This window comes from Strigops habroptila, chromosome 13, assembly GCF_004027225.2.
Source record: "Strigops habroptila isolate Jane chromosome 13, bStrHab1.2.pri, whole genome shotgun sequence".
NCBI classification, from domain to species: Eukaryota; Metazoa; Chordata; class Aves; order Psittaciformes; family Psittacidae; genus Strigops; species Strigops habroptila.
The window spans coordinates 68689-212154 of record NC_044289.2 but is presented as its reverse complement, the minus strand read 5'-3'; the positions used below and the strand labels follow the sequence as shown (position 1 = coordinate 212154).

At 50.8% G+C, this 143466-nt stretch overlaps 1 protein-coding gene, 1 long non-coding RNA gene and 3 pseudogenes across 2 annotated transcripts; 2 read left to right on the top strand and 3 right to left on the bottom strand.

The window, feature by feature from the left end:
* The window catches only part of LOC115615365, a 10841-nt pseudogene extending 1866 nt beyond the window's left edge, over window positions 1-8975 (top strand).
* A 2920-nt stretch (window positions 8976-11895) lies between these two features.
* LOC115615364 (olfactory receptor 14C36-like) lies at window positions 11896-12928 on the bottom strand. Its single transcript, XM_030503449.1, has one exon. It carries the CDS (start codon window positions 12901-12903, stop codon window positions 11896-11898), a length of 1008 nt encoding a protein of 335 aa, XP_030359309.1. The 5' UTR covers window positions 12904-12928.
* A 47209-nt stretch (window positions 12929-60137) lies between these two features.
* On the bottom strand, window positions 60138-114135 carry LOC115615363 (annotated as a pseudogene).
* Window positions 63744-88066, top strand: LOC115615155. Its single transcript, XR_003993971.1, has 3 exons — window positions 63744-63755; window positions 80227-80234; window positions 87894-88066. It is a non-coding gene; the product is annotated as an uncharacterized LOC115615155 (long non-coding RNA).
* A 25902-nt stretch (window positions 114136-140037) lies between the features above and the next one.
* On the bottom strand, window positions 140038-140645 carry LOC115615362 (annotated as a pseudogene).
* Window positions 140646-143466: the final 2821 nt, after the last annotated feature.

Genomic DNA, 143466 nt, shown 5'->3' with positions numbered 1-143466 from the left:
AGGGGCAGCAGGAGGCCAGAGAGACACGCTGCTGCTGCTGCAGTGCACGGCTCTGCGTGTGCAAGGGAAGGACTCGTGTCTCTGAACACCCCTGAGTGCAGGAGCCTGGGCTTAAACCAGCCTCCTACAGGAGTGCATGAGGACAGCTCAGATGTGCACACCATACAGGGCCCTGCCATTCCTGTGTGTGACCCCAGGAACAGCCCCCACTGTCCCAGCAGGATTCTTCTCACATGCCTTGAGCAGGCTCATGGCAAATGCTCACATCATCCTTTCTGGATTGTACCCTCAAATGTGTCAGAGCAATCAGGGAGGTTCTGGGGTCCTTGGAAAAGGCAGACATCAGACCTTTCTTCACGAAGGGCAAGAAGGAGGCTCTGAATAATCACGGGCTAGTCAACTCATGCCAGCCCCTGGGAAGGTGATGGACCAAATCCTCCTGCAGCCATTTCCGGGTGCTTGTAGGACAAGAAAGCGATTGCCGAACCCATATGGGTAGGGGAAAGAAGGGCATAATTTCCCCCTGGACCATTAATAATCTCTTTATCACCAGTTGGTGATCTCCGGACTGAAGAAACAGATGAGGTAGTGCGTGGGAAGTGGGCTGGTGGATCAAGCCCAAATGTCACCAGGGGAACATTCCTCCTGGCGGCCACTTACCAGTGATACCTCTCAGTGCAAGCAGTTGGGCCAACACTGTTGAGTGTCTGTATTAACTCCCTGCCTAATATGATGGAGTGCCTTCTCAGCTCCTTGGTGGATGACAGCAGAAAAAGAAGAGATTTGAATGACCTCATCTGGTTAACCCTACCTTGAGCAGGGTAACCAGACAAGATGATGTTCAAAGGTCTCTTCTAACTTGAGTTATTCCAAGGTTCGATGAATCTTTTCCTTGGAGAGCTTGCTGGAGACAGAATAGACAGAGGAAGAAGGAAGAGCAGAAAGGCAGATGTAGAGCTAGAAAATGCAGCAGAATAAATACAGAAGTTTCTCTGTACTCAGGGCACTGGTTGGAACTCTACTGGATGAATTGAGGAGACAAGCTTACTTGTATGTGCTCGGGCTCTGGGTCACAAAGAGGGTGATGGTTGGGATTGGTGTCAGGTGGTCACTTGTGTCTCAGGAGCTCCTAATCCAGCAGGAAGCCTATGGCTGTGAAGGGGGCTGTGAGGTCACTCCTGCCTCTGGATGGGACAGGCCAACAGCAGGAGTGTGGCTGGGCAAGGGCCTGTGAGGTCACTTCTGTCTGCAGGAGCTGATAGGTCATCCCTTGGCTCGTGGCTGGCATCTGTGCTTTCAGCTCACATCTCCAGCGTCGCTGCCAGGCCAGCAGAAGGCACCTGGTTGTCACATTGCCTGTGAGATCCCCTCTGCCTGAGGACCAAGGCTCACGCCAGAAAGGGGTCTGGGCTTTGGGTTTCATGTCTCATCTGCCTGAGTACCTGGCAGCACACACACAGCTTGGTCGTGTCTATCTGAGAAGCTGCAGCACTCGCAGCATTGAAGAGCATGGTGAGGCTGCTTCCACCTGGTCATGTTTTGGGATGCCTGCTGGAAGGGTGCTTTCCCAGATGGTGGGGCTTTCCTCAGAGGTAGGAAACAGCAGGAGAGAGCAGCACTGCCACACAGTACAGCTTGGAAGGTAGAGACTGGAGATGAGGGGAAGGAATGTCTCTCAAAGGGCAGTGCTGTGGTACGAGAAGCCATCCAGAAGGAGTATGAGATCAGTCCGTGTCTTTGTGTTTCCAGGAACAGAGTGTGAGGGTGGAGAGATGTCAGTGAAGGTATGGAAATACCTTGGTGAGGGCAAGGTGGGGAAGTGGGATGGGTGTCTACAGGCTGCAGGAAAAAGAAACAGCTGTGGGATGGTGGAGGACAGCCTGTGTTGGAGATGGCAAAGGGGACAAGAGAACCCGAGTCTTTATCCCCTTGGCTATGGCAATCGTCTTTGCCACCAAGGTCTATGAGAAGACATGTTGTCCTAAGGCACTGGGGGGGCCTCACTGCCTCCTTGCACATCCCCAGTAAGGCTGGGGGTTGTCATACATTGCCCTTCCCTCAGCATCACACACCCCACATCTCACTGCCCCTGGAATAGCCCCAAGCAATGTGTGAAAGAGAGGAACTGCCTTCCCTGGGGCTGGGGGTCAGGGCTTGGCCTTTCTGCTGCATCAAGCAAACCCAGGGTTTTCTCTGCATCTGATCTCCCTGCACATTCCCGTTGCCTATCTGCACTCATGGCCTCTGGTTATTCCCTCCAGTGAGTCCCTGGGAGGCTGTGCTGGTGGTGGCCTTCAGTAGGACTCATTAATGCTTCAAGATACTTTGGGTTTTTCTGCTGACTTTGCCTTATGGGAAGGTGTGTGCAATCTCCTCTCAGCACCTGAGGTTCAAGGACTCAGCACCAAATGCACCGTGGGGCTCAGTAAAATGAAGCAAGCCCTAACAAACCATGTCTCTGCCCATTATTTCCTTCTAGTCTTGTAGAGTTTATTAGAGAGGTTTCCTAGTGTCGTTATGGAGAATGATTTCAAAGAGCTGATCATAGAAATGACTTTTCATTTTAAAGCATGCAGTTTATTACTTTTCAGCAGCAGAGGTGACAGCAGTGTTCTCTGATTGATATTGAGCCAGGGTCTCTCTAAGGTAGTCGGGACTGGTTGGAGCGGAAACACACTCCTGAACTGTATGCCAAGAACAAGCTGCCACCAATGAGGTTCAGCTTCAACAAGGTGAGAAAATACCCTTGAAAGAAAAAACCCTCCTTTAGGAAACCTCTGAAATCTTCATCATTAGGTGTTCAGGTGAAACTTCTGCAATGAGTTGTGCAACTCATGAGGAGTTAAGGAAAATTCCAGGCAGAGGCATGGCTCCTCAGGGCTTTCTGTATTTGAATGAGCCCCAGGGCCTTTTGCTGCTGAGTCCATGCACCTCAGCTACCAAGAGCAGACTCAAGAGCCCTCTCAAGAAGTCAAACTCAGAAGCAATTCCTAATTACTTGAAGCATTACTGGGCCCCGCTGAGGCCATTCCTGACAAAGCCTCCCCAGGGACTCATTAGAGCAGAGCACTGGAGGCCATGATCACGGGCAGGCAAAGGCAAAGTGCAGCAACTCTGATGCTGAGAACACCCCCTGGTTTGTTTGATGAAGGAGGATGGCCAAGCCCTGACCCCCAGCCCCTGGCTCAGGCTCTTCCTGGGGATGTGGGGAGTGTGATGCCAAGTGAAGGACAATGGGATGACACCTTCTGGCCTCCCCAAGGGGGTGCAAGGACACAATGGTGCCCCATGGCCTTGATGATGATGAGTCTGCTGTTAGGCCTTTGTGGCAGGGACATCAGCCATAGCCAAGGGGACAAAGACCTGGGTTCTGTCAGAGATATTCAGCCTTGCCAGCACCCTTGGCCATTGCACCACGGCCCGTCCTGCACTGTTCCACACCTGTGCCTGTTTCCCTACAGGCTGCAGGCACCCAGAGCTCTTCCCCACCTTCTTCTCACCCCAGTATGTCCCCACCTGTGCTGGTGTCTCTCCATCCTTGCCATGTTACTTTGTTACTTGCCTTGTTACATTCTTGCCATGTTACTTTTTTGCCATGTTACTTTTTTTTTACTTTAAACACAAATCCTGGAAATCCCTCATTTGGATCATGGGAAAACACGGACAGTTGAGGCAAAGTGTTTCAGGTGATGAGGACGTGCTCATCCTTTCAAACACTTGTGAAATGTCTCAGGCTTTTGGGCAGCGCTCTGCTGTCTGACCACATGTACCCAGTGCTACCTCCAGAGGACCCCGTGTCTTTGGAGGCCACCCCTGGGGCTGGCAGCTCTCACACAGGAGCTGCTGCAGAGCAGAACCCCTCGGGAGCTGCAGCTGGAGCCTGGGCAGAGGGTCCCAGGGCACCTCCACTGGCACCACGCACCCATGTCCCTGTAACTGCATCCCACTCAGCTTTTGAGCACTTGCCTTTGCAAACAAAGGCAGCACACAAAATCCCCCAGGGATCCCACCAGATCTGTGTTCTCTGTGAAGATTTGGCAAAATCTGTATTTATGTATAGGTGAATGTACAGAAAAATGTGGAGTGTGTGCAGGTTCTCAGCCAAACCCGTTTCTTACCAGCACTCTCACGGGAGACTCTTTATTCTGAGGAATGCCTGCATTGATCCTGGCTTTGTCACTGCGTTCCCCGCCCCACTGGGCAGTGGGACCAGGGTTCCCTCAGCTGCCCTCCTTGTGCTGAGCACACCCTGAAGATGCCTCCTGGGTGCCTGGCCTGTGTGTGGCCATTTCCAGCCACTGTGAAGCTTTGACATGTCTGCTCCATCCCTGTGCCCACAGGCCGGGTGACTGTCTGCCCCCTGGGCAGCCTGTTCCCCTCCAGCCTCCCTGCACTTCCCATCGTGTTGGATCTCCCAGGGCAGGAGGTCCCTGCTCATCCATGCTCTTGCCAGGCCCCGCACAACTCCATGCGCATCAGACTGGCTTCTTCCTGGGCTTGGAGGACGTTTTCCCTCAAGATCCAAGAGGCACCCACAGCCCCTTCTACCTCCAGAACAGTCCAGGCAGATCCTCAGCAACCTGAAATCAGCTATCCTGCAGTCCTGCACTGTCATTCTGCTGCTTGTCCTTCTTCTCCAGCAGCTCATGATCATTGCAGCCATGGCTGCCCTCCTCTTCCCATCCCCAGCCAGACCCACCTTGTCTGTCAGTAAGGGACCAGCCCTGGACAGCTCATCCAGTGCCTGTGCCAAAATGCTCTTCCACACACTGCAGGAATCCCCTGGGTTGCTGGTACCCTGCCCTGCTGCCCCCCAGCAGGTTGTGGGGTGGTTCCACTGGCCACATAATGGACGCCCCATGGCCATGAGGCTTCCTCCAAGGCAAGGCTCTGCACACGCTCAGCCAGAGCTCACCTCAAGCTCCTCGCCCGCCTGCTGCCATCCTGAGGAGCTCTGGCCACCCATGGCTGCCCTCCCACCACTCCTGCTGTCCCACCAGGGCCCTGCAGGCCCGGTGTGAGAGTACAGGTCTACCTGCCCAGCAGCACTGGACTGGCAGAGCTGTAGAGGGGAGAGGCAGGGAAAGGGGACGTGTCTGGGAGGGTTGCTGAGAGGTTTCTGCTGCTAGAAAAGGACGATGCAAAGAGGATTCTTAGTCGGGAGATGGCGTTTGAAATCTCTTCTTTTAACACAGCCCAACTGCGGGAGATAAACGGACAGCATGACAACCAATATGATTAAATGCTGACACTTTATTAAGCCCTGATAGCTGTTTATATATTCTCTCTGAGTGTCCACGTGGACCTTGTACAATCCTAATTGGTTGAGCTTAGCAAGACACATGCATAGATACAGCTTATGATTGGCTAAAGCTTTCAGTTCACGCGAAGGCCTTATAAGTCCTTATGTTTGCCAAGTTTTGCATTCCACATCTGGGAGTTGTTTTTCTTGAGCCAACTTTCTCATTCTGCCCCTGCAAGTGTCTTTTAGATGACCTTGATGCTAGGCCGTGAGACCTAACTCAAACTCTTGCTATTGACATGAGTCCTGGATCGCTCATGTGTCCATTTTGTTCCAAGTGGTCCTCCACAAATCCCCCTTCTTTTCTTTGAGTGATCCAGACACGTTTCATAGCACTGGTTACCATACGTTGGATACAGTGAAAAAGGCAGGGCAACAGTATTAAGATCGTTAGAATGACTATAAACATCATCAGGCCACCTTTCGCTAAGGAGACCAACCAACCCTTCTGAATCCTCACACCTGTGACCCTGTGCTAAAAGCAAAAATCAATTGCAGCTCTATTTTGCAAAACAGCGTGTCTTGTGCTATCTACATCATTAAGCATTTGCGTAATTACTTCTGACGTTAAATTTATCTGCTTTGCGGCCCAACACCCTAACTCAGTCACGTCTCCTAATGCTTTTGCTGCAGCTACTCCAGGTACAAACAAGGAGACGATAACTCGAGATGGCACATCCCAAAATTGTACCTGATCATTACAATCGGGCCTCAGTTGTATCCTTGTTGACAAGTAATATTGAGCTCTAACTTAAACAATATGTCATTTGACACATATCCCTTGAACCATTGTGACTGATAACCTTAATCATAAGAAATTTAACACATATAGGACTTTGTTTAATCTATCTGTTGGTGATATAGCACTTTCTCCCCCTTTTTGTTTCTGAAGCAAACGCTTCAATGTCTGATTCACACGTTTGGCCATAGCCTGACCGGTAGGTGAATGGGGCGTACCTGTCACAGGAGTAATGCCCCGGAGCTGGAAAAACGCTTGCGTGGAATGAGCTACATAGCCAAGGCCGTTGTCAGTTTTGATTTCTTGTGGCACGCCAAGGGCCACTATAGCCGAACGCATGTGATGCGCTTCACGTACTGGAGTAAGTGCCCAGGCCACGTAAACCTGGCACATGGTTGGTGAATTTTTCATGCCCTGCGGTAACACTACCCAGTGGTACCTTTTCATAGGTTCACTTTTGTTTACGCTCGGTACAGAAAAAGAGAATTTCTGATAATCTTCTGGATGCAGGGGAATGGTAAAAAAGCAATCTTTTAAATCGGTAATTAAAATGTCCCAATTTTTCAGAATCATATTTGGGGAGGGTAATCCAGGCTGTAACGCCACCATATCCTCCATGACCTCATTAATTTTCCTCAGATCATGCAATAGGCACCATTTGTCACTTCTCTTTGGAATTGTAAAAATTGGGGTATTCCAAGGGCTTGTGGTCAGTTTAATGTGACCTTTCTCTAATTGCTCTTGTCCCTTTCCAAAGCTAAAATTAAGGGATCTGGCAGAGCTCTCTTAATTCCATATTCCTTCTGCCACTCCTGCTGGTTTCTTAATGTGAAAAACATATCTGCATACATTACTTCGCTCTGTTGATATCCCATTATTAATTTTACACACACACACAAGGGATCCCACAAACACACTCCACACAACTACGATACCTAAAACACAAAAAAAACCAAACCCAATTAGATAAACAACTATTAAGGACACAATCACAACATACAGTGCAGCCTTAACCATATTATATCGTCAACACCAAAATTGTTACCGTGATAATCCACAATACTAGGTCAAATACCAGCAAGTCACAAACAGAAACAAATCCAGATGTATACCAATCGAGCGCTAGCAGCCGGGTATACGCCTCTACCTACAAGATTTCTATATCTCGATTTACAGAAGGCTCCAAACAAAACGTTAACCCACCAAAATCCAAACTTCAAAAAGACTCCCGCGCAGGACGTCTCCTATGACTTACGGAATGTTAACCAAAACAAAACAATATTTACAAAAGAATACCTTCTTAAAGGTGTTACTTGTCTGCTCCCGCAGTGATCCGAGTGAGTCGAGGGGTCCCTCCGGGAAAATTCCCCGGGGGCCCTAGGGAGCCCTGTTCTCAGCGGGTCCTGCAGCCGAGCAGAGAGTGTCCCATCTGGGGTGCCAAATTGATTTGTAGAACTTGTTAAGAACTTGCCAACTTAATTAGTTCGGTAACGCTGCTGGCATAAATGAGTGATTTCTCCTTGTCCTTCTACTTATCAGTTAACTTCGCTACATCACCTTCTGAACATCTGCTTGGTTTCAGCTACTCCTTAGCTACAATCCTATTTTGGCTACAATAAATTTTATGCGAAGGTCATAAGGTTCCAAAACTATGTCAGCTACAACAATAACGATTCATCTTAGGCAAGGACCCTTATTGTGTTCTTTTGGTCAGGCCTTTTCTAGGTTTGGAAAGTTTTGTTGTTATATGCAAAGCCACCAAGCTTAAAGTTACTTAGAACTAAATTTTGTTATTTACAAAAGATTATATTGCATTTTGTACTTCCTTGTCTTAAATCCCCCTTTTTTTCCCTATCCTTTTGCAAATTCTTTTGCAATTTTTTTTGGTTTTTTTTTTTTTTTTCTTTTTTTTTCACTAACACATTCTAAATAATCCCTCTGCATCATTGTGTTGGGTCCCCGTCAGTTTTAGCAGTTTCATCTCTCGCCTCCCCCCACCCCCTGGAGCTTCCCGCAGCTTCGAATCTCGCCTCCCCCCACCCCCTGGAGCTTCCCGCAGCTTGCTGCCGTGCCCTCCTCCTCCCCCCTGTGTCCTTCTCTAGCGATCTTATCACTTTCCAAGTCCTCCAACTTTCGAAGTAGTTTCTGCGCCCAGTCCGGTTCCCTGTGGGGCTCGAGCGTGGATGATTTTCGCAGAGATGTTGGTGGGGGAGGCATGGACGGAGGGAGAGGTGGAAAAAGCGATGGCTGGCTCTTGGAGTGAGATGGGTCGGGCGGGACAGGCGGCGGCTCTCCCCTGGGCGGCTTTTCTATGCAGGGGTCGGGAGGCAGTGGTACGGACCAGGATTCATCCACTTCCACGCCCTCGTCTTTTTGGGCATCCACCTCGTCCTCTGTCAGAGGTGCCGACGGGGCAGCGGGGGAAGGGACAGGGAGCCGATCGAAAACTTTGATCTTAGATGATGAGGGCTGTAAAGCTATAAAAGCTCCAGCAGCAGCTGACTGCACTGCCCTCATTGCTTGAAGGGTCATTAGAATCAGCTTCCAAGTTGTTGTTAGTCCCTTAGCTTCTCTGTTGCCGTCGGTTATCCGTTCCCCAACCTTTTCCCAAGTTTCGACCTTAAAAGCAGTCTGTGGATCTGGAGGGAACCCGTTCTCTCGGCACCATATTAATAAGTTTCGGAGCACAAGCTCGTAGTGTTTAATTCCTCTCTTAGAGAGTATATGTTGGAGGAGCTTTACTATTGCTACCTCTTCTTTAGACAGTGAGACTCCCATCTCCTCCCCGGCCGCTCACCTGCTTCAGGCGAGATTTCCTCTGTAGTCTTCGCGACGGCAGTCACGGCTAGTCTTTGTGACGGCAGTCACGGCTTCGCCCTCCTGGCGGCTTTGCTCCGCGAGCAGCTTCGCGTCCTTCGGATCGCGGTTCACTGAGTGCACTCCTTTAAACAGTTGCCGGGACAGCAACTACTCCAGTCGGCTTTCCCGCTCACCCTCCTATTCAGCTGTCTTCATCACTCAGTTAAAGCAACAGCGAGAGGGTCCCTGTTCAGGCGCCATTTGCGGGAGATAAACGGACAGCATGACAACCAATATGATTAAATGCTGACACTTTATTAAGCCCAGATAGCTGTTTATATATTCTCTCTGAGTGTCCACGCGGACCTTATACAATCCTAATTGGTTGAGCTTAGCAAGACACATGCATAGATACAGCTTATGATTGGCTAAAGCTTTCAGTTCACGCGAAGGCCTTATAAGTCCTTATGTTTGCCAAGTTTTGCATTCCACATCCGGGAGTTGTTTTTCTTGAGCCAACTTTCTCATTCTGCCCCTGCAAGTGTCTTTTAGATGACCTTGATGCTAGGCCGTGAGGCCTAACTCAAACTCTTGCTATTGACATGAGTCCTGGATCGCTCATGTGTCCATTTTGTTCCAAGTGGTCCTCCACACCCAACTGCTGGTGCTGAGGAAGGCCCAGTTTTTGTTCCTGGAGTGTCCGGAAACCCACCCAGCAGTGCTGAGAGCTTGGGAGAACGAAGACGCAGAGGACAGTGAGGATGACGTGGCTGGGGGGCGGATTGTGAGGCCATTTCCACCCTGGGGCCCAGTACGTGCCCTGGGAAACTATGGGATGCGGCATGAGAAACTGTGGGAAGTGGCAGAGAGGAGTGTGAGAAGGGACCAGGAGTATGGGCAGCACCGTGTGTCCTGGCTGGGTCTCTCAGGCAGCTGCAGATATGAGAAGTGGCCAAACTCCCAGAGGGCAGCACTGGGGACATTCTGAGCAGCCACGTCCTGCAGGGCCATCAGTGCCTTGGGAAGCCATCAGTGATGCCACTGGAGGCCCAGAGGACCCAGGCAATGGTATCCAAACTTTTGCATGTGAGTACAAATGGAGAAAAGCTGAGGCCATTGGAGAAAAAGTTACTGCTGTTTAAGAACTGGGGAGGAGAGTTGGGCAGAATAAGGGAAGGGTAAACGTGGATTGTGGGAGAAGCAGCCTGTGGAAGAGCAGGGAGGAGGGGGCTGCAAGGAGCCAGCTTCATGTGAGGAGGTGGATGGTCAGTGCTGGTGTGGCCAAACTGTGCCTGATCACCGTGCTCTGTCCTGCTGTTACACTGGATTCAGTGTGGGCGGAGTTAAAACATGTTCACAGTGACTGATATGGGGCTGTGTTCTAGATTGGTGATGAAAACAGTGTTGATACCACAGCAGTGATTTAGTCACTGCTGAGCAGGGCTTGAACAACATCGAGACCTTTTCTGCTTCTCACTCTGCCCAGCTGGGACAGCTGACCCCAACTGACCAAAGGCTCTTCCACAGGGCATCATGCTCAGTATTAAACACTGAGGGAAGAAGAAGGAAGGTTCAGAGGGATGGCGTTTGCCTTCCTAAGTCACTATTACACGTGATAGAGCCTTGCTGCCTGGAGAAGGCTGAATATCTGCATGCCTGTGTGAAGCACTGATGAATTCCTTATTTTGCCTTGCTGCGTGTGAGGATATTGCTTTACGAATTAAACTGTCTTTACCTCAACCCGTGAGTTGTCTCCCTTTGCCCTTCCCAATGCTCCCTCCCATCCTGCCAATGGGGAGTGAGTGAGCACCTCTGTGTGTTTTGCTGCCCACTGGAGTTAAACTGCGACACTGATCAAACTCTGCTCCTGGCTCTTTGCTGTGTGCGCAGTTTCACGTGTTTGTTTGGGTTGAACGTATGTAGGTGCTTTGCTGGTCCATTCTATGTGGGGTGAGCAAGGAGGAGGAGGAGGGCACCAGGATCTGGAGAGGCCCAAGGCTGGAATGGCCAAGTGGGTATCTCTGAGTCTGTGCAGGCCCAAAGCCCAGGCCCACACTGGAGGGACCGTGCAGGGTGTGAGCAGGAATGCAGGGACCAGTCATGACACCGTGTCATGGTTTAACCCAGCGGTAACTCAGCACCACACAGCTTAAGAGCAGGTGCTGATGGTGTCGGGGTGCCTGAGCAGTTGATGAGGTAGGAGCAGCCCCTGCCTCACGCATCTGCTGGTGCTGTCACTGGTAGCTCAGGAGCTGGTTGGAAATGAATGCAGTTGGTGCAGGGGCTCACGATGTCACTGTTTGCAGTGCAGCTATAGGGCAGGAGCAGGACCCTGGCTTGTACTGGTGCTGGGGACATCCCAGTTGTAGTAGGAGCAGGGGAGAAGTGAGAAGGAGGCTCACGTGCTTAGAGCTCACCTCTGCCTGCAGAGGTGCTGGGGCTAAGCAGGAACCTTGTGTGTGCAGGAGCTGCTGGTGTCAGAGGTGCTGAGAAGGTGGCAGGGCAGGAGCAGCCCCTGCCTTATGCAGATGTTACTGGTCTCATGGGTGGCTGCGCAGATGACAGGCCAGAGCAGGCACCTGGATTGTGCTGATGCTTGTGGTGTCACTGGGGGCTCATTAACTGTTAGAGCAAGAGTACTGTTGTGGTTAAAACCCAAGTTTAAAGACTGAGCCCAGCAGTAGGGTGGATATTGCCATCCCATCTCTCCACACCAGCACAACAGCCCTGGCCCTTGGGCTCCTGAAGAGCTCTTATTGCTCCAGGCACAGAGCAGCCATCTCAGAGCTGGAGCAGCCAGAAAGCTGATTTCATTCCCCTTTCATTTCAGCTATGCTGAGGATGGATCTCAGAGAACAATGTTCCTACAGGATCATCCATTTATTTTGCTCTAACACAATAAGAGACCCCCATTGACACAAAGTCTGTGGATTATACAAAAGGGGCAGATACTGAAGTAGTAGGTGATGATGAATATTGACATATCTTTGAAGACAACAACATCACAAGTGGAAGAGAGAAACAAATGTAAAGCAGGAAAACCAGACATGGCGTGTCATGACCTACACTGGGAGCCCTTTGTGGAGGAAAGCAGGCAGTGTATGCCTGCTGAAACACAGCCAGTCAACAGCTTCCTCACAGCATCCTTGAGCTCCTGGTTCCTCAGGCTGTAGATGAGGGGGTTCACTACTGGAGGCATCACCGAGTACAGCACTGACACTACCAGATCCAGCAATGGGGAAGACATGGAGGGGGGCTTTAGGTAGGTAAATACTGCAGTGCTGACAAACAGGGAGACCACAATCAGGTGAGGGAGGCACGTGGAAAAGGCTTTGTCGCATCCCTGCTCAGAGGGGATCCTCAGCATGGCCCTGAAGATCTGCACACAGGACTCCACAATGAAAACAAAACAGCCAAATGAAAAACATGTCCCAAGCACAAGAATTCCAACTTCCCTGAGACAGGAGTCTGAGCAGGAGAGCTTGAGGATCGGGGGGATTTCACAGAAGAACTGCTCCACAGCATTGCCTCGGCAGAGGAGTAGTGAAAATGTATTGGCTGTGTGCAGCAGAGCATTGAGAAACCCAGTGCCCCAGGCAGCTGCTGCCATGTGGACACAAGCTCTGCTGCTCAGGAGGGTCCCGTACTGCAGGGGCTTGCAGATGGCCACATAGCGGTTGTAGGACATGACAGTGAGGAGATAAAACTCAGCTATGATAAAAAAGAGAAAGAAAAAGGCCTGGGCAGCACAACTTGAGTAGGAGATGGCCCTGGTGTCCCAGAGGGAATTGGCCATGGATTTGGGGACAGTGGTGGAGATGGAGCCCAGGTCCAGGAGGGAGAGGTTGAGCAGGAAGAAGTACATGGGGGTGTGGAGGTGCTGGTCGCAGGCTGTGCTGGTGATGATGAGGCCGTTGCCCAGGAGCGCAGCCAGGGAGATGCCCAGGAAGAGCCAGAAGTGGCAGAGCTGCAGCTCCCACATGTCTGCGAATGGCAGGAGGAGGAACTGGGTGATGGAGCTGCCGTTGGACATCTGCTGCCTCTGGGCACAGGGTACTGTCATATGAGAAAAAGGCAGTGACAGGTTAGGGGAGACTTCTCAGGATAAAACCAATTTCTCATGAGATTTCCACCACGCCCCCCCCCAAGTTCAAATGCATTTTCCTGTTTCTGGTGCTGGTGGCTGAGTGTGCTGGAAAAGCACTGTGGCTCCCAAGGACTCAGCTCTGCACCGCTGCAGGGGGTTCACGAAGCTGCTCTGGGAAAGCTCCAATGTCCATGACAGATGTCAGATGTAACAGAGGTTCAGTGTCTGCACTCAGAACTACGAAGATTGCGGCTGCAGAGCAGAGGTTTAGTGTGATTTTATCAGGATTTTCTCAGAAGTTTCTCATCTGACAAGTGCTATTTTTAGGTGTAGAAATCCTAATTTTTGTGTTAAAAATGCTGTCAGTATTAGGACAGGACAGAAAGGGCTCAGCAGCCCGTGGATTAGTGCATAGTCTGGAGAGCTGCAGAGTCCAGTCTTGTTCCCAGCTGCCCTGCACTTGCCCCTCTGATGCTCCAAGTACTACTCCACACACAGATAACTCTGAAATAAAAAATAGAGAAACGACAAAGAATGAGATCAAGAACGACTGGACTCTGGTGCCAGCCAGGGAGCCCTGCTGTTTCAAAGGGCAGAAATTCTCTCTCCCAGCCCAAGGTGCAGCTGTGATACACAGAGCAGGGCACAGCCCTTGGCAGCAGAAGCAAATGACTCTGAGCGCAGAGTGCTGACCCCCAAGGGAAGGCTCCACACTCGCGAGGACCCTGCGGGAGAGCTGTGCCTGTCTGGGGGCAGGTCGCAAGCCCAGCAGGACAGGCAGAGCAGACAGGCAGGGAACTGCAGAGGAGATGTTCTAGAGAGACAGTCAGCTCCTTGCCCAGCAGAGCACGGCCAGCAGCCACCTCCAGTGCCAGACACCAAGAGAGCTGCCTGAAGGCACCCTCCCCAGGCCTGGGCTGCACTTTCCCCCCACTCCCTGCCCATGGCTCTGCTGCCTGGAGCTGTCCCTGCCAGGAGCTGCTGCTCTGTGCCCAGCTCTGCTCCCTCTCAGTGCTTCCAGAGCCCATCCCATGGGCTGTGTGCTCAGCTCTGCCCTGCACACCCCTCCCGGCAGCAGGGCTAAGCCCAGGGGCATCTCTCCCCAGGCAGGCTCTGATGGGAACCTCACACCAACACTTACGAGGCTGGAAGAGTGACTGATGCTGTCTCTATAAAATGGTTGTTGATTTCTCATAGTCTATGGATTATTCAGAAAAGGATTTTGAACTTCAGTGCCTTTTTCTAAATCAAGACATTAATTTTTATTTTAAATTCCCTCCCCCAAAAAATCAGAGCAGAAACTGATAGAACAGGATCCTTCCCTTTCAGGTAGCCCCTGCCTTGCTGTGCTTCTTGCTAAGTTCCCCAGGGAACTCCTGCAGTGACCTGGAGCTCTGAGCAGCCCTGACCCACACAGCACCCTCTCTATAGCAGCAGCGCCCTTCGGCTGCCCTGCTGCTTCCCCACCAGCTTCTTCCCCAGCACCGTGGGGAGCTCCTGGGCAGGCTGAGTGCTGACCCTGGCAGGTGGCAGAGTCCCTGCCCCGGCACACAGCCCCTGGGGTGCAGGGACCCTGCTCGCAAGGACAGCGCTGGGCACCCCTGGCTGCACACCCACATTCACACCCTGCAGCCAGCCCCGCAACAAGGGACCTGTCTTCTCCTGTCCCTTGCATGGTGCAGAGGGAAGCCCTGCTCTGGAGCACATCCTCCTCCTTATCTACACGGAGAAGCTAAGAGAGTCCTCCTGACAGATCCCATGGACTGTCCGAGGCAGCAGCTTGAGGAGATCCCTCCAGGAACTGCAGCTGCATTGCCCTGCACCCAGAGCCTTACCACACACAGGGCTGGGAAGGTTTCTCCTACAAGGAGCTCTCAGCATCCTGCACTGCCAAGTGCCTTTAAGCTCTCTGAGGCTCGCAGGTCTCCCTTCGGTGCCTGCAGGCAGTGCCCCAGCCCTGCTCCTGGCCAGAGCTGTCTCCCTGCAGCGCTGCCTGCTTGCCAGCATCTCTCTGCGTCCCAGGAGCCCAGCACGGCTCAGCAGCAGAGGCCCAGCCCAAGGTGGCACTGCCTCTGCCCCTCTGGGCTCCCTCCAGGGCTCCCTGGGGCTCCAGCGGAACAGCATGGGAGAGAGCCTGAGGCAAGCACTGATGTTCCCTCCCTTAGCTGGGAGACACACTGCCTTCCTGCAGTGCCATTTCTCTGCTGAGAGACAGAGCTTGGTCTGAACATCAGCTTTTCTTAGAACTGTAGAATCATTTAGGTTGGAAAAGACCCTTAAGAACACCGAGTCCAACCATTAACTAAACACTGTCAAGTCTACAAGTGAGCCATGTCCACACATGCCACATCTACATGTCTTAAATACCTTCAGGAATTTGGACACAACCACTTCTGTGGGCAGCCTGTTTCTTGTCTCATCATTGGACAGGACAGGCAGACCAGGACAGGCAGGGATCTCCTTTACCCCAGCTGAAGGAACAGATTCAGCCTGATTAGTTGAGGCATCTCATCCCGGGACTGTAGCCCCGGGGCTGGAAGGGGATTCAGCTCCCTCCCAGGCTCACCACAAACCCACAGGAGGTGGGATTCCTCCTGCCTCTGGTCAGGTCTTCCTTAAAAAGGCGCCTCCATGTGAGCTCCTTGTCTCAGCTCTCACGGTCATTAACAGTGATGGGGGGTGGAGCGAGGTGTCCAGATGCAAATCTCTGGTGACATTTGGCATTACAGGGCTGGTCAAAGTTACATGCAGGTAACAGACACAGGTCGAAGATATGTGCAGGCTGATGTAGAAACAAGACAATACCTTTCGGAATATTCTTGTAGCACTCAGAGGCATCAGCCATCAGTTGCTACCAGAGATGCAAGATCTGGCCCTTCTGCCACCCATTAGCTGCAGGCATTGAGTGAACATAAAGTACATCGCTGCAGGGTCTTTACTCACTGTCTTGATGATTCAAGCAAGGAAGAGCCCAAGCATTTTAACTGTGTGCCTGGGTCCATCTGGCCTTCAGAGGCAGCATCCTCCAAGCACAGTGATGGGTCATAGCAAAACTCAGTCCAACCCAAATGGGAATTCAAGGGCACCAGGATGATGCTACTTCAGGAAGAGTGAAAGAAGAAACAAGATAACACAGCACTACTACTAAGTAAAGCAAGAGTACATGCAGGTAGATCTCAGATAACCTATCTCCTCTGGGCCTCAGTTCCCACCAGCAAGGTCTCCCAGGCCTTTGTGCTTTGAGACAGGACTCTGGATGGGAAAGGGCAACAACCAGCGCTGGATGGGGATCAAGCCAGGGGTTACTTTGCAAACTACACCCTTACCAGTCCATGGGACCAAAGGAGCTGCATCCAAGGTCCTGAGAGAATGTTTTTCCCCAGGACGTGCTGGTGTGTTCTTGTCCCAGGAAGAAAGGCACTGGACTCTGGGAAGCATCATTTAAAATGTATTCCTTAGATCTAGCTCTATAAGGGGAGAATTGTACAGATAATCGCATGTCCCTTTACATGGCTGGAACCCCAGGGGGTGTAGCATGGAGGCAAGAAGGATGAGGAGGATGGATGCCTCCTGCATGAAGGGGAAGCTTGGATTTATGGAGGTCCTCTATGTGACAGGCAAAGGTTAGGTTGACTTATGTCACTGAGGATCAGAGGAGTTGTTAATAGGGACATTGTGCTCACAGTTACAAACTACTTGATCAGGGAGGGGAAACAGAAAAGGTCTTTTGTCAGCACTTGGGGAAGTCTCCAGGTTAATGAGCAGGTTCCTATGGAACTGGAATTGCCCTGGCATTCACTGGCCACGCAAAGCAACAGGGTGCAACAGTCTGGACGGTCTTGGGGCAACCTGGAGGATGCAAGGAAGGAACTGGGACATGTGAGGTGATTGAGGACTGTGAGCAGGGCTATGAAAGAAGCCGGATGGATTGTGAGGAATTCACAGGCATTGCCAAATGCCCAGAAAACCACAGCTTTGTGTGCAAAGCAACACAATCTACCACCAAGTTGCACCCACACACTCCACTGACCCCAGGCAGAGCCCTGAGCACTGCAGGAGGGAAAGGATCTCCTTTACCGGGTCCTGGAGGTCAGGGCTTGGCAGCTCTGAAGATAAACAAACACAAGGGCCTCCATGGACAGTGGGGCTTCCAGCACCCTCAGAAACTTGGGCTTTTCTTGTACCTTCTGTTTCTTGAGAGGCTTGTTTGTTCTCTCAGTACCTGCAGTTCAGGAGCTTGGCACCACAGGGCTCATTCACATGTAAAATCCAGTTCCAACCCCTGCTACAGGCAGGGACACCTTCCACTAGAGCAGGTTGCTCCAAGCCCCTGTGTCCAACCTGGCCTCAAATGCTGCCAGGGATGGGACAGCCAGTTTCTCTGGGCACCCTGGGTCAGTGTCCCAACACCCTCACAGGGAAGAGCTTCTTCCCGAGATCTCATCTCATCTCCCCTCTCTGTCAGTTTAAAGCTGTTCCCCCTTCTCTATCACTACACACCCTTTAAAAGAATCCCTCTCCAGCTTTCTTGTAGACATCTTGTTAGGTACTGGAAGGCAAACTCCTTGTCTAAATCATGGTCTGAATTATCATTTACATTATCTTAAAATCATTATGAAACCACTGTTAAATTAAAATTCAATTATTGCTGAATTAGAGTTGGATTCCCATTTGATTTTAATTCAGTCACTGACTAATTACCATTGGTCATCAATAAAGCTCTTTCAGTTCTCCCCACAAGGATGACTTCTTGGAACCACTCCCGTGTGAAGCACAACAAGTCACAGCTCCAAGTCCATTTCCCTTCAGGCGTACAGCAGCAGATCCAGCAAGTGCCCCCATTGCCCACTGAGGGCCATGGCAGCTGGAGGAAGCACAGCACATCCAGGCTGGGTACAAAGAGAGCTGAAGAGAAGGTTCCCAAGAGCAGGAGAGCTCCTGGCACAGGGACTATCCCAGCTCCAGGTCCAGCTTGCACTGGACGCCCTGCCCCTCGCGCCCTTGGTGGCGGGTCACAGCGGGGCCCTTTGTGACCCGGTCTGTGACACTCCCCGGTGTGGTCCCGTCCCTTGCGCTGCCCTTCCCTCCCCCTGCCCACATCCCTCCATCGCGCAGGGGGGCAGAGAGACCCCCCAGCCGCTCCAGGGTGGCCTGGCAGGAGCCGGAGGCTCCCCAGGAGAGCAGCTCTGCGCTGGAGCCAGCCCAGGGCTGCCTGGGGCAGCCACTGCAGAGCGGGGAGTGAGGGCTCCCCCAGGCCTGGGCAGGCTCGGGGCCAGGGACTGCCACCAGCTGGATGCTGCCACTGCTGGATCCCGGTTCCTCCTCATGCTGCCAAGGCTTACAAGTCTTTCTACAGTCTAATTGTCTCCTTGGACAAGTCTTTGATCATGTTCGCAGCTACCTCTTTGTATCTACCTGTGTCTCTAAACCATTTCTCATGAGATTATCCCTGTGGAGGAACGTGACTCCGTGAGGCACTGCTTGTACCAGGCACGTGGTGCCCGAGTGTATTTTACTGTGTAGGACACTTTGTCCTGCTTTCCTTTGCTTTGCTTGCCCAGAGGAACAATCCTGTTGTGCCCGTGTGCAGGCAGGTCTCTAAGGCAGCCAGGCTGGGAGTTGGTGCACAGCAGCTGCACCATCCAGCCGCCAGCTTCAGCGGAGAAGTGAGATGTGAGGAGAAGTGACGCGAGTCCCAGGTGGACAATGAGAGCAATGTTGGGTGGGGACGTGAGGATCGAGGTGCTCAGTGCAGTGCTGGACCTTAAGGGCTGCTTTTCCTGCCTGCCCAGGCCTCTGGAAGAGACACTCAGGATCAACAGCAATGGAATAGAAATTTCTAAACTGAAAACAAACTAAATAAACACTTTCAAATAACTTTTTCAGAAGCCTTATGTAATCTTCCTGCACTCAGAAACCTCCCCAATTCCCTGGAAAACAGTCTGGAAGACTTGACAAACACCACAGGGTGAGACATGGCTCGTCAGTGTTTTAATGAGCCCCATGGTGTATTTGGGCTGAGTCCATGATCCTCAGGTATTGAGAGGAGACTGAAGAAACCTCTCAAGAAGTTCAAGTCAGAAACAAAGCCCCAAGGCCCTTCAGCATTAATGGGCCCCATTGAGGGCTGTTACTGACAAAGACTTCCCTCTGCCTCCAAAGGAGGAGTCCTGAAAAGGTTCCCTCTGGGTTGCATTTTGCAATACTCTGGAAACAAATCGGTCGACCCCTGGGTGTTTCAGTCACTCGGGAGACTCTGGTAAAACACTGTAATCAGTGGTGGCCGTTGTAGAGACTAGATTTTGGGGAAAAGTGGCCTGTGAACAGCACAATTAATTATAATACTTTGTTACAACTGATGTTACTCTTGAGGCGAAAGGAAAGTGGAATGAAGTAGCTTATGCGGAAATGTTTTTCACTTTGAGATATCATCTGGAATGGCAAAAGGATTGTAATTTTAATTTTGCATCCCAGGACCTGTTAGTATTGTCCTTGCAGAAAGACAGTAAAATTTGCTTAAACGCTGTTGCTCTTTGTGCAGCATAGGACAATTATGCACTAAACATTTGAGGAATGGGGAGGAGGATTTGGATTTGACGGTAGCCCCCCTGGAGAAGGGGTATTGTGAATAATGGGGCCGAAGTTGCTGACAATGAGAATCAACCACAAGCACAGGCACAGGCACAGGCACTGGCACTGGAAAGGGAGATGTTGCGGGGGGGGCTGAAGAATTTTACCCTACAGCAGGGCAAACTAGGGGAAAACAAGGGGAAACTGGGATTGCACCTTGAAGACAAGCTGTGGGCAATGACGGTCCGGTCATGATAAAGATTCCTTTTACCATTGTAGATTTGAATATTTGGAAATAAGTGGCTGGTAATTATGCATCATATTTTTGAGAGTGTTTACAGGAATATGATTATTTGTACAGGTTGGACCATGGTAGAGCAACAAATAACAGCAGGCACATTGGCAGGTTTGGTGAATCTTCACGTACCTACCCTCGATCCTAACTGGGACCCTAATCGGGACCAGGACAGGCCAGCTTTGAAACAATATCAGAGGTGGATTTTATTCAGTATTATGAATGCAGTCCACAAGGCAGTGATCTGGTCTAAGCTATATGAAATAAGGCAAGATATAAATGAATCACCTTCTGCATTTGTGGAAAGATGCATAAATATACTACTGTTGGGATGTAAATATACTACTACTGTTGATCCTGAATCAGAGGAAGGACCAATATGATTTGGGAAAGATAATGAATGTGGCCTGGGAGACCTATCACAATCGGACCCCCATTGCTCTAGTGCAAGTTCCCTGAAATGGTTCAAATGGTGGTGGGAAGGGGTTCGAGTCCCCGATTATTAACATGTATTTTTTAATATAATAATAATAATAAACATAACTACTAATATAATACAATATTGCGTATTGTGGGTTATAGTGTGTCAGGTTTCAACTAGGAATCGGTTATTGTATATGTGAGGGGCATAAGAGAAGCTCCAGAGCAAAATTGGAACGCTTAGGAAAAACTGTTGGCTGTAACTCTCACCCAGGAAAGCAGGAAAGGGGGGAGCAGCCCGGGAGGAGAGGAAAGAAGGATTACATGGAAAGGTTTGTGAGCAGACTCCATGGGTTGCACTGAAGAGGGAATGCCCTCAGAATCCAAATAAACACCGGAGATTTAGTGGAATGTCAGGATAGGCAGAGAAAATTATTACTCTAGATGAAGACTGAGGAGGACTGGGGGAAGATTCAAAACCCTCCCCAGTAGAACCCCTGGCTACAGTTAGGTTGGGGAATGATAAGATGAAATTGCTTGTAGAAACAAGCTACTTATTCTGTTATAAATACTTGTAAAGGGCAATTAAGCAAACAAACAGCTTCAGTCATTGGTGCCATGGGGTGGGCAGGAACCTGGCCTTTCTTTCAACCTTTAAATTTTAAAAATTGGCAAGCAGATGTTGACCCATCAATTTATTTGCATGCCCAAGTGCCCCGTGCTGTTATTGGATGGAGATATACTGAGTAAATTACATGCATAAATTAGGTTTAAAGAAAGAAAATTCAGATACATGTTCCTGATGAAAAGGCTGTGGAGGTTTGAGGTTTTATGTTACAGAAACCAGCCACTGAGCTGGATATACCAGAGGAAGTGAAGAATACACCCCACAAGTATGGGCTGCTGGAGCACCGGGACGATCACAAAATGCAGAAGCAGGAACTATTCATCTGAAACCAAACATCAGACCAGTAAGACAGAAACAATATCCTAGAAAACTGGAAGCAAGAAAAGGACTAGAGCCTCTAATAGAAAATTTTGTCAAATACTTTGGAACAAGAATGGACTGTACTTGTACTTCACATGGTAACAACCGTTCTGGAACAGAAAAGCAGCCATTGGCTTTCCCCAAGCAGGCTGCTAAAATATCAGGCTGTGCTTTTAGAACAAGACAACATAGAATTGAAAGTAACTAACCTTTTGAACCCAGCGGTGGTTTTGACAACCGATCCAGAAGCAGGAGAGCTGACTCACAACTCTTTACAGACTATTGAGCAGGTGTATTCCAGTCATACCGACCTGCAAGATACATCCCTGAAGGATGTGGACTACCAACTGTTTGTGGATGGGAGCAGCTTCATGAAAATGGAAACCGGAAAGCAGGATACGCTGGGGTAACCAAACATAATAGAGGCTAAAGCCCTGCAACCCCCCCAACACATCAGCACAGAAAGCTGAGCTCATGGTGCTACTGAGACTTCTGGAATTGTCAGAAAGTCAACATTTGCTTTTAAGGCACATCACTTTGATAACACTCCAGTGAATATCAGTGATCACGTTGCTGACAAAGCAGCCGAAGAAGCTGTGGGTGGGGACCTTTCATTAATATTGCCTCATAAGTATCAGTGCTTGGATAAGGAAGTTCCAAGTTATCAAACAGAGGATGGGAAATTACCTAGTCTATTAGGAGCCAAGAAGCATGATGAAGGATGGTGGGTTACACCAAACAGGCAAGTAATAATTGCCCAGCCTCTTACGAGAAGAAAACCACCAGGCAACTCATGGGGGAACAGAATCAATGACTGAGGCTTTAAAGCTCCAAGTTCTGAGTATGCAAATGGCTGGAATTATAAAAGTGTTATAAAGAAGTGTGAACCTTGTTTACCATGCTAAGAGACCCCCACCTGGAACAACAAAGGCAATTGTCCAGGAGACTATTGGCAAGTGGACTTTACAGAATTGCCACAGCATAACAGGCTCAGGTATATATATATATATATAGGCACTAATAGATATGTTTTCTGGTTGGCCAGAGGTTTTCCCTTGTCACATCAATATGGCTCCTGAAGTAGTAAAACATTTATTGACTCAAATAATACCCCAATATGGTGTACCAGCAGGCTTGTCCTTGGACAGAGGTCTGCATTTTGTTGCAGAAGTAGTTAGGAAGGTGGAAGAGTGTTAGGGACTCAAGTGGGATCTGCATACCCTATATAGACCTCAGGCTAGTGGGAAAGTGAAATGTATGAATGAGACACTCAAGTTACAATTAAGATATACAGCCAGGAAGGAATCATGTGAGTCCATATGAACCGATGTATGGGCGGCCTTACCAACTGCCTTTTGTTCCTGGTGATATGTCTTTCCAGGGAAAACAGGATCTCAGACAATAACTGCTGACACTGGGTAAAACTCTTAGCTCTGGTAATATCATGGTAGGACATTACCCAGTCTGCAGTTGGGCAATGCAACTCTGGATTAAGGGACCCCAAACTGGCTATTGGAATGCTCCAGAAGGGAAAGGGTGATACTGATTTTGTAATAATACAGATTGAGGTATCCAGCCTACCCCAGGTAAAATTGCAGAACCGTATGGCTCTTGGCACATCCACAGACCAGAAGGGCAGAATATCCACAGATCTAGCAGAAATCTGAAAGCAAACTAAAGTATTATATCAGGCTGCTAAACATGATACTAACTGGGGATTTGAAGAGTTATGGCATGGACTTACTTCTTGGCTAAAAATAGGATATTGTTAGAAAACTTGTTTGTGATCATTATAGTAATAATTTGTGTCGGTATCCCTGCATGTATCATGATTCAATTTTGTAGTTGCTGGTCACGATGGTGTATTAGAATCAAATATGGGTAAAGGGTATAGAATGAGACTTACAGGATATATGTATAAGTCTCAAAAGGGGGGAAAGTACTATTATAATTAGTTCCTGGAAAAGCTATGAATATGCATGAGTATGCTAAACATACAGCTGTTGTCGGCAAGTATCGGGTGCGCTCACCTTTCTGAAGCTAATTGCGTGTGCGCCCAACACTGCAATAAAAAGTGCTGCTTTCTGAAACTCCACATTGAGTCTCAGAGAGTTTCTTTGACCGACTTTTATAGTAACATTTATATTGCCATTATAAATTATACACTCTAATAAAAATGCTTTTCAGCCCGGTGGGCCCATCACACCTCAGGCCATAGAAACTGGGGGGAGTCACCCAGAAGGGACCCGTCACTGCTCAGGTTGGGTTGGGTGTAGCTCAGCGAGTGCTGAGCAATTGTACTGGGCATCACTGCTGCCTATTGGTGTTTTCTTCCCCCTTTTGGTTCCATATCTCTCCCCTCGTGGTTTCCATTATTATTAATAACAAGAATACTAATATTACATTATACTTGATTTCAGTCCCTGAACTGTTTTCATCTCCACCCATGGGTTTTACATTGTTCCCATTCTCCTCCCCATCCCACCCGCATGCTGAGTGAGCGGCTGCTGGTGCTGAGTTCCCGGCTGGCTTTAAACACTGACCCTGTCCTGGCCCCTTTGCTGTGGCAGCAGGGGCTGCACGTTTGCTCTCTTGGAGCTCGGCTCTTTGGATGGGCACGGAGGTGGAAGCAGCATTGTTTGGCTGAGGAAGCACAGCTCCCGAGTGTTGCTGGGGCTGGGGCAGTGCTTGCCAAGGGCAGGGGAGGCCCAGCAACAGCTCCTGTCCTGGCACTGTTGCTGTGGGAGCACAGGGGCTCCCGCGGGCATTGCCCCAGCCAGGATTGCGCAGGAGTGGCCAGAGCCCAACAGCTCCTTCCCACCTTCCGCAATGCCCGGTGGGCTTCTGGGCTGTGCCTGCGCCTGCCAGGTCCTTTGTCACCTTCCAGAATGCATTGCCAGAGCCCAGCAGAGCACTGGAGCCTTCCGCAATGCCCGGCGCTGGCCTGGCCTTTACCAGAGCCTACCGGGACCCCTCCTGCCTTCCGCAATGCCCGGTGGGCTTCCTCGGGCATTTCCGGAGCCGGGCAGGTCCCCTTGTGCTGAGCTCCCAGTGACAGCACCAGCAGCTGCACTGCCCAGGGGCTGCTCCTGCCCTCACACCTTCTCAGCACCTCTCACAACAGCAGCTCCTGCACACACAAGGCTCCTGCTTCGCCCCCAGCACCTCTGCAGCCAGAGCTGAGCTCCAAGCACATGAACAAGCCCAGGGCCTCCTCCTCACCTCTCCCCTGCTCCTCCAGCTGGGATGGCACCAGCACATCTCCTGACAGCTTCTCCTCCCTTTAGAGCACGCACCCACAACGTGTTTCAAGCAAACACTAAAGTAGGATGGAAAAGTCAAAGAACACGTACCTGGATGCGCAGGGCAGCCAGGGGAGATGCAGCCTCCCGAGGGAGGGGTCTCCTCTGCACTGGTTACTGCAGGGCTCTCGCTCCTTAAATAGCCCACGCTCACCGCGGGGGCCTCCGTCACAATGGGCATCTCCACAGTGACCGCCACGGCTTTGTGATGGCGGCAGCATCATGCCCACGGGCACGGGGCACCCAGGGCTTGGGACTGAGTGGGCTTTAAGGTCCATTCACCCCAAAACAGTCTGTGACTGTATGACTGTAAAATACGATCTGCATTTGGATGCAGAAGAGCTCTCATCAGTGAGTCAGCCCCAGAAGCAGGGACAGACATTTGTGCAGGAACATCTTGTCTCTGCTGCTGCCCACGGCAGAGGCCAGTGGAGACCGTTCAGGGCAGGGCAGGCTGGAGAACAGCCAGGCTCAAGGGCACCACCGCCACCTCCTCTGAAAGCAGCCCAAGGGCTGAGGCTCTGCAGCCTCTCCTTTCCCCTGCACCACCCTTGGCTTTCAGCCCCACAGCAGAGCCCTTCTGCAGCCGCTCCTCAGCTCTTGTTGGTCGCTGGCAGCTTCCAAAGGCAGTTCTGCCTCTGCTGGAGCCGAGAGCAATGGCCCAGCCCGTGCTGCGGGGTGTGCAGCGCTCTGATGGCACCATCCAGTGACTGCAGGGCTCGGCAGCGCTGGCAGGAGCAGAGATGTGGGGCCTGACCCTGCTCCCGGGGCAGACGCGGATGAGTTCCAGCCCTTGGTGTTTCTTAGCAGGAACCTTCGCCTCCGCCTGCACCGCCGCCATGACACCGCCCGGCGCGGGAGGATGACGGCAGAGCCGGCGCCACGGAGGGCAGCGCGGGAAGGGGCGGGGCGCCGCGTGTGTGTGAGCGGGAGAGCGGAGGGGTGTGGAGGGGAGAAGCCAGGATGGAGCCGGGGTGGAGCCGGTATCGAACCGGGATGGAGCCGGGCAGGAGCGGGTGAGCAGGGCTGTGGCAGGGATCGAGCGGGAAGGGCAGGGCTGTGGGTTGGGATGGAGCCGGGTGGCAGGGGGTCGGGAGCAGGGCTGCAGTGGGGGGGTCAGGGCTGTGGGACGGGATCGAGCGGGGTGAGCAGGGGGTAGAGCAGGGATGCAGTGGGGGCAGGTGGGCTGGGCTGTGCCAGGAGGGGACGGGCAGCAGGGCCTGAGCCAGCAGGGTAAGTGCAGGCAGGGATGGAGCCCACGCTGGGGCAGGGGCTGGACATGCTGGTGATGGCGGCAGGACCATTGTGTCCCCCCAGGGCTGGGCTCTCAGGAGGCTGAACCGAGGTCCTGTGCTTTTGGTGCAGGGGTGCCAAGAGCAGGCGGGTCCTTGAGGAAAGATACTCGCTGCCCCTTCACATCAGGTAAAGATCTGATCCAGCCACCTTGTGTGTCCCGTGCTGCTGTGTGCAGCCCAAGAGAGTTTGGCTGAGAACTGCCACAGTCCTTAAGCACTTTTTTGGGCAACCCAGGCAAGGAGATGGGCACCTGCAGGCAACACTGTGCTTTATCTCAGCACAGCCCCAGGCAGAGCACGAACTAAGGAACCCCTCCCGTGCTGAATCAGTACTGTCTGGTTTGATGAGTAGTTTAAGAGCTGTGTCTGGAGGATTAAAGGGTTGGTTACAGAACGAAATACTTCCAGTGCAGACATGTTTCCTGGCCCTGAGTTCCCAAGATCTGGAGCACATCTTTGTGTATTGTAAAACGTTATTTTATCCAAATGCAATTTGTCATTCTTGAGTTGTGTGACATGATAATGACTGTGTAAATTATGAGAAATCATGTTTGGCACCTGTTTGATGTAAGGTGTATTCTTAATGCATACAGAAGCTGAGATAGGCTTAAGCAATGGCTGTCTTGCTTCAGCCCTTTGCAAGGACATCTTGTATCCATTCAGATAGAATCATAGAATCATAGAATAGTGAGGGTTGGAAAGGACCTTAAGATCATCTAGTTCCAACCCCCCTGCCATGGGCTAAGACACCTTGCACTAAACCATGTGGTCCAAGGCTCTGTCCAACCTGGCCTTGAACACCGCCGGGGATGGAGCATCCACAACCTCCCTGGGCAACCCATTCCAGTGCTTCACCACCCTCATTTGGAAGAACTTCTTCCTTATATCTAACCTAAACTTCCCCTGTTGAAGTTTGAAGCCATTACCCCTTGTCCTACCACTACAGTCCCTGCTGAAGAGTCCCTCCCCAGCATCCTTGTAGGTCCTGTTCAGATACTGCAAGGCTGCTATGAGGTCTCCACGCAGCCTTCTCTTCTCGAGGCTGAACAGCCCCAACTCTCTCAGCCTCTCTTCATACAGGAGGTGCTCCAGCCCTCTTATCATCCTCGTGGCCCTCCTCTGGACTCGCTCCAACAGCTCCATGTCCTTTTTATGTTGAGGACACCAGAACTGTACGCAGTACTCCAAGTGAGGTCTCACGAGAGCAGAGTAGAGGGGCAGGATCACCTCCTTTGACCTGCTGGTCACGCTTCTTTTGATGCAGCCCAGGATACGGTTGGCTTTCTGGGCTGTGAGCGCACACTGCCGGCTCATGTTAAGCTTCTCGTCAACCAACACCCCCAAGTCCTTCTCTGCAGGGCTGCTCTGAATCTCTTCTCTGCCCAACCTGTAGCAGTGCCTGGGATTGCCCCAACCCAGGTGTAGGACCTTACACTTGGCTTGGTTAAACTTCATAAGGTTTGCATCGGCCCACCTCACAAGCATGTCAAGGTCCCTCTGGATGGCATCTCTTCTCTCCAGCGTATCAACCGAACCACACAGCTTGGTGTCATCAGCAAACTTGCTGAGGGCGCACTCAATCCCACTGTCCATGTCGCCGACAAAGATGTTGAACAGGACCGGTCCCAACAACGACCCATGAGGGACACCACTCGTTACTGGTCTCCAACTGGACGTTGAGCCATTGACCACAACTCTTTGCATGCGGCCATCGAGCCAATTCTTTATCCACCGACTGGTCCATCCATCAAATTAATGTCTCTCCAATTTAGAGACAAGGATGTTGTGCGGGACAGTGTCGAACACTTTGCACAAGTCCGGGTAGATGACGTCAATTGCTCTGCCCCTGTCCATCAGTTCCGGGGCTCCATCATAGAAGGCCACCAAATTGGTCAGGCAGGATTTCCCCTTAGTGAAGCCATGTTGGCTGTCACCAACCACCTCGTTGTTTTTCATGTGCCTTAACATGTTTTCCAGGAGAAACTGTTCCAAGATTTTGCCAGGCACAGAGGTGAGGCTGACTGGTCTGTAGTTTCCCGGGTCTTCCACCTTCCCCTTCTTGAAAATGGGGGTTATATTACCCTTCTCCCAGTCATCAGGAACTTCACCTGACTGCCACAATTTTTCAAATATGATGGACAGTGGTTTAGCAACTTCATTCGCCAGCTCCTTCAGGACCCGTGGATGGATTTCATCAGGTCCCATAGAGTTGTGCACATTCAGGTTCTTAAGATGGTCTCGAACCTGATCCTCTCCTACAGTGGGCCTAAGGTCTTCATTTTCACAGTCCCTGCATCTGCTTTCCAAGACTTGGGTGGTTGGTCAGAGCATTTGCTAGTGAAGACTGAGGCAAAGAAGTCATTAAGAACCTCAGCCTTCTCAAAATCCGTGGTAGCCAGTTCTCCTGATAGCTTCTGGAGAGGGCCCACCTTGTCGCTAGTCTGTCTTTTATTTGCTATGTATCTATAGAATCCTTTCCTGTTATCTTTTACATCCCTTGCCAAACTTAATTCTAGCTGTGCCTTAGCTTTCCTAACCTGGTCCCTAGCTTCTCGGGCAATGCTCCTATATTCTTCCCAGGCCGCCTGTCCTTGCTTCCACCTTCTATAAGCTTCTTTTTTCCCTCTAAGTTTCCTCAGCAGCTCCTTGTCCATCCAGGGAGGTCTCCTGGCCCTCCTGCTGCACTTTCTTCTAGTCGGGATGCAACACTCCTGAGCACGTAGCAGGTGATCCTTGAATATCGACCAGCAGTTTTGGGCCCCCCTGCCCTCTAGGACTATATCCCATGGAACCTTACTAAGGAGGTTCCTGAAGAGGCCAAAGTCTGCTTTCTTGAAGTCCAGGGCAGTGAGCTTGCTGCATGCTCTTCTCACCGTCCTGAGGATCTCAAACTCAACCATCTTGTGATCACTAGAGCCAAGGCTGCCCTGGAGCATCACATTTCCAACCAGTCCCTCCCTGTTGGTGAGCACGAGGTCAAGCACGGCACCTCTCCTTGTCAGCTCCTCTATTGCTTGAAAGAGGAAGTTGTCTTCCACACAATTGAGGAACCTCCTGGATTGCTTCTGCTGGGCTGTACCGTCCCTCCAACAGATGTCAGGATGCTTGAAGTCCCCCATGAGGACCAGGGCCTGCGAGCGTGAGGCTGCTCTTATCTGTCTGTAGAGCGCTTCATCCACAGAGTCCTCTTGATCAGGCGGCCTGTAACAGATCCCCACCGAAATGTCCCCCATTGCTGTTCTCCCTTTGATCCTGACCCACAAACACTCTGTTACCTCATCACCCGTCCCCAGACAGAGTTCCATACTCTCTAGCCTATCACTGACATAAATAGCAACGCCCCCTCCCCGTCTGCCTGGCCTGTCTTTTCTAAACAGCCTGTAACCTTCCATTCCGACACTCCAGTCGTGGGAGCCATCCTACCATGTTTCTGTGATACCAATGACATCATATTCCCGTAGCCTTGCACACATCTCTAATTCCTCTTGCTTGTTCCCTATACTACAGGCGTTTGTATAGAGGCACCTTAGCCGAGCTCCAAATGCAGCCGACTCAATGGCTGGGGCAGCTGGAACATCTCTATATTGCTCCAAGCACTTATTACAGGTGCTGGCAACTGACCAGGAGTGTTGGGATGGATCAATGCTCCCCTCCCCCAACACATCTAGTTTAAAGCTTTCCTGACCAGCCCGGCAAGCCTCCTACCAAAACAGCTCTTCCCCTTTTTCGTCAGACCAGCTCCACCAGCCTCCAGTAGACCTGGCCTCCCAAATGGAGCCCCATGTTCAAAATAGCCAAACCCCTGACTATGGCACCAGCATTCTAACCATTTATTAACCTGCCAAATGCACCTAGCTTTTTTAGGGTCCTCCCCTTTGCCCTGGAGAATCGATGAAAAAACTATCTGAGCTCCAGAGCCCCTAACCACCTCTCCCAGGGCTCTGTAGTCCTTCTTAATGTTCTCCAGGCTACTGCTATCTATATCTCTAGCACCCACATGGACCACTAGAAGGGGGTAATAGTCAGCAGGACTTACTAGAGCAGGCAGCCTCTCAGCAACATCCCTGATCCGAGCCCCCAGCAGGCAACATACCTCCCTTGAGACTGGATCAGGCTGGCAGATGGGTGCCTCTGTGCCTTTCAAAGTAGAGTCCCCTACTACTACGACCCACCGCTTTTTCCTGGAGGCACCAGTAGTGATCCTCTTTACTGGTTCATCAGCAGGTGTGGTGGGTGCTTTCTCGTCAGCCCCCTGCAGAACCGCGAAGCGGTTCTGGGTGGAGACATCAGATTTAGGAGGAAGTCCCTTGTTGTTAATTGTCCTCTTCCTCCTTTTTTTGTTAGTTTTTCTCGTAACTAATTCCCAGCTTCCTGGGTTGCTGCCCTCCTTCTTTCCTATATGAGCAGTGCTGGACGTTTGCGGCCCCTGTACAGTTTGGGCCTGCAGCAAGCAGCCCAGCTTCCTCTCAGCTTCCCTGGCATCTTTTAGCTCACCAACAGCCTCCCGCAGCTCAGCCACCTGCTGCAGGAGGACCTCCACCAGGGCGCACCGAGTGCAGCCCTGCCCATTGTGCACCCTCGCCTCAAGAGACCACTCAAGGCACTTTCTACACTCCGAGGTCTGCACCGCAGCCTCCCCTCTCATCGGCTCTGTCTGGGTGCCTACGCTGGCCATTGCTGGGGCAGAGCTCCCAGGGCAGGCCCTGGTCCTGAGGCGAGTGCTCACCATCCCGCTCGCTGCCCGCTCGCCCTGCCTGCGCGAACTGCTGCGCCACGCCCTGACTGACGTGCCACGCCCTGTTTGCCCGCCCTGTTTGCCGCGCTCCCTGGGATGGGTTTTTACCCACTGAGGGCTGGTGCCGTCACTCCTGGCACCGCCCCCTGTGAGTCAGCTGCTCGCCTCAGCTGAGCTGCCGGCTCCTGGGCAAGTCCTGTCGAGGACTTGAGGCTCCCTCGGTCGCTCTTGCCGCTCCGAACTGAGGCTCCTGGACGCTGTGCTTCCCCCCGCTCCGGTGTTAAAGGCGTCCTCTCTGGAGACACTCACCTCGGCAATGGCTGCAATGAAAGAGGCTGGCTCCAATGTGCCATTAGGGTGGAGAGACTTCCCTGTTACTCACTCCTACCATGTATCATTGATGTATGATGCTAAAGGTGTTTCCCCGGAACACACGGGAACCAGACTGAGCAAGGAAGGTCAAAATGAAATGAAAGCAACAGTGCTCATCTCAAGCTTTGTTCACAGTTCTGCAACAGGAGAGTAAGTTGGAATTGGGATGGTTGTTAGGACCTTGCTCCTTTTCAATGTGAAAATCATGCAGTGAGGAGTAACACTTTAAAGAATCTGGTGTTCTCTCTTTTAAGGGAAACAAAGACAAGAATCATATGAAAAGACCGTATCTGTCTATGCATTCTTCTGTTCAGAAACATTATTGTATGCCTTTTTGTTTTTCTTCTCTAAAGAGCACTGTGGAGAAAGTGACGGCTGGCTCTGTCCCAGTTCCTCAGGTCATGCTACTTGGAATCCCTCTTCTAGAGAAGGCTAAACATGAAGTAGACACAAATCCTCTGCTAGAAATGAAATCAGGTCTGAATAAGAGCTTTGAATCCAGGTAAAAACTTCTGTTACGTGTTCATGTGAAACTTTGAGCCTCGAGACTTTTGTTTGTGTTTCATGATGATTTTTATGAGGGCGCATTTCATTAAGGAACTTAGGAAATTCACCAACATGTTTTGATACACCAACACTACTTGCACTTAATTTTATGCATTCCAACAGTATTATTGGCATATGAGTTGTTTCATACCTGGTAGCAGTCTTGATTGCTTCCAAGGTGAAGCTCTTAAGCTGTTGCATTTTGCTTTGACTGCAAAAACCAGTGTGCGAAAGTATAGTATATTTTATTAATTTCTCATCCACGTCTTCTGTGGATCATTGGCCTTCACCCACAGCGCCGAGATAAACATCCGAGGCTGAGAGAGCTGGGCTGGTTCAACCTGGAGAAGAGAAGGCTCTGGGGAGGCCTTAGAGCAGCTCCCAGAGCCTAAAGGGGTGACAAGAAACCTGTAGAGGGGCTTTGGACAAGGGCCTGTAGGGACAGGACAAGGGGACTGGCTTTAACCCAGACAGAGGGGAGACTGAGATTAGATCTTAGGCAGAAGTTCTTCCCTGTGAGGGTGGTGGGACAATGGCACAGGATGGCCAGAGAAGCTGTGGCTGCCCCATCCCTGGCAGTGTTCAAGGCCAGGTTGAACACAGGGGCTTGGAGCAAGCTGCTCTAGTGGAAGGTGTCCCTGCCCGTGGCAGGGGTTGAAGCTGGATGAGCTCTAAGGTCCCTTCCAACCCAAATTGGTCTATGATTCTGTGATTCTATATGACCCTTGATTAAACCCCAAATCCTTGCATTCGAGGCAGTGATTATGCTTGTACCCTTGCACGCACCATCCCAGGGGCTCCTGCTTAACTGGCAAATTTGCAGGACAAATATTCCACGCGGCCAGAGGAATCCATTTCGGAATGTGTGTGGCGAGTCTCCCTCATGGGAGGAGACTGAATGTTCCTGAGTGAAGCATAAGCGGGAGGTTATTGGGGGCCCAGAGTGTTTTTAAGCACCACAGCGAGTGACCACAACTCTTCATTGACCACATGAGGTGCTTCCTGGGCCAGTAGCGCAGACCTGCAGGAGTGAGGGGACTCTCTTGGGATTAAACTCCAGGGTTCTGGGATGTTGCTGCATCTCTGTGAGAGGGAGCCTGCAGACAGCAATGGAGGAGACGTGTTAAGGAGCTCCCCAGAGGAGCTGCTCTCATACACGCCCTCCTGGACTGCTTGAAAATTTGTGCAGGAACTGTGCCATAGTTTAAAATGAATTGTCACCAAGATCCATGGATTTGTGATGAGCAGGCACTATGGCCTAACTTAAACCTGAAGCCCACAGCACAGACTTGAAGGATCTTTTCTATCTGCAGGGCTGAATAACCACAGCACTTTGTAAGATCAAGTCCTCTTCTTAGTAGTGTTGTTCATAGTTTGCAGATACTATGTGAAATGTATTCTTTCTCTATTTAAATTGAATCGCCGAGGTGAGTATCTCCAGAGAGGACGCCTTTAACACCGGAGCGGGGGGAAGCACAGCGTCCAGGAGCCTCAGTTCGGAGCGGCAAGAGCGACCGAGGGAGCCTCAAGTCCTCGACAGGACTTGCCCAGGAGCCGGCAGCTCAGCTGAGGCGAGCAGCTGACTCACAGGGGGCGGCGCCAGGAGTGACGGCACCAGCCCTCAGTGGGTAAAACCCATCCCAGGGAGCGCGAGCGACCAGGAGCGCGGCGAACAGGGCGGGCAAACAGGGTGTGGCACGGCAGTTTGCGCGGCAGTTCGAGCGGGCAGCGAGCGGGATGGTGAGCACTCGCCTCAGGAGCAGGGCCCGCTCTGGGAGCTCTGCCCCGGCGGTGGCCAGCGTAGGCACCCAGACAGAGCCGGTGAGAGGGGAGGCTGCGGCGCAGACCTCGGACTGTAGAAAGTGCCTCGACTGGTCTTGTGAGGCGGGGGTGCGCGATGGACAGGGCTGCACTCGGTGCGCTCTGGTGGAGGTCCTGCTGCAGCAGGTGGCTGAGCTGCGGGAGGCTGTTGGTGAGCTAAAAGATGCCAGGGAAGCTGAGAGAAAGCTGGGCTGCTTGCTCCAGGCTCAAACTGTGCAGGGGCTGCAAACGTCCAGCATTGCTCGTATAGGAAAGAAGGAGGGCAGCAACCCAGGAAGCTGGGAATTAGTCACGGGAAAAACTAACAAAAAAAGGAGGAAGAGGACAATTAACGACAAGGGACTTCCTCCTAAATCTGATGTCCCCACCCAGAACTGCTTCGCGGTTCTGCAGGAGGCTAATGAGAAAGCACCCACCACACCTAATGAGCACCCTGCTGATGCACCAGTAAAGAGGATCACTACTGGTGCCTCCAGGAAAAAGCGGTGGGTCATAGTAGTAGGGGACTCTACTTTGAAAGGCACAGAGGCGCTCATCTGCCGGCCTGATCCAGTCTCAAGGGAGGTGTGTTGCCTGCCGGGGGCTCGGATCAGGGATGTTGCTGAGAGGCTGCCTGCTCTAGTAAGTCCTGCTGACTATTACCCCCTTCTAGTCATCCATGTGGGTGCTAGAGATATAGACAGCAGTAGCCTGGAGAACATTAAGAAGGACTACAGAGCCCTGGGAGAGGTGGTTAGGGGCTCTGGAGCTCAGATAGTTTTTTCATCGATTCTCCAGGGCAAAGGGGAGGACCCTAAAAAAGCTAGGTGCATTTGGCAGGTTAATAAATGGTTAGAATGCTGGTGCCATTGTCAGGGGTTTGGTTATTTAGAACATGGGGCTCCATTTGGGAGGCCAGATCTACTGGAGGCTGGTGGAGCTGGTCTGACAAAGAAGGGGAAGAGCTGTTTTGGTAGGAGGCTTGCCGGGCTGGTCAGGAAAGCTTTAAACTAGATGTGTTGGGGGAGGGGAGCATTGATCCATCCCAACATTCCTGGTCAGTTGCCAGCACCTGTAATAAGTGCTTGGAGAGATGTAGAGATGTTCCAGCTGCCCCAGCCATTGACTCGGCTTCATTTGGAGCTCGGCTAAGGTGCCTCTATACAAACGCCCGTAGTATGGGGAACAAGCAAGAGGAATTAGAGATGTGTGCAAGGTTACGGGAATATGATGTCATTGGTATCACAGAAACATGGTGGGATGGCTCCTATGACTGGAATGTCGGAATGGAAGGTTACAGGCTGTTTAGAAAAGACAGGCCAGGCAGACGGGGAGGGGGCGTTGCTTTCTATGTCAGTGATAGGCTAGAGAGTATGGAACTCTGTCTGGGGATGGGTGATGAGGTAACAGAGTGTTTGTGGGTCAGGATCAAAGGGAAAACAGCAATGGGGGACATTTCGGTGGGGATCTGTTACAGGCCGCCTGATCAAGAGGACTCTGTGGATGAAGCGCTCTACAGACAGATAAGAGCAGCCTCACGCTCGCAGGCCCTGGTCCTCATGGGGGACTTCAACCATCCTGACATCTGTTGGAGGGACGGTACGGCCCGGCACAAGCAATCCAGGAGGTTCCTCGATTGTGTGGAAGACAACTTCCTCTTTCAAGCAGTAGAGGAGCCGACGAGGAGAGGTGCCATGCTGGACCTTGTGCTCACCAACAGGGAGGGACTGGTTGGAAATGTAACGCTCCAGGGCAGCCTTGGCTCTAGTGATCATGAGATGGTTGAGTTTGAGATCCTCAGGACGGTGAGAAGAGCGTGCAGCAAGCTCACTGCCCTGGACTTCAAGAAAGCAGACTTTGGCCTCTTCAGGAACCTCCTTAGTAAGGTTTCATGGGATACAGTCCTAGAGGGCAGGGGGGCCCAAGACTGCTGGCTGATATTCAAGGATCACCTGCTACGTGCTCAGGAGTGTTGCATCCCGACTAGAAGAAAGTGCAGCAGGAGGGCCAGGAGACCTCCCTGGATGGACAAGGAGCTGCTGAGGAAACTTAGAGGGAAAAAAGAAGCTTATAGAAGGTGGAAGCAAGGACAGGCGGCCTGGGAAGAATACAGGAGCATTGCCCGAGAAGCTAGGGACCAGGTTAGGAAAGCTAAGGCCCAGCTAGAATTAAGTTTGGCAAGGGATGTAAAAGATAACAGGAAAGGATTCTATAGATACGTAGCAAATAAAAGACAGGCTAGGGACAATGTAGGCCCTCTCCAGAAGCTATCAGGAGAACTGGCTACCATGGATTTGGAGAAGGCTGAGGTTCTTAATGACTTCTTTGCCTCAGTCTTCACCAGCAAATGCTCTGACCACACAACCCAAGTCTTGGAAAGCAAATGCAGGGACTGTGAGAACGAAGACCTTAGGCCCACTGTAGGAGAGGATCAGGTTCGAGACCATCTTAAGAACCTGAACGTGCACAAGTCCATGGGACCTGATGAAATCCATCCACGGGTCCTGAAGGAGCTGGCGAATGAAGTTGCTAAGCCACTGTCCATCATATTCGAAAAATCCTGGCAGTCAGGTGAAGTTCCCAATGACTGGAAGAAGGGTAATATAACCCCCATTTTCAAGAAGGGGAAGGTGGAAGACCCGGGGAACTACAGACCAGTCAGTCTCACCTCTGTGCCTGGCAAAATCTTGGAACAGTTTCTCCTCGAAAACATGCTAAGGCACATGAAAAACAATGAGGTGGTTGGTGACAGCCAACATGGCTTCACTAAGGGGAAATCCTGCCTGACCAATTTGGTGGCCTTCTATGATGGAGCCACGGAACTGATGGACAGGGACAGAGCAGTTGATGTCATCTACCTGGACTTGTGCAAAGCATTCGACACTGTCCCACATGACATCCTTGTCTCTAAATTGGAGAGACATCAATTTGATAGATGGACCACTCGGTGGATAAAAAACTGGCTCGATGGCCGCACGCAAAGAGTTGTGGTAAATGGCTCGATGTCCAGTTGGAAACCTGTAACGAGTGGTGTCCCTCAGGGATCGGTGTTGGGACCGGTCCTGTTCAACATCTTTGTCGGTGACATGGACAGTGGGATTGAGTGCGCCCTCCGCAAGTTTGCCGATGACACCAAGCTGTGTGGTTCGGTTGATACGCTGGAGTGAAGGGATGCCATCCAGAGGGACCTTGACATGCTTGTGAGGTGGGCCGATGCAAACCTTATGAAGTTTAACCAAGCCAAGTGTAAGGTCCTACACCTGGGTCGGGGCAACCCCAGGCACTGCTACAGGCTGGGCAGAGAAGAGATTCAGAGCAGCCCTGCAGAAAAGGACTTGGGGGTGTTGGTTGACGAAAAGCTTAACATGAGCCGGCAGTGTGCACTTGCAGCCCAGAAAGCCAACCATATCCTGGGCTGCATCAAAAGAAGCGTGACCAGCAGGTCAAAGGAGGTGATCCTGCCCCTCTACTCTGCTCTCGTGAGACCCCACTTGGAGTACTGCGTACAGTTCTGGTGTCCTCAACATAAAAAGGACATGGAGCTGTTGGAGCGAGTCCAGAGGAGGGCCACGAGGATGATAAGAGGGCTGGAGCACCTCCCGTATGAAGACAGGCTGAGAAAGTTGGGGCTGTTCAGCCTGGAGAAGAGAAGGCTGCGTGGTGACCTCATAGCAGCCTTCCAGTATCTGAAGGGGGTCTACAAGGATGCTGGGGAGGGACTCTTCCTTAGGGACTGTAGTGGTAGGACAAGGGGTAATGGGTTCAAACTTAAACAGAGGAAGTTTAGATTAGATATAAGGAAGAAGTTCTTTACAGTGAAGGTGGTGAAGCACTGGAATGGGTTGCCCAGGGAGGTTGTGGATGCTCCATCCCTGGCGGTGTTCAAGGCCAGGTTGGACAGAGCCTTGACCCACATGGTTTAGGGCAAGGTGTCCCTGCCCATGGCAGGGGGGTTGGAACTAGATGATCTTAAGGTCCTTTCCAACCCTTACGATTCTATGATTCTATGATTCTATGATTAAAAGGGCAAAGTAATTTGTCAGGCGTGTGACACAGGAAACCTTCACCATAAACACTGTGTGACTTGTGAAAGCAAGCTGCCTGCAATACAGACGCTGAGGCTTCTTCCATCAATCACACTAGGGTTAATCAAACCAAAGCACAACATTCTTTTTCTCTGGAAAACTGAAGTCATAGCCCTGTGTCCTTCTGTTACAAAAGCAGAGATTCCCTCCCTCATGGGATATTGAGACCCAGTACTCCCCCAGATCCTCCATCACAAATGTCCAGCTAAACAGAAGCGTACCTTTGAGTTCCTCCTGTGGAAGTCAGGATTGTGTGTGCCATTGTGAAAGCTCAGAAGGCTCTTAGAAAATGGGGAGTCTTGTCTCCAAGAGAATTTTGTTTGTGTTCAGATTATTTTGAACTGCAGTAGCAAACTTGAGTGTCTACATCAGGAAGAGAATTTTTGTTGTTTTCCATTATTTTGTGAAAATAAAATATTCTTTTCCATTATTTTTCTTCTCTCCATTTGCTGCTTCCTCTACATGCATACAGCTACTGTGCTTGGATTTGGCTGTGACTCCGTGCAACGGATGGGAACCTAGCTCAGAGATTCCCTGTCATGACTGAGAGACATAACACAGGATGTTTGTGTCACAGTGTACTGGGTAGAGCATAGATGTGTATGTTCATGGTGACTGCCGGAAAGACGCAGGAAAACAGGAGGGTGCAGCTGTTCTATGAGCTTCCCACTTGGGCACACCGAGGCGCCTGGCCAACGCTCTCAAGGCAGCCAACACTGAGATGATGAGAAACTGCACAGTCCCACAAGTAAACAGTGACAGAGCTGGCATAAAGTTGGTTGTGTTTCTAAGGGTATGAAAGCAGGACCCTCTTGTAGCTGAATCTGAGGCCTCACCTATCAGTGGATGCACCGCGTAGGAACTTTCCGAATTACCTGAGACTTCCGGCATCGGCTGCAATGGGGCTTCCCAGCTGAAGTGTGGTCCTGGAGGATGACTCAGTGGTGATTCATAGAATCATGGAATCATAAAATAGTTTGGGTTGGAAAGGACCTTAAGATCATCTAGTTCCACCCCCCCTGCCATGGGCTGGGACACCACACACTAACCCATGTCACCCAAACTGGTGATGTATTTCTTCTTAATCTCTGTTCTCTCTGTGCAGTAATGATTTGATTCATTGCTCATTTTCCTCTGTACTTTACTTATCTATATCTCTCTCTCTGATTTGCTTTATTCTACTTATGTACTATATATAGAGAGATATATACCTGATTTGCATTAGTGTGCTTATGTGCTTTAGTGTGCTTGTTTAATGAACTGTAGCTTGTGGTCATTTTGTGGTGTACCCTGCCTGTTAGCAGAGCAGGCCTAAACCTAACACCTCAGTTGTAAAGATTGTACAGATGATGCTTTTTCCCATGCTTAACTATTTTCCCTACTTTTTCACCACCATGGATGAAGAAACAACAATCTTTGAGCCACGGGGTGCTGTGGGAGACCATATTTTAAGCTGACTGTCTCAAAGCTTGTTTGCAGTCCTGGTGAGCTCACTGCGAGATGTACAATTGAGCCAAGCTCAGCTGCTGTGAACAGATAAGGAACAAGCATCCACCCGAAACCAGTCTCTACCAAGGTCAAGGCAGGAACATCGCTGTGGAGGATGTGCCTGGGCATGGGTGACCCCCAAGCTCCCAAGGCATGTGCAGCCCACAGCAAATGATCAGGCAGTGTTGGCACGCACCCCGCATGCGCCCCTCGGGACCAGCGTGCCAGGAATGAGAGCATGTGCAGGAATGCACTAAGACTCTGTAAAAGACTGTGTGATCCAACGGCGAGTGGAAACCCCCCCACCAAAGTACACGGAGACTACAGACCAGCAGGATGCTGCTGGATCCATGGTGGTGACTATCTCTTGTTGCAACTCTACACCGACTGCTTGCCAGATTTCCTTCTTTCCTATTTTCTCCTCCTTTCCTGTCGGTGTTTTCTTACCGCAGTAAATAACTGCTTTGTTTAGATAAGTAAGCAATAAATCTCTTTGATTAGCGGCATTTGACCTCGTTTGTGTCTTAATCTCACTCTGGATATAACAATGAATCTCCCCGGCTCGGGTCCTCCTGGAGCGGACACTCCTGCAGCAGGGGGACAAGCCGATGGCAGGAGGGTTCGAGCCCCCATCCCTGCTGGGCACAGGGCAGTGGCTGCAGACACCAGGAGCCTGGAGCACATGCTGAGCCCACAGCAAGGTAGAGGGCTGCCCGGGGACCTTTTCTTTTGGGTTGTCCTCTCCGCCCAGGCTCCACGGTCCAAGGAAGGCAAGTGGAGGTGGGCTCGAGAGCTGGGCCAGTGCAAACCTCATGGAGTTCCACAAGCCCAAGTGCAAGGTCCTGCGCCTGGGTCAGGGAAATCCCAAGCACAACTCCAGGCCTGGCGGAGGCTGGATTGACAGCAGCCCTGAGGAGAAGGACTTGGGGTGTTGATTGATGAGAAGCTCAACATGAGCTGGCAATGTGCTCTTGCAGCCCAGAAACCATCCGCATGCTGGGCATACAAAGGAGCGTGGGCATCAGTTCGAGGCAGGGGATTCTCTCCCTCTGCTGTGCTTTGGGGAGGCCCGATGTGAAGTCCTGATCCAGCTCTGGGGCAACAACACCAGAGGGACATGGAGCTGGTAGAGAGAGTCCAGAGAAGAGCATGAACATTCTGCGAGGGCTGGAGCAGCTCTGCTCTGGAGCCAGGCTGAGAGAGCTGGGCTGGTTCAGCCTGGAGAAGAGAAGGCTCCTTAAGGGGAGGCCTGATAACAGTTTTCTAATGCCTAAAGGGTACTTACAAGTAAGCTGGAGAGGGGGTTTTTACAAGGTCGTGTAGTGACAGGACAAAGGGGAATGGCTTCAAAGTGAAAGAGGGCAGATTTAGATTAGTCATGAAGAAGAAATTCTTCACTGTGATAGTGGTGAGGCACTGGCACAGGGTGCCCAGAGAAGCTGTGTCTGCCCCATCCCTGGCAGTGTTCAAGGCCAGGTTGGACACAGGGGCTTGTGTGGAGGACTACTTGGAACAAAATGGACACATGAGCGATCCAGGACTCATGTCAATAGCAAGAGTTTGAGTTAGGTCTCACGGCCTAGCATCAAGGTCATCTAAAAGACACTCGCAGGGGCAGAATGAGAAAGTTGGCTCAAGAAAAACAACTCCCAGATGTGGAATGCAAAACTTGGCAAACTTAAGGACTTATAAGGCCTTCGCGTGAACTGAAAGCTTTAGCCAATCATAAGCTGTACCTATGCGCGTGTCTTGTTAAGCTCAACCAATTAGGATTGTATAAGGTCCGCGTGGACACTCAGAGAGAATATATAAACAGCTATCAGGGCTTAATAAAGTGTCAGCATTTAATCATATTGGTTGTCATGCTGTCCGTTTATCTCCCGCAAATGGCGCCTGAACAGGGACCCTCTCGCTGTTGCTTTAACTGAGTGATGAAGACAGCTGAATAGGAGGGTGAGCGGGAAAGCCGACTGGAGTAGTTGCTGTCCCGGCAACTGTTTAAAGGAGTGCACTCAGTGAACCGCGATCCGAAGGACGTGAAGCCACTCGCGGAGCGAAGCCGCCAGGAGGGCGAAGCCGTGACTGCCGTCACAAAGACTAGCCGTGACTGCCGTCGCAAAGACTACAGAGGAAATCTCGCCTGAAGCAGGTGAGCGGTCGGGGAGGAGATGGGAGTCTCACTGTCTAAAGAAGAGGTAGCAATAGTAAAGCTCCTCCAACATATACTCTCTAAGAGAGGAATTAAACACTACGAGCTTGTGCTCCGAAACTTATTAATATGGTGCCGAGAGAACGGGTTCCCTCCAGATCCACGGGCTGCTTTTAAGGTCGAAACTTGGGAAAAGGTTGGGGAACGGTTATGGGGTGCCATAAGCGACGGCAACAAAGAAGCTAAGGGACTAACAACAACTTGGAAGCTGATTCTAACACCCTTCAAGCGATGAGGGCGGTGCGATCAGCTACTGCCAGAGCTTTTATAGCTTTACAGCCCCCATCATCTAAGATCAAAGTTTTCGATCGGCTCCCTGTCCCTTCCCCCGCTGCCCTGTCGGCACCTCTGACAGAGGATGAGGTGGATCCCTGGAAAAACGAGGGGATGGAAGTGGATGAATCCTGGTCCATACCGCTGCCTCCTGACCCTCGCGTAGAAAAGCCACCCGGGGAGAGCCGCCGCCCGTCCTGCCCGACCCATCTCACTCCAAGAGCCAGCCATCGCTTTTTCCACCTCTCCCTCCGTCCATGCCTCCCCCACCAACATCTCTGCGAAAATCATCCACGCTCGAGCCCCACAGGGAACCGGACTGGGTGCAGAAACTACTTCGAAAGTTGGAGGACTTGGAAAGTGATAAGATCGCTAGAGAAGGACACAGGGGGGAGGAGGAGGGCACGGCAGCAAGCTGCGGGAAGCTCCAGGGGGTGGGGGGAGGCGAGATTCGAAGCTGCGGGAAGCTCCAGGGGGTGGGGGGAGGCGAGAGATGAAACTGCTAAAACTGATGGGGACCCAACACGACGATGCAGAGGGATTATTCAGAATGTGTTAGCGGAAAAAAAAAAATAAAAGAAGAAAAAAGAGAAAAAAATGGAAAAAAAATTGCAAAGAATTTGCAAAAGGATGGGAAAAAAAAGGGATTTAGGACAAGGAAGTACAAAATGCAATATAATCTTTTGTAAATAACAAAATTTAGTTCTAAGTAACTTTAAGCTTGGTGGCTTTGTATATAAAAACAAAACTTTCCAAGCCTACAAAAGGCCCGACCAAAAGAACACAGTAAGGGTCCTTGTCTAAGATGAATCGTTGTAGCTGACATAGTTTTGGAACCTTATGACCTTCGCATAAAATTTATTGTAGCCAAAATAGGATTGTAGCTAAGGAGTAGCTGAAACCAAGCAGATGTTCAGAAGGTGATGTAGCGAAGTTAACTGATAAGTAGAAGGACAAGGAGAAATCACTCATTTATGCCAGCAGCGTTACCGAACTAATTAAGTTGGCAAGTTCTTAACAAGTTCTACAAATCAATTTGGCACCCCAGATGGGACACTCTCTGCTCGGCTGCAGGACCCGCTGAGAACAGGGCTCCCTAGGGCCCCCGGGGAATTTTCCCGGAGGGACCCCTCGACTCACTCGGATCACTGCGGGAGCAGACAAGTATCACCTTTAAGAAGGTATTCTTTTGTAAATATTGTTTTGTTTTGGTTAACATTCCGTAAGTCATAGGAGACGTCCTGCGCGGGAGTCTTTTTGAAGTTTGGATTTTGGTGGGTTAACGTTTTGTTTGGAGCCTTCTGTAAATCGAGATATAGAAATCTCGTAGGTAAAGGCGTATACCCGGCTGCTAGCGCTCGATTGGTATACATTTGGATTTGTTTCTGTTTGTGACTTGCTGGTATTTGACCTAGTATTGTGGATTATCACGGTAACAATTTTGGTGTTGACGATATAATATGGTTAAGGCTGCACTGTATGTTGTGATTGTGTCCTTAATAGTTGTTTGTCTAATTGGATTTTGTTTGTGTTTTAGGTATTGTAGTTGTGTGGAGTGTGTTTGTGGGATCCCTTGTGTGTGTGTGTAAAATTAATAATGGAATATCAACAGAGCGAAGTAATGTATGCAGGTATGTTTTTCACATTAAGAAACCAGCAGGAGTGGCAGAAGGAATATGGAATTAAGAGAGCTCTGCCAGATTCCTTAATTTTAGCTTTGGAAAGGGACAAGAGCAATTAGAGAAAGGTCACATTAAACCGACCACAAGCCCTTGGAATATCCCAATTTTTACAATTCCAAAGAGAAGTGACAAATGGCGCCTATTGCATGATCTGAGGAAAATTAATGAGGTCATGGAGGATATGGTGGTGTTACAGCCTGGATTACCCTCCCCAAATATGATTCTGAAAAATTGGGACATTTTAATTATCGATTTAAAAGATTGTTTTTTTACCATTCACCTGCATCCAGAAGATTATCAGAAATTCTCTTTTTCTGTACCAAGCGTAAACAAAAGTGAACCTATGAAAAGGTACCACTGGGTAGTGTTACCGCAGGGCATGAAAAATTCACCAACCATGTGTCAGGTTTACGTGGCCTGGGCACTTACTCCGGTATGTGAAGCGCATCCAGACTTGCTTATTTATCATTACATGGATGACATTTTGATAGCCGGAAAACAGCTGAATGGAGACCAATTGATTGTTGAATTACAAAATGTGTTGCAGTCAAAAGGGGTACAATTGGCCCCTGAAAAAATACAAAAAACAGAAGTATGAAAGTATCTTGGCTGGGAAATCAACAAAGCAGTTGTTCGACCTCAAAAGATGGAACTCCGGATGGAGATCCACACCTTGAATGATGTACAAAAATTGTTAGGAGATTTAAACTAGGTGAGGACCTATGTGGTATTACCAATGAGGAGTTAGCACCTCTGATGAGGTTAGTCAGGGGAGGAGGTGGTGCAAACACACCCCAGACATTGACAAATGAGGCCAAAGAGGCTTTGCAGCAGATTAGCATAAAAGTTAGTAAAGCCTACACCCATAGCTGGAACCCTGATTATGGGATAGGTTTAGCAATAATCAATAGTGAGCAGCACCCTTTTGCTGCAATACTGCAATGGATTCCTGGAAGAGATCCTTTGTGGTTATTAGAGTGGGTGTTTTTATCGGCACAGTCAAAGCAGACAATTACAACACGAATGGAGACCCTAGCACAATTAATCATGAGGGGGCGAAATCGAATTGTTGAAATAGCAGGGAAAGAACCATCTTTTATCATAATACCTTTAGTGGCAGAATATTTAGCTTGGGCTTTGTGCCAGTGTATTTTATCGCAAGTGGCGTTGCTGGATTATTCAGGTGAAGTAAAGGTGCACTATCCACCACACAAGTTTTTTAGTGTACCACATTCCGTCAAATAGAAGAGCGACCTAGACACTCTGCACGTCCGGTAGATGGTGCTACAGTCTTTACAGACACAGGAGGAAGATCTCAAAAGGCTGCCATCACGTGGCAGGCCAACAGGCAATGGCATGATGTAGTTTTAACAGACTGTCAAGGCTCCACACAACATTTGGAGTTGCAAGCCGTGGTAGAAGTGTTTGCTCGATGGAAGACAACACCAGTCAGTGTCGTTTGTGATTCACTGTATGTAGTAGGAGTTGTATCACGTATAGAACGAGCATTGCTGAAAGAAAGAAACGATGAGGTATTGTACAAACTCTTTCAGAGGTTGTGGCTATTGCTGTCAGAAAGACAATGTGAATATTTTATCACCCATATTCGGAGTCACATAGGAATAATCGAAGGCTTAGCGGAAGGCCACCGGAGAGCCGACAAGGTGGTAGTGCCACTATGGGCGGCTCCCTCAACGGACCGGTTCGCGCAAGCCAGACGGTCTCATGATTTTTTCCACCAGTCAGCCAAAGTACTGCGCCACCAATTCGGGCTGTCTGAATCAGATGCCCAGGGCATTGTCCAGTCGTGCCCCGATTGCCAACAGTATACCGGAGGCTTGGCTCCTGGAGTCAATCCTCATGGTACTGGACCTTTAGAAATTTGGCAAATGGATGTCACACGTCCCAGAATTTGGTAAACAAAAATATGTGCATGTCTGCTGGATTGTTTTTCTCTTGCAGTTTGGGCTACAGCTCAGACTGGCGAATCTAGCAAACATGTGCAGCGTCACATGCATTCGGCATGCCACGAGAAATCAAAACTGACAACGGCCTTGGCTATGTAGCTCATTCCGCGCAAGTGTTTTTCCAGCTCTGGAGCATTACTCACATGACGGGTAGCCCCATTCACCTACCGGTCAGACTATTTTCGAACGTATGAATCCAACATTGAAGCGTTTGTTTCAAAAACAAAAAGGGGGAGAAAGTACTATATAACCAACAGGTAGATTAAACAAAGTCCTATATGTGTTAAATTTCTTACGATTGCCGCAAGATAGCTTGGTGCCACCAATGGTAAAACATAGGTCTGGTCTACAAGGAGGGTTGGAAGAAGTTAAGAGCAGACAATGCAAGGTAATGATTAAAAACGGGATAACAGGGGCCTGGGAAGGACCATTTAAGTTAATCACATGGGGAAGAGGATATGCATGTGTTGTTACAGATACAGGAACCAGATGGATACCAGCCAAGTGGGTAAAGCCATGGCAAGAAAAGTTGCATGACCCACCCAAAAACATCCCAGCACCTAAGGACTCCATGCCATAACTGTGGAACTTGGGAGCCTTGGAGTTTGTGTGTTTGCGAGTATTGTGGAGTCAGATGGTATTGTCGAAGTTTTAGAGCACGTGCGAAGTAGAAGGTTATCAGTCACAATGGTTCAAGGGATATGTGTCAAATGACATATTGTTTAAGTTAGAGCTCAATATTACTTGTCAACAAGGATACAACTGAGGCCCGATTGTAATGATCAGGTACAATTTTGGGATGTGCCATCTCGAGTTATCGTCTCCTTGTTTGCACCTGGAGTAGCTGCAGCAAAAGCATTAGGAGACGTGACTGAGTTAGGGTGTTGGGCCGCAAAGCAGATAAATTTAACGTCAGAAGTAATTACGCAAATGCTTAATGATGTAGATAGCACAAGACACGCTGTTTTGCAAAATAGAGCTGCAATTGATTTTTGCTTTTAGCACAGGGTCACAGGTGTGAGGATTCAGAAGGGTTGGTTGGTCTCCTTAGCGAAAGGTGGCCTGATGATGTTTATAGTCATTCTAACGATCTTAATACTGTTGCCCTGCCTTTTTCACTGTATCCAACGTATGGTAACCAGTGCTATGAAACGTGTCTGGATCACTCAAAGAAAAGAAGGGGGATTTGTGGAGGACCACTTGGAACAAAATGGACACATGAGCAATCCAGGACTCATGTCAATAGCAAGAGTTTGAGTTAGGTCTCACGGCCTAGCATCAAGGTCATCTAAAAGACACTCGCAGGGGCAGAATGAGAAAGTTGGCTCAAGAAAAACACCTCCCGGATGTGGAATGCAAAACTTGGCAAACATAAGGACTTATAAGGCCTTCGCGTGAACTGAAAGCTTTAGCCAATCATAAGCTGTATCTATGCATGTGTCTTGCTAAGCTCAACCAATTAGGATTGTATAAGGTCCGCGTGGACACTCAGAGAGAATATATAAACAGCTATCAGGGCTTAATAAAGTGTCAGCATTTAATCATATTGGTTGTCATGCTGTCCGTTTATCTCCCGCAGGCTTGGAGCAACGTGTTTTAGTGGAAGGTGTCCCTGCCAGTGGCAGGGGTTGGAACTGGATGAGCTCTAAGGTCCCTTCCACCCCAAATCAGTCTGGGATTCCATGATTCTCTGATGTGCGAATGTTGGCCACTCTCCACATCTCGTAGGTGGATGTGATGCCCTGTTCATTGTCCAGGTTGAGTTGTGACCCCTCACATGCTCCACCTCTGGATGAAAGGCATTGAGGAAGAGCAGCCTGTGAGGGACCTCCCTGAGCCGGCTGGGCAGAGGCTGGTCCCCCCGCGGTGACTCCCGGAGCACCTCTGGGTGCCCCGTACCCATGGGCATGATGCTGCCGCCATCACAAAGCCATGGCGGTCATTGTGGAGACGCTCATTGTGATGGGGCCCCCCATGGTGAGCGTGGGCTATTTAAGGAGCGAGAGCCCTGCAGTAACCAGTGCAGACGAGACCCCTCCCTCGGGAGGCTGCATCTCCCCTGGCTGCCCTGCGCATCCAGGTACGTGTTCTTTGACTTTTCCATCCTACTTTAGTGTTTGCTTGAAACACGTTGTGGGTGCGTGCTCTAAAGGGAGGAGAAGCTGTCAGGAGATGTGCTGGTGCCATCCCAGCTGGAGGAGCAGGGGAGAGGTGAGGAGGAGGCCCTGGGCTTGTTCATGTGCTTGGAGCTCAGCTCTGGCTGCAGAGGTGCTGGGGGCGAAGCAGGAGCCTTGTGTGTGCAGGAGCTGCTGTTGTGAGAGGTGCTGAGAAGGTGTGAGGGCAGGAGCAGCCCCTGGGCAGTGCAGCTGCTGGTGCTGTCCCTGGGAGCTCAGCACAAGGGGACCTGCCTGGCTCTGGCAATGCATGCGGAAGCCCACCGGGCATTGCGGAAGGCAGGAGGGGTCCTGGTGGGCTCTGGTAAAGGCCAGGCCAGCGCCGGGCATTGCGGAAGGCTCCAGTGCTCTGCTGGGCTCTGGCAATGCATTCTGGAAGGTGACAAAGGCCCTGGCAGGCGCAGGCACAGCCCAGAAGCCCACCGGGCATTGCAGAAGGTGGGAAGGAGCTGCTGGGCTCTGGCCACTCCTGCGCAATCCTGACTGCGGCAATGCCCGCGGGAGCCCCTGTGCTCCCACAGCAGCAGTGCCAGGACAGGAGCTGTTGCTGGGCCTCCCCTGCCCTTGGCAAGCACTGCCCCAGCCCCAGCAACACTCGGGAGCTGTGCTTCCTCAGCCAAATAATGCTGCTTCCACCTCCGTGCCCATCCAAATAGCCGAGCTCCAAGAGTGCAAACGTGCAGCCCCTGCTGCCACAGCAAAGGGGCCAGGACAGGGTTAGTGTTTAAAGCCAGCCGGGAACTCAGCACCAGCAGCCGCTCGCTCAGCATGCGGGTGGGATGGGGAGGAGAATGGGACCAATGTAAAACCTGCAGGTGGAGATGAGAACAGTTCAGGAACTAAAATCAAGCACAATTTAATATTAGTATTATTGTTATGAATAATAATGGAAACATCAAGGGGAGCGATATGGAACCAAAAGGGGAAAGAAAACACCAATAGGCAGCAGTGATGCCCAATACAATTGCTCAGCACCTGCTGAGCTACACCCAGCCTGACCTGAGCAGCGACCCATCCCTTCTGGGTGACTCCCCCCAGTTTCTATGGCCTGAGGTGTGATGGGCCCACCGGGCTGAAAAGCATTTATATTAGAGTGTATAATTTATAATAGTAAGATACATATATTATATAATCATGTCTATTATTATTTAATAATTTTAGTTACATTATAGAATCATGGAAACAGAATAGTTATGGCTGGAAAGGACCTGAAGATCATCTAGTTCCAACCCTCCTACCATGGGCAGGGACACCTCGCACTAAACCATGTCACCCAAGACTCTGTCCAACCTGGCCTTGAACACTGCCAGGGATGGAGCATTCACAACCTCCCTGGGCAACCCATTCCAGTGCTTCACCACCCTCACGGTAAAGAACGTCTTTCTTCTATATAACCTAAACTTCCCCTGTTTAGGTTTGAACCCGTTACCCCTTGTCCTATCACTACAGTCCCTGCTGAAGAGTCCTCCCCAGCATCCTTGTAGGTCCTGTTCAGATACTTGAAGGCTGCTATGAGGTCTCCATGCAGCCTTCTCTTCTGCAGACTGAACAGCCCCAGATTTTTCAGCCTATCTTCATACGGTAGGTGCTCCAGCCCTCTTATCATCCTCATGGCCCTCCTCTGGACTTACTGCAACAGCTCCATGTCCTTTTCATGTTGAGGACACCAGAACTGTACGCAGTACTCCAAGTGAAGTCTCACGAGAGCAGAGTAGAGGGGCAGGATCACCTCCTTTGACCTGCTGGTCACACTTCTTTTGTTGCAGCCCAGGATATGGTTGGCTTTCTGGGCTGCAAGCACACACTGAAGCCAGCTCATGTTAAGCTTCTTGTCAACCAACACCCCCAAGTCCTTCTCTGCAGGGCTGCTCTGAACCTCTTCTCTGCCCAACCTGTAGCAGTGCCTGGGATTGCCCCAACCCAGGTGTAGGACCTTACACTTGGCTTGGTTAAACTTCATAAGGTTTGCATCGGCCCACCTCACAAGCATGTCAAGGTCCCTCTGGATGGCATCCCTTCACTCCAGCGTATCAACCGAACCACACAGCTTGGTGTCATCAGCAAACTTGCTGAGGGCGCACTCAATCCCACTGCCCATGTCGCCGACAAAGATGTTGAACAAGATCGGTCCCAACAACGACCCCTGAGGGACACCACTCGTTACTGGTCTCCAACTGGACGTTGAGCCATTGACCACAACTCTTTGCATGTGGCCATCCAGCCAATTCTTTATCCACCAAGTGGTCCATCCATCAAATTAATGTCTCTCCAATTTAGAGACAAGGATGTTGTGCGGGACAGTGTCGAACACTTTGCACAAGTCCGGGTAGATGACGTCAACTGCTCTGTCCCTGTCCATCAGTTCCGGGGCTCCATCATAGAAGGCCACCAAAATGGTCAGGCAGGATTTCCCCTTAGTGAAGCCATGTTGGCTATCACCAACCACCTCATTGTTTTTCATGTGCCTTAGCATGCTCTCCAGGAGAATCTGCTCCAAGATTTTGCCAGGCACAGAGGTGAGACCGACTGGTCTGTAGTTCCCTGGGTCTTCCATTTTCATCTTCTTCAAAATGGGGGTTATATTTTCCTTTTTCAAGACTTTGGGAGCTTCACCTGACTGCCAGGATTTTTCGAATATGATGGACAGTGGCTTAGCAACTCCATTTGCCAACTAACTCAGGAGCTGCGGGTGGATTTCGTCAGGTCCCATGGAGTTGTGCACATTCAGGTTCTTAAGATGGTCTCGAACCTGATCCTCTTCTACAGTGGGCCTAAGGTCTTCATTCACACAGTCCCTGCACAAGCCTGCCAAGACTTGGGCAATGAGGTCCAATTGCATGCAACATCTACAGCGCCCTCCCTTGACTGTCCTGCAGCACGACGCGCAGAGCGAGAACGTCCGTCCCCTGCTGCCACACCCGAAGAGCCAGGACTGAAAGCTGCTGCTGGGCCTCTTGTGCAGATGGTGAGCTCCAGAACGGTGCTACTGACATTGCTCTGGCTCCTCGCTTTCCCACCTGAAAGTCCAATTGCTTGCAACCTCTTCAGTTCCTGTTCGAGGACATGCCACTACCAAGCATATAGGGCACAAACATTTGGCCCCTGCTCCCACACCTGAAGAGCCAGGACAGAAAGATGCTGCTGGGCCTCTTCTGTACACGGTGAGCTCCGCAACAGTGCCACCAGCATTGCTCTCGCTCCTCGCTTTACCACCTAAAAGTCCAATTGCATGCAACCTCTACGGTGCCTGCTTGAGGATGTCCCGCATCACAGCATGTAAAGCACGAACGTCCAGCCCCTGCTTGCACAGCTGAAGAGCCAGGATAGAAAGCTGCTCCTGGGCCTCTTCTGTACATGGTGAGCTCCGCAACGGTGCCACCAGCACTGCTCTCGCTCCTTGCTTTCCCACCTCTATGGCGCTTCCTCTGAGCATTCCGCAGAACGGCATATATAACACGAATGTCCGGCCTCTGCTCCCAAAGCCGAAGAGCCAGGGCAGAAACATGCTGCTGGGCCTCTTCTGCACACGGTGAGCTCCCCAATGGTTCTACTGGCATTTTCTCGGTTCTTGCTTTCCCACCTAAAAGTCCAAATGCTTGCAACCTCTACTGTGCCCTCTCGAGGACGTCACGCAGCACAGCACGTGGAGAACAAACGTCCTGTCCCTGGTCCCACAGCCGAAGAGCAAGGACAAAATGCAGCTGCTTGACCTCTTCTGCATACATAGAGACCTACAACATTGCTACGTTCATTGCACTCTCTCCTCTCATTCCCACCTAAAAGTCCAATTGCGTGCCACTTCTAAGGCCCCTCCTCGAGTCCGTCCCGCAGCACGACAATTAGAGCGCTAACGTCTGGCCCCTAGACCCACTGCCAAAGAGCCAGGACAGAAATCTGCTGCTGGGCCTCTTCTGCACATGGTGAGCTCCGCATTGCTCTTGCTCCTAGCTTTATCACATAAAACTCCACTGGTGTACTGCCTCTCCTCTCTGGTGCCCGCTCTTGGATGTCCTTGCGCAAGGCTCAGAGAGTGCGAATGTCCGGCCCTTGCTTCTACAGCTGAAGAGCCAGTACAGAAAGCTACTGTTGGGCATCTTCTACACTCAGTGAGCTCTGCAATGTGCACCAGCATTGCTCTTGCTCCTTGCTTTCCCACGTGTAACTCCACCTACGTACTGCCTGTAATGTTTTTTGCCCACTTTCTCACATCCTGAGGCATGGCTCACAGAGTGCACTCATCTGTCCCCTACTCCTACAACTGAAGAAATGGGACAGAAATCTGGTGCTGTGCATCTTTTACACGCAGTAATCTCTGCAACAGTGCCACCAGCATAGCTGTTGCTCCTCACTTTCCCACCTAAAACTCCATCTGCTTACTGCCTCTCCTCTCTGGTGCCCACTCGAGGTCTTCCTGCAGCCCAGTGAGTAGAGCACTAACGTCCGGCCCCTGCTCTCACAGTTGAAGAGCCAGGACAGAAAGCTGCTGTTGGGCCTCTTCTGCACACGGTGAGCTCCTCAACGGTGCCACCGGCATTGTTCTCGATCCTCGCTATTGCATCTAAACTGAATATCAATCTGCGGACTGCCTCTTTGATTCTCGCTCTCGCGTTTCCTGGATCAGGGCTCACAGAGTGCGGATGTCCTGATCCTGCTCCCACAGCCAAATATCGAGGACAGAAAGCTGGTCCTGGGCATCTTCTACACCCACAGATATTTGCAAAAGTCCCAGAAGCATTGTTCTTGCTCCTTGCTTTCCCATCTAAAACTGAAGCAAACTCTATGTGCTTCCAGTCCAGTACAGACTCTCAGGCGTCCTGGAGCATGGCTTACAGTGTGCTAACATCCGGCCCCTGCTCCTACAGCAGAAACACCCACCAGAAATTTGGTGCTGGTCTTCTTCTACACACAGTGTAGAATACCACGTGTTGCTCTCACTCCTCACTTTCCCACAGAAAACTAAAACTCCTTCTGCATACTGCTTCTCTTGTGCCCGCTCTCAGTCTTGCTGGAGCACATTTCACTGTGTGCAAACATCCTGCCTCTGCTTCCACAGCAGAGGAACCAGGACAGAAAGCTGGTGCTGGGCTGCTTCTACACGCTGTCAGCTCCGCATCGGTGCCAACAGCACTGCTCTTGCTCCTCGCCTTCGCTCGTAAAACTAAAACTCCTTCTGGTCCCTACTGCCTGTGCAGGGAAGGTGCCCTCAGCGGCCCCTGAAGCTTGCAGTGTTTTTCCTCACATGCGACTCTTCAACTGAGTTCTGCAGCTGGATGGGGCAGCTCCTTTACACCAGCTCCCTCCTGCTTTCCTTGCGGAAACTGGGCTGCACCAGGCACAGAGAAGCTTTCTCTTCAGTGCCCATGAACACAAGTTACACACTATATAATCTACTAAAATTTAAAACTCCTTATCTCTATGACAAGTCTAAGCAGTCTCTAATGTATCGACCTTGCACAAGGGACTTGGTAGAACAGTTTTAGAATGACAGTTGTGATAGGAGAGTCATAAATATAATTAAGGTGTTGCCTAAAGTTTTAACCAGACTTCTGAAAGAAGGGGCAAGTGGAGACGTAAACGTGAGAGCAATGGGAAGGGCACATGTCCAGATAGTCTGATGGAAAGATGTCCTTAGACATGGCCATTTGATCAGGAGAGGTAGAAACAAGTGAACAATGAAGGTGATGAAGTTATAGACAGAGTAGGGGTAATACAAGTACAGGGGAAGATCAATATTTCTTCTCCTGCCATTAATACACTGCCTGGAATTTCTCATTCGGTCATTGCTGGACACGCCAGGTGTAGAATATACTCGAGTGAGTGAGCTGATCGAAATGTGCTTGCATATTTGTGTGCATACTGAAACAAGAAGTTAATATTTTTCCATTGAAACTATTAACTCGAGTCAGTGTCAAATTGCTCAGTTGTCTTGGTTGTTCAGCTATCTATCTAATCTACTGTAAACATGGCCCGCTCATTGTCCCACCAGAGGGACTGAAGTTCCAGTAAGAGGTCAATAGAAGGCAGCAGAGACCATGAAATATTGAGCTTGATGCCATACCCAGTTCTTGTAATGGGGTGGGACATGCCGCAGAAAGTTTCTGTACCTGTATTAAGAAAATATAAATATGTACTGACATCCGTACTGATATTACTGGGGAGCACTTGCGAGGAGAAATCCCAGTGCAAAGCCCAGCGCTGCAATAAAAGAATACTGGCTGAACAGTCTCATTGGATGCTAAGTTTGATTCTTTGCTTCGCTGTCCCCTGAGGCAGCTCCAGGAGGAAGCCCAAAGCAGGGGCGGGCGGCACCTCCTGACCATAGAGCTCCATCGTGCGGGAGGGTGCCGGTGGCTGTGGGGGAAGTGAGCTGGATGCAAGGGACTGGGCAGGCCCCGAGCAAGTTCCTGCAAGCCCCCAGCTCAAGAAGAGCTTCTCCTGGGGCCTGGTGGCCTGGGCAGAGCCAGCCTCTGCGCATGCTGCACCGGCCTCCTCCATGGGGTCTGCAGGCAAGGCTTTTGCATTCCCCAGCACTGCTTTGGGGAGGGTCTGCCTGTGGCCCTGGTTTCACGGATCTCTGGCCAGGGAACAACCTGCTGGCTCTGCACCTGAGTCTGCTGCCAGGGCAGGAGACGTATTGTGCTAGTTGCATGACAGGCTGCCACAGCTGCCCGGCGCAGTGAGCTCACAGGGTCCTAGGAGCAGCTGGACATGTCCGAGCAGCCTGCTGGGCACGGCACAGCGGTCTCAACTTGTTGGGGGGCAGGTCCCTCCTGACCCCTCTGGTACTTCCCGCTTCCCATTGCCACCTTCTCCTGGTGTCAGGAAGGCATTCAAAACGCCTTTAATTTCCCAGCATACATTCACTTCTCCAGAGCAAAGCCTGTCTTCACATCCAGGGAGACAGCCATGTGTGCAGTTAATTTATAGATTCTATATGCCCAAATTCAGCAAAGAAATGTTTTGCAGTATCCATATAGAAAAAAAGCAGGAAAACACCTCTGGAAAATGCCGAAATGAAATCCTCCTTGAAGTGTCATTAAACACCGTAAGGAAGTAAAATATTTTGAGAAGTCCAGCTTCGGGATTTAGGGACAACAACAATGGCAACAATGGACAACAATGGCAATGGATCCATGTGACATTTTGACGTCACAGCAAGTGGCCCTTCAGCAGAGGGGGCTGGAGACTGAAGTGTTATTTCTTTAGACAAACTTCAGATCTGTAGGCAAAAGCTCACCAAGCCTGTTGTGCAGCCCCGTGACATTAACCAGGCTCAGACGAAACATTCTACTAGAGCCCGAGGGCCATCCAGAAACAGCTCAGGGCCTCGTAATGCTTACTTAAAGGATCCAGAGCACGAGCAGTGTTCTCTTCCATCCTTCCAATTACAGGGCAAGATGAGGAAAGAAACAGAAAGAGCCAGCAGACAAATACACTTTTCCGAGCCTTGTGTCACCAGCAGAATAGGGTGTTTTTTGATCACAACACCAGGCCTGTTGGTGGCAAAAAAGGTTGACCTCTGTCAAAGGGGGAAAAGAATCTTTGCACAAGAGTCAGGGGGCGCAGTGAAAGAGCTTTAAACTACACTTGAAGGCAGAAGAGGAGAAAGCCAGCCTTCCTAGAGAGAAGCCTGTGGGTGGCACAGCAATGCTGGAGGGACTGTGTGCACCCTTCGGTCTGCCGTCTCAGTGGAGGGAGGTCTTTTCCAACCTCAACTATTTTATGATTGCACATTTCTCAGCTCAGGCAGAATGGAAACAGGAGTGGAACAACAGGGAGGTCAAGCTGGTCTGTAACAGTTACAACTCCTGGAAAATGGCCAGACACAAAAAAATCAAACTGGGTTTGAGGGCATCTGTGAACCAGGCACATGGATATGGCATCCTATAATGGCAATGACTGACAGCAGCCTTCCACCCCGACATCAGCATAGCCAGCAAGCTGGGATTTACCCAGGCAGGCATAAGGAAGGAATGGAGTAGATGTTGGTGAGACAAAGCTTCTTGAACTTCATGCCAGTCAGGCTCAGTATTTTCCTGCTTGATGTGGGAAGCCTGGAAGACAAAAATGCTGCAGAAGGTCTGCAGTACAGATATGCTCAGGAAACCCCCACACTTGCCAAGCAAAGCAATAGAGCCACCAGAGGCTTTCTGCACTAGGTCTGCAATTTCAGTTTTAATAGATTGGCCGCATAACGTGTTATGAGACCACCATAACCAACTCAGACTGCCAGCCCCAGTTTCAACAGCAGGAGCCTCCAACATGAGCCCAATTCAGTGGCAGATACTTTTCTGCTGCAATTAATCTCACATCCTTCACAGTCAAGACTGCAGTTGCTGATACACATCCCAGAGCTCCTCCTTCGAGCCTGAAGCGATCCTGCAAAAGGTGTTGGTTGAACTACAGCAGCTGAAGATGCTAAAATGCATTCTCAGCTCTAGCATAGAGGATTCAAATGCCAAGGCACTCGCAACCTGGCATAGACTTCAACTGTAGCAGCACTCAATAGCAAGCTCTGGAAAGCACTGGACTCACGAAGTCACTAAATCTGTTTCAACTCTGCCCATCTTGATTATGGCCCCCAAGCTTCATATTAGACCGTGAATCAAGAGACTTTCCACTTACCTTCAACGTGACAGACTTCGGAGTCATGGAAATAAGGTTGTGTCAAGACGTAAACTTCGGCACAAGATCATTGCCTCAGGAAGCTCATAAATTTTCTTTGTTTGCTAATCAAGCAGTCAAATAATTCCTTTGTGGAAGGGACAAGAAAACAAGACAGCAGGAGAAGCACAGATCTCTGCTGTTCCCTGAACACTGTTCTCTGCAGCTTAGTTCACCCACATTCCCACTTCATGTAGTGAAAGACCAGGCAGGTTTTATGGAAGGCAGTGCCGGGCCGAAGCAGAGTTCTGCTGCTCTGTGACAACCTAAGGTAGGTACAGAGCAGTAAGCACAGTTCGTTGGAAAGATCCAGCCTCCTATCTTTTAGAATGACACAAAGGCATGATGGGACAAAGCCAGGCCTGGTAAAGGCTACAGTCTCCCTACCATCACATTCTTTCATCATCTCTCACCACTTTTTTGTATTTTTTAAAGCATGCTACCTGTAGTTTTCATTCAACTATGAAATAGTAAATTTTAGCAATTTATAGCACATTAGATTAAAAAGAGAGAAGAAAACTGAGAGAAGAATAAACCAGTCTAACTTGCCTGTTGGATTGCAGGGTTTTTTTGGGTTTTTTTTTTGCCGCTGTACAACTATTTCCTTAGCCTGTGTTTTCATGAGCCTTGAAAAACATGTTCCATGTCTTTGCAGGGCTCACCACATCCAAGCACTCAAGACAGCGCACCTCCTGCCAGGAGCTTCTGTGTCACATTACTGGCTGTCAGTATTCAGGTCTGCTGAGAAGCAGAATTGACAGAGCAATGCTGTGCAGGAGAGCCACAGGGGATTCTGCATACGAAAAGCAGGGAAGAAGCTCTGGAACATGGTCCTAAAAACCTCAATCTCTCTCTCAAGCCACGTAAAGAAAGTTCACTGTAAATACAAACAAAGCAGCTCCACAGAAGAGCTCAGTGCACAATTAAGCTTGTGAGGAAGGGTTTGGAAAGGAGGCACTTGTAACATAACCCTCCTTCTACACAGCAGGAAGAAAAAATCATCACCTGCTCTTAATAACTGTGTACCCTCAAAGTCTTCTGAGTCCTTTCAAAGCAACAGATTAACAGACTGGGGGAAGATCATGGGGAATGATGAGTGCAAAACCCAACGTTCTCCTGGGTGTAGCCCTGAGACAGGCCTCATATTTACAGTCTGTGCTGGCTCTTCACTTCTGCTGAATCCTAGTTGGATTTAAAACATCAAGTTTAAATCCTCATTGGTTTGTGGCTGATCTCCCTGGGATGGCAGCAGGCCAGGACCAGGCTGAAATAATCAAAAGATGGCTAAGTAGGTGAGGACAGGGTGCGCGAACAGGCTGGCACCTGCTTACCTTTGGGACTGCTGTTTCCCAGATGATGTGGTCGGACTTGCTAGATTTTCTTTCTAGCTCGGTGTTCTGCTGAGACACTGCCTTCCACAGGACTGCACAAGACTGCACAAATCCATGCTATGGACATCCAAACCTACAAGCCATGCACATGTGACAGCATTCAGCAACCCGCACCATCCAGCTCCCAGACACAAGGCCATGAAAAGATGTCATTTCATGGAGAGTTTACTTAGAGGGCTTCCCTTTCTTTCACATGGTGTGAAGGTATATCAATTTGTGCCATTGTGTCAGCAAGAGTAAAGTCCCATCGCATGTAGCTTACAGAAAGTTTCCATTTATTCCTGAAGAAAAACCTGCACGCCTCTAGGAATGCCACAGGAGGCTGCCCGATTTCAGCAGTCGTCCCTCAAACACAGTGACCCCTTATGCAGCAGCAGAAATAAGACACTATAAGTCAAACGTACCAGCTGAATGCGAGCTTACTGCTGCACAAGGAATTCTGCATTCTGCCCATAATTAAATCCAAGCGCTGCTTCATATTTGCCACATCTTAACTAGGAAGACAGCACAGATGCCTAGAAAGTCAAAGGTGAACAGTGCAGTTCTTTGCCATGGACTTCCCAGAGACGGAAGTCCCTCTCAGTTCCCAAGATCTGGAGTATGTCTGTTTGTATTGTAAAATGTTATTGTATCCAAATGCAATTTGTCATTCTTGAATTGTGTGACATGATTATGACTACGTGAAGTATGAAAAAATCATATTTGGCACCTATTTAATAGGTATATTCTTAATGAATACAGAGCTGAGATAAGCTTAAGCAATGGCTTAAGCCCTTTGCAGGATACACTGTATCTATTCAGATGGCTGCAATGAAACCAGAGTCTGACTCCAATGTGCCATTAGTGCGGAGACACTTCCCTGTTACTCACTCCTATCATGAAGCATTGATGCTAAAGGTGTTTCCCTGGAACACAGGGGAACCAGACTTGAGCAAGGAAGGTCAAAGTGAAATGAAAGCAACAGTGCTCGTCTAAAGCTTTGTTCATAGTTCTGAAACAGGAGAGTGGACGCCTGGCCAATGCTCTTACAATGGGCAACGGTGAGAACATGAGAAACTGCAGAGGACCACAAGTAAACGATTACTATCATGCTTACCTCTATTCTGCTTGTATTTGGCTGTGACTCTGTGTAACAGTTGGAAACCTAGCTGAGAGTTGATTCCCTCTCTTGACTGAGAGACATAACAAAAAGTATGTTTTTGTCACAGTATATATATTCTGTCACAACAGCATATATATGTATAGGTTCATGGTGACTGTCGGAAACAGGCAGGAAAGCATGAATGAGCAGTTGTTCTATGTTCTTCACACTTCAGCAGGTCGGGGCGCCTGGCCATAGCTTTCCTTGTGGCTAAAACATGAGGAGTCTGGGGGATCCCAGTGGTGTTTTGGGGGCTCTGAGGATGTTTTAGGGTGTCCATCCAGCATTGTGGGACTGGTTTGGGGTTTTTTTTCTTAAATATTTCAGGGGTATTTCTGGGCATAACAGGGGTGGTTTAGAGTGATCCACCAGAGCAACCTGCTCAAGGCCCCGTCCCACCAGGCCTTGAACACTCCATGTGATGTGACAGCCACAGCTCTTCTGGGCAACCTCTGCCGGTTCTACACCACCGTCACTGGGAATAACTTCTTCCTAATGACTGAACTGAATCTAATGTCTGAATCTGTTCCCCCTTGCATGTCACTGCACACTCTTGTAAAAAGCCCTCTTCAGTTTTTCTGTAGGCCCTGTTTAGGTGTAAGATCTCCCTGGAGCTTTCTCCTCTCCATGCTGAACACCCCCGGCTCTCTCAGCCTTTCTTCATCAGAGGCGTGCTCCAGCCCTTGGAGCATCTTTGTGGAGCATTTTTTATCTTCATAAGCCCATCATTGTAGGATCATAAGAGAACAGAGGTTGGAAGGGATCCCAGGAGGTCTCAAGTCCAATCTGTCAGAAACACGGTCAGAGGAAGTGGTTTAGCGCGTGATTCAGTCCCAGTTAGAAAACCCCAAGGCCAGAGACTGCACAGCCTCTCTGGGTGACCTGAGGCAGCACTTGCCTGAGCCTACGGAAAAAAGGGGATTTTTTTATGTCTTGGCTGAACCTCTCCTCTTTCACGATCCCCCATTGCCTTTTGTCCTCCTAACATGCACCATGATAAGGAGCCTGGTTCTGCATTTACCATGTCCTCCTTGCTGGTACAGGCAGCCAGTCCCCGACAGCTTTCCCTTCCCAAGATCTCAGGTCCCCATCAGCCTTCCCTTCTCCGGGCTGGACAAGCCCAGCTGCCCCAACCTCTCCCCACAGGCAACATGCTCCAGTCCCTGCCTGTCCTGAGGGCCCATTGCTAAACCCACTCCTGCTTGCCAATAGCGTTCCTGAATTGGGGCTCTGAAACCTGAATGGAGTATTCCAGAGCATCCCTTCCCTTGTTCTTGTGGCCGTGCTCATGGTCATACAGCCCGGGATGCTGCTGTCCTCCCTTGCTTCCAAGGCACACGCTGCCTCCTGTCCAGCTCCTGCTCACCCAGACCATTCCCACGGGCTGCTCTCAGCCAGGCAGCCCCAGCCTGTGCCTTTGCAAGTGGCCTGCAGGGATATTTGTCTCCTGTGCTATCCTCCCCAGGACACCCTGAGAGCTCTGCAGCACCCCCCTGCCATCCCATCTCTATCACACCAACACAAGAGCCCCGGCCTTCGGGATCCTCAAGAGCTCTAACTGCTCCAGGGACAAAGCAGCCATCCCAGACCTGGAACAGCCAGAAAGCTGATTTCATTCCTGCTTTGTGAAGACATTTCACAGAGCAGAAGTTGCAGCAGGATCATTTACTTTCCTTAAATATTAGGAGACACCTCCTTGACACAAAGTCTGTGGGTCATACAATATGAGCAGATACTGATATGTCTTTGAAGAAAACACCACCACAAGTAGGAAAAACGCCAACTGTAAGGTAGGAAAGACAGACTTGGCCTGTCATGACTTAAACTGAGAGCCATTTGCTGAGGAAAGCAAGCAGTGTATCGCTGCTGAAACACATCTAGACATCAGTCTCCTTAAGGCATCTTTGAGCTCCTGGTTCCTTAGGCTGTAGATGAGGGGGTTCACTGCTGGAGGAACCACTGACTACAGCACTGCTAACACCAGACCAAGGTTGGGGAGGAGATGGAGGGGGGCTTCAGTTAGGCAAATATGCCAGTGTTGACAAACAGGGAGACCACGGCCAGGAGAGGGAGGCTCGTGGAAAAAGCTTTATGGCATGCCGGCTTAGAGGGAATCCTCAGCACGGGCCTGAAGATCTGCACAAACGACCCCACAATGAAAACAAACTTTCAAGTGCTAAACAGGTAACAACCACAAGAAACCCAACTTCCCTGAGGTAGGAGTCTGAGCAGGAGAGCTTGAGGAGCTTGGGAATTTCACAGAAGAACTGCTCCACAGCATTGCCTCGGCTTAGGGGTAGTGAAAATATATTGGCTGTGTGCAGCAGAGCAGTGAGAAATCCAGTGCCCCAGGCAGCTGCTGCCATGTGGACACAAGCTCTGCTGCCCAGGAGGGTACCGTAGTGCAGGGGCTTGCAAATGGCCACATAGCAGTAGTAGGACATGACAACGAGAGGATAAAACTCTGCTGAGCTCAAGAAGAGAACGAACAATATCTGTCCAGCACAGCCTGTGTGGGAGATTGCTGTGGTGTTCAGGGGGGAATTGGCCATGGATTTGGGGACAGTGGTTGAGATGCAGCCCAGGTCCAGGAGGGAGAGGTTGAGGAGGATTAAATACCTGGGGGTGTGGAGGTGCTGATTGCAGGCTGTGGTGACGATGAGGCTGTTGCCCAGGAACACAGTCGGGGAGATGCCCAGGAAGAGCATCATTATAATGATGCTGAGAAGATCATCATTATTCCCTAACTGCTTGAGCTGCACACTGGGCAGATGGTATAGAGAGAGGGGAACCACTATCGATCCAGACCACAAGCTACGCTGATCTAGCTGAGGCAGTACAGAAAGCAGCTTGTATACAGGCAATGTATAATAGAGTTGCGGAAATCCCCTATGTCAACACCTATTGACCCTGATCGATTAAATCCTCTCATTCGCGTTTTCCCTAATTGCCTTAAAACTTTTGTATTCAACATTCAGGACTGCATATAAAGTCAAGGATGTAGGCGAGGCCAACAGGCTTACGCACTAATCTGGAACGAATTTTTACACGAAGTGGACAAATACGGAAGCCAAATGGGCTGGGTCGGTTCATTCAGAGAAAAAACCCCCAATCATACCTGAAAGGTTCGCTAAGTTTACACTCAAAATTCTAAATCTGACCAAATTCATACTCAAAATTTTAAATCTGTTCGTTTTTCTACCCAAAACTCTAAATCTGATGAGAGGTTTAAACCTAACAAGGAACAAAATGAATTGTGGCGTAAATCTATAGATCTGGGTGTGCCTTGACAATTCATACACGGTATGTCTACAGAGGATCTCCATATATTGGTCCGATCTCAATCTAGAAAGAATAACCCTGTAGGGGAAAAGTGTTTAACTAGAGAGTCCCCAACCCATGAAAAAGTCACAAGAATTCAGATATTTGACACTTTTTCTTACTCAATAGCTACCAAGTCTTGTATTGTCGATGAGTTGGTCTGCTGGTATGTGGCATATGTAAGGCACGGACGCAGAGCATCTTCATGCAGCGAATCACTTTATTGCCTATTGCTCTAGCTTTTATACCATTCTAGCAAAGCTATCTTTAGCCTATTGCTCTAACTCTTATGCCAAACTATTTTATCACATCATGTTTAGTTCCTGGTTTACAGTTTTGGTTTTTTCAACATTCTTCGTCGTTTCACAAACAGTCCCAGAATAACCAGTTCCTTATCTTTCTGTTTTCCTACTCCTGTCCAGCTGGGTTGCGCTGCTTAATCACACAGTGTACTTTGCTTCTTCTTTAACTCTTTCTTCTCCAGCCAAGCAGCTACCTCTCTTTGGCAATAATGAAATAGTTTCCCTCCTCTCCTACGCTGGTACAATTTTACTTTTTTGGAACCCAATATGGCAGTTTGCCATTGGCAACAGCATGAACTAGCATTGTCATTCAGATTCCAGATAGATGTATTTGAGTTTGACTCATCTACACAGCCTAATTTAATCCCACTCACCCCATTCGAAACACCTGTCAATAATCCCGCAGAAACCACCTTATTAGGTGGAAGTAGGAATTTACCCCTTCACACCGCAGTTGTCGGTGATGACCCATGGGATAACGCGTTGTCCAGATACACTGCGAGTGTTGGAACATCACAAAGCAAAAAGGATCTAAATCTCTCCACCCTGGTCATACAAATAAATAAAATCTATTCTAAAGAAAATGGAGTTGGAAGGACTCTCTCCGGATGCCGAAACTTCAAACTATTCCAGGGAGAAAAATACAAATTAGCTGTTGGGTAACCAATGGGCCCACTCATCACTAAGACACTGAAATTAAAACTATCTATGTAGACTCCACCAGACAGAAGAATTATAACACCGAATGTTACACAATAGTAGAGCCAAATTCAGACTGTTGGTAAAATTTCACTTTTACCAAGCCCATAGTGGTATATTGCCTTTGGAGTCACAGAGGCATGGAACTATTATTTGAATTTATGATTGACAAAAAGACCTCTGTGCCAGATGTAGAAGACATGGAACACACACCCCAACCAATTTTTGAGTGTGTATTTACTCGGCCTCCTATTAGTCTAACTCCTTACTTTTTCAATATCGGTCTTTATGTCATCAAAAATACTGGTCAACAACAAATATTGTTATCATATTCCCTCAAGCGAGTAGAACTATCAATGCAGATTAACGCATCTGCTGTCAAACCCACCTGCTCACCTTTCCCAGGAACAGCTCATTGCAGGGTGGTCAGCATGGTTAAATGGACGAAACCTTACACTCTCAAGATGACCAAAGAGAGATGTGATGGGTACCTTAGGAACTGGACTAGGAGTCTTAAATAGCATAGATGCTGAAGTACTTGCCAATAAACTAGTCACAACGACGGGTGATCTAAACAATTTGAAACATCCTTTGCGGTCCTCTCTTCTAGCTTTGGGAAATCACCAATGGCTTTTATCGAATATATTACCTCAGTGGGAAGAAATGAGTGAAAACACCAATTGATCATAAATGCAATTGGTGCACCCAAGACAATACTTCTCTGCCTCTCAGTTTTATCGAAGCGCAACTGTGGATGCAATCAGTAAGAGCTGCAATTATAAGGGAAGGTGAAGAAGGCACGTTACCCACTGAAATACGAAAAATAATAGGGCATAACGCAATTGAATTTGAGAGGAAATTTCAGTCTTGGTGGTTCCTTGTTAATTTCACTTATGATTCCACTGAAAGTAAAGTCACTGCTTTTGTCTTAACGATATGCAATGCTTCAGTATACAGTATATACCCAATCATTGCGCTGCATTTGAATCACCAGGGGACTATACTTTATCCAATAGAGCATAGAGAATGGGCACAATACTGAAATAAATGGCAAACTGTTGACGTTGATGCATGCATGACACGAAACCAAAAAGGATTTATTTGTGAGAGTAATACCATTAAAGCACAAGGCATTTGTTTTGACACTAAATAAAAAGTCTGTCATTTTGAGATACATCCCAATGAACTTCCAAATTCTGTGCTTATATAAGTTGGAAAAGGATGTGCTTGTATGAGAATATTATGCAGCTCTGTACTGATAGATGATATTGTTATAGTTATAACTAACCACTCAAACCTTTGTGTTTGTAACTTTACTAACATTATTGGATGCGATTTTAACTATTCAGCTCCTGTCACATCTCACCAACTGTTGCAATCGAACTATACAATGACTAATTATCCACAATTCTCCTACCGGAATGAATCTTAGAGTAGTGAAAAAGCTGCTACACCATGATGACTTGAAGCAGTTGCTGATCCAGGCCAAACAGAGTGGACAAAGAACTCTAATTACCGTCCACCACGATGTGGAAGAAGTCCATCCAGTGCTGGAAAGAGTCAAGAAAGACGGAGGACATGAATGGTGGGACACTCTTTTTGGATGGTCACCAACCACCACAGGGATTCTCAACAGGATGCTCCACCCTGTTGTGATATTGCTTATGCTCACTATATTTTTTGCTTTGACAATTGCTTTATATGTTAGACTGGATTATGATGAAGCGCTCAACTTGTTTGATATCCCCAGAAGTTACATATACTTGGCAATCCTCACCCAAAGAATATATGGGATATTCCCAATTCCTTCAAAGTATCGTGAAGCTTGAGTGACTATAGTCACAGGGTAGAATATGTGGAATAATTATGATTTAGAAATTAAACTTACATTTAAAATTGTAGCATTGTTCACGGACTTTCAGGGTAAGATGCAGCTGCACGTGGTATGCCAGGAATCCACTCCACAGCGGTTCCCATGGCAACATTGCTTGACGGAGGATGGAGCAGAGTGGAGATTCTGCAGCCAAGCTCTGTCCCAACACCAGCAGAGATGGGAACTAGGTGGTACTTAAAACTGATAAGCTGCATACTTGCTACCCTGAGCCAACAGTCTGTCATCTTTTGACAAAATGCTGTCCTTTGTGTGAACTTTGCTTCATTATAATGCATTTTAATACAGAAACACGCCTCCATCTCCAAAGCTACCCATCTCCAAAGTGAGACCACCCCTCTTTGAGCATGCTCTTTGAATTTCTTGTGGAATATGCTTTTAAAAACGGAGTTTTACACCAATAACAATAAAGGTATGTATGACTAGAGTCACTCAAGCTCCACCTTGAAAGTGAAAAATAGTATAAAAATGGCCCAAAACCTGGGGGGTGTTAGGGAAGACATCATCATGGACAACCTGAGGAAGATGCCATCAGCAGATTACCCTTGACTCCTGGGACTGGTCGATGGGCTGGACCTTTCTTCCCCCCCATAGGGACGCCTTTGGGAAGACTTGTACTGTATACAGTGCTTCACTGGGAAAATTAGGAATCTCTATATAGAGTTACTTCTTTTATACTTTAAAGTCAGGCTGTGTTATTCATAAGTTTGTTGCACATTTGTATACCCTCTTATTTGCACGTGCTTTTGCAGAGAGTGTATTTATCACCGGCAATCCATAAGAACCTGTATCTTTTGCTTCAATAATCTGCACTGCTTAAGGAGCTAATTGTAGCTAGTTCGCGAACACGATTAGACTGAAGGTGCAGTGCTCTATTACTGCATCTGGAATCGTGATTTTTTAATATATTGAATGCAACTGGACTGATAGTGGTAAATTGGGCATCACTCAGAATCCAAGCCTAGCTGCACCCAGCCCCTCTAATACCTGAGGAGCAGCTGGAAAGCAAGGGCATTTATTTTATGCCAAATTCTCTTGCCTTTTAACGCAACACACACAATACACAATATTGTATATTAATAATAATAGTAATTATATTAAAAATCACCATTTGAACCTTTTCAGGGAACGTGCACTAGAGCAATGGGGGTCCGATTGCGATAGGTCTCTCAGGCTACATTTATTATCTTTCTCAAATCATATTGGTCCTTTCCTTCCTCTGATTCAGGATCAATACCGTTATATTTATGCATCACCTCTTCAAATCTTTCCACGAATCCAGAAGGCGATTCATTTATATCTTGCTTTTTTCATATAGCTTAGACCAGCTCATTGCCTTTGGGACCGCATTCCTAACACCAAAGAAAATCCACCTCTGATATTGTTTCAAAGCCTGCCTGTCCTGGTGCCGATTAGGATCCCAGTTAGGATCGGGGGTAGGTACGTGAAGTTTCACCTGCCAATGTGCCTGCCATTATTTGTTGCTCTACTGCACTCCTAGACGTACGAATAATCATATTCTTGTAAACACTCTCAATAACATGATGCATAATTACCAGCCACTTGTTTCCAACTATTAAAATCTATAACGGTAAAGGGAATCTTTATCATGACCGGACCATCACTGCCCACACCTTGTCTTAAAGGCACAATTAGAGTTTCCACTTTTTTTCCCCTAGTTTGCCCTGCTGTAGGGCAAAATCCTTCAGCACCCCCGCGCAACATCTTCCTTTCCAGTGCCTGTGCCTGTGCTTGTGCTTGATTCTCATTGTCAGCACCTTTGGCCCCATTATTCACTATACCACCTCTCCAGGGGACTACCATCAAATCCAAACCGTCCTTTACATTCCCCAAATGTTTAGTGCATAACTGCCCTATGCTGCACAAAGAGCAAAAGTGTTTACGTGAATTATACTATCTTTCTGCAAGGATGATACTAAGAGGTTCTGGAGTGCAAAATTAAAACTAAAATCCGTTTGCCTTTCCAGATGATATCTTAAAGTGGAAAACATTTCTGCGTAAGCTACTTCATTCCACTTTCCTTTTTGTCCCAAGAATAACATCCACCATTGCTTAAAGTATTATTCCAGAGTCTCCCTATTCACCGAACCACTCGGGGTTCCACCACTGTGTTTCAAAGTCTTTGGAGTGACCAAGCCACCCGTGGCTGGGCTGGGGCAGCGTGCCGTCCTCCCTGCAGTGCTGCCAGGGGCTGCCCAAAGAGGACCTGGCTGCAGCCGGAGCCCGGCTGCTGCAGTGTCTGGGCAAAAGGTGGGCTTCCCACAGAGCAAAGGGCCAGGGTAGCCCCATGCTCCTCCTGCTGCTGCTGGTCCCTCCTGCTGCAAAGGGAAGCAGAGCAAAGCCTTTCACTAGAGCCCACCAGGCCAGTGCTCCCAGAGCCTGCCCTGCCCTGGCTGCCTGCAGTGCAGTGCGGAGCGGTGCGGCAGGACAGGCAGGAACCAGCAGCTGGAACCGTGGCTCCAGCTCTGCAGCTGCGGCTCACACGCTCCCCAGAGCTAATGCGCCCCTGTGGGGGCCTGTCCCAGCCCTCACCCTGCCTCCTCCAAGCTGTGGGCAGCAGCAGCAGCTCCGTGTCCCTGCAGAAGCACGTCCAGTGACCGCTGCCCAGCGGGTGTCCTGGCTCCTGCAGGTGATGTCCTCCCTTGGAGAATTCAAACACAGGGATCAGACTGCCAGAACTGGTGTCCAGTGTGCACAATTCTATTGCTTACTTGGATTAAACACTGCAGTAATCACTCAGTGAGCTAAATGCCAGAAATGTATTATGACCTCCCCACTGATTGTAAGACTGATTTCTTCACCTTAAAACATATTTAATCTAAAGTATGTGTACATAGATTAAAAATACGTACTGTAAAATTGACCTACACACAGAGAGAAACTTCATAATCAGTCTTCTGTATCTTAATATCATCTTTTTGACTTGGCTGCTTGACTGTCTCATCACAACGTACCACAGAAAGTGGATTCACACAGGAAGGGCCTGGCTGTTCACACACACACGGAAACGAAACTGTCATCTTATTCCCAAAAGCAGCTCTATAGATGAAGCAGTATTCTGCAGGTCTTAGTTTTTGGTGATATGCAGAGATAACTTACAAATAAAGGCATTATTTGCAGGACAGATAATCTTTAAAATCTGCAGTCCTTCTGGGAGAGAGAGAAATCCTTGATGAAATCAAATCTAGGCCAATGTTCACATGAATTAAATGTTACAAGTATAACTTGAGATGGCCAAGTGAGCAGACCAATTTCTTTGCAGTGCCTGACACCTACATGGGATTCCTCACCAGACAGTTGCTACGATAACCAATATGGATTTTAATATCTATACCTATTGCCCTTTTTCCTATGAAGTTGATGAACTTTTGTCCAGTTTGGAGCAACAAACATGGGAGATAAACAACACAGAGTGAGCTAGTGGACATCCTTCCACAGCAGCACGAGACACGTGTCTGACTTGTACTACTTCTGAAGCTCACTCTGAACAACTTTAGGATGAAATCTGGACATCGTCATCACTCTATAACCTGCAAATGTGTTACAGTTACGGATATTGCCAAAAACCTAAATGATAGCTCACTGCACTCACTGGGAACTCCAAAGTATTTTTACAAAGCCAAGAAAACCACCAAAGAAACCTTCTGAAGGGCTACTGTAAAAACAGTGCAAGAGAGCAAAGGAGAGATTGCCTGTAACCTGCTGGAGCGATCCTAAGGAAACAAACATGTAGTAAAAAGAACCTAGTTTCTAAGAGAAGAAAAGGCAGAACCCAAAGGGAAGAAGTCCTTGTGAAATAAGAGGTAAGTGTAAAATATTAAGACCAGATCATAGGCTATAGAAAACTACACGTAAAGTAGAAACTGCACAACTCAAGAGCAAGTAGAGTTCATAGCAAAAGCAACTCATGAATCAAATGCATTGTAATGTCTGTACATCAAGGGGAGGGGAACAAAAATAACCGTGTAGAAGCCCAGACTGGTGACAGACTCTGAACGGGTCTGAAATGCAGAATGGTGCCTAAAAAGAATGGTTTGCGCTCACAGCAACTTTTCTCAGGTTTTTTTACCAGCTGCAGCAGTGCCTGATCTAATAGCAAGAAAAACAGCACCTGGGGAGACACGAGCATGGGGATAAATCCCTCTCATCACCCACAAGCACAAAAGGAGAGGCACCAGATTTCCAAACCAGTTTTTCAATAACATTGAGGGAAGCATTTACTGATGGGCTGTGTTAGCAAAGGCGAAGGGGCCAATTCATTTGTAATACTTCAAGTCTTCCAGTTGAATAAAGATTCTACAAACACACCTGCTTCACTCACACACTTTTGTCCTTGTTTCTTGCAGAGAAAACATTTCTAAACTCTTCCGTCTCTGATACAGTTAATCTCATCAGAGCCAGAAGAAATTAGCAGCTAAAGCACATTCTGTCACTGGATGTTAGCAAGTAACGGACAGGGAACACACATCTCACTGGAAGCACACAGGTGAGATACACACATAGTGACAGAGCACTGAAAAAAACATTTCATGTATCACTTTTCAACAACTTCTTGAGCAGCAAGTGCAGAACTTTTGCCATACATGTTGGATCGGGGGCTCGCGAGCACTGCCCTGGAGACACGCAGCTGCCATGTTGTGGAAGGGAAATGGCACCAGTTGGAGCCTCTCGCTGAAGTGGCAGAAGCGAGAACTCAGTCTGGAGTGTGTATGTGACCTCTGTGGAACACTTGTGGAAGATGCGAAAGGGAGCCCCTTGGCCTGGAAAAACTGGGGAAGCCCCATGCCCTGGCAGCAACCCAAAAGAACCCTCCCATGTTCTGGAAGTGACTGGAGTCTGATGGAAAGTCTTTGTTGGGAAAGCAGTGGGGTTCTGGCATGAGGCCGCTCTGTTGGAGTAAGGAAAGAAGCTGTCTGGACGAGTAGGTTGATGAACCTGTCCTACAGTCACCAGTCCTGCAAAACAACGGGAAACGAGGGTTAAGGAAAGTTGTTTTCACTAGCACTGAAAGGCAGAATGAGGAGCCAAGGCTCCACAACGTTCTTTGGGAAGACCACCTTTGCTCCAATACTCTTAATACAGAAACAGACTCTATTCTTACACCTGAACATAGAGTAACCGCTGCGGCAGTAATACTCGAACATACAGTAACATCAGTGCTGTGCCAACACAATTGTCTGTGGAACATTCAATCTCCTGAAACCTGCAGTAGCAAGTGATCACTATTTAAAAAAGTGCTATAAATCAAAATGCAAAGTACTTGACTAAACTAGCACAAGTGATGTAGAAAGTGCTACATGTTACATCAGACTGTGTGTTAAAATAAAAGGGGAATCACAAAGCATGGCTTTACCAAACTGCAGTGCTGACAGCTCATGGGCAGCCAAGGGAAGGGCAACATCCAAATCCTAAAAGTGACTCTGAGAGCACTTGATCACAAGTCTTTTAGTGTGTGAAGGAAAACAAAATCAAAGCCAGCTTTTTTCCAGGCAGCTCAACTAGTTCAGTTGAGTCTTAAAAAAAAAAAAGCTCAAAGTTTGCCATTTTGTTATTTCCAAGATATTCCCTTTATTCTCTTGGTTTCCTCTCTCAGTCAGTTAATAACAGTTTAATAACAACTTATGAAGCATCCCTACAAGGATGAGTAACATTCATCTGGTAGAGCTGTGACCACAGCCCCGCCGGTCCCTCAGCAACTTCCCAGTCCCCTCAGACCTACTGGTCCCCTCAGTGGCTCCCAGTCCCTCCAGCCCCTCCAGCCCTCAGCCCCAGTGCTGCCGCAGGTCACCGTCTCCCAGTCGGGATATTTGCAGATTCAAGTAAATCCCGTTCTGGGGACAAGGACTGGATTTATAATGAATTAATTCTTTTATTCAGCACGGTTGGACCTGGCAGTTTCCTGGTGGCCAGTGCGATCCAGCCCATCATTCCCTCTATGTGGCAGGAATTCCCAGCAGGGGTTCTGTGGAGCTGCTCCCGGGAGGCTGTGCAGCGGCTGCAGCAGCATTCCCAGCATGGGCATGTTGTGTGCGGACCTCAGCAGCGGCTGCACAAGTTTTCAAGCAGTCCAGGAGGGCGTGTATGAGAGCAGCTCCTCTGGGGAGCTCCTTAACACATCTCCTCCATTGCTGTCTGCAGGCTCCCTCTCACAGAGATGCAGCAACATCCCAGAACCCTGGAGTTTAATCCCAAGAGAGTCCCCTCACTCCTGCAGGTCTGCACCACTGGCCCAGGAAGCACCTCGTGTGGTCAATGAAGAGTTGTGGTCACTCGCTGTGGTGCTTAAAAACACTCTGGGCCCCCAATAACCTCCCGCTTATGCTTCACTCAGGAACATTCAGTCTCCTCCCATGAGGGAGACTCGCCACACACATTCCGAAATGGATTCCTCTGGCCGCTTGGAATATTTGTCCTGCAAATTTCCCAGTTAAGCAGAAGCCCCTGGGATGGTACAAGTATTATCACCTCCTCAAATGCAAGGATTTGGGGTTTAATCAAGGGTCGTATAGACTCACAGAATCACAGACCAATTTGGGTTGGAAGGGACCTTAGAGCTCATCCAGCTCCAACCCCTGCCGCGGGCCGAGACACCTTCCACTAGAGCAGGTTGCTCCAAGCCCCTGTGTCCAACCTGGCCTTGAACACTGCCAGGGATGGGGCAGCCACAGCTTCTCTGGGCACCCTGTGCCAGTGTCCCACCACCCTCACAGGGAAGAACTTCTGCCTAAGATCTAATCTCAGTCTCCCCTCTGTCTGGGTTAAAGCCATTCACCCTTGTCCTGTGCCTACAGGCCCTTATCCAAAGCCCCTCTACAGGTTTCTTGTCACCCCTTTAGGCTCTGGGAGCTGCTCTAAGGCCTCCCCAGAGCCTTCTCTTCTCCAGGTTGAACCAGCCCAGCTCTCAGCCTCAGATGTTTACCTCGGCGCTGTGGGTGAAGGCCAATGATCCACAGAAGACGTGGATGAGAAATTAATAAAATATACTATACTTTCGCACACTGGTTTTTGCAGTCAAAGCAAAATGCAACAGCTTAAGAGCTTCACCTTGGAAGCAATCAAGACTGCTACCAGGTATGAAACAACTCATATGTCAGTAATATTGTTGGAATGCATAAAATTAAGTGCAAGTAGAGTTGGTGTACCAAAACATGTTGGTTCATTTTCTAAGCTCCTTAATGAAATGTGCCCTCATAAAAATCATCATGAAATGCAAACAAAAGTCTCGAGGCTCAAAGTTTCACATGAACACGTAACAGAAGTTTTTACCTGGATTCAAAGCTCTTATTCAGACCTGATTTCATTTCTAGCAGAGGATTTGTGTCTACTTCATGTTTAGCCTTCCCTGGAAGAGGGATTCCAAGTGGGATGACCTGAGGAACCGGGACAGAGCCAGCCGCCGCTTTCTCCACAGTGCTCTTTAGAGAAAAAGAAAAAAAAAAAAGGCATACAATAATGTTTCTGAACAGAAGAATGCATTGAGAGATACGGTTTTTCATGTGACTCCTGTCTTCATTTGTTTCCCTTAAAAGAGAGAACACCAGATTCTTTAAAGTGTTATTCCTCACTGCATGATTTTCATATTGAAAAGGAGCAAGGTCCTAACAACCATCCCAATTCCAACTTACTCTCCTGTTGCAGAACTGTGAACAAAGCTTGAGATGAGCACTGTTGCTTTCATTTCATTTTGACCTTCCTTGACCAAGTGTGGTCCCCATGTGTTCCAGGGAAACAGCTTTAGCATCATACATCAATGCTACATGGTAGAAGTGAGTAACAGGGAAGTCTCTCCACCCTAATGGCACATTGGAGCCAGCCTCTTGTTTCATTGCAGCCATCTGAACAGATACAAGATGTCCTGCAAAGGGCTAAAGCAAGACAGTCACTGCTTAAGCCTATCTCAGCTTCTGTTTGCATTAAGAATATACCTTATATCAAACAGGTGCCAAACATGACTTATCATAATTTACAAAGTCATTATCATGTCACACAATTCAAGAATAACAAATTGCATTTGGATACAATAACATTTTACAATACACAAAGATGTGCTCCACATCTTGGGAACTGATACTCAGGGCCAGGAAACATGTCTGCAATGGAAGTAGTTCATTCTGCAACCAACCCTTTAATCCTCCGGACACATCTCTTAAACTACTCATCTGCCAGCCCACCGGGAATTCTGGCAGACAAGAGGGGAACATTGGGGCTCTGGCAAGGCTCTAGGAAGAGCGTTGGCCATTGTGTAAGGAGGAGGAGGCCCGGGCAGGTACAGCCGATGCCTACAAACACCCGCCAGGCATTCCAGAAGGTAGGAAGGAGCTGTTGGGCTCTGGCCACCCCTGCGCAATCCTGACTGCGGCAATGCCCGCGGGAGCCCCTGTGCTCCCACAGCAACAGTGCCAGGACAGGAGCTGTTGCTGGGCCTCCCCTGCCCTTGGCAAGCACTGCCCCAGCCCCAGCAACACTCGGGAGCTGCACTTCCTCAGCCAAACAATGCTGCTTCCACCTCCGTGCCCATCCAAATAGCCGAGCTCCAAGAGTGCAAATGTCCAGCCCCTGCTGCCACATCAAAGGGGCCAGGACAGGGTCAGTGTTTAAAGCCAGCCGGGAACTCAGCACCAGCAGCCGCTCACTCAGCATGCGGGTGGGATGGGGAGGAGAATGGGACCAATGTAAAACCCGCAGGTGGAGATGAGAACAGGTCAGGAACTGAAATCAAGCACAATGTATTAGTATTATTAGTATTATTGTTATGAATAATAATGGAAACATCAAGGGGAGCGATATGGAACCAAAAGGGGAAAGAAAACACCAATAGGCAGCAGTGATGCCCAATACAATTGCTCAGCACCTGCTGAGCTACACCCAGCCTGACCTGAGCAGCGACCCATCCCTTCTGGGTGACTCCCCCCAGTTTCTATGGCCTGAGGTGTCATGGGCGTACTGGGCTGAAAAGCATTTATATTAGAGTGTATAATTTATAATGGTAATATATATGTTAGCATAAACGTCGGTCAGAGAAACTCTGAGACTCAATGTAGAGTTTCAGAAAGCAGCATTCTTTATTGCAGCGCTGGACGCACACGCGAATAGCTTCACAAAAGTGAGCGCACCTGATACTTGCCGACAGCAGCTGTATATTTAGCATACTCATGCATATTCATAGCTTTCCCCAGGAACTAATTATAATAGTTGCATCCTAATTACGCATGGGCTTTCTTGCAGAGTGGGGGTCTCTGCTAGTCGTTTATAGTCTTCCTCACTGTGCTTACTGAATGGCCTCAGTGCTTGCGCATGCTTGCAAGGTCCTAGTGCTGAGTTAGCAGCTGGTATGTCCTTGCTTCTGTTCTGTTCCAGTCTCGCTCCACGCTGGGCACCACTCTGCTGTCTTGAAGGCTGGCGTCCTTGGTCTTATTTACCATCCCCTTAGCTGTTATCAGTCCCATCATGTTCCTTCCCCCATCAGCCAAACATTCCTTTCTCTTTACGTGTTAGTAAGTTAGAACAGTTGGGTCTATTCTACTATGTTAAAGGCACACACAGTATTGTTAGTTTAAGATTTAAGGTAACACTTTCATCAAGGCCTAGGAGGAGAACTTTCATTCTCAGGATTTCAGGCTCTACTTCTCCAAGGGCTGTGCTCAGGGCTTGGCCTTTCTGCTTCATCAAACAAACCAAGGATGTTCTCACCATCAGACACCTGCGTTTTGCCTTTGTCTCCCTGTAATCACAGCCTGCAGTTACTTGCTTTAATGAGTCCCTGGGGAGGCTTTGTCAGTAACAGTCCTCAGTGGGGCCCATTAATGCTGAAGGGACTTGGGGCTTTGTTTCTGACTTGAACTTCTTGAGAGGTTTCTTCAGTCTCCTCTCAGTATCTGAGGATCATGGATTCAGCCCAAATACACCATGGGGCTTATTAAAACACTGATGAGCCATATCTTACCTTGTGGCGTTTGTCAAGTCTTCCAGACTGTTTTCCAGGGAATTGGGGAGGTTTCTGAGTGCAGGAAGATTACATAAGGCTTCTGAAAAAGTTATTTGAAAGTGTTTATTTAGTTTGTTTTCAGTTTAGAAATTCCCATTCCATTGCTGTTGATCCTGAGTGTCTCTTCCAGAGGCCTGGACAGGCAGGAAAAGCAGCCCTTAAGGTCCAGCACTGCACTGAGCACCTCGATCCTCACGTCCCCACCCAGCATTGCTCTCATCATCCACCTGGGACTTGTGTCGCTTCTCCTCACATCTCACTTCTCCACTGAAGCTGGCGGCTGGATGGTGCAGCTGCTGTGCCCAAACTCCCAGCCTGGCTGCCTTAGAGACCTGCCTGCACACGGGCACAGCAGGATTGTTCCTCTGGGCAAGCAAAGCAAAGGAAAGCAGGACAAAGTGTCCTACACAGTAAAATACACTTGGGCACCACTGCCTGGTACAAGCAGCGCCTCACGGAGTCACGTTCTTCCACAGGGATAATCTCATGAGAAATGTTTTAGAGACACAGGTAGGTAGAAAGAGGTAGCTGTGAACATAATTGAAGAGTTATCCACGTAGACGATTAGACCATAGAAGGACTTGTAAGCCTTTCCTGCCTGAAGCTCAAAGCAGCAGGTTATGTGAGAGGTCTCTGAATGAACCAAGGGTGAGGGGAGGAGACAACTGGAGAATAATGGGAAGGGCCTTTGTCTAGACAGCCTGCTGAAAAGAGGGCTTCAGAGCTGTCATTGTGTCCTGGACAGGGGAAAAACTATGACAGATGAGAGGAATGAAGCACATGGTGTCACAGGCAGGACAGTGGCAGTGCAATTATAGGAGAAGATCAGCATTCCTTTGGGATCCCCCTTGTGAAAGGTCATTGGATTGGCAGAGGTCTCTTGGGAGAGAGGACAAGGACGTGTTGCACTTACTTTTGAAAAAGGCCCCAAGTGCACCCCAGGGTAGCACAGGCTGTACAAGCTGCCTTTGGTGAGGCATGTGCCAGCATCAGAGTCCTCTAGGGTGACATTTCTGGGCACCTAAAAGCTGTACGAAGGGTAACTCCTGCCTGGCCAAGCTGAGAACCTGCAGTTGTGCATGAGAAGGCAAAGAGTGGATGTGGTTTCACTCAGCTCCAGCACAGCTCTTGACATGGTCTCCCTCAGTGCTGCTCTACCCAAGGGAAGCCATTGCAGTCTGGGTGGGTGGATAAACAGGAGGGTGAAGCCCTTGTGTCAGCAGAAACAGCTCTAAGAGTTGAGGAGCCAGCAGGGACATCCCAAGCAGCAGGAGATGCAGGTGCCTGCTCCTGGGCTGTCGCCTCCGCAGCCACCAGGACACCACAAGCAGCAGCATAAGCCAGGGCCCTTCTCCTGCCCCAGTATCCACAGAGCCAACAGTGCCACCATCAGTCGGGAATGTTGGGCAGCTCCAGCGGGCGTTGCCAGAAGCTCCAAGAGCAGCTCAGCATTGTGGAATGTCGGAGGGTTTCTGCTGGCATTGCCAGAGCCCACGAAGGCAAATGCAGGATGTGGACAGCTGGGTTTACTGAGACTCCCTGATTCCCATCCATGAGCTGATCCATTGATTGGAGAGCCCAGGAGTGCTCAGCAGGACCCGCTCACCCTTTAATAGCCCCATATGGCCAGTGTGAACGTCTAATGCAGAGTGCAGACTAACAGGAGACTATCATGGCCTGAATGAGGTCACGCCACCACTAAGCGCTGCTGTATAGGACATGATGAAAGTTCAATGTGAACTGGAGTCCAAGGCAGCCAAGTGGGATGGCGCAATTGATATTGCCAATGCATTGTCTCAATCCCTTTGGCAGCAGAGCGCAGGCCCCTGCTGGCAGCGTGAGGAGGAAGCGGGATCCAGCAGTGGCAGCATCCAACTGGTGGCAGTCCCTGACCCGGAGCCTGCCCAGGCCTGAGGGAACCCTCACTCCCCGCTCTGCAGTGGCTGCCCCAGGCAGCCCTGGGCTGGCTCCAGTGCAGAGCTGCTCTCCTGGGGAGCCCCCAGCGGCTGGGGGATCTCTCTGCCCCCCTACGCGATGGAGGGATGTGGGCAGGGGGAGGGAAGGGCAGCGCAAGGGACGGGACCACGCCGGGGAGTGTCACAGACCAGGTCACAAAGGGCCCTGCTGTGACCCGCCGCCGAAGGCGTGAGGGGCAGGGCGTCCAGTGCAAGCTGGACCTGGAGCTGGGATAGTCCCTGTGCCAGGAGCTCTCCTGCTCTTGGGAACCTTCTCTTCAGCTCTCTTTGTACCCAGCCTGGATGTGCTGTGCTTCCTCCAGCTGCCATGGCCCTCAGTGGGCAATGGGGGCACTTGCTGGATCTGCTGCTGCACACCTGAAGGGAAATGGACTTGGAGCTGTGACTCGCTGTGCTTCACAGGGGAAGGGTTCAGAGAAGTCATCCTTGTGGGGATAACTGAAAGGGCTTTATTAATGACCGTGGTAATTAATGAGTGACTAAATTAAAATCAAATGGGAATCCAATGGTGATTAAGCAATAATTGTATTTTATTTCCACAGTGGTTTCACAGTTATTTGAAGCTGATGTAAATGATAATTCAGACCATGATTTAGACAATAATTTAGACAATGAGTTTGCCTTCCAGTGCCTAATGGAATGCCTACAGGAAATCTGGAGAGGGATTCTCTTAAGAGGTGTGCAGTGATAAGAGAAGGGGGAACATCTTTAACCTGACAAGGAGGGGAGATGAGATGAGATCTTGGGAAGAAGCTCTTCCCTGTGAGGGTGGTGGGACACTGGCACAGGGTGCCCAGAGAAGCTGTGGCTGCCCCATCCCTGGTAGTGTTCAAGGCCAGGTTGGACACAGGGGCTTGGAGCAACCTGCTCTAGTGGAAGGTGTCCCTGCCTGTGGCAGGGGTTGGAGCTGGATGAGCATTTTGCATGTGAGTGAGCCCTGTGGTGCCAGTTCCTGAACTGCAGGTACTGAGAGAGTAAAGAAGCCTCTCAAGAAACAGAAGGCACAAGAAAACCCCAAGTTCCTGTGGGCGCTGGAGGTCCCACTGTCCTTGGAGGCCCTTGTGTTTGTTTATCTTCAGAGCGGCCAAGCCCTGAGCCCCTGGACCTGGTAAAGGAGATCCTTTCCCTCCTGCACCACTCAGGGCTCTGCTGGGGTCAGTGAGAGTGTGTGGGTGCAACTTGGTGGTAGATTGTGTTGCTTTGCACACAAAGCTGTGGGTTTCTGGGCATTTGGCAATGCCTGTGAATTCCCCACAACCTGTCCAGCTTCTTTCATAGCCCTGCTCAGTCCTCAATCACCTCAGATGTCCCAGTTCCTTGCTTGCATCCTCCAGGTTGTCCCAAGACCGTCCAGACTGTTGCACCCTGTTGCTTTGCCTGGCCAGTGAATGCCGGGGCAATTCCAGTTCCATAGGAACCTGCTCATTAACCAGGAGACTTCCTCAAGTGCTGACAAAAGACCTTTTCTGTTTCCCCTCCCTGGTCAAGTAGTTTGTAACTGTGAGCACAATGTGCCTCTTACCGACTCCTCTGATCCTCAGTGACAAAAGCCAACCCAACCTGTTGCCTGTCACATAAAGGACTTCCAGAAATCCAAGCTTCCCCTTCATGAAGGGGGCATCCCCTCTCCTCATCCTTCTTGCCTCCATGCTACACCTCCTGGGGTTCCAGCTATCAAAGGGATATGAGATTATCTGCACAATTCTCCCCTTACAGTGCTAGATCTAAGGAAGAGCATTTTAAATGATGCCTCACAGAGTCCAATGCCTTTCTTCCTGGGACAAGAACAGACCATCATGTCCTCGTGAAAAACATTCTCTTAGCACCTTGGATGCTGCCCCTTTGGTCCCATGGGCTGGTAAGGGTGTAGTTTGCAAAGTAACCCCTGGCTTGATCCCCATCCAGCGCTGGTTGTTGCCCTTTCCCATCCAGAGTCCTGCCTCAAAGCACAAAGGCCTGGGAAACCTTGCTGGTGGTAAGTGAGGCAAAGAGGAGATAGGCTGTCTGAGCTCCACCTGCGTGTACTCTTGCTTTACTTACTAGAGGTCCTATGTTATCTTGTTTCTTCTTTAACTGTTCCTGAAGTAGCAGTGGCTCATCTTGGTGCCCTTGAATTCCCTTTTGAGGATGCTGTCTCTGAAGACCAGATGGACCCAAGAACACCATTAAAATGCTTGGGCTGTTCCTTGCTTGAGTCATGAAGGGGGTGAGTAAAGACCCTGCTGAGAAGCATTTTCTGTTCACTCAATGCCTGCACTAATGGGTTGCAGGAAGGACAGGCCTTCCTTCACTGATAGCAACTGATGGCTGATGCCTCTGAGTGCTACAAGACTATCCCCAGAGATATTGTCTTGTCTCTATATCCCCCTGCACGTATCTTCAACCTGTCTCTATTCCCTGCATGTGACTTTGACCAGCCCTGTAGTGCCAAATGTCACCAGAGATTTGCATCTGGACACCTCACTCCCGCCCCCCATCACTGTTAATGACCATGAGAGCTGAAAGAAGGAGCTCACATGTAGGTGCCTTTTAATGAAGATCTGAACTATGAGTTTGTGGTGTACATGGGAGGGAGCTGAATCCCCTTCCAAGCCCCAGGGCTACAATCCCAGAATGAGATGCCTCAACTAACCAGGCTGAATCCCTTCCTTCAGCAGGGATAAAGGAGATCCCTGCCTGTCCAGGTCTGCCTGTCCTGTCTAATGATGGGACAAGAAACAGGCTGCCCACAGAACTGGTTGCATCACCATCCCTGGAGGTATTTAAAACACACGATACTTAGGGACATGGTCAACGTGTGGACTTGCTACTGACAGGATAATGGTTGGACTCAATGTTCTCAAGGGTCTTTTCCAACCTAAATGATTCTACAGTTCTAAGAAAGGCTCATGTTTAGACCAGACTTTGTCTCTCAGCAGAGAAATGACACTGCAGGAAGGCAGTGTGTCTCCCAGCTGAGAGAGGGAACATCAGTGCTTGCTTCAGGCTGTTTCCCATGCTGTTTCCCTGGAGCCCCAGGGAGCCCTGGAGGGAGCCCAGAGGGGCAGAGGCAGTGCCACCTTGGGCTGGGCCTCTGCTGCTGAGCCGTGCTGGGCTCCTGGGACGCAGAGAGATGCTGGCAAGCGGGCAGCGCTGCAGAGAGACAGCTCTGGCCAGGAGCAGGGCTGGGGCACTGCCTGCAGGCGCCGAGGGGAGACCTGCGAGCCTCAGAGAGCTTAAAGGTACTTGGCAGTGGAGGATGCTGAGAGCTCCTTGCAGGAGAAAGCTTCCCAGCCCTGTGCGTGGTAAGGCTCTGGGTGCAGGGCAATGCAGCTGCAGTTTCTGGAGGGATCTCCTCAAGCTGCTGCCTCGGACAGTCCATGGGATCTGTCAGGAGGCCTCTCTTAGTTTCTGTGTGTAAATAAGGAGGAAGATGTGCTCCAGAGCAGGGCTTCCCTCTGCACCATGCAAGGGCCAGGAGAAGACAGGTCCCTTGTTGCAGGGCTGGCTGCAGGGTGTGAATGTGGGTGTGCAGCCAGGGGTGCCCAGCGCTGTCCTTGCGAGCAGGGTCCCTGCACCCCAGGGGCTGTGTGCCGGGGCAGGGACTCTGCCGCCTGCCAGGGTCAGCACTCAGCCTGCCCGGGAGCTCCCCACGGTGCTGGGGGAGAAGCTGGTGGGGAAGGATTGACTCCAGCAGGGCAGCTGAAGGGCGCTGCTGCTGTAGAGAGGGTGCTGTGTGGGTCAGGGCTGCTCAGAGCTCCAGGTCACCGCAGGAGTTCCCTGGGGAACTTAGCAAGAAGCACAGCAAGGCAGGGGCTACCTGAAAGGGAAGGATCCTGTTCTATCCGTTTCTGCTCTGATTTTTTTGGGTGGGGAATTTAAAATAAAAATTACTGTCTTGATTTAGAAAAAGGCGCTGAAGTTCAAAATCCTTTTCCGAATAATCCATAGACTATGAGATATCAACACACCTTTTTATAGAGACAGCATCTGTCACTTTTCCATCCTCCCCAAGGTTGGTGTGAGGTTCCTGTCAGAGCCTGGGCAGGCAGAGACGCCCCTGGGCAGAGCCCTGCTGCCGGGAGGGGTGTGCAGGGCAGAGCTGAGCACACAGCCCATGGCATGGGCTCTGGCAGCACTGAGAGGGAGCAGCAGCTCCCGGCAGGGACAGCTCCAGGCAGCAGAGCCATGGGCAGGCAGTGGGGGGAAAGCGCAGCCCAGGCCTGGGGAGGGTGCCTTCAGGCAGCTCTCTTGGTGTCTGGCACTGGAGGTGGCAGCTGGCCGTGCTCTGCTGCTCACAGTCCTTTGCTTCTCCCCATGAGAGCTCCATGATTTGCCCTTTGAAACCATGCTCCCCTGCTCTCAGCACAGGACAGATATTTGTGGGGGTTCTTAAGAACAATTTGTGTGTGGAGTCATCTTACAGGCAGTGCAAGTGTAAGCACAGGGCATATGGGAAAGGGCAGATGGACACTGCAGCTCTCGGGCTCTGCAATAAGGTACAGAGAGCTGAGAACTTCTCCCTGTTTCAATGCTCATCAGGTTTTCAGTCATACAAAGAAGGATTTATACCCCTAGAAGGAAGCCTCAGCAGTGTTATGCTAGTCAATAAAAACACAGTCAAAATGATTCTAAGGCCATGCTGAGCCTCTCTTGTGCAGCCCAGACTCACCCGAGTCATGAGTGCAAGTACTGAATTTCCAGCCAACGTGGATTTCGTCTGACACCCCTTGTGAACATCAGAGCTGGACAAACCACTGCTTGAGAGCAAAGCTGACTCCCTGGCAGCACATGGGCAGAGGCCCTGCTCCTCACAGCACACTCAGCCAGCACAAACCAGAGAAAGGAAATGCATTTCAGGTGAGGGGATTTCTATGAGAAATGCAGTGGATTTGCTCAGAGGAGCCTGTCATAATTTTTCCCTGTCCTTTCCTTGTTTGAACAGGCCCCATGCCCAGAGGCAGCAGATGTCCAACGGCAGCTCCATCACCCACTTCCTCCTCCTGCCATTCGCAGACACGCGGGAGCTGCAGCTCTGGCACTTCTGGCTCTTCCTGGGCATCTCCCTGGCTGCGCTCCTGGGCAACGGCCTCATCATCACCAGCACAGCCTGCGACCAGCACCTCCACACCCCCATGTACTTCTTCCTGCTCAACCTCTCCCTCCTGGACCTGGGCGCCATCTCCACCACTGTCCCCAAATCCATGGCCAATTCCCCCTGGAACACCAGGGACATCTCCTATATGGGATGTGCTGCACAGGTCTTTTTCTTTCTCTTTTTCATTTCAGCAGAGTATTATCTTCTCACTGTCATGTCCTATGACCGCTACATGGCCATCTGCAAGCCCCTGCACTACGGGACCCTCCTGGGCAGCAGAGCTTGTGCCCACATGGCAGCAGCTGCCTGGGGCACTGGATTTCTCAATGCTCTGCTGCACACAGCCAATACATCTTCACTACCCCTCTCCCAAGGCAATGCTGTGGAGCAGTTCTGTGAAATCCCCCTGATCCTCAAGCTCTCCTGCTCAGACTCCTACCTCAGGGAAGTTGGGCTTCTTCTTACTGGTTTGTGTTTAGGATGTGGGTGTTTTGTTTTCATTGTGGGTTCCTATGTGCAGACCTTCAGGGCTGTGCTGAGGATCCCCTCTGAGCAGGGACGCCTCAAAGCCTTTTCCACGTGCCTCCCTCACCTCGCCGTGGTCTTCCTGTTTGAAAGCACTGGCACATTTACCAACCTGAATCTCCCTTCCATCTCCTCCCCATCTCTGGATCTTGTGGTGTCAGTTCTGTACTCGGTGGTGCCTTCAGCAGTGAACCCCCTCATCTACAGCCTGAGGAACCAGGAGCTCAAGGATGCTGTGAGGAAGCTGGTGACTGGATGTGTTTCAGCAGCCATACACTGCCTGCTTTCCTCTGCAAAGGGCTCCCAGTGTAGGTCATGACAGGCCACATCTGTCTTTCCTGCTTTACAGTTGTTTTCCTCTTTCAAATTGTGATGTTATTGTCTTCATAGAAAGGTCAGTTTTCATCCCCTGCTACTTCCCTACCTGCCTGTCTTGTCTGACCCACAGACTTTGTGTCAGTGGCGGTCTCTCATTGTGTTTAAGGGAAATAAATGATCCTGCAGCAACTTCTTCTCTGTGACATGTCCTCACGTGAAGGGGAATGAAATCAGCTTTCTGGCTGCTCCAGCTCTGGGATGGCTGCGCTGTGCCTGGAGCAGGAAGAGCTCTTGAGGAGCCCAAGGGCCAGGGCTGTTGTGCTGAGGTGGGGAGATGGGATGGCATGGGGGGGCTGCAGAGCTCTCTCTCAGGGTGTCCTGGGGAGGAGAGCAGGGGACACAGGTGTCCCTGCAGGGGACTCACCTGCACTGGCACAGGCTGGGGCTGCCTGGCTGGGAGCAGCCCATGGCAAAGGTCTGGGTGGGCAGGAGCTGCACAGGAGGCAGCGTGTGCCCTGGCAGCAAGGCAGGACAGCAGCATCCCTGACTCTATGACCAGGAGCACGGCAGGAGAACAAGGGAAGGGATGCTCTGGAATACTCCATCCAGGTTTCAGATCCCCAATTCAGGAACGCTATTGGCAAGCAGGAGTGGGTTTAGCAATGGGCCCTCAGGACAGGCAGGGACTGGAGCACGTTGCCTGTGGGGAGAGGCTGGGGGAGCTGGGCTTGTCCAGCCCGGAGAAGGGAAGGCTGATGGGGACCTGAGATCTTGGGAAGGGAAAGCTGTCGGGGACTGGCTGCCTGTACCGGGAAGGAGGCCATGGAGAATACAGAGCCAGGCTCCTCACCATGGTGCCTGATGGAAGGACAAAAGGCAATGGGGGATAGTGACAGAGGAGAGGTTCAACCAGGACATAAGGAAACCTTGTTCCCATAGGCTGAGGCAAGTGCTGCATCAGGTCCCCCAGAGAGGCTGTGCAGTCTCTGGCCTTGGGGTTTTCCAGCTCCGACTGAACCACTTCCTCTGACCCTGTTTCTGACAGGTTGGACTTGAGACCTCCTGGGGTCCCTTCCAACCTCTCTTCTCTTATGATCCTACAATGATGGGCTTATGAAGGGCCACAAAGATTCTCCAACGGTTGGAGCACATCTCCGATGAAGACAGACTGAGAGAGCTGGGTGTGTTCAGCCTGGAAAGGAGAAGGCTCCAGGGAGACAGCAGTTTGCCCATACCTAAACAGGGCCTACAAGAAATCTGGAGAGGGGCTTTTTCCAAGGATGTGCAGTGACAGGACAAGGGGGAATGGCTTTAAGCTGAAAAACAGATGATTGATCTCAGATATTCGGAAGGAATTCTTCCCTGTGAGGGTGGTAGGACACTGGCACAGGGTGGCCAGCAAAGCTGTGGCTGCCCCATCCCTGGCAGTGTTCAAGGCCAGGTTGGTCACAGGGGCTTGGAACAACCGGCTCTAGTGGAAGGTGTCCCTGCCCATGGCAGGGGTTGGAGCTGGATGAGCTTTAAGGTCCCTTCCAACCCAAACCGTTCTATGATTCCATTCCATTCTGTGATGTTGGGCCCTATTACTGACATGACCAGAGCAGATGCTGATGGAGAATTAATCCTCCAGTGCTGTAGGTGACCATCTAATCCAACATAGAAACCAGTGAAGATCGGTCGACACCTCAGTGTGACTCGCTCTGTGCAAAGACTGAGGAGTCCTGGGTAGGGAAGGGTTTAGGGCATGCAGCTCTGTGCAGGACACAAATCATCTTGTTTCAATGCCGGGAGGCCTGTCAGACGTCAGTCAATGCCTATGGAAATGAAAGTTGATCTACAAATATACAAGCAACATTTCCATCACCTCTATCACTTGAGTACATTTAAGAAAGGCCAATGTTTTCCCACCAGGACTGAATGGGAGTTCCAGGAAATGCACTAATGGCAGGAGAAAAAATCTTGATCTTCCCCTGTACTTGTATTACCATCACTCTCTCTTCCTCATCATGAAGTTTTTCACCTCTCCTGATTGAATTGCCATGTGTAAGGACATCTTTCCAGCAGACTAGCTGGACATGTGCCCTTCCCATTGCTCTCAGGTTTCCTCCTCCACTTGCTCTTTGGTCATTCAGATCCTCTCGACTCTCTGGTTTCTGCTTGGAGCTGCAGGGAGTTAGAAACTTGCCCCTTCTTTCAGAAGTCTGATTAACCCTTTGTCAAACACCTTAATTGTGTTTATGTCTCTCCTGTCTCACCTCAGTTAAAAACTGTTCTATGCAAATCCCTTGTGAAAGGGGGATCATGTCAGACGCTGCTTGCACTTGGCATAAAGCTGAGAAGGTTTAAAGCTCATTAGATTATATGTTGTGTAACTTGTGTTTGTGGGCCCTGCAGAGAAAGCTGCTCTGTGGCTGGTGCAGCCCAGTTCCCCAAGGAAAGCCGGAGGGAGCTGGTGTGAAGGAGCTGCCCCATCCAGCTGCAAAGCTCAGGGGAGGAGCCGCATGTGAGGAAAAGCGCTGCGAGTCGCAGGGGCCGCTGAGGGCACAGTCCCCGCCCCCCCGGAACACGCTGTGGCCGGTGATGGGGACTGGGCGGGCGGAGGCGGGTCCCGGCGCTGCGACATTTGTTTGTTCTGTGGGTTTTGGGTTTTTTTTTCCACTCCCCCCTCACCCCCTCTCCCGGGACACCCTCTCCCTGGCGGGGGGGGTTTGACCGGGCAGAGGCGGCGGCCCCCGGCGGGAGCTCGGGGCTGTGCGGTGTGGGTTTTGGTTACTGGGTTAGGGGGCAGGACGGGATGGGACTGTGTGTGCACAGCGGGGCGTGTGCTTTGGGGGTCGAGGTTGTTCCCCCGCATCGTCACATCACTCGCCTTCGTTCCCTGTCATTGAGGCTGGTTTTGGTTGACACTGAAATATAGCAGCCGATGCAGCTGGGGTTCTGCAGACGCCGCAGCCCGCACACACCCCCCGCAGCGCGAAAGCTCACACACACACGCACACATGCACATACACGTGCACACATGAACACACACACACGAACACACGCACATCCACACACGCATGTGCACACACACGCAAACACGCACGCACGTTCACACACACAAATGCACGCGCACACATGCACACGAACACATGCACGTGCACATGCACACGCATACACGAACACACGCACGTGCACACGCACACACACATACACACACGCATGTGCACATGCATGCACGCACGTGCACACACACGTGCACACGTACACGCTATCACACACGCATGCGCACACATGAACATGCATGAACACCTGACACACGCCCCCATGCACGTGCACATGCGCACAAACGCACAGGCGCACACACACACGCATGTGCACACACACGCTCGTGCACACACGCACACACACATGCACACGCAAGTGCACACACATGAACGTGCTCACATGCACACATGCACGTGCACACATATGCACACACACACACACTCGGGCTTGGACTGGGGCGGGGAAAACTGGGTTTGTTCCCCTGCACACCCCGCCAGCCCCTGTCCTCAACGGCAGAGCCGGAATATTGCTGGATGGGAGAGACGGCCGGGCTCCCGGCCACGAGAAACAGGATCCAATGAAGGCGGATGGTAAAGGAGAGCGGGAGGGAGGGACGGGGAGACCGAAACCGAGACCAGAACCTGAGAGGGAAAGGGAAGGAGAATACAAAAAGAAACGGGGTGCGTGCGTGTTTCTTTACACAGAAGCCTTCCCACCGGGACGTGGGGGAGGGGAGGCCAGGGGGCGGGGGATGCAGGGCCAGCAGGAGATTGCTGCGGAGGGAGGGCGATAGATACATAGATAGATAGATAGATACATACATATATATACATACATAGATACATGGATAGCTACATAGGTAAAAACATGAATAAATGAATAAAAAAATAAAAAAATAATTTAAAAAAAGCTTAAAAAAGCCCAAACCTAGATTCAGTAAAAAGAAAGAAACAGACGCAGAAATGAAAGGATGAACTCACGAATGCATGAATCCACGAACGAATAGTTCACCAACTCGATAACGAATCGATTGGGTGGACGGATGCTGCGCAGACCTAAATGTGCGGGGGGGGCGGAGGGTGGAGTGAAGGGCTCTGCAGGAGCTCTGCCTGCGGGGGAGGGCGGTCACGCCTTGGACCCCCAGCCCTGGGGGCAGAGCTGTGCTGGGAGGCAGAGGAGCCAAGGGGGCTTGCTCAGAGGAGGGGCTCTGCATTCAAGGGCTCACACGGATAGTTCTGAATTCTCCCTGCAACAGCAGTTCTGGGTTTAGGTTTCTCCCGTTCCCAGATCATATCCCTGCTACCTGGAGATTTTCCTGCTGGGAGGTGTTTCCCTCTCCCATGTCTTTCCCTGTGAGTGCTCACAGACCTCTTGTGAACCTCTCTGCGCTCACCTTGGCCCTCCACAAACCTGCCTGTTTTAAGGGAACTGCCTGGGCACGTGTTCCTGTTTGCGGGTGGAGAAGGGCAGGTCATACCAAGCCTGATGGATGATGCTGGTGCTGTCCATAGGCCGAGGAGGGGCTGAAGGCACATCAGGATGCTTATATCAGACCTGATGATCACCCAAAGTTGCACCTCAGGAGTCTCAGAGACTTGTTCAAGCATGAGAGCTCCTTTTCATTTGACCCCCAAATTCATCACAAATAGGAAACTGAGAACAGAGGCTCAGAAAAGCTCCATGTTTTTCTAGCAACACCTGCCTTGAGCTTCCCCTTGGAAATTCCCCTTGGAAATGTCACCCTAGGGTGACCTGGAGGTGTGAGTAACCCTGACCCACACAGCACCCTCTCTACAGCAGCAGCGCCCTTTGGCTGCCCTGCTGGGGTCAATCCTTCCCCCCCAACTTCTCCCCCAGCACCGTGGGGAGCTCCCGGGCAGGCTGAGTGCAGACCCTGGCAGGCGGCAGAGTCCCTGCCCCGGCACACAGCCCCTGGGGTGCAGGGACCCTGCTCGCAAGGACAGCGCTGGGCACCCCTGGCTGCACACCCACATTCACACCCTGCAGCCAGCCCCGCAACAAGGGACCTGTCTTGTCCTGTCCCTTGCATGGTGCAGAGGGAAGCCCTGCTCTGGAGCACATCCTCCCGGAGCACCCCTGGGTGCCCAGTGGCCATGGGCACGATGCTGCCACCATCACAAAGCCGTGGTGGTCGCTGTGGAGATGCCCATTGTGACGGGGGCCCCCACAGTGACTGTGGGCTATTTAAGGAGCGAGAGCCCTGCAGTAACCAGTGCAGAGGAGACCCCTCCATCAGGAGGCTGCATCTCCCCGGGCTGCCCTGCGCATCCAGGTACGTGTTCTTTGTCATTTCAATCCTACTTTCGCTTGAAACACGTTGTGGGTGTCCATTGGGTGTTGTGGGGGTGGTTTTGGATTTTTTGAGGTGTTTCAGGGGAGTTTCTGGGTGTTATGGAGGTGGTTTAGAGTGGTCCACTAGAGCAGTTTGCTGCAAGCCCCGTCCAGCCTGGCCTTGCACACTGTCAGCGATGGGGCAGCCACAGCTTCCCTGGGCACCCTATGCCAGTGTCCCACCACCCTCAGGGAAGAATTCCTTCCTAAAGTCTGATCTAAATCCCGCCTCTTTCAGTTTAAAGCCATTCCCCCTTCTCCTGTCACTGCACATCCTTGGAAAAAGCCCCTCTCCAGATTTCTTGAAGGCTCTGTTTAGCTATGGTCTTAGTAAGGTCTCCCGGAGCCTTCTCCAGGCTGAACATCCCCAGCTCTCTCAGCCTGTCTTCATCAGAGACGTGCTCCAACCGTTGGAGAATCTTTGTGGCCCTTCATAAGCCCATCATTGTAGGATCATAAGAGAAGAGAGGTTGGAAGGGACCCCAGGAGGTCTCAAGTCCAACCTGTCAGAAACAGGGTCAGAGGAAGTGGTTCAGTCGGAGCTGGAAAACCCCAAGGCCAGAGACTGCACAGCCTCCCTGGGTGACCCCAATGCAGCACTTGCCTCAGCCTATAGGAACAAGGTTTCCTTATGTCCTGGTTGAACCTCTCCTCTGTCACTATCCCCCATTGCCTTTTGCCCTCCCACCAGGCACCATGGTGAGGAGCCTGGCTCTGTATTCTCCATGTCCTCCTTGCCTGTGCAGGCAGCTATTGCTAAACCCACTCCTGCTTGCCAACCTCGTTCCTGAACTGGGGGTCTGAAACCTGGATGGAGTATTCCAGAGCATCCCTTCCCTTGTTCTCCTGCCATGCTCCTGGTCATACAGCCCGGGATGCTGCTGTCCTGCCTTGCTGCCAGGGCACACGCTGCCTCCTGTCCAGCTCCTGCCCACCCAGACCTTTGCCATGGGCTGCTCCCAGCCAGGCAGCTCCAGCGTGTGCCAGTGCAGGTGAGTCCCCTGCAGGGGCAGAAACTGGCATTTCTCCCTCTGGGATTTCATGAGGCTGATGACGATATGTGCTCTCCTCTTCCTGGAGCCCCACATTGAACATAGAGGCCTGGGAGACCTTGTCAGTAAAGTCTCAGGCAAAGAAGGCATCAAGTCCCTGTCATTGGTTAATCCCAGCCAGCAACACATTCGCTTGCTCACTCCCCTTCCGGTGGAGTAGGTGAGAGAATCAGAAGGGTAAAAGTTAGAAAACCCATGGATTGAGATAAAGACAGTTTACTGGGTAGAGCAAAAGCTGCACACACAGGCAAAACAAAGCGAGGAATCCATGCACTACTTCCCATTGGCAGGAAGGTGCTCAGCCATTGCCAGGAAAGCTGAGGAGGGAGAATGACAGACCAGCTTTGGTGGGCACCTGGTGTCCAACCAAAGAGAAGCTTTATCATGCATAACAGTGCATGGTAAACCAAAGGAGAGCTCTATCCTGCATACGGTGACATGGACAGACAAACACCTTCACTCCAATTGTTTTCCTATCCTTCCTTCTTCTTCCCCCAGCTTTATATGCTGAACATGACGCTGTGTGTTCTGGAATATCCCTTGGGTCAGAGGGGGTCAGCTGTCCTGGCTGCCCCCCCCAGCTCCTTGTGCACCCCCAGCCTACTCACTGGTGGGGGGTGTGAGAAGCAGAAATGTCCCTGACCCTGTGTAAGCACTGCTCAGCCATGACTAAAACATCACTGTGCCATCAGCACTCTTTCCAGTACAAATCTGAAACACGGCCCCATACCAGCTACTGTGAAGAAAATTGACTTTATCCCAGCCAAACCCAGCACAGTCCCTCAGCCCCGTTGTTTTCTGCTGTTTATTAGCTCACTGTCCCCATTCAGCAGCAGCCCTGCACTTTCCTTGCTCAGTCTTGGGCTCTCAAACAGCACTTGAAGCTCTTCTTGCTCTTGGCTTTTCTTGCAGTCACCAACTCCAGGTGGTCACCTTTTGGCAGTGGTTTCATGGCCCCTGTTAGTGCCCTCCCTGTCCTGTGTTGGCCCAGCCCTGCTGCCCCACATGTGGTCCCACAGCCCCACAGCGCAGGCACAGCATGGCAAAAGCTGTAACCATATCCTGGCCTGCATCAAGAGGAGTGTGACCAGCAGGTCATGGAGATGATCCTGCCCCTTTATTCTGCTCTCATGAGACCCCACTGGGAGCACTGTGTGCAGTTCTGGTGTCCTCAACATAAGAAGGACATGGAGCTGTTGGAGCAAGTCCAGGGGAGGCCATGGGGATGATCAGGCGCTGGAGCAGCTCTGCTCTGGAGACAGGCTGAGAACATTGGGGCTGTTCAGCCTGGAGAAGAGAAGCTGTGTGGAGACCTCAGAGCAGCTTCCAGTGTCTGAAGAGGGCTACAAGGATGCTGGAGAGGGACTCTTCATCAGGGACTTCAGCGATAGGACAAGAGCTAATGGGTTAAAACTTAAACAGGGGACATCTGCAATGAGGAAATCCACTTTTAGAACAGAGATTTCAGATGGGCGGCCACTATGCCAGCCTGCCAGACACATGTGCAAAGGGAAAATTCAGGTTGCATACAAGGAAGAAGTTCTTTAATGTGAGGGTGGTGAGGCCCTGGAACAGGTTGCCCAAAGAAGTGGTAAATGCTCCATCCCTGGCAGTGTGCAAGGCCAGGTTGGATGGGGCCTTCTTGACGTTGGGCAACACGGTCTAGTGTGAGGCGTCCCTGCCCATGGCAGGAACTAGATGATCCTAAGGTCCTTTCCAGCCCTAACCATTCTTTGATTCTGTGCTTCTGTGATTCTATGTATTCGCTGTGAAGAATAGTCGATTTCGCGTGATCTCCATGTGTCGCGGTTTGAGCCCAGCCGGTAACTCGGAACCATGCAGCCGCTCACTCACTCCCCCTCTTCTTCCTCCCCACGCTCCCGGAGGGATGGGGAGGAGAATCGGAAGAATGTAACTCCCACGGGTTGAGATAAGAGCAGTCCAGTAATTAAGGTATAATACAAAACCACTACTGCTACCACCAATGATGATAATGATTAGTGAAATAACAAGGGGAGAGGATACAATTGCTCACCACCCGTCGACCGATACCCAGCCCGACCCGAGCAGCAATCTGGACCTTCCAGGTAACTCGCCACAGTTTACATACTGGGCATGACGTGCCATGGTATGGAATACCCCTTTGGCTAGATTGGGTCAGGTGTCCTGTCTCTGCTTCCTCCCGGCTTCCCCTCCTCCCTGGCAAAGCATGAGACTGAGAGAATCCTTGGTCAGAGTAAACATTACTTAGCAACAACTGAAAACATCGGTGTTATCAGTGTTGTTCCCAGGCTGAAAGTTAAAAAAACTACAGCACTGCGCCAGCTACTAAGAAGGAGAAAAATGACTGTTATAGCTGAACCCAGGACAGTATCCACCCCTTATTCCATACCATTCATGTCATGCTCAGATCCCACATCTCTCAACACACCATCGCCCCTGTCCCATATATACACATATATATACACCCACACCCACACACAAAGAGAAAGATATCATTCCCTGGTCCATGGACCAATCCCTATAAAATTGCTGAATTCATCCAGTCCATGATGTCAGGTTCCATCTCTTGTAATAGTCTTCCAGGGCAGGAGGGACGGTGTGTAGTGTTGGGTCGTTGCCTGCTGATGACACCGCCAAACTCGTCTGGTCACTGCTGAGCTCATCTGGTTTCCTCAAAATTCATTCTTTGTTGGGGTGATGATCGGAGGGAAGTCAGGGTTGGTTGCTGGCGACCTGAAGATATCTAGCTTGTGGGCTATAAAAGTGTTATAGAGCAGGCAACAGCATACAATTGAGTTCATTGGCTGTTTTCCCCCAAAATCAAATCCCCTTGAGGTACCCATCAGACTTCCCCATCTTCCCGCATTACCCACCAAGTATATCCAGGTCCCTGGGCAAAAGCAACCCCATGAGTGGGTTTGCCTTTACCTGAAGCAGGAATAACCCAGACTGTCTTCCCCAACAAATTCTTTATGTGCACCACAGGAACTTTATCCCCCTCTACAGTACGTAAAAGTTCTGACTGGGCTGGGCCAGCCCTGTTGGCAGATCCTCTAGTGCTGACCAACCAGGTGGCTTTTGGTAAATGTGTATCTCAGTGTTTGAAAGTCCCACCACCCATTGCTCTCAGTGTAGTTTTTAACAGCCCATTGTACCGTTCGATTTTCGCAGAGGCTGGTGCATGGTAGGGGATGTGGTATACCCACTCAATGCCATGCTCTTTGGCCCAAGTGTCTATGAGGTTGTTCCGGAAATGAGTCCCACTGTCTGACTCAGTTCTCTCTGGGGTGCTGTGTCACCACAAAACTTGTTTCTCAAGGCCCAGGACAGTGTTCCGGGCAGTGGCGTGGGGCACAGCGTATGTTTCCAGCCATCCGGTGGTTGCTTCCACCATGGTAAACACATAGCGCTTGCCTTGGTGGGTTGGTGGGAGTGTGATATAGTCAATCTGCCAGGCCTCCCCATACTTGTACTTCAGCCATCGTCCTCCATACCAGAGAGGCTTTAACCATTTGGCTTGCTTAGTTGCAGCACATTTCACATTCGTGAATAACCTGGGCAATAGTGTCCATCATTAAGTCCACCCCTCGATCACGAGCCCATCTATATGTTGCATCTCTGCCTTGATGGCCTGAGGTGTCATGGGCCCACCGGGCTAAACATAATTCACCCTTATGTTGCCAATCTAAGTCCATCTGAGCCACTTCAGTCTTAGCAGCTTTATCCTCTTGCTGGTTGTTCTGGTGTTCCTCAGTGGCCCGACTCTTGGGTACATGAGCACCTATGTGGCGTACCTTCACCACCAGGTTCTGCACCTGGGCAGCGATATCTTGCCACAATGCAGCAGCCCAGATGGGTTTACTTCTGCATTGCCAGTTGCTCTGCTTCCATTGCTGCAAGCACCCCCACAGGGCATTTGCCACCATCCATGAGTCAGTATAGAGATAAAGTGCTGGCCATTTTTCTCGTTCAGCAATGTCCAAGGCCAGCTGGATGGCTGTCACCTCTGCAAACTGACTCGATTCACCCTCTCCTTCAGCAGTTTCTGCAACTTGTCTCAGGGGACTCCACACAGCTGCCTTCCATCTCCGATGCTTTCCCACAATACAGCAGGACCCATCAGTAAACAAGGCATATTGCTTTTCACTCTCTGACAGTTCATTATATGGTGGGGCCTCTTCAGCACGCGTCACCTCCTCTTCTGGTGACATCCCAAAATCTTTGCCCTCTGGCCAGTCCATGATGACTTCTAGAATTCCTGGACGACTGGGATTTCCTATTCAAGCTCGTTGTGTAATTAGTGCGGCCCACTTACTCCATGTAGCATCAGTTGCATGATGTGTAGATGAGACCCTGCCTTTGAACATCCAGCCCAGCACAGGCAACCGGGGTGCCGGGAGTAGCTGCGCTTCAGTTCCAGTCACTTCTGAGGCAGCTCGAGCCCCTTCATAGGCTGCCAGTATCTCTTTTTCAGTGGGAGTATAGCTGGCCTCGGATCCTTTATATCCCCGACTCCAAAAGCCGAGGGGTCGACCTCGAGTCTCCCCTGGAGCTTTCTGCCAGAGGCTCCAGGTAGGACCATTCTCCCCAGCTGCAGTATAGAGCACATTTTTCACATCTGGCCCAGCCTGGACTGGTCCAAGGGCTACTGCATGAACTATTTCTCGTTTAATTTGTTCAAAGGCTTGTTGTTGCTCAGGGCCCCATTTGAAATCATTCTTCTTCCGGGTCACGTGGTAGAGAGGGCTTACAATCAAACTAATTTGGGATGTGCATTCTCCAGAACCCCACAACACCTAAGAAAGCTTGTGTTTCTTTCTTGTTAGTTGGTGGAGACATTGCTGTTATCTTGTTGATCACATCTGTGGGGATCTGGCGACGTCCATCTTGCCATTTTATTCCCAAAAATTGAATCTCCTGTGCAGGTCCCTTGACTTTACTCCATTTTATGGCAAAACCGGCCTTCAGCAGGATGTGGATTATCTTCCTCCCTTTCTCAAAAACTTCTTCTGCTGTATCACCCCACACGATGATGTCATCAATGTATTGCAGGTGTTCTGGAGCTTGCCCCTGTTCCAGTGCAGTCCGGATCAATCCATGGCAGATGGTAGGGCTGTGTTTCCACCCCTGGGGCAGTCGGTTCCAAGTGTACCGGACACCCCTCCAAGTGAAAGCAAACTGTGGCCTGCATTCTGCTGCCAAAGGGATTGAGAAAAATGCATTGGCAATATCAATTGTGGCATACCACTTGGCTGCCTTTGACTCCAGTTCATATTGAAGTTCTAACATGTCTGGTACAGCAGCACTCAATGGTGGTGTGACTTCGTTCAGGCCACAATAGTCTACTGTTAGTCTCCACTCTCCATTAGACTTTTGCACTGGCCATATGGGGCTATTAAAGGGTGAGCGGGTCCTGCTGATCACTCCTTGGCTCTCCAGTCTACGGATCAGCTTATGGATGGGAATCAAGGAGTCTCGGTTGGTGCAATATTGCCGCCAGTGCACTGTTGTGGTCGCAATTGGCACTTGTTGTTCTTCGACCTTCAGCAACCCCACAACAGAAGGATCCTCTGAGAGACCGGGTAAGGTGGACAGCTGCTTAATTTCCTCTGTCTCCAAGGTAGCGATACCAAAAGCCCATCTATACCTTTTTGGGTCTTTGAAGAACCCTCTCCTGAGATAGTCTATGCCAAGAATGCATGGAGCCCCTGGACCAGTCACAATGGGGTGCTTTTGCCACTTCCTCCCAGTCAGGCTGATTTCAGCTTCCAGTATAGTTAACTGTTGGGATCCTCCTGTCACTCCAGAAATATAAATGGGTTCCACCCCTTGATACCCTGATGACATCAGGGTACACTGTGCACTGGTATCTACTAGAGCCTTATACTTCTGTGGGACTGATGTGCCAGGCCATCTGATCCACACAGTCCAGTAAACCCGATTATCCCTCTCCTCCACCTGGCTGGAGGCAGGGCCCCTCTAATAGTGATCATAAAATTCTCCACTTATGTCTTGTAGAAAGGGATTAGTATTCCTTATCACAGGAGCTGGAGTAAAATCAGCTCTTCCACTCCATCTGGGAAACTGCTCACCAGCAACTGGAGCAGCAGCTTTCATGGGAGGATCATCCTTGACCATTGTTCTCCTCTTCATTTCACGCACCCGTTGCTCCAGAACTGAGGTAGGTTTTCCATCCCACTTTCTCATGTCTTCTCCGTGATCCCACAGGTAAAACCATAGGGTGGCCCGTGGCGTGTACCTCTTATGTTTTCTTTCTCGAGCAGTAGGGCGCCTTCTGTTAATAGTTGAGGCATGGGTTGGTACACATGGGGAGCTGGATAGATCGGATAAATCATCTCTCAATTGTTTGAACTCCTGGGACAGTTTTTCCACAGCTGAAATGATGGAAGGGGTGAGATTGTCTTCGAACTCTCAGAGTTGACAAATCAGGTAATCCACTGTTGGTGATACTCTGTCATTCCAGGTCATCGATGCCAATGTGTGGGCATATGATGATGGTGCACTCTGTGTAAGTTTCCGCCACATGGGTTGTGTACATTCGACTCCATCTGGATCTACGGATGTGTTCCTGGCATCTGGCCTATGATAGATCATCTCTAGAATGGCTGATTCCCTCAGGGATTGGATGCCTTTCTCTATCATGGTCCAGTTGGCTGAGCGACTCATAATATCATCTTTGTAGGGAAACCTTTCCTTCACAGCTGCCAGGAGCCGCCTCCAAAGACTGAGGGCTTGCTTCTCTCTTGCAATCGCTTTGTCGATTCCTCCTTCCCTAGCAAGTGATCCCAGCTGCTTGGCTTCCCTACCTTCTAGTTCATGACCGTCGGCCCCATTGTCCCAGCATTGGAGCAACCAGGTGACAATGTGCTCCCTTGGAAGATGGGTGAAATCTTTTTGCATATTCCGCAGCTCGGTTGAGGTCCGGGGTCAAGAAGTCACCTCTTCTTCTGCTTCCTCTTCCTCTGATCCACGTAGTAGTAACTCTTGTTCAGATCTTGTTCTATGTAGTAATTGCATTGGGTCTTCATCTTTCTTCACTGCAGGGGTTGCTCTTTGTGTCTCTCGCTTGTTTTTGCTTACAGGGGCAACAGATACTGTCACAAATTGGCCATTTGGTATAGTTGCAGTGTTCGTCACTGTGGTTGGAGTGGCTGCAGTGTCTGCCACTAGGGTTGGAGTGGCTGCAGTATCTGTTGCTGGGGTTTGAGTAGCTGCAGTGTCTGTTGCCGGGGTTTGAGTAGCTGCTGTGCTTGTCGCTGTGGTTGATGTAGCTGCGGTGCTTGGAGTAGCCGCATTGTCTGTTGCTGTTGGGGTTTGAGTAGCTGCTGTGCTTGCCACTGGGGTTGGTGTAGCTGCGGTATTTGAAGTTGGAGTAGTTGCATTGTCTGTTGTGGTCAGGGTTTGAGTAGCTGCTGTGTTTGTAGTTGGCATATCTGCGTTGTCTGTTGCTTTGCCATCAGATCCAGAGACGTTTTTTCCCTTTAAAGGTTACTGTTGAGCAGGGCTCTGTAGGCGTAGGCAAAGCCCAGCACGTTGCCATGATTTGTTCCTCTCTGGTATAACCAGGATGACAGCACACCTCGTTTAAGTGTTTTGCTAGTTTTTCCAGATGTTGCACTTGTTCAGTGGTGAAGTTCCAAAGCACTGGAGGGGCCCACTGGCCTAAATACTTGCCCATACTATCCCACACACCCTGCCACTCATGGCTGTCCAGCCTCAGGGAAAATCTCTTGGTGGTCCTCCTATACCGCCATCTAACCCTAGACCAGATTTGAACCCAGTACTGCTTAACTTTCGAGACCAGACAACATAGGGTGTTCCCAGGGTGGGATGGCCATGGATAAAACACACTCCGTATGTTTGCCAACATGCTGATCCCCAGCACAATCAGCAGGCAGGTCTCAAGGGTATTCAAAGGCCATCCAAAACCTTCAGAACTCTCAAATGCTGTTGTAAATAGGCTGGTGGGGGAGTGGGGAGTGTAAGGGAATGCCTCCTTTTTAGGTTGACCCCCCCGAGGAGAAAAAAAAAGATATGCAATTGCTAAAAAGTTTCATTATATACCTTCCAAAGTATAGAGGTGATGGCCACACCGGAAGTGCAAGCCAGACCAGTTTCATGATCAATGAGTCTACTGTATTACAAGTCATTACCATGAAGTACAGTGAAACAAGAACCTTAGCCCAGGCCCCCCAGCTGATAAACAGTTGTGGGATAATTACTGAATATGACTTAGAAATTAAACTTATATTTAAAAATGTAGCATTGCTTGCACATAAAGGAAAAACGGACTTTCAGGGTAAGATGCAGGTGCACGTGGTATGCCAGGAATTCACTCCACAGCGGTTCCCATGGCAACATTGCTTGACGGAGGATGGAGCAGAGTGGAGATTCTGCAGCCAAACTCTGTCCCAACACCAGCAGAGATGGGAACTAGGTGGTACTTAAAACTGATAAGCTGCATACTTGCTGCCCTGAGCCAACGGCCTGTTGTCTTTTGACAAAATGCTGTCCTTTGTGTGAACTTTGCTTCATTATAATGCATTTTAATATGAAAACACACCTCCACCTCCAATGCCACCCGCCTGCAAAGTGAGACCACCCCTCTTTGAGCATGCTCTTTGAATTTTTTATGGCATATACCTTTAAAAGCAAAGCAAGGAAAGTTTACACCAATAACAATAAAGGTATGTATGACTAGAGTCACTCAAGCTCCACCTTGAAAGTGAAAAATACTATAAAAATGACCCAAAAAGTGGGGGGCTTTAGGGAAGACATCATCGTGGACGAGCCAAGGAAGACCCTGTCAGCTGACTACTCTCGAGTCCTGGGACCGGTCGACGGCCTGGACCTTTCTTCCCCCCCATAGGGACGCCTTTGGGTAAGACTTGCACTGTATGCAGTGCTTCCCCGGGAAAATTAGGAATCTCTATATAGAGTTACTTTTTACTTTTATACTTTAAAGCCAGGCTGTATTATTCATAACTTTGTCGCGCGGTTGTATACTTTGTTATTTGCACGTGCTTTTGCAGACAGTGTATTTATCACCGGCAATCCACAAGAACCTATATCTGTTGCTTTAATAAACTGCACTGTTTAAGTAGCTAATCGTAAATCTCTCATTGAACGTGACCAGCTCCCTCAGTGTGGCCTTGCTAGTTCGTGAGCACGTTTAGACTGAAGGTGCAGTGCACTATTAGTGCATCTGGAATCGTGATTATTCAATATATTGAATGCGACCGGACTGATAGTGGCAAATTGAGCATCACTCAGAATCTAAGCCTAGCCGCACCCAGCCCCTCTGATATCTGAGGACCAGCTGGAAAGCAAGGGGGTTTATTTTCTGCCAAATTATTTTACCCTTTTCACGCAACAACAGTAAAACAGCAAATACTGGCTGTAAGTAAGGTACAACATGTTGAAACTCTGAGATCAAGTGCAACAACTCTGAGAGCCAATAAATCACCATTGTGACGAGTAGTAACAATGAATGCTTATCACAAATATGATTAGACACACTCTGGTCAGATCTGTCGTTATCTCAATCCTTCGTGCCCCATGTTGGGCGCCAAAAAGAACTGTCGTGGTTTGAGCCCAGCCGGTAACTCAGAACCACGCAGCCGCTCACTCACTCCCGCCCCTTCTTCCTCCCCACGCTCCCGGAGGGATGGGGAGGAGAATCGGAAGAATGTAACTCCCACGGGTTGAGATAAGAGCAGTCCAGTAACTAAGGTATAATACAAAACCACTACTGCTACCGCCAATGATGATAATGATTAGTGAAATAACAAGGGAAGAGGATACAATTGCTCACCACCCGTCGACCGATACCCAGCCCGACCCGAGCAGTGATCTGGGCCTTCTGGGTAACTCCCCCCAGTTCATATACTGGGCATGACGTGCCATGGTATGGAATATCCCTTTGGCTACTTTGGGTCAGGTGTCCTATCTCTGCTTCCTCCCGGCTTCCCCTCCTCCCTGGCAAAGCATGAGACTGAGAGAATCCTTGGTCAGAGTAAACATTACTTAGCAACAACTAAAAACATCGGTGTTATCAGCGTTGTTCCCAGGCTGAAAGTTAAAAACCACAGCACTGCGCCAGCTACTAAGAAGGAGAAAAATGACTGCTATAGCTGAATCCAGGACACCATGGCATCCCTTTGTGCGCTGTCCCCCTTCTGTTCCTCCTACTTGAGGTAGCCTCTTCCTTGAGCCTACCCAGCCCTATCTGCATCCGTGTGGGGTTTCGCAGACATCCCTGCTCTGGGATCTGCCAGGCTGTGGCCAAGGAGAGAGGTTGAGCAGGGCTGGCCATTCCGCCAGTGCAGGCACTGAGCCCAACCACAGGAGGGAAATGGACACATAGCAAAACTAATCCATAAATGTGTGCTGAGGGGACAGTGCTGGAAGTGGATGATTCGCAAGGCGGCCAGTGACAGCTCACTCCAGTTTCATTGTGTAACACATCAGTCCATGCCATTCACCAGCACAGCAGCATGGCCGGGTGAGGGCAATTTCTTCATCCTTTTCCTGACCTCAGCTTTGGAAGAAGAGCCCAACCTCCAACATCTACAATGAGGAAATCCACATTTATTACAGAGATTTCACATGGGAGGCCCCTTTACCAGCCTGCCAGACACATGTGCAAAGACCTTTGGGTCACACAGACTGCGTTCATGCCTCTTAAGAAGTGGAGTGGATACACACATTTCCGTGCAAATCTGGTGTCCATGGATAAAATATCCAAATCCCAGGAGGCTCCCCAGGTACTCTGGCAGCTTAGTGCTGCTGAAAGACTACTGACTGCATCAGCTTCTTCAGGGTATCTTTGAGCTCCTGGTTCCTCAGGCTGTAGATGAGGGGGTTCACTGATGGAGGCACCACTGGGTACAGCACTGCCACCGCCAGGACCAAGGATGGAGAGGAGATCGAGGGGGGCTTCAGGTACGCAAAGATGTCAGTGCTTTCAAACAGGGAGACCATGGCCAGGTGAGGGAGGCATGTGGATAAGGCTTTGTGGCATCCCTGCTCAGAGGGGATCCTCAGCACGGCCCTGAAGATCTGCACATAGGACCCCACAATGAAAACAAAACACCCAAATGATAAGCAGATACTAACCACAAGAAGCCCAACTTCCCTGAGGTAGGAATGTGAGCAGGAGAGCTTGAGGATCTGAGGGATTTCACAGAAGAACTGCTCCACAGCATTGCCTTGGCGAAGGGGTAGTAAAAATGTATTGACAGTGTGCAGGAGAGCATTGAGAAACTCACTGCCCCAGGCAGCTGCTGCCATGTGGACACAAGCTCTGCTGCCCAAGATGGTCCCGTAGTGCAGGGGCTTGCAGATGGCCATGTAGCAGTCATAGGACATGACAGTGATGATAAAATACTCTGCTGAAATGAAAAAGAGAAAGAAAAAGACCTGTGCAGCACAACCTGTGTAGGAGATGGCCCTGGTGTCCCAGAGGGAATTGGCCATGGATTTGGGGACAGTGGTGGAGATGGAGCCCAGATCCAGGAGGGAGAGGCTGAGCAGGAAGAAGTACCTGGTGGTGCGGAGGTGCTGGTCACGGGCTATGGTGATGGTGATGAGGCTGTTGCCCAGGAGCGCAACCAGGGCGATGCCCAGGAAGAGCCAGAAAAGCAAGATCTGCAGCTCCCACGTGTCTATAAATGGCAGGAGGAGGAATTCAGCGACCAAGTTGCCATTGGACATTTGCTGCCTCTGGATATGGCTCTCTGTTGAGGTAGAAAAGGCAGGATTGAGTTAGGCCAGACTTCTTTAAGCAAAACATATTTCATGTCTCATTGCCTCCCCACACTCAGACTCTTTTCAGGAAAACCATCTGCTCACCTCCCTCACTTGAGCTCCAGGTTTTGCTGCCTGAGGGGACCATTTGGAACAGGAACTCTGTCATGGGCTCCTGAGGAGTCCTTCTTGCTGTGCAGCCACAAGGAAGTAGGAGAGCATGTTGACCTCAAATTAAATTCACCCATCATCTAGCAAAGAGCTTTTAGACATTGATGCTCGTGATTTGCCCAAAGCAGAACTAAGCTGAGGTAACTTTGTTCTGTTTATTTTGTTCTAGTTGCACCTGACACATTGAGGGTTCATTTTGGATGGTTGAATCCCCTGACATTTTACTCCAGGGGAAATCCTGTGGGTCCTGAGCAGCAAAATTATGGTCCCTTAGTGCAGAGAGGAGAGCTGCTCTGCCCGTCAGTGCTGTTCTCATCTGCCCTGTGCTGGCAGCCTGGAGCTGGAGGAGGATCACACTCAGGTGTTCCGCTAAGAGGAAACTGGACAGTGCTGCGAGTAGAGGGATCCAGGTTCAATGAGCAGCTTGACAGACTCCTCACCTCTTCTCATCTGTCCCCTCCCCGAATGGGACACAGAGGGATCATTGCAGTTGCTCATATGCAGCTGCACATCAGTATTTCCATGTTCTTACAATGCTCCAGCCAAGGGAGGAGGAACACACAAAGAAGATAGAAATCAGGGTTTGTCCTTTTCTGGGCTCTTGCTGCTGCAGGGCAACACATGACCAAAACCCCCTGGGTTGAGGAAAGAGGCTCTACTTAGGGTAGGAAAGGGGACAAGGGAGGAGTTGCTCAGGGGAAGGTGTCTTCGCCAGAGGAACAGCAGGGAGATGCCCACATCCCCCTCCCCAGCATTTCTGGCAGCAGCTCCCTGCTAATGTCTCTGTTGCTTGCAGCTGTTCCTGCCAGGAGCCATCTCCTTGTCCCCAGCTCAGCTCCCTGCCAGAGCTCACAAACCCCGTCCCACTCGCTGTGCGCCCACCTCTGCCTGCAGACATCTCCCAGGGGCAGGGCACTGCCCAAGGGCATCTCTGCATGCTCAGGGCTAAAGATCACAGAAAAGCTGATGTGGCTGGAAAGGGGATGTCACTTCTGAGCTGGTGGGATGCAGGAGGGTACATTGCTCTGGGGTGCTTCTCCCAGGCTTACTCGTCTTTCAGAGTAGAGTGTCTACTCCTAACTAGAAGCATGAATTTCCATCTCAAGCACCAAACCCAGATGACAAGAGAAAGAGTCAGGAAAGATCCTTCTCTTTCCAGGAGCCACGAACTTGCTGTGCTCCTTAATGAGTTCTCTTGGAGTAGCCATGAGGACGAGCTGAAGCTGTGACAAGGCACAACACTCTCAATAGCAGAAAGACCTTGCCCAGCCCTGCTGGGGTCAATCCTTCCCCCCCAACTTCTCCCCCAGCACCGTGGGAGCTCCCGGGCAGGCTGAGTGCTGACTCTGGCAGGTGGCAGAGTCCCTGCCCCGGCACACAGCCCCTGGGGTGCAGGGACCCTGCTCGCAAGGACAGCGCTGGGCACCCCTGGCTGCACACCCACATTCACACCCTGCAGCCAGCCCCGCAACAAGGGACCTGTCTTCTCCTGGACCTCGCATGGCGCACAGGGAAGCCCTGCTCTGGAGCACATCCTCCTCCTTATCTACACGGAGAAGCTAAGAGAGTCCTCCTGACAGATCCCATGGACTGTCCGAGGCAGCAGCTTGAGGAGATCCCTCCAGGAACTGCAGCTGCATTGCCCTGCACCCAGAGCCTTACCACACACAGGGCTGGGAAGGTTTCTCCTGCAGGGAGCTCTCAGCATCCTCCACTGCCAAGCACCTTTAAGCTCTCTGAGGCTCGCAGGTCTGCCCTTGGTGCCTGCAGGCAGTGCCCCAACCCTGCTCCTGGCCAGAGCTGTCTCTCTGCAGCGCTGCCCGCTTGCCAGCATCTCTCTGCATCACAGCTGCCTGGCCCAGCTCAGCAGCAGAGGCCCAGCCCAAGGTGGCACTGCCTCTGCCCTTCTGGGCTCCCTCCAGGGCTCCCTGGGGCTCCAGGGAAACAGCATGGGAAACAGCCTGAAGCAAGCACTGATGTTCCCTCTCTCAGCTGGGAGGCATACTGTCTTACTGCAGTGTCATTTCTCTGAGAAATGTGTCTGAGAGACAGAGTTTGGTCTACACAACAAGATTTTGTAGAATCATTGAATCACAGAGGTTGGAAAAGACCCTTAAGGTCGAGTCCAATCACTAACCTAACACTGTCAAATCCACCACTGAGCCATATCCACAAGTGCCATAACTAAATGTCTCTTAAATACCTCCAGGGTTGGTGATGCAACCACTTCTGTGGGCAGCCTGTTTCTTGTCCCATCATTAGACAGGACAGGCAGACCAGGAGAGGCAGGGGTCTCCTTTACCCCTGCTGAAGGAACATATTCAGCCTGATTAATTGCGGCATCTCCTCCTGGGATTGCAGCTCTGGGGCTGGAAGGGGACTCAGCTCCCTCCCAGGCTCACCACAAACCCACAGGAGGTGGGATCCCTCCTGCCTCTGGTCAGGTCTTCATTAAAAAGCACCTACATGTGAGCTCCTTGTGTCAGCTCTCATGGTCATTAACAGTGATGGGGGCCAGGAGGGAGGTGTCCAGATGCAAATCTCTGGTGACATTTGGCATTACAGGGCTGGTTAAAGTTACATGCAGGTAATAGAGACAAGTCGAAGATACGCGCAGGCTGATATAGAGACAAGACAATATCTTTGGGAATATTCTTGTAGCACTCAGAGGCATCAGCCATCAGTTGCTATCAGTGAAGCAAGGTCTGTCCTTTCTGCCACCCATTAGTGCAGTCATTGAGTGAACACGAAGTACATCACTGCAAGGTCTTTTCTCACCCCCTTGATGATTCATGTAAGGAACAGCCCAAGCATTTTAACTGTGTGTCTGAATATATCTGGCCTTCAGAGACAGCATTCTCCAAGCACAGTGAAGAAAGACACTGGACTCTGGGATGCATCATTTAAAATGCTTTTCCTTAGATCTAGCTCTGTAAGGGGAGAATTGTACAGATAATCTCATGTCCCCTTGGTGGCTGGAACCCCAGGAGGTGTAGCACGGAGACAAGAAGGATGAGGAGGTGGATGTCCCCTGCATGAAGGGGAAGCTTGGATTTCTGGAGGTCTTCTATGTGACAGGGAAAAGGTCCGGTTGGCTGTTGTCACTGAGGATCAGAGGAGTCGGTAAGAGGCACATTGTGCTCACAGTTACAAACTACTTGATCAGGGAGGGGAAACAGAAAAGGTCTTTTGTCAGCACTCGGGGAAGTCTCCAGGTTAATGAGCGGGTTCCTATGGAACTGGAATTGCCCTGGCATTCACTGGCCAGGCAGAGCAACAGGGTGCAACAGTCTGGAGGGTCTTGGGACAACCTGGAGGTTGCAGGCAAGGAACTGGGACATGTGAGGTGATTGAGAACTGTGAGCAGGGCTATGAAAGAAGCTGGACAGGTTGTGAGGAATTCACAGGCATTGCCAAATGCCCAGAAAACCACAGCTTTGTGTGCAAAGGAACACAATCTACCACCAAGTTCACTCACACACTCCACTGCCCCAGGCAGAGCCCTGAGCACTGCAGGAGGGAAAGGATCTCCTTTACCAAGTCCTGGGAGTCAGGACTTGGCCACTCTGATGATAAAGAAACACAAGGGCCTCCAGGGACAGTGGGGCCTCCAGCGCTCTCAGAAACTTGGGGTTTTCTTGTGCCTTCTGTTTCTTGAGGCTCTTGTTCGTTCTCTCAGTACCTGCATTTCAGGAACTTGGCACCACAGGGCTCATTCACATGCAAAATGCTTATCCGGCTCCAACCCCTGCCATGGGCAGCGACACCTTCCACTAGACCAGGTTGCTCCAAGCCCCTGTGTCCAACCTGGTGTTGAACACTGCCATGGATGGAGCAGCCACAGCTTCTCTGGGCACCCTGTGCCACTGTCCCACCACCTTCTCAGGGAAGAACTTCTTCTCAAGATCTCATCTCCCCTTTCTGTCAGATTAAGGCCATTCCCCCTTGCCCTATCACTACATACGCTTGTAACCCTCCAGCTTTCTTGGAGGCATCCCGTTAGGTACCAGAAGGCAAACTCGTTGTCTGTATTGTTGTCCGAATTATCATTTACGTGATCTTCAAATCCCTGTGAAACCACTGTTGAAATAAATTTCAATTATTGCTTAATCAACATAGGATTACCATTTGATTTTAATTCAGGCGCTGATTAATTACCATTGGTCATTAATAAAACCCTTTCAGTTATCCCCACAAGGATGAACCATTGCCCTGTGATGCACAACGAGTCACAGCTCCAAGTCCATTTCCCTTCAGGCGTGCAGCAGCAGATCCAGCAAGTGCCCCCGTTGCCCACTGAGGGCCATGGCAGCTGGAGGAAGCACAGCACATCCAGGCTGGGTCCAAAGAGAGCTGAAGAGAAGGTTCCCGAGAGCAGGAGAGCTCCTGGCACAGGGACTATCCCAGCTCCAGGTCCAGCTTGCACTGGACGCCCTGCTCCTCACGCCCTCGGCGGCGGGTCACAGCGGGGCCCTTTGTGACCTGGTCTGTGACACTCCCCGGAGTGGTCCCATCCCTTGCGCTGCCCTTCCCTCCCCCTGCCCACATCCCTCCATCGCGCAGGGGGGCAGAGAGACCCCCCAGCCACCCCAGGGTGGCCTGGCAGGAGCTGGGGGCTCCCCAGGAGAGCAGCTCTGCGCTGGAGCCAGCCCAGGGCTGCCTGGGGCAGCCACTGCAGAGCGGGGAGTGAGGGCTCCCCAGGCCTGGGCAGGCTCGGGGCCAGCGACTGCCACCAGCTGGATGCTGCCACTGCTGGATCCCGCTTCCTCCTCACGCTGCCAGCAGGGGCCTGTGCTCTGCTGCCAAAGGGATTGAGACAATGCATTGGCAATATCAATTGCGCCATCCCACTTGGCTGCCTTAGACTACAGTTCATATTGAAGTTTCAGCATGTCCTGTACGGCAGCGCTTAGTGGTGGCGTGACCTCATTCAGGCCACGATAGTCTCCTGTTAGTCTGCACTCTGCATTAGACGTTCACACTGGCCATATGGGGCTATTAAAGGGTGAGCGGGTCCTGCTGAGCACTCCTGGGCTCTCCAATCAATGGATCAGCTCATGGATGGGAATCAGGGAGTCTCAGTAAAATCGGTTGTCCATGTCCTGCATTGGTCCTGGCAGGCTCTGGCAATGCCAGCAGAAACCCTCCGACATTCCGCAATGCTGAGCTGCCCTTGAGCTTCAGGCAATGCCGGCGGGAGCCACCCAACATTCCCGACTGATGGTGGCACTGTTGGCGCTGCGGATACTGGGGCAGGAGAAGGGCCCTGGCTTATGCTGCTCCTTGTAGTGTCCTGGTGGCTGCGGAGGCAACAGCCCAGGAGCAGGCACCTGCATCTCCTGCTGCTTGGCATGTCCCTGCTGGCTCCTCAACTCTTGGAGCTGTTTCTGCTGACACAAGGGCTTCACCCTCCTGTTTATCCACCCACCCAGACTGCAATGGCTTCCCTTGGGTAGAGCAGCACTGAGGGAGACCGTGTCAAGAGCTGTGCTGGAGCTGAGGGAGACCACATGCACTCTTTGCCTCCTCACACACAACTGCAGGTTCTCAGCTTGGCCAGGCAGGAGTTACCCTTCGTACGGCTTTTAGGTGCCCAGAAATGTCACCCCAGAGGACTCTGATGCTGGCACCCGCCTCACCAAATGCAGCTTGTACAGCCTGTGCTACCCTGGGGTGCACTTGGGGCCTTTTTTCAAAAGTAAGTGCAACACGTCCTTGTCCTCTCTCCCAAGAGACCTCTCCCAATCCAATCAACTTTCACAAGGGGGATCCCAAAGGAATTATGATCTTCCCCTGTAACTGCACTGCCACTGTCCTGCCTGTTACACCACGTGCTTCGTTCCTCTCATCTTTCATAGATTTTCCCCTGTCCAGGACACAGTGACCAGCTCCGAAGTCCTCTTTTCAGCTTGCTGTCTAGACAAAGGCCCTGCCCCTTACTCTTCACTTGTCTCCTCCCCTCACTCTTTGTTCATTCAGAGTCCTCTCACATAACCTGCTGCTTTGAGCTTCAGGCAGGAAAGGCTTACACGTCTTTCTATGGTCTAATTGTCTCCTTGGACAAGTCTTTAATCATGTTCACAGCTACCTCTTTCTCTCTACCTGTGTCTCTAAAAGATTTCTCACTTGATTATCCCTGTGGAGGAACGTGACCCTATGAGGTGCTGCTTGTACCAGGCATGTGGCGCCCAAGTGTATTTTACTGTGTAGGACACTTTGTCCTGCTTTCCTTTGCTTTGCTTGCCCAGAGGAACAATTCTGCTGTGCCTGTGGGCAGGCAGGTCTCTAAGGCAGCCAGGCTGGGAGTTGGTGCACAGCAGCTGCACCATCCAGCCGCCAGCTTCAGTGGAGAAGTGAGATGTGAGGAGAAGTGATGCAAGTCCCAGGTGGATGATGAGAGCAATGCTGGGTGGGGACGTGAGGATCGAGGTGCTCAGTGCAGTGCTGGACCTTAAGGGCTGCTTTTCCTGCCTGTCCAGGCCTCTGGAAGAGACACTCGGGATCAACAGCAATGGAATGGGAATTTCTAAACTGAAAAGTAATTAAATAAACACTTTCAAATAACTTTTTCAGAAGCTATTTATAATCTTTTTGCACTCAGAAACCTCCCCAATTCCCTGGAAGACAATCTGGAAGACTTGACAAAAATCACAGAGTTTTCACCAGGGTTTTAATGAGCCCCATTGGTATATTTGGGCTGAGTCCATGATCTTCAGGTAATGAGAGGAGACTGAAGAAATCTCTCAAGAAGTCCAAGTCAGAAGCAAAGCCCCAAGTCCTACCAGCATTAATGGGCCCCACTGAGGGCTGTTACTGACAAAGCCTCCCCAGGGACTTGTTAAAGCAGGTAACTGGAGGCTGTGATTACAGGGAGACAAAGGCAAAATGCAGGTGTCTGATGGTGAGAAAACCTTTGGTTGGTTTGCTGAAGCAGAAAGGCCAAGCCCTGAGCACAGCCCTTGGAGAAGTAGAGCCTGAAATCTTGAGAATGAAATTTCTCCTCACAGGCCTTGCTGAAAGAGGCAACTGCCATAGCCCAGGGGACAGAGACCTTTTGTTCTTTTGGGCCTTTCAGCCTTGCCAGAATCCTCAGGCATCTCTGCTGCAGGCTGTCCTACACTGGCCCATGCCTGCACCTCCTTCCCTTCAGGCTGTTGACACTCCTCTTGCTTTCCCACCTAGCTCTCACCTGGCATTTCTGTACGTTCAGTCACATCTCTCCACCCATCGCTCTCTGTTCCTTGAAATTCAAAGCCATGGGCTGATCCAGACTCCCTCTGGGTGTGACCTCTTGCACCACAAGTCCACATTTGGAGTGACATTTCTCTTTCCTCACTTCAAGTCTGAACCTTCCAAGCTGCACTTTGTAGAAGCTTCCTTCTCTTCCCACTCCCAAGAAAACCTCCATCATCTCTGAAATCAAGTAGTTCAAGGCTGCTCCTATAGTGTCAATTCACCAGGTGGAGTGAATATCCCTCAGCAATGCCATCTACAGGAGGCTTGTAGAGCAATGGGTGATGTCATCAGTACAGAGAACTAAGCACCATGGGAGAGCAGTGGGAAAAGGGTATGGTGTGGGTTGAGAACTTCCTGGCAAGAGCCAAAAGGAAAGGTGGTGTCCTTGGGTGCAAGGTATCCCATGCTCTGGGGACAGCGCACCTCGTTTGAGACAGCTTCCTGCCTGTAGCACCCTCTCTGCTGCGCACACCCCTCTCTCTGCACGCACTCGCGTCTCCCAGAACCTTTGAACTTCCCCTGCAGCAGTGACACCTCACTCCAGGAGGTTTCTGTATTCTCCAGGCTCAGGGATGGTTCCTGCATTCCAGGCAAGTTTGGGTAGTGCAGGAGAGGGAGACAGGAAGGTCGGCTCATGGAGTATGATGAGCAGTGTTCAGGCACCCCCAGAAGTGGGCATTCCCCATGTGCCACGCTGAGGCATGTTCCCATGAGGGAAACTTCTCAGATAGCCTCTGGTTTATGCAGGGTCTGCAGCCACACTCCAAGGGACACCTACTCCTCCTCCACCTAGGAACATCAACCGCGCTCCATTGCTGGGCTCGGTCTGATTGTAAGGATTTGTTAAAGCTCTGAACCATCACCTTGCTTCTTGCTGACTTCCCTCCACCCTCTCTCACCTCCCTACACACTGCTCATTGCCACTAGTAACTAACTGAAGAGTTAAGAAGCTCTCAAGGCTTTCCTCAGGGGGTGACAATGTTTCTCCATTCACCACTGATGGATCCCAGAAAGGCCACTTGAGGAAACCCATTAAGATGTGTGAGGGGAGGACTTCCCTGAGGACCTCTGTGCTCTTGCAGGTCTGAGTGCTTTTGCACTTAGGCTCCAGGAGTTCATTTGGTGCCATTCCTTTGGGGTTCATTTCTTGAAACAGAAAGCTTTGGGCTGATCTGGACTCCCCCGAGGTGGCCTATTGTTCCACAGCACTTCTTGGTACTGAGAAACTTGATTTCTTTAATGTTTTTGCTATCATTCATTCTTACTTGACAAGGTAGCTCTACTGCACCGTGGGTAACCTCTGGCATGAAGTTGCTAGACCAGTGCTGCTTCTCTCTTTGCTGACTGTTATCATTTACCGGCAACAGCTCTCTCCTGAGAGGAATGCTTCTTACTATGGGTACTTAGAGACAACATTCTTATTCTGTGAGGAGGCTGTCCTGTGAGGCCTGTCAGACTTGCTCATACTTCTTCACCATCAGAGCTGCTTCCCATGGAACCTCCTGGATCAGTCCCCAAGCAACTCCAAGTCTTCTCCTCTGGAGTCCAGAGTCTCTTCTCTGCTGCTGACCTTCCTCATGCTCTTTGGCATCTGAGTCCCCACTATTGCATGCTCATGACAGCTTAGGCTGACACTGATGGACACATCCTGACCAGCTTTTCCTTGGTGTCCAGGATCAGGTCCAGGGGAGCATTACCCTTGTTGTCCTGCCCTGCATCTGTGTTAATAGGTTGTGCCAGGACCCTCCAGGCTGTTGCACCCTGTTGCTTTGCCTGGCCAGTGAATGCCGGGGCAATTCCAGTTCCATAGGAATCTGCTCATTAATCTGGAGACTTCCCCAAGTGCTGCACATATCTTCAACTTGTCACTATTACCTGCATGTAACTTTGATCAACCCTGTAATGCCAAATGTCACCAGAGATTTGCATCTGGACACCTCCCTCCTGGCCCCCATCACTGTTAATGACCGTGAGAGCTGAGACAAGGAGCTCACATGTAGGTGCCTTTTTAACGAACACCTGACCAGAGGCAGGAGGAATCCCACCTCCTGTGGGTTTGTGGTGAGCCTGGGAGGGAGCTGAGTCCCCTTCCAGCCCCAGAGCTACAATCCCAGGAGGAGATGCCTGAACTAACCAGGCTGAATCTGTTCCTTCAGCAGGGGTAAAAGAGATCCCTGCCTGTCCTAGTCTGGCTATCCTGTCTAATGATGGGACAAGAAACAGGCTGCCCACAGAAGTGGTTGTGCCACCATCCCTGGAGGTATTTAAAAGACGTGGAGATGTGGCATTTGTGGACATGGCTCAGTTGTAGACTTGACAGTGTTTGGTTAGTGGTTGGACTCGATCTTAAGGGTCTTTTCCAACCTCTGTGGTTCAATGATTCTACAAAATCTTCTTGTTTAGACCAAACTCTGTCTCTCAGCAGAAAAATGACACTGCAGAAATAATTGTTCCTCCCAGCTGAGGGAGGGAACATCAGTGCTTGCTTCAGGCTGTTTCCCATGCTGTTCCCCTGGAGCCCCAGGGAGCCCTGGAGGGAGCCCAGAGGGGCAGACGCAGTGCCAACTTGGGCTGGGCCTCTGCTGCTGAGCTGGGCTGGGCTCCTGGGAGAACAAGGGAAGGGACGCTCTGGAATACTCCATCCAGGTTTCAGAGCCCCAATTCAGGAACGCTATTGGCAAGCAGGAGTGGGTTTAGCAAGGGGCCCTCAGGGCAGGCAGGGACTGGAGCACACTGCCTGTGGGGAGAGGCTGGGGCAGCTGGGCTTGTCCAGCCCGGAGAAGGGAAGGCTGATGGGGACCTGGGATCTTGGGAAGGGAAAGCTGTCGGGGACTGGCTGCCTGTACCGGGAAGGAGGCCATGGAGAATACAGAGCCAGGCTCCTCACCATGGTGCCTGGTGGGAGGACAAAAGGCAATGGGGGATAGTGACAGAGGAGAGGTTCAGCCAGGACATAAGGAAACCTTGTTCCCATAGGCTGAGGCAAGTGCTGCATTAGGTCACCCAGAGAGGCTGTGCAGTTTCTGGCCTTGGGGTTTTCCAACTGGGACTGAATTAAGCCTTGAACCACTTGCTCTGACCCTGTTTCTGACAGGTTGGACTTGAGACCTCCTGGGGTCCCTTCCAACCTCTCTTCTCTCAAGATCCTACACTGATGGCCTTATGAAGGGCCACAAAGATGCTCCAAGGCCTGGAGCACGTCTCTGATGAAGACAGGCTGAGAGAGCTGGGGGTGCTCAGCCTGGGGAAGAGAAGGCTCCAGTGAGGCCTTACTAAGCCCATACCTAAACAGGGCCTACAAGAAATCTGGAGAGGGGCTTCTTACAAGGGTGTGCAGTGACAGGACAAGGGGGAACAGCTTTAAGCTGAAAGAGGAGGGATTTAGATCAGACTTTAGGAAGGAATTTTTCCCTGTGAGGGTGGTGGGACACTGGCACAGAGTGGCCAGCAAAGCTGTGGCTGCCCCATTCCTGGCAGTGTTCAAGGCCAGGTTGGACACAGGGGCTTGGAGCCTGCTCTAGTGGACCACTCTAAACCAGCCCCATAGCACCCAGAAACACCCCTGAAACACCTCAAAAAAACCCCAAACCACCCGCACAACACCCAATGGACACCCTAAAATATCCTCAGAGCCCGCAAAACAGCAGTGGTATCCCTCAAACTCCTGAAGTCCTCATCCCCTCCCTGCCGTGATGCCGTGGCCTAAATCAAACCTTAACCGGAAACCCTAAACCCCATCCCTGAGTGAAACCCCTGTTCCTGACCCTAACTCTAACCCGAACTTCTTTTTATAATAATTTATAATAAAATGTGATTATTATATATAATTATAATAGAAATGTTTATATATCTATATTAGTATTCTAAATTATACACTCTAATATAAATGCTTTTCAGCCCGGTGGGCCCATGACACCTCAGGCCATAGAAACTGGGGGGAGTCACCCAGAAGGGATGGGTCGCTGCTCGAAACGGGCTAGGTGTCGCTCAGCAGGTGCTGGGCAATTGTACTGGGCATCACTGCTGCCTATTGGTGTTTTCTTTCCCCTTTTGGTTCCATATCTCTCCCCTTCTTGTTTCCATTCTTATTAATAACAAGAATACTAATATTGCATTGTCTTTGTTTTTAGTTCCTGACCTGTTCTCATCTCTACCCGTGGGTTTTACATTGGTCCCATTCTCCTCCCCATCCCACCCGCATGCTGAGTGAGCGGCTGCTGGTGCTGAGTTCCTGGCTGGGTTTAAACACTGACCCTGTCCTGGCCCCTTTGCTGTGGCAGCAGGGGCTGGACATTTGCACTCTCGGAGCACGGCTCTTTGGATGGGCATGGAGCTGGAAGCAGCATTATTTGGCTGAGGAAGCGCAGCTCCCGAGTGTTGCTGGGGCTGGAGCAGTGCTTGCCAAGGGCAGGGGAGGCCCAGCAACAGCTCCTGTCCTGGCACTGTTGCCGTGGGAGCACAGGGGCTCCCGCGGGCATTGCCGCAGTCAGGATTGCGCAGGTGTGGCCAGAGCCCACCAGCTCCTTCCCACCTTCTGGAATGCCTGGCGGGTGTTTGCAGGCATCGGCGGTACCTGCCCGGGCCTCCTCCTCCTTACACAATGGCCAACGCTCTTCCCAGATCCTTGGCGGAGCCTCAACATTCCTCTCGTCTGCCAGAATTCCCGGTGGGCATCAGCGGCCTTTGCCTTAGTCTGTGAGGGACACAGCTGCCTTCCACAGAGCCTGGAGGGCTTCCATTGCTGGAACCCAACAGCTCACATGGTGCCTTCTGGAATGCTCGGCACAGGGCTACCAGTGACAGCACCAGCAGCTGCATTGCCCAGGGGCTGCTCCTGCCCTGACACCTTCTCAGCACCTCTCACACCAGCAGCTCCTGCACACACAAGGCTTCTGCTTCGCCCCCAGCACCTCTGCAGGCAGAGCTGAGCTCCAAGCACATGAACAAGCCCAGGGCCTCCTCCTCACCTCTCCCCTGCTCCTCCAGCTGGGATGGCACCAGCACATCTACTGACAGCTTCTCCTCCCTTTAGAGCACACACCCACAACGTGTTTCAAGCAAACACTAAACTAGGATTGAAAAGTCAAAGAACACGTACCTGGATGCGCAGGGTAGCCCGGGGAGATGCAGCCTCGCGACGGAGGGGTCTCGTCTGCACTGTTTACTGCAGGGCTCTTGCTCCTTAAATAGCCCACGCTCACCGTGGGGGCCTCCGTCACAATGGGCATCTCCACAGTGACCACCACGGCTTTGTGATGGCGGCAGCATCATGCCCATGGCAATGACCTACAATGGGAACCTTTGCAGAGGAAAGCAGGCAGTCTATGGCTGCTGAAACACAGCCAGTCAACAGCCTCCTCACAGCATCCCTGAGCTCCTGGTTCCTCAGACTGTAGATGAGGGGGTTCACTGCTGGAGTCACGACCGAGTACAGCACTGCATTCGCCAGATCCAGGGATGGGGAGGAGATGGAGGGGGGCTTCAGGTAGGCAAACATGGCAGTGCTGACAAACAGGGAGACTACAGCTGGGTGAGGGAGGCATGTGGAAAAGGCTTTGTGGCGTCCCTGCTCGGAGGGGATCCTCAGCATGGCCTTGAAGATCTGTGCATAGGAACCCACAATGAAAAAACCCACCCAAACGCTTAACAGAAACCAACTACAAGAAGCCCAACTTCCCTGAAGTAGGAATGTGAGCAGGAGAGCTTGAGGATCTGAGGGATTTCACAGAAGAACTGCTCCACAGCATTGCCTCAGCAGAGGGGTAGTGAAAATGTATTGGCTGTGTGCAGCAGAGCATTGAGAAACCCAGTGCCCCAGGCAGCTGTGCCATGTGGACACAAGCTCTGCTGCCCAGGAGGGTCCCGTAGTGCAGGGGCTTGCAGATGGCCACGTAGCGGTCATAGGACATGACAGTGAGGAGAGAATACTCTGCACCAATAAAGAAGATGAAAAAGAAGACCTGTGCAGCACAACCTGTGTAGGAGATGGCCCTGGTGTCCCAGAGGAAATTGGCCATGGATTTGGGGACAGTGATGGAGATGCAGCCCAGGTCCAGGAGGGAGAGGCTGAGCAGGAAGAAATACATGGTGGTGTGGAGGTGCTGGTCGCAGGCTGTGCTGGTGATGATGAAGACATTGCTCAGGAGCGCAGCCAGGGAGATGCCCAGGAAGAGCCAGAAGTGCCAGAGCTGCAGCTTCCGCATATCTGCGAATGGCAGGAGGAGGAAATGGGTGATGGCGATGCTGTTGGGCATCTGCTGCCTCCTCTTATGGAGCTCCTCCACTGTTGAAGGAGGAACAGGCAGTGACAAGTTAGAACAGACCTTTCAGAGAAGAACTACTAAATTTTCCACAGGCACCCCCATGTTCAAGCGCATTTTCCTGTTTCTGGTGCTGGTGGCTGAGTGCGCTCGGAGAAGCAATGTGGCTCCCAAGGGCATTTTTCCCCCTCCCCCTACATTCATATCTGCCAAATTCTTTTTTTAGTTTTAGGAATTCTATTTTTGTGAGTGAAATGTGAAGAGCGCCAGGACAGGACAGATAAAAGGGCTTTGCTGTCATTGCTTTAGTGCAAAGTCAGGAGAACAGTAGGAGAAAGTGTGATAGACAGAGCAGGACACATCCCTTGGCAGCAGAAGCAAATGACTCTGAGTGCAGAGTGCTGACCCCCAAGGGAAGGCTCCACACTTGCGAGGACCCTGCGGGAGAGCTGTGCCTGTCTGGGGGCAGGTCTCAAGCCCAGCAGGGCAGGCAGAGCAGACAGGCAGGGAACTGCAGAGGAGATGTTCTAGAGAGACAGTCAGCTCCTTGCCCAGCAGAGCACGGCCAGCAGCCACCTCCAGTGCCAGACACCAAGAGAGCTGCCTGAAGGCAGCCTCCCCAGGCCTGGGCTGCACTTTCTCCCCACTCCCTGCCCATGGCTCTGCTGCCTGGAGCTGTCCCTGCCAGGAGCTGCTGCTCTGTGCCCAGCTCTGCTCCCTCTCAGTGCTGCCAGAGCCCATCCCATGGGCTGTGTGCTCAGCTCTGCCCTGCACACCCCTCCCGGCAGCAGTGTTAGAAATCATAACGTTTGATTAACAGAAGTTTAATCAAGTTTTAATCAATATATATATATAGTATTTAGCCTTACTGATTTGGTTGATTTGTGTTTTGTTAAGTTTGTTACTAGGTCAGAAAGGCCTAGTACCTAGGATGTGGACGTAGATTTATGAGACTATTCAAGCGATATCCTTATAAGGTGATGGTTTGGTAGGAACAGTACTTTAAAGATTATTCAAGTAGAACTTTTAATTGTGTTAAGAAACAGAGTTGTATACTAAGAACCAGTCAAGGAGAGAGAGAAGAATACTGGCGCAAGCACAATCGTTGGGATTTATCCAGGACTCTAAAAGGTAAAAAGGACATAGCGAGGAAGACATCTTACTTCATCTGAGGAAGACTACTTACTCCATCCTGACGACCACCAGAAGGGGGCTGCGCAAGCGCAGAAACAACTGATGATGTAATCAGGAGATGATGCAATTTATAAATACATATGTATGAGAGGAGGATGTAACCTGTTGAATATACATTAGATTGTGAAATTTCAGTAGGATAAATTCCGGGCGGTTGTGACGGTCTTTGAAACCAGATTTGGGTGCGTACCCTTGGTTCCCGGGGCCTCGAAATAAAGCACCACATATAACCTCCTTAGAGTGGTTATGTGTTCTTCTCTCGGCTAACAGCAGGGTTCTGCCCAAGGGCATCTCTGCCCGGGCAGACTCTGATGGGAACCTCACACCAACCCTGGTGAGGCTGGAAAAGTGACCGATGCTGTCTATAAAATGGTGTCTTGGTTTCTCATAGTGTAGCATGGAGGCAAGAAGGATGAAGAGGGTGGATGCCTGCTGCATGAAGGGGAAGCTTGGATTTCTGGAGGTCCTCTCTGTGACAGGCAACAGGTTGGGTTGGCTTTTGTCACTGAGGATCAGAGGAGTCGGTAAGAGGCACATTGTGCTCACAGTTACAAACTACTTGATCAGGGAGGGGAAACAGAAAAGGTCTTTTGTCAGCACTTGGGGAAGTCTCCAGGTTAATGAGCAGGTTCCTATGGAACTGGAATTGCCCCGGCATTCACTGGCCAGGCAAAGCAACAGGGTGCAACAGTCTGGACGGTCTTGGGACAACCTCTCAACACAGATGCAAGACAGGCCAACAAGCGTGATGCTCCCCTGGATCTGCTCCTGGCCACCAAGGAAAAGCTGGCCTGGATGTGTCCATCAATGTCAGCCTTGGCTGTCATGAGCATGCAATAGTGGGGACTCAGATGCCAAAGGACATGAGGAAGGCCGGCAGCAGAGAAGAGACTCTGGACTCCAGAGGAGAAGACTTGGAGTTGCTTGGGGACTGATCCAGGAGGTTCCATGGGAAGCAGCTCTGATGGTGAAGAAGTATGAGCAAGTCTGACAGGCCTCACAGGACAGCCTCCTCACAGCGCAAGAATGATCTCTCCAGGTACCCATAGAAAGAAGCATTCCTCTCAGGAGACAGCTGTTGCCGGTAAATGATAACAGTCAGCAAAGAGAGAAGCAGCTTCCTGCCAGAGGTTACCCACGGTGCAGTTAGAGCTACCTTGTCAAGTAAGAGCGAATGATAGCAATAACTTTAAAGAAATCAAGTTGGACTCTTCATTAGGGAGTGTAGTGGTAGGACAAGGGGTAATGGCTTCAAACTTAAACAGAGGAAGTTTAAATTAGATATAAGGAAGAAGTTCTTTACAGTGAGGGTGGTGAGGCACTGGAATGGGTTGCCCAAGGAAGTTGTGAATGCTCCATCCCTGGCAGTGTGCAAGGCCAGGCTGGAGAGAGCCTTGGTTTAGTGTGAGGTGTCCCTGCCCATGGCAGGGGGGTTGGAACTAGATGATCTTAAGGTCCTTTCCAACCCTAACTATTCTATGATTCTATGATACTATGATAAGTTTCTCAGCACCAAGAAGTGCTGTGGAACAATAGGCCACCTCGGAGGAATCCAGATCAGCCCAAAGCTTTCTGTTTCAAGAAATGAACCCCAAAGGAATGGCACCAAATGAACTCCTGGAGCCTAAGTGCAAAAGCACTCAGACCTGCAAGAGCACAGAGGTCCTCAGGGAAGTCCTCCCCTCACACATCTGGATGGGTTTCCTCAAGTGGCCTTTCTAGAACACATCCGTGGTGAATGGAGAAACATTGTCACCCCCTGAGGAAAGCCTTGAGAGCTGCTTAACTCTTCAGTTAGCTACTATTGGCAATGAGCAGTGTGTAGGGAGGTGAGAGAGGGTGGAGGGAAGTCAGCAAGAAGCAAGGTGATGGTTCAGAGCTTTAACAAATCCTTACAACCAAGACTGAGCCCAGCAATGGAGCGCGGTTGATGTTCCTAGGTGGAGGAGGAGTAGGTGTCCCTTGGAGTGTGGCTGCAGACCCTGCATAAACCAGAGGCTATCTGAGAAGTTTCCCTCATGGGAACATGCCTCAGCGTGGCACATGGGGAATGCCCACTTCTGGGGGTGCCTGAGCACTGTTCATCATACTCCATGAGCCGACCTTCCTGTCTCCCTTGCCTGCACCACCCAAACTTGCCTGGAATGCAGGAACCATCCCTGAGCCTTGAGAATGCAGGAACCTCCTGGAGTGAGGTGTCGCTGCTGCAGGGGAAGTGCAAAGGTTCTAGGAGACACTTGTGAGTGTGGGCAGAGAGCGGGGTGTGCTCAGCAGAGAGCGTGCTACAGGCAGGAACCTGTCTCAAATGAGGTGCCCTGTCCCCAGAGCATGGCATACCTTGTGTTAGAAATCATAACATTGATTGTGGATATAATATCGAATTAATAGAAGATTAATCAAGTTTCAATCAGTATACATATATAGAGTATTTAGGCTTACTGATTTGGTTGATTTGTGTATTATTAAGCTTGTTACTAAGTCAGAGAGGTCTGGTAACTGGGGTGTGGACATTGATGTATAGGACTATCCAAGTAATATCCCTATAAGGTAATGGTCTGGTAGGAACAGTACTTTACAGATTACTTTAAAGCAGAACTTTTAAAGATAAGAAGCAGAGATGCATACCAGTACCAGTCAGAGGAAGATAAGAAGAATGCTGGTGCAAGCACCATCATTGGAACCTACCCAGGACTCGAAAGGTGAAAAGTACACGGTGAGGAAGACGTCTTACTTCATCTGAGGAAGACTACTAACTTCATCTAGAGACCCCTGCCCACGACCACCAGGAGGCACTGCGCAAGCGCAGAACATATGGAAATGACTTTTGTACTCATTATAATACGAAGCGGGAATTAGCCATGAATATGTATAAGCATATTGGGAAACATGTTGCATATGTAATACTTTACAGGATAAATTGTGAGCACATTGTGACAATCTTCGGAACCAGATTTGGGTGCGTACCCCTGGTTCCCGGGGCCTCAAAATAAAGCACCACATATAACCTCCTTGGAGTGGTTATGTGTTCATCTCTCGGCTAACACTTGCACCCAAGGACACCACCTTTCCTTTCGGCTCTTGCCAGGAAGTTCTCAATCCAGACCATTGGGTTTTCCCACTGTTCTCCCATGGCGCTGGGCAGCTGGGGAGTCTCTGCTCTTCCGCGGCACGCGCCCCTTCCCTGCAGATCCGGTCTTTTATACTTCTTTCCTTCCGGTGTACGTGTTCTTTCCATTCTTCATCTGCGCATGTGGGGCTTGTTGCTGGGGGGCGAATTCTGCCTCTTAGTGGTCGTGGGGATGAAGGTGAGTTGTCTTCCTCGTCAACCTTTTACCTACTTTCTTGATCTTGCCATGCTAAAAGTTTCACAACTTCGCCCCCGGCATGTCCTATTGTCTTCCTCGTCGACCTTTTACCTACTTTCTTGATCTTGCCGTGCTAAAAGTTTCACAACTTCGCCCCCGGCAGGTCCTATTGTCTTGCGGGATATTTGCGGTTACACAGTTTCAGACTACGTGGCAATTGCACAAGGTTACATGGCGGTTTACACGTTCATATATTATACCCAGCTTCTTGATGAACAAACTTTATCGATTACAATCACATATCACACTGATGGCTCTAGAAGCCTCCTTTAGATGGCCTTGCTGAGGGATATTCACTCCACATGGTGAATTGACACTATAGTAAGAGCCTAGAACTACTTGAAAGGTGGTTTCAGAGATGATGGAGGGTTTCTTGCTAGTGGGAAGAAAACAAAGCATCTATAAAGTGCAGCTTAGGAAGGTTCAGACTCAAAGTTAGCAGAGAGGAAAGTCTCTCCAAATGTGGACTTGTGGTGCAAGAGGTCACACCCAGAGGGAGCCTGGATCAGCCCATGGCTTTGTGTTTCAAGGAGCAGATGATGTTATGTGGAGAGATGTGACTGAAGGCACAGAAATGCCAGGTGAGAGCTAGGTGGGAAAGCAAGATGGGTGTCAACAGCCTGAAGGGAAAGGTGCAGGCATGGGCCAGTGTAGGACAGCCTACAGCAGAGAGGACTGAGGATTCTGGCAAGGCTGAAAGGCCCAAAAGAACAAAAGGTCTCTGTCCCCTGGGCTATGGCAGTTGCCTCTTTCAGCAAGGCCTGTGAGGAGAACTTTCATTCTCAAGATTTCAGGCCCTGCTTCTCCAAGGGCTGTGCTCAGGGCTTGGCCTTTCTGCTTCAGCAAACCAACCAAAGGTTTTCTCACCATCAGACACCTGCATTTTGCCTTTGTCTCCCTGTAATCACAGCCTCCAGTTACCTGCTTTAACAAGTCCCTGGGGAGGCTTTGTCAGTAACAGCCCCCAGTGGGGCCCATTAATGCTAGTAGGACTTGGGGCTTTGTTTCTGACTTGAACTTCTTGAGAGGTTTCTTCAGTCTCCTCTCAGTACCTGAAGATCATGGATTCAGCCCGAATACACCAATGGGGCTCATTAAAAACTTTCTTTTTTCCAGTTTTTCCAGATGGTCTTCCAGGGAACTGGGGAGGTTTCTGAGTGCAGAAAGACTACAAAGAGCATCTCATAAAACATATTTGAAAGGGTTTGTTTTACTGTTTTTCAGTTTAGAAATTCCTATTCCATTGCTGTTGATCTCAAGTGTCTCTTCCCGAGGCCTGGACAGGCAGGAAAAGCAGCCCTTAAGGTCCAGCGCTGCACTGAGCACCTTCTCCTCATCTCCCCACCCAACATTGCTCTCATCACCCACCTGGCGTGGGGAGGAGCCAGGATCCAGCAGTGGCAGCACCTAGCTGGTGGCAGTCCCTGGCCTCGAGCCTGCCCAGGCCTGGGGGAGCCCTCACTCCCCGCCCTGCAGTGGCTGCCCCAGGCAGCCCTGGGCTGGCTCCAGCGCAGAGCTGCTCTCCTGGGGAGCCCCCAGCTCCCGCCAGGCCACCCTGGGGCGGCTGGGGGGTCTCTCTGCCCCCCTGCGCGATGGAGGGATGTGGGCAGGGGGAGGGAAGGGCAGCGCAAGGGACGGGACCACGCCGGGGAGTGTCACAGACCGGGTCACAAAGGGCCCCGCTGTGACCCGCCGCCGAGGGCGCGAGGGGCAGGGCATCCAGTGCAAGCTGGACCTGGAGCTGGGATAGTCCCTGTGCCAGGAGCTCTCCTGCTCTCAGGAACTTTCTCTTCAGCTCTCTTTGGACCTAGCCTGGATGTGCTGTGCTTCCTCCAGCTGCCATGGCCCTCACTGTGTACCGGGGACACTTGCTGTATCTGCTTCTGCACGCTTGAAGGGAAATGGACTTGGAGCTGTGACTCATTGTGCTTCACAGGGGAATGGTTCAGAGAAGTCATCCTGGTGGGGATAACTGAAAGGGCTTTACTAGTGACTAATGCTAATTAATCCGTGCCTGAATTAAAATCAAATGGGAAACCAATGGTGATTAAACAATAACTGAATTTTATTTCAACAGTGGTTTCACAGTGATTTGAAGATCACGTAAATGATAATTCAGACAACGATACAGACAATGAGTTTGCTTTCCAGCACCTAACGGGAGGCCTGCAAGAAAGCTGGAGAGGGATTCTCTTAAAGGTTGTTCAGTGATAGTACAAGGGGGAACACCTTTAAGCTGACAGAGAGGAGATTGAGCTGTGATCTCAGGCGGAAGTTTTTCCCTGTGAGGGTGGTGGGACACTGGCACAGAGTGCCCAGAGAAGCTCTGGCTGCCCAGTCCCTGGCAGTGTTCAAGGCCAGGTTGGACACAGGGGCTTGGAGCAACCTGCTCTAGTGGAAGGCGTCCCTACTTGTGGGAGAGGTTGGAACTGGATGAGCGTTTTGCATGTGAATGAGCCCTGTGGTACCAAGTTCCTGAAATGCAGGTACTGAGAGAACAAAGGAGCCTCTTAAGAAACAGAAGGCACAAGAAAACCCCAAGTTTCTGAGGGTGCTGGAGGCCCCACTGTCCCTGGAGGCCCCTGTGTTTGTTTATCTTCAGAGTGGCCAAGCCCTGATCCCCAGGACCTGGTGAAGGAGATCCTTTCCCTCCTGCAGCACTCAGGGTTCCCTCGGGGTCAGCGGGAGTGTGTGGGTGCAACTTGGTGGTAGACTGTGTTGCTTTGCACACAAAGCTGTGATTTTCTGGGCATTTGGCAATGCCTATGAACTCCTCACAACCCATTTGGCTTCTTTCATAGCCCTGCTCACTGTCCTCTATCCCTCAGATGTCCCAGTTCCTTGCTTGCATCCTCCAGGTGGTCCCAAGACCTTCCAGACTGTTGCACCCTGTTGCTTTGCCTGGCCAGTGAATGCTGGGGCAATTCCAGTTCCATAGGAACCTGCTCATTAACCTGGAGACTTCCTCAGGTGCTGACAAAAGACCTTTTCTGATTTCCTTCCGTGGTCAAGTAGTTTGTAACTGTGAGCACAATGTGCCTCTTACCGACTCCTCTGATCCCCAGTGACAAAAGCCAACCCAACCTGTTGCCTGTCACATGGAGGACCTCCAGAAATCCAAGCTTCCCCTTCATGCAGGGGGCACCCGCCCTCCTCATCCCTCTTGCCTCCATGCTATACCTCCGGACGTTCCAGCCATCAAGGGGACATGAGATTATTGCACAATTCTCCCCTTTCAGAGCTAGATCTAAGGAACAGCATTTTAAATGATGCCTCCCAGAGCCCAGTACCTTTCTTCCTGGGACAAGAACAGACCACAACGTCCTGGTGAAGAACATTCTCTCAGCACCTTGGATGCAGCCCCTTTGGTCCCATGGACTGGTAAGGGTGTAGTTTGCAAAGTAACCCCTGGCTTGATCCCCATCCAGCGCTGATTGTTCCCCTTTCCCATCCAGAGTCCTGCCTCAAAGCACAAAGGCCTGGGAGACCTTGCTGGTGGGAACTGAGACAAAGAGGAAACAGGCTGAGATCTACCTGCATATACTCTTGCTTTACTTAGTAGTGGTCCTGTGTTATCTTGTTTCTTCTCATCCTGGTACCCTTGAACTCCCATTTGAGTTGTGCTGTATTTTCATATGACCCATCGTTGTGCTTGGGGGATGCTGTCTCTGAAGGCCAGATGTACTCAGGCACACAGTTAAAATGCTTGGGCTGTTCCTTGCTTGAATCATCAAGGGAGTGAGTAAAAAGACTGCAGTGATGTTCTTTGTGTTCACTCAATGCCTGCAGCTAATGGGTGGCAGAAAGGCCAGACTAAGTGTCACTGATAGCAACTGATGGCTGATGCCTCTGAGTGCTACAACAATATTCCCAAAGATATTGTCCTGTCTCTATATCAGCCTGCGCGTATCTTCGGCCTTTCTCTATTACCTGCATGTAACTTTGACGAGTCCTGTCAACGTCACCGAGTGCCAATGTCACTGGAGATTTGCATCTGGACACCTCCCTCCTGGCCCCCATCACTGTTAATGACCATGAGAGCTGAGACAAGGAGCTCACATGTAGGTGCCTTTTTAAGGAAGACCTGACCAGAGGCAGGAGGAATCCCACCTCCTGTGGGTTTGTGGTGAGCCTGGGAGGGAGCTGAGTCCCCTTCCAGCCCCAGAGCTACAATCCCAGGAGGAGATGCCGCAACTAAGCAGGCTGAATCCCTTCCTTCAGCAGGGGTAAAGGAGATCCCTGCCTGTCCTGGTCTGCCTGTCCTGTCTAATGATGGGACAAGAAACAGGCTGCCCACAGAAGTGGTTGGGTCACCATCCCTGGAGGTATTTAAAAGACATGTAGATGTGGCACTTGTAGACATGGTTCAGTGAGGGACTTGACAGCGTTTAGTTAATGGCTGGACTCAATGTTCTTAAGGGTCTTTTACAAGCAACATGATTCTACAGCTTTTGCAAGAAAAGCTGATGTTCAGACCAAGCTCTGTCTCTCAGCAGAGAAATGGCACTGCAGGAAGGCAGTGTGTCTCCCAGCTGAGAGAGGGAACATCAGGCTTGCTTCAGGCTGTTTCCCATGCTGTTCCCCTGGAGCCCCAGGGAGCCCTGGAGGGAGCCCAGAGGGGCAGAGGCAGTGCCACCTTGGGCTGGGCCTCTGCTGCTGAGCCGTGCTGGGCTCCTGGGATGCAGATAGATGCTGGCAAGTGGGCAGCACTGCAGAGAGACAGCTCTGGCCAGGAGCAGGGCCGGGGCACTGCCTGCAGGCACCGAGGGGAGACCTGCGAGCCTCAGAGAGCTTAAAGGCGCTTGGCAGTGGAAGATGCTGAATGCTCCTTGCAGGAGAAACCTTCCCAGCCCTGTGTGTGGTAAGGCTCTGGGTGCAGGGCAATGCAGCTGCAGTTCCTGGAGGGATCTCCTCAAGCTGCTGCCTCGGACAGTCCATGGGATCTGTTAGGAGGACTCTCTTAGCTTCTCCGTGTAGATAAGGAGGAGGATGTGCTCCAGAGCAGGGCTTTCCTGTGCACCATGCGAGGTCCAGGAGAAGACAGGTCCCTTGCCCTGGGGCTGGCTGCAGGGTATGAATGTGGGTGTGCAGCCAGGGGTGCCCAGCGCTGTCCTCTGCCACCTGCCAGAGTCAGCACTCAGCCTGCCTGGGAGCTCCCCACAGAGAAGCTGGAGGGGAAGGAACAACCCCTTGAAGTGCAGAGTCCTTGTGCTGTAGAGAGGACGCATTGTGGTCTGTGTTACTCACAGCTCCAGGTCACACAGGAGTTTTCTGGTGAACTTATCGAGAAGAACAGCAAGGCAGGGGCTACCTGAAAGAGAAGTATCCTGTTCTGTCAGTTTCTGCTCCGATTTTTTTTTTCTTTTTCCTGGGTGCGGAATTTAAAATCCAAACGAATGTCTTGATTTAGAAAATGGCACAGATATTCCAAATCTTTTTCTGAATAATCCACAGACTATGAGAAATCAACACACCATTTCATAGACCCAGCATCAGTGTCAGTTTTCCAGCCTCATTGTGGTTGGTGTGAGGTTCCCATCAGATCCTGCCCGGGCAGAGATGCCCCTGGGCAGAGCCCTGCTGCCGGGAGGGGTGTGCAGGGCAGAGCTGAGCACACAGCCCATGGGATGGGCTCTGGGAGCACTGAGAGGGAGCAGAGCTGGGCACAGAGCAGCAGCTCCTGGCAGGGACAGCTCCAGGCAGCAGAGCCATGGGCAGGGAGTGGGGGGAAAGTGCAGCCCAGGCCTGGGGAGGGTGCGTTCAGGCAGCCCTCTTGGTGTCTGGCACTGGAGGCGGCTGCTGGCCATGCTCTGCTGGGCAAGGAGCTGACTGTCTCTCTAGAAAGTGCAGGGCAGCTGAGAACCAGAGTGATGGACTCTGCAGCAATCTTGAGTAGGCACTAACCCACAGACAGTTGAGCCCTTGTGTCTGTCCCATGCTGAGACTCTTCACAGTTGCACAGATTAAAAATTTTACAGCTAAAAATGTCACTTGTCAGGTGTGACACTGAGAAAAAAAGCAAACCAACCAACCTCAGAGACAATCATGACCAAGTCATGCTGAGCCTGTCCTCTGCAGCCCAAATGTGTTCAGAGTCGTGAGTGCGTAAATTGGACTTCTATATCTGACATCCCTCCTGTCCTAACCTGTCACTGCCTTTATCTCCTATGACAGTGCCCCGTGCCCAGAGGCAGCAGATGTCCAACGGCAGCTCCATCACCCAGTTCCTCTTCCTGCCATGCGCAGACATGCGGGAGCTGCAGCTCTGGCACTTCTGGCTCTTCCTGGGCATCTCCCTGGCTGTGCTCCTGGGAAACGGCCTCTTCATGACCAGCATAGCCTGCGACCAGCACCTCCACACCCCCATGTACTTCTTCCTGCTCAACCTCTCCCTCCTGGGCCTGGGCTGAATCTCCATCACTGTCTCCAAATCCATGGCCAATTTCCTCTGGGACACCAAGGCCATCTCCTACACAGGTTGTGCTGCACAGGTCTTCTTTTTTGTCTTCTTTATTGGTGCAGAGTATTATCTCCTCACTGTCATGTCCTATGACCACTACATGGCCATCTGCAAGCCCCTGCACCACGGGACCCTCCTGGGCAGCAGAGCTTGTGCCCACATGGCAGCAGCTGCCCGGGGCAGTGGGTTTCTCAATGCTCTGCTGCACACAGCCAATACATTTTCACTACCCTTCTGCTGAGGCAATGCTGTGGAGCAGTTCTTCTGTGAAATCCGTCAGATCTTAAAGCTCTCCTGTTTATGCTCCTACCTCAGGGAAGTTGGGCTTCTTGTGGTTAGTATCTGCTTATCATTTGGGTGTTTTGTTTTCATTGTGGGGTCCTATGTGTAGATCTTCAAGGCCGTGCTGAGGATCCCCTGTCAGCTGGGACAACACAAAGCCTTGTCTACGTGCCTCCCTCACCTGGCTGTAGTCCCCCTGTTTGTCAGCACTGCCATGTTTGCCTACCTGAAGCCCCCATTCCACCTCCTCCCCATCCCTGGATCTGGCCATGGCAGTGCTGTACTCGGTGGTGACTCCAGCAGTGAACCCCCTCATCTACAGTCTGAGGAACCAGGAGCTCAAGGATGCTGTGAGGAAGCTGTTGACTGGCTGTGTTTCAGCAGCCATAGACTGCCTGCTTTCCTCTGCAAAGGGCTCCCCATGCTAGTCATGACAGGCCATGACTGTCTTTCCTGCTTTACATTTTTTTTCCCTTTTCCACTTGTGATGATGATGTCTTCAAACACGTCATTTTTCATCCCCTCTGCCCATCTTGTCTGACCCACAGACTGTGTCAATGGGAATCTCTCATTGTATTAGTTGGAAATACATGATCCTGCAGCAGCTTCTTCTCTGTGATGCCCTCACATGGCAGGAACGAAGGGGAATGAAATCAGCTTTCTGGCTGCTCCAGCTCTGGGATCGCAGCTCCGTGCCTGGAGCAGTCAGAGCTCTTGAGGACCCCAAGGGCCAGGGCTGTTGTGGTGGCGTGGGGATATGGGATGGCAATATCCGCTCTACTGCTGTGCTTAGATCCGGGTTTTAACCACAACACCACTCTTGCTCTAAGAGCTAATGAGCCCCCAGTGACACCGCAAGCATGAGCACAATGCAGGTGCCTGCTCCTGACCTGTGCAGCCACTCATGACACCACTGACACCTGCATAAGGCAGAGGTTGCTCCTGCCCTGCCACCTCCTCAGCACCTCTGACACCAGCAGCTCCTGCACACACAAGGCTCCTGCTTCACCCCCAGCACCTCTGCAGGCAGAGCTGAGCTCCAAGCACATGAACAAGCCCTGTGCGTCCTCCTCACCTATCCCCTGCTCCTCCAGCTGGGATGTCCCCAGCACCAGTACAAGCCAGGGTCCTGCTCCTGCCCTATAGCTGCGCTGCAAACAATGACATCGTGAGCCCCTGCACCAACTGGCCATTCATTTCCAACCAGCTCCTGAGCTACCAGTGACAGCACCAGCAGATGCATGAGCCAGGGGCTGCTCCTGCCTCATCAACTGCTCAGGAACCTCTGATACCACCAGCATCTGCACTTAAGCTGCTTGGTGCTGAGTTACTGCTGGATTAAACCACGAGCCGGTGTCATGACTGGTCCCTGCATTCCTGCTCACACCCTGCGCAGACCCTCCAGTGTGGGCCTGGGCTTTGGGCCTGCACAGACTCAGAGATACCCCTTTGGCCATTCCAGCCTTGGGCCTCTCCAGATCCTGGTGCCCTCCTCCTCCTCCTCCTTGCTCACCCCACATGGAATGGACCAGCAAAGCACCTACATACGTTCAACTCAAACACACACATACACATGAAACTGCCCACAGAGCAAAGAGCCAGGAGAAGAGTTTAATCAGTGTTGCAGTTTAACCTCAGTGGACAGCAAAACACCACAGAGGTGCTCACTCGCTCCCCAAAAGCACGATGGCAGGGAGCATGGGGAAGGGCAAAGGGAGACAACTCACAGACGGAGGTAAAGATGGTTTAATTGGTAAAGCAATATCCTCACACGCAGCAAGGCAAAATAAGGAATTCATCAGTGCTTCACACAGGCATGCAGATATTCAGCCTTCTCCAGGCAGCAAGGCTCTATCACATGTAATGGTGACTTAGGAAGGCAAATGCCATCCCTCTGAACCTTCCTTCTTCTTCCCTCAGTGTTTAATACTGAGCATGATGCCCTGTGGAAGAGCCTTTGGTCAGTTGGGGTCAGCTGTCCCAGCTGGGCAGAGTGAGAAGCAGAAAAGGTCTCGATGTTGTTCAAGCCCTGCTCAGCAGTGACTAAATCACTGCTGTGGTATCAACACTGTTTTCATCACCAATCTAGAACACAGCCCCATACCAGTCACTGTGAACATGTTTTAACTCCGCCCGCACTGAATCCAGTGTAACAGCAGGACAGAGCACGGTGATCAGGCACAGTTTGGCCACACCAGCACTGACCATCCACCTCCTCACATGAAGCTGGCTCCTTGCAGCCCCCTCTTCCCTGCTCTTCCACAGGCTGCTTCTCCCACAATCCACGTTTACCCTTCCCTTATTCTGCCCAACTCTCCTCCCCAGTTCTTAAACAGCAGTAACTTTTTCTCCAATGGCCTCAGCTTTTCTCCATTTGTACTCACATGCAAAAGTTTGGATACCATTGCCTGGGTCCTCTGGGACTTCAGTGGCATCACTGATGGCTTCCCAAGGCACTGATGGCCCTGCAGGACGTGGCTGCTCAGAATGTCCCCAGTGCTGCCCTCTGGGAGTTTGGCCACTTCTCATATCTGCAGCTGCCTGAGAGACCCAGCCAGGACACACGGTGCTGCCCATACTCCTGGTCCCTTCTCACACTCCTCTCTGCCACTTCCCACAGTTTCTCATGCCGCATCCCATAGTTTCCCAGGGCACGTACTGGGCCCCAGGGTGGAAATGGCATCACAATCCGCCCCCCAGCCACGTCATCCTCGCTGTCCTCTGCGTCTTCGTTCTCCCAAGCTCTCAGCACTGCTGGGTGGGTTTCCGGACACTCCAGGAACATCACTGGGCCTTCCTCAGCACCAGCAGTTGGGCTGTGTTAAAAGAAGTGATTTCAAACACCATCTCCCGACTAAGAATCCTCTCTTTGCATCGTTCTTTTCTAGCAGCAGAAACCTCCCAGCAACCCTCCCAGACACATCCCCTTTCCCTGCTTCTCCCCTCCACAGCTCTGCCAGTCCAGTGCTGCTGGGCAGGTAGACCTGTATTCTCACACAGGGCCTGCAGAGCCCTGGTGGGACAGCAGGAGTGGTGGGAGGGCAGCCATAGGTGGCCAGAGCTCCTCAGGAAGGCAGCAGGTGGGCGAGGAGCTGGAGGTGAGCTCTGGCTGAGTGTGCGCAGAGCCTTGCCTTGGAGGAAGCCTCATGGCCATGGGGCATCCATTATGTGGCCAGTGGAACCACCCCACAACCTGCTGGGGGACAGCAGGGCAGGGCACCAGCAACTCAGGGGATTCCTGCAGTGTGTGGAAGAGCATTTTGGCACAGGCACTGGATGAGCTGTCCAGGGCTGGTCCCTTACTGACAGACAAGGTGGGTCTGGCTGGGGATGGGAAGAGGAGGGCAGCCATGGCTGCAATGATCATGAGCTGCTGGAGAAGAAGGACAAGCAGCAGAATGACAGTGCAGGACTGCAGGATAGCTGATTTCAGGTCGCTGAGGATCTGTCTGGACTGTTCTGGAGGTAGAAGGGGCTGTGGGTGCCTCTTGGATCTTGAGGGAAAACGTCCTCCAAGCCCAGGAAGAAGCCAGTCTGATGCGCAGGGAGTCGCGCGGGGCCTGGCAAGAGCATGGATGAGCAGGGACCTCCTGCCCTGGGAGATCCAACACGATGGGAAGTGCAGGGAGGCTGGAGGGGAACAGGCTGCCCAGGGGGCAGACAGTCACCCGGCCTGTGGGCACAGGGATGGAGCAGACATGTCAAAGCTTCACAGTGGCTGGAAATGGCCACACACAGGCCAGGCACCCAGGAGGCATCTTCAGGGTGTGCTCAGCACAAGGAGGGCAGCTGAGGGAACCCTGGTCCCACTGCCCAGTGGGGCGGGGAACGCAGTGACAAAGCCAGGATCAATGCAGGCATTCCTCAGAATAAAGAGTCTCCCTTGAGAGTGCTGGTAAGAAACGGGTTTGGCTGAGAACCTGCACACACTCCACATTTTTCTGTACATTCACCTATACATAAATACAGATTTTGCCAAATCTTCACAGAGAACACAGATCTGATGGGATCCCTGGGGGATTTTGTGTGCTGCCTTTTTTTGCAAAGGCAAGTGCTCAAAAGCTGAGTGGGATGCAGTTACAGGGACATGGGTGCGTGGTGCCAGTGGAGGTGCCCTGGGACCCTCTGCCCAGGCTCCAGCTGCAGCTCCCGAGGGGTTCTGCTCTGCAGCAGCTCCTGTGTGAGAGCTGCCAGCCCCAGGGGTGGCCTCCAAAGACACGGGGTCCTCTGGAGGTAGCACTGGGTACATGTGGTCAGACAGCAGAGCGCTGCCCAAAAGCCTGAGACATTTCACAAGTGTTTGAAAGGATGAGCACGTCCTCATCACCTGAAACACTTTGCCTCAACTGTCCGTGTTTTCCCATGATCCAAATGAGGGATTTCCAGGATTTGTGTTTAAAGTAAAAAAAAAAGTAACATGGCAAAAAAGTAACATGGCAAGAATGTAACAAGGCAAGTAACAAAGTAACATGGCAAGGATGGAGAGACACCAGCACAGGTGGGGACATACTGGGGTGAGAAGAAGGTGGGGAAGAGCTCTGGGTGCCTGCAGCCTGTAGGGAAACAGGCGCAGGTGTGGAACAGTGCAGGACGGGCCGTGGTGCAATGGCCAAGGGTGCTGGCAAGGCTGAATATCCCTGACAGAACCCAGGTCTTTGTCCCCTTGGCTATGGCTGATGTCCCTGCCACAAAGGCCTAACAGCAGACTCATCATCATCAAGGCCATGGGGCATCATTGTGTCCTTGCACCCCCTTGGGGAGGCCAGAAGGTGTCATCCCATTGTCCTTCACTTGGCATCACACTCCCCACATCCCCAGGAAGAGCCTGAGCCAGGGGCTGGGGGTCAGGGCTTGGCCATCCTCCTTCATCAAACAAACCAGGGGGTGTTCTCAGCATCAGAGTTGCTGCACTTTGCCTTTGCCTGCCCGTGGTCATGGCCTCCAGTGCTCTGCTCTAATGAGTCCCTGGGGAGGCTTTGTCAGGAATGGCCTCAGCAGGGCCCAGTAATGCTTCAAGTAATTAGGAATTGCTTCTGAGTTTGACTTCTTGAGAGGGCTCTTGAGTCTGCTCTTGGTAGCTGAGGTGCATGGACTCAGCAGCACAAAGGCCCTGGGGCTCATTCAAATACAGAAAGCCCTGAGGAGCCATGCCTCTGCCTGGAATTTTCCTTAACTCCTCATGAGTTGCACAACTCATTGCAGAAGTTTCACCTGAACACTTAATGATGAAGATTTCAGAGGTTTCCTAAAGGAGGGTTTTTTCTTTCAAGGGTATTTTCTCACCTTGTTGAAGCTGAACCTCATTGGTGGCAGCTTGTTCTTGGCATACAGTTCAGGAGTGTGTTTCCGCTCCAACCAGTCCCGACTACCTTAGAGAGACCCTGGCTCAATATCAATCAGAGAACACTGCTGTCACCTCTGCTGCTGAAAAGTAATTGTCGTGGTTTGAGCCCAGCCGGTAACTCAGAACCACACAGCCGCTCGCTCACTCCCCCCCCACTCTTCTTCCTCCCCCCGCTCCCGGAGGGATGGGGAGGAGAATGGGAAGAATGTAACTCCCACGGGTTGAGATAAGAGCAGTCCCGCAACTAAGGTATAACACAGAACCACTACTGCTACCACCAATGATAATAACAATTAGTGAAATAACAAGGGGAGAGGATACAATTGCTCACCACCCGCCGACCGATACCCAGCCCGACCCGAGCAGTGATCTGGGGCTTCCGGGTAACTCCCCCCGGTTTATATACTGGGCATGACGTGCTGTGGTATGGAATACCCCTTTGGCTAGTTTGGGTCAGGTGTCCTGTCTCTGCTTCCTCCCGGCTTCCCCTCCTCCCTGGCAAAGCATGAGACTGAGAAAGTCCTTGGTTGGAATAAACATTACTTAGCAACAACTAAAAACATCGGTGTTATCAGCGTTGTTCCCAGGCTGAAAGTTAAAAAACACAGCACTGCACCAGCTACTAAGCAGGAGAAAAATGACTGCTATAGCTGAACCCAGGACAGTATCCACCCCTTATTCCATACCATTCACGTCATGCTCAGATCCCACATCTCCCAGCACACCATCACCCCTGTCCCATATATACACATATATGTACACCCACACCCACACACAGAGAAAGATATCGTTCCCTAGTCCATGGACCAATCCCTGTAAAATTGCTGAACTCATCCAGTCCATGATGTCAGGCTCCATCTCTTGTAATAGTCTTTCAGGGCAGGAGGGACGGTACATAGTGTTGGGTTGTTGCCTGCTGATGATACTGCCAAACTCATCTGGCCACTGCTGAGCTCGTCTGGTTTCCTCAAAATTCATTCTTTGTTGAGGTGATGATCGGAGGGAAGTCAGGGTCAATGGCTGGTGACCGGAAGATATCTAGCTGGTGGGCTATAAAAGTGTTATAGAGCAGGCAACAGCGTACAATTGAGTTCATTGGCTGTTTTCCCCCAAAATCAAATCCCCTTGAGGTACACATCGGACTTCCCCATCTTCCCGCATTACCCACCAAGTATATCCAGGTCCCTGAGCAAAAGCAACCCCACGAGTGGGTTTGCCTTTACCTGAAGCAGGAATAATCCAGACTGTCTTCCCCAACAAATTCTTTATGTGCACCACAGGAACTTTATCCCCCTCTACAGTACGTAAAAGTTCTGATTGGGCTGGGCCAGCCCTGTTGGCAGATCCCCTACTGTTGACCAACCAGGTGGCTTTTGGTAAATGTGTATCCCAGTGTTTGAAAGTCCCACCACCCATTGCTCTCAGTGTAGTTTTTAACAGCCCATTGTACCGTTCGATTTTCCCAGAGGCTGGTGCATGGTAGGGGATGTGGTATACCCACTCAATGCCATGCTCTTTGGCCCAAGTGTCTATGAGGTTGTTCCGGAAATGAGTCCCATTGTCTGACTCAATTCTCTCTGGGGTGCCGTGTCGCCACAAGACTTGTTTCTCAAGGCCCAGGATAGTGTTCCGGGCAGTGGCGTGGGACACAGCGTATGTTTCCAGCCAGCCGGTGGTTGCTTCCACCATGGTAAGCACATAGCGCTTGCCTTGGTGGGTTGGTGGGAGTGTGATATAGTCAATCTGCCAGGCCTCCCCATACTTGTACTTCAGCCATCGTCCTCCATACCAGAGAGGCTTTAACCGCTTGGCTTGCTTAATTGCAGCACATGTTTCACATTCGTGAATAACCTGGGCAATAGTGTCCATCGTTAAGTCCACCCCTCGATCACGAGCCCATCTATATGTTGCATCTCTGCCTTGATGGCCTGAGGTGTCATGGGCCCACCGGGCTAAACATAATTCACCCTTATGTTGCCAATCCAAGTCCATCTGAGCCACTTTAATCTTAGCAGCTTTATCCACTTGCTGGTTATTCTGGTGTTCCTCAGTGGCCCGACTCTTTGGTACATGAGCACCTATGTGGCGTACCTTCACCACCAGGTTCTGCACCCGAGCAGCGATATCTTGCCACAATGCAGCAGCCCAGATGGGTTTACTTCTGCGTTGCCAGTTGCTCTGCTTCCATTGCTGCAACCACCCCCACAGGGCATTTGCCACCATCCATGAGTCAGTATAGAGATAAAGTACTGGCCATTTTTCTCGTTCAGCAATGTCCAAGGCCAGCTGGATGGCTTTCACCTCTGCAAATTGACTCGATTCACCCTCTCCCTCAGCAGTTTCTGCAACTTGTCTCAGGGGACTCCACACAGCTGCCTTCCATCTCCGATGCTTTCCCACAATACAGCAGGACCCATCAGTAAACAAGGCATATTGCTTTTCACTCTCTGACAGTTCATTATATGGTGGGGCCTCTTCAGCACGCGTCACCTCCTCTTCTGGTGACATCCCAAAATCTTTGCCCTCTGGCCAGTCCATGATGACTTCTAGAATTCCTGGACGACTGGGATTTCCTATTCGAGCTCGTTGTGTAATTAGTGCGGCCCACTTACTCCATGTAGCATCAGTTGCATGATGTGTAGAGGAGACCCTGCCTTTGAACATCCAGCCCAGCACAGGCAACCGGGGTGCCAGGAGGAGCTGCGCTTCAGTTCCGATCACTTCTGAGGCAGCTCGAACCCCTTCATAGGCTGCCAGTATCTCTTTTTCAGTGGGAGTGTAGCTGGCCTCGGATCCTTTATATCCCCGACTCCAAAAGCCGAGGGGTCGACCTCGAGTCTCCCCTGGAGCTTTCTGCCAGAGGCTCCAGGTAGGACCATTCTCCCCAGCTGCGGTATAGAGCACATTTTTCACATCTGGCCCGGCCCGGACTGGTCCAAGGGCTACTGCATGAACTATTTCTCGTTTAATTTGTTCAAAGGCTTGTTGTTGCTCAGGGCCCCATTTGAAATCATTCTTCTTCCGGGTCACGTGGTAGAGAGGGCTTACAATCAGACTGTAATTTGGGATGTGCATTCTCCAGAACCCCACGACACCTAAGAAAGCTTGTGTTTCTTTCTTGTTAGTTGGTGGAGACATTGCTGTTATCTTGTTGATCACGTCTGTGGGGATCTGGCGGCGTCCATCTTGCCATTTTATTCCCAAAAATTGAATCTCCTGTGCAGGTCCCTTGACCTTATTCCGTTTTATGGCAAAACCGGCCTTCAGCAGGATTTGGATTATTTTCCTCCCTTTCTCAAAAACTTCTTCCGCTGTATCACCCCACACGATGATGTCATCAATGTATTGCAGGTGTTCTGGAGCTTGCCCCTGTTCCAGTGCAGTCTGAATCAATCCATGGCAGATGGTAGGGCTGTGTTTCCACCCCTGGGGCAGTCGGTTCCAAGTGTACTGGACGCCCCTCCAAGTGAAAGCAAACTGTGGCCTGCATTCTGCTGCCAAAGGGATTGAGAAAAATGCATTGGCAATGTCAATTGTGGCATACCACTTGGCTGCCTTTGACTCCAGTTCATACTGAAGTTCTAACATGTCCGGTACGGCAGCACTCAATGGTGGTGTGACTTCGTTCAGGCCACGATAGTCTACTGTTAATCTCCACTCTCCATTAGACTTTTGCACTGGCCATATGGGGCTATTAAAGGGTGAGCGGGTCCTGCTGATCACTCCTTGGCTCTCCAGTCTGCGGATCAGCTTATGGATGGGAATCAAGGAGTCTCGGTTGGTGCAATATTGCCGCCGGTGCACTGTTGTGGTCGCAATTGGCACTTGTTGTTCTTCGACCTTCAGCAACCCCACAACAGAAGGATCCTCTGAGAGACCGGGTAAGGTGGACAGCTGCTTAATTTCCTCTGTCTCCAAGGTAGCGATACCAAAAGCCCATCTATACCCTTTTGGGTCTTTGAAATACCCTCTCCTGAGATAGTCTATGCCAAGGATGCATGGAGCCCCTGCACCAGTTACAATGGGGTGCTTTTGCCACTTCCTCCCAGTCAGGCTGATTTCAGCTTCCAGCATAGTTAACGCTTGGGATCCTCCTGTCACTCCAGAAATAGAAATGGGTTTCACCCCTTGATACCTTGATGGCATCAGAGTACACTCTGCACCGGTATCTACTAGAGCCTTATACTTCTGTGGGACTGATGTGCCAGGCCATCTAAAACCTTCAGAACTCTCAATTGCTGTTGCAAATAGGCTGGTGGGGGAACGGGGGGTGAAAGAGAATGCTTCCTTCGTAAGTTTACCCCCCGAGGAGAAAAAAAAAGATATGCAATTGCTAAAATATTTCATTATATACCTCCCAATGTATAGTGGTGATGGCCACGCTGGAAGCACAAACCAGACCAGTTTCATGATCAATGAGTCTATTGTATTACAAGTCATTACCATGAAGTACAGTGAAACAAGAACCTTAGCCCAGGCCCCCCAGCCGATAAATGCTAAAACAGCAAATAGTGGCTGTAAGTAAGGTACAACATGCTGAAACTCTGAGATCAAGCGCAACACGTCTGAGAGCCAAATAATCACCATTGTGACGAGTAGTAACAATGAATGCTTATCACAAATATGATTAAACACACTCTGGTCAGATCTGTCGTTATCTCAACCTTTCGAGCCCCACGTTGGGCGCCAAAAAGAACTGTCGTGGTTTGAGCCCAGCCAGTAACTCAGAACCACACAGCCGCTCGCTCACTCCCCCCCCCACTTTTTCCTCCCCCCGCTCCCGGAGGGATGGGGAGGAGAATGGGAAGAATGTAACTCCCACGGGTTGAGATAAGAGCAGTCCCGCAACTAAGGTATAACACAGAACCACTACTGCTACCACCAATGATAATAACAATTAGTGAAATAACAAGGGGAGAGGATACAATTGCTCACCACCCGCCGACCGATACCCAGCCCGACCCGAGCAGTGATCTGGGGCTTCCGGGTAACTCCCCCCGGTTTATATACTGGGCATGACGTGCTGTGGTATGGAATACCCCTTTGGCTAGTTTGGGTCAGGTGTCCTGTCTCTGCTTCCTCCCGGCTTCCCCTCCTCCCTGGCAAAGCATGAGACTGAGAAAGTCCTTGGTTGGAATAAACATTACTTAGCAACAACTAAAAACATCGGTGTTATCAGCGTTGTTCCCAGGCTGAAAGTTAAAAAACACAGCACTGCACCAGCTACTAAGCAGGAGAAAAATGACTGCTATAGCTGAACCCAGGACAGTAATAAACTGCATGCTTTAAAATGAAAAGTCATTTCTATGATCAGCTCTTTGAAATCATTCTCCATAACGACACTAGGAAACCTCTCTAATAAACTCTACAAGACTAGAAGGAAATAATGGGCAGAGACATGGTTTGTTAGGGCTTGCTTCATTTTACTGAGCCCCATGGTGCATTTGGTGCTGAGTCCTTGAACCTCAGGTGCTGAGAGGAGATTGCACACACCTTCCCATAAGGCAAAGTCAGCAGAAAAACCCAAAGTATCTTGAAGCATTAATGAGTCCTACTGAAGGCCACCACCAGCACAGCCTCCCAGGGACTCACTGGAGGGAATAACTGGAGGCCATGAGTGCAGATAGGCAACGGGAATGTGCAGGGAGATCAGATGCAGAGAAAACCCTGGGTTTGCTTGATGCAGCAGAAAGGCCAAGCCCTGACCCCCAGCCCCAGGGAAGGCAGTTCCTCTCTTTCACACATTGCTTGGGGCTATCCAGGGGCAGTGAGATGTGGGGTGTGTGATGCTGAGGGAAGGGCAATGTATGACAACCCCCAGCCTTACTGGGCATGTGCAAGGAGGCAGTGAGGCCCCCCCAGTGCCTTAGGACAACATGTCTTCTCATAGACCTTGGTGGCAAAGACGATTGCCATAGCCAAGGGGATAAAGACTCGGGTTCTCTTGTCCCCTTTGCCATCTCCAACACAGGCTGTCCTCCACCATCCCACAGCTGTTTCTTTTTCCTGCAGCCTGTAGACACCCATCCCACTTCCCCACCTTGCCCTCACCAAGGTATTTCCATACCTTCACTGACATCTCTCCACCCTCACACTCTGTTCCTGGAAACACAAAGACACGGACTGATCTCATACTCCTTCTGGATGGCTTCTCGTACCACAGCACTGCCCTTTGAGAGACATTCCTTCCCCTCATCTCCAGTCTCTACCTTCCAAGCTGTACTGTGTGGCAGTGCTGCTCTCTCCTGCTGTTTCCTACCTCTGAGGAAAGCCCCACCATCTGGGAAAGCACCCTTCCAGCAGGCATCCCAAAACATGACCAGGTGGAAGCAGCCTCACCATGCTCTTCAATGCTGCGAGTGCTGCAGCTTCTCAGATAGACACGACCAAGCTGTGTGTGTGCTGCCAGGTACTCAGGCAGATGAGACATGAAACCCAAAGCCCAGACCCCTTTCTGGCGTGAGCCTTGGTCCTCAGGCAGAGGGGATCTCACAGGCAATGTGACAACCAGGTGCCTTCTGCTGGCCTGGCAGCGACGCTGGAGATGTGAGCTGAAAGCACAGATGCCAGCCACGAGCCAAGGGATGACCTATCAGCTCCTGCAGACAGAAGTGACCTCACAGGCCCTTGCCCAGCCACACTCCTGCTGTTGGCCTGTCCCATCCAGAGGCAGGAGTGACCTCACAGCCCCCTTCACAGCCATAGGCTTCCTGCTGGATTAGGAGCTCCTGAGACACAAGTGACCACCTGACACCAATCCCAACCATCACCCTCTTTGTGACCCAGAGCCCGAGCACATACAAGTAAGCTTGTCTCCTCAATTCATCCAGTAGAGTTCCAACCAGTGCCCTGAGTACAGAGAAACTTCTGTATTTATTCTGCTGCATTTTCTAGCTCTGCATCTGCCTTTCTGCTCTTCCTTCTTCCTCTGTCTATTCTGTCTCCAGCAAGCTCTCCAAGGAAAAGACTAATTGAACTCTGAAATAACTCAAGTTGGAAGAGACCCTTGAACACCATTTTGTCTGGCTACCCTGCTCAAGGCAGGGTTAACCAGGTGAGATCATTCAAAGGCTCTTCTTTTCCTGCTGCCATCCACCAAGGAGCTGAAAAGGCACTCCACCATATTAGGCAGGGAGTTAATACAGACACTCAACAGTGTTGGCCCAACTGCTTGCACTGAGGGGTGTCACTGGTAAGTGGCTGCCAGGAGGAATGTTCCCCTGGTGACATTTGGGCTTGATCCACCAGCCCACTTCCCACCCACTATGTCATCTCTTTCTTCAGTCCAGAGATCACCAACTGGCTATACAGAGATTATTAATGGTCCAGGTAGGAAACATGCCCTTCTTTCCCCTACCCATATGGGTTCGGTAGTCGCTTTCTTGTCCTACAAGCACCCAGAAATGGCTGCAGGAGGATTTGGTCCATCACCTTCCCAGGGGCTGGCATGAGTTGTTCAGCCTGTGATTATTCAGAGCCTCCTTCTTGCCCTTTGTGAAGAAATGTTTGATGTCTGCCTTTTCCAAGGACCCCAGAACCTCCCTGATTGCTCTGACACATTTGAGGGCACAATCCAGAAAGGATGATGTGAGCATTTGCCACGAGCCTGCCCAAGGCATGTGAGAAGAATCCTGCTGGGACAGTGGGGGCTGTTCCTGGGGTCACACACAGGAATGGCAGGGCCCTGTGTGCTGTCCACATCTGAGCTGTCCTCATGCACTCTTGTCATGGTTTAAGCCCAGGCTCCTGCACTCAGGGATGTTCAGAGACACGAGTCCTTCCCTCGCACACGCAGAGCCGTGCACTGCAGCAGCAGCAGCGTGTCTCTCTGGCCTCCTGCTGCCCCTGCCAGAGGCTGGAGGCACCTCAGCCCTGCTGTGTGTCACCTGCTCTGCACTTGCCTGGGGGCCCCGTGGCACAAGGAATGGGCACAGGGACCTCGGCTCACGGAAGCACATCCCAGTGCTGCATTCAGGTAGGTTCCCAAGGAATGTTGCTGTCAAAGTGAAGTGACCTCAAGACACTGTCTGTCCCATTGGCCTTCATGGAACCCCAAGGAATAGCTGACGGTGTTTGTGCTCACCTGGGTTCATCTCCCCGGCCGCACACTATGTGCACGCTTACATCTCACCTGTACAGTGCAAACACAGACTTCTGACCTACTCGTTAGTTGTCCCTTCTGTGGAGTTGTCCCTTCTTGGAGGTTTGGTGAGAGGCCAGTGCTGGGAATGGTGGTTTCGAGGGGCTGGTGTGTGGCGATTGCCCTGGGGCACCTTGCCAAGGCAGTCCAGCAAGCAAGGTCACAGACCAGGCCCTGCTCTGCTGGAGCTTCAGTTCTGTGCCAGGAGGCCTGGCTGTGCCAGTGACACTGCTCGTATCCCGCTCCTGCACAGGCACACGCTGGAGCTGGGCACTGGTGTTTGCCTCATCAGGGCACTTTGCTGAGCGTGTTCTTGAGAGCAGCTGTGAAAGAAAACCTGAATGTTCAGGCGCTGCCCTGAGGAGATCACCTTTGTTTATTGAAATGCTGCCTTGGAGCCCAGCTCTGTCACAAAAGTGCCCTTTGCCTGTCCTGGCCTGAGCTCACAGCACTGCCACAAAACACGCCTGTTACCAAGCAGCCAGAGCACTCAGTCCTTACACCAATGCAACCATCAGGAAGAGCATGTGGAAGTGGAAAGAGAATAGCCCTGGAAGAGCAAGCATTGGTGCTCCCTGGACATGCTGCTGTGCCTGAACTCTTCTCTCCTCCACTTCTGCACACAGGAACCTGCAGCTCCAGAAGGCCTTGGAGGAAAGATCTCAAAGGGAAAAAAGTAAGTGAAGGTCTCTTTGGTTTATTTAAACACAAATGAGCACAGGTCCTCGTTTACATAGCAACTTGGTCAGAAAAGTAAAGCAGAGCGCGAATTAGAAAGGGAACCACACATTTTCACAAGTGAAAAACCAACACCAAAACCAAAAGTACAGAGGACAGGCTGAGCCTGCAATGAGCTACATTATAACTGCTATGCAGAAGTTTGTTACTACAGAAACACATCCAGTCATCATCTTCCCCACAGCATCCTTGAGCTGCTGGTTCCTCAGGCTGCTGGAGGCACCACCGGGTACAGCACCGCCATGGCCAGGTCTAGGGATGGGGAGGAGATTGAGGGGGGCTTCAGGCAGGCAAACATGGCAGTGCTGACAGAGACCACAATCAGGTGAGGGAGGCACATGGAAAAGGCTTTGTGGCGTCCCTGCTCAGAGGGGATCCTCATCACAGCCCTGAAAATCTGCACATAGGACCGCACAATGAAAACAAAACACCCAAATGCTAAACAGAAGCAACTACAAGAAGACACATTTTCCTGAGGTAGGAATATGAGCAGGAGAGCTTGAGGATCAGGCGGATTTCTCAGAAGAACTGCTCCACAGCATTGCCTCGGCAGAAGGGTAGTGAAAATGTATTGGCTGTGTGCAGCAGAGCATGGAGAAACCCAGTGCCCCGGGCAGCTGCTGCCATGTGGACACAAGCTCTGCTGCCCAGGAGGGTCCCGTGGTGCAGGGGCTTGCAGATGGCCACATAGCGGTCATAGGACATGACAGTGAGAAGATAATACTCTGCACCAATAAAGAAGACGAAAAAGAAGACCTGTGCAGCACAACCTGTGTAGGAGATGGCCTTGGTGTCCCAGAGGAAATTGGCCATGGATTTGGAGACAGTGATGGAGATTCAGCCCAGGCCCAGGAGGGAGAGGTTGAGCAGGAAGAAGTACATGGGGGTGTGGAGGTGCTGATCGCAGGCTGTGCTGGTCATGATGAGGCCGTTTCCCAGGAGCACAGCCAGGGAGATGCCCAGGAAGAGCCAGAAGCGCCAGAGCTGCAGCTTCCGTGTGTCTGCGCATGGCAGGAAGAGGAACTGGGTGATGGAGCTGCCGTTGGACATCTGCTGCCTCTGGGCACGGGGCACTGTCATAGGAGAAAAAGGCAGTGGCAGGTTAGGGGAGACTTTCAGGACACAAATCCAAACTGTTTCCCACAGACTTTCAACCTGCTGCACACAGACAATCTTTTCTTTTCTATGAGACATTCCTTCAGCTCCGTGGCTGGAGCCCTGTTTGGTGCTGGCCATGTGTGCAGTGAAGAGCAGATCATCTGCCCATGGGCTCTTGATCCATCGCTTATACTCTGCAGAGGTAGGAGGTTCAGGGACCAGTCTTGGTGCTCAACTTTCCCCTATGGAGCACGTGCTAACGCAGAAGGGTGTCAGCATCTGCGCTCCCAGTGCTAAGGAATGGGAATGGCAAAGGCACTTGACCAGTTCCAGGGGTTTCACAGTTCCCAGCATCTCCCATGGGCCTGGCTGAGAGAGGCCCGGGCAGAGCAGCCGGCTCTCAGGACAGCGTTCCCCTGCCCCAGCCGTGCAGCCACTTCCCAGCACCAGCATTGCTGGGCAGCTGCTCCCAGCCCCAGGGCTCTGCAGAGGGCACTGGGCACGTGGCTGCGGAGCGGCACCATGGCTCTGTGGGAGCTCTGCCTGCAGGGGAGGGAGGTCACGCCTTGGATCCCCAGCCCTGAGGGCAGAGCTGTGCTGGGAGGCAGAGGAGCCAAGGGGGCTTGCTCAGAGGAAGGGTTCTGCATACAAGGGCTCACACGCATAGCTCTGAATTCTCCCGGCCACAGCAGTTCTGGGTTTAGGTTTCTCCCATTCCCAGATCATATCCCTGCTACCTGGACATTTTCCAGCTGGGGGGTGTTTCCCTGTCCCATGTCTTTTCACTGTGAGTGCTCACAGACCTCATGTGAACCTCTCTGCACTCATCTTGGTCCTCCACAAACCTGCCTATTTTAAGGGAACTGCCTGGGCACATGTTCCTCTTTGCAGGTGGAGAAGGGCAGGTCATACCAAGCCTGATGGATGATGCTGGTGCTGCCCATAGGCAGAGAAGTTGCTGAAGGTACTTCTGGATGCTTATATCAGACCTGCTGCTCACCCAAAGTTGCACCTCAGGAGTCTCAGAGACTTGTTCAAGCATGAGAGCTCCTTTTCATTTCTACCCCCAAATTCATCACAAACAGGAATCTGAGAACAAAGGCTCAGAAAAGTTCCTTGTCTTTCTAGCAATCTCTGCCTTGAGCTTCCCCTTGGAGAGTCCCCTTGGAAATGTTCTGGGCAAATCTGGAGCTGTGACTAACCGTGACCCACACAGCACCAAGATGAGCTGCTGCTACTTCAGGAACAGTGAAAGATGAAACAAGATAACACAGCACAACTACTAAGTAAAGCAAGAGTACATGCAGGTAGAGCTCAGACAGCCTATCTCCTCTTTGCCTCACTACCACCAGCAAGGTCTCCCAGGCCTTTGTACTTTGAGGCAGGACTCTGGATGGGAAAGGGCAACAACCAGCGCTGGATGGGGGTCAAGCCAGTGATAACTTTGAAAAATACACCCTTACCAGTCCATGGGTCCAAATGGGAGGCATCATTTAAAATGCTGTTCCTTAGATCTAGCTCTGAAAGGGGAGAATTGTACAGATAATCTCACGTCCCCTTGATGGCTGGAACGTCCGGAGGTATAGCATGGAGGCAAGAGGGGTGAGGAGGGCGGGTGCCCCCTGCATGAAGGGGAAGCTTGGATTTCTGGAGGTCCTCCGTGTGACAGGCAACAGGTTGGGTTGGCTTTTGTCACTGGGGATCAGAGGAGTCGGTAAGAGGCACATTGTGCTCACAGTTACAAACTTCTTGACCACGGAAGGAAATCAGAAAAGGTCTTTTGTCAGCACCTGAGGAAGTCTCCAGGTTAAGGAGCAGGTTCCTATGGAACTGGAATTGCCCCGGCATTCACTGGCCAGGCAGAGCAACAGGGTGCAACAGTCTGGAAGGTCTTGGGACCACCTGGAGGATGCAAGCAAGGAACTGGGACATCTGAGGGATAGAGGACAGTGAGCAGGGCTATGAAAGAAGCCAAATGGGTTGTGAGGAGTTCATAGGCATTGCCAAATGCCCAGAAAATCACAGCTTTGTGTGCAAAGCAACACAGTCTACCACCAAGTTGCACCCACACACTCCCGCTGACCCCGAGGGAACCCTGAGTGGTGCAGGAGGGAAAGGATCTCCTTTACCAGGTGCTGGGGGTCAGGGCTTGTCTACTCTGAAGACAAACACAAGGGCCTCCATGGACAGTGGGGCCTCCAGTGCCCTCAGAAACTTGGGGTTTTCTCGTGCCTTCTGTTTCTTAAGAGGCTCCTTTGTTCTCTCAGTACCTGCAGTTCAAGAACTGGCACCACAGGGCTCGTTCACATGCAAAAGGCTCATCCAGCTCCAACACCCTGCCATGGGCAGGGACACCTTCCACTAGAGCAGGTTGCTCCAAGCCCCTGTGTCCAGCCTGGCCTTGGACACTGCCAGGGATGGAGCAGCCACAGCTTCTCTGGGCACTCTGTGCCAGTGTCCCACCACCTTCATAGGGAAGAGCTTCTTCCAGACATCTAATCTCATCTCCTCTCCCTGTCAAGATAAAGCTGAATTA

What these genes read in the sequence shown, in the direction of transcription:
- LOC115615364 (XM_030503449.1), bottom strand. Translation starts at nt 12,903, where the DNA reads ATGACAGTACCCTGTGCCCAGAGGCAGCAGATGTCCAACGGCAGCTCC.